General features: G+C 39.0%; 4 protein-coding genes across 12 annotated transcripts; 3 read left to right on the forward strand and 1 right to left on the reverse strand.

Moving 5' to 3' along the window:
• Positions 1 to 1246: 1246 nt before the first annotated feature.
• On the forward strand, positions 1247 to 39864 carry Lrrcc1 (leucine rich repeat and coiled-coil centrosomal protein 1). 6 transcript variants are annotated; one of them, XM_057790282.1, is made up of 19 exons: positions 1247 to 1460; positions 4523 to 4728; positions 5023 to 5088; positions 5760 to 5927; positions 7593 to 7768; positions 7867 to 8076; positions 9257 to 9453; positions 10992 to 11133; positions 11840 to 11988; positions 15370 to 15574; positions 16508 to 16647; positions 17321 to 17522; positions 18416 to 18601; positions 19379 to 19553; positions 20401 to 20564; positions 21263 to 21471; positions 21557 to 21694; positions 22362 to 22497; positions 39681 to 39864. In XM_057790282.1, the coding sequence occupies exons 1-19, from the start codon at positions 1372 to 1374 to the stop codon at positions 39702 to 39704; spliced, it is 2982 nt and encodes a 993-aa protein (XP_057646265.1). In that variant the 5' UTR covers positions 1247 to 1371; the 3' UTR covers positions 39705 to 39864. The 6 variants fall into 6 exon arrangements, with proteins under 6 accessions (XP_057646265.1, XP_057646264.1, XP_057646267.1 ...); XM_057790281.1 differs by lacking the exon at positions 39681 to 39864 and adding an exon at positions 30800 to 31572; XM_057790287.1 differs by lacking the exons at positions 1247 to 1460; positions 39681 to 39864 and adding exons at positions 2364 to 2404; positions 30800 to 31573.
• Positions 39865 to 41395: 1531 nt separating this feature from the next.
• On the forward strand, positions 41396 to 56911 carry E2f5 (E2F transcription factor 5). The gene is made up of 8 exons (XM_057790966.1): positions 41396 to 41768; positions 49486 to 49595; positions 50478 to 50639; positions 52170 to 52213; positions 53159 to 53223; positions 54100 to 54367; positions 55779 to 55823; positions 56220 to 56911. The coding sequence occupies exons 1-8, from the start codon at positions 41568 to 41570 to the stop codon at positions 56327 to 56329; spliced, it is 1005 nt and encodes a 334-aa protein (XP_057646949.1). The 5' UTR covers positions 41396 to 41567; the 3' UTR covers positions 56330 to 56911.
• Positions 56904 to 61542, reverse strand: Rbis (ribosomal biogenesis factor). 2 transcript variants are annotated; one of them, XM_057790967.1, is made up of 4 exons: positions 61429 to 61542; positions 59980 to 60096; positions 57261 to 57377; positions 56904 to 57009 (listed from the first exon to the last, which is right to left on the reverse strand). In XM_057790967.1, exons 2-4 carry the CDS (start codon positions 60091 to 60093, stop codon positions 56947 to 56949), a joined length of 294 nt encoding a protein of 97 aa, XP_057646950.1. In that variant the 5' UTR covers positions 60094 to 60096; positions 61429 to 61542; the 3' UTR covers positions 56904 to 56946. The 2 variants fall into 2 exon arrangements, with proteins under 2 accessions (XP_057646950.1, XP_057646951.1); XM_057790968.1 differs by lacking the exon at positions 61429 to 61542 and adding an exon at positions 61240 to 61409.
• Positions 61543 to 87839: 26297 nt separating this feature from the next.
• On the forward strand, positions 87840 to 122120 carry Ca13 (carbonic anhydrase 13). Of its 3 annotated transcripts, XM_057791167.1 has the most exons (7): positions 87846 to 87897; positions 91028 to 91225; positions 98003 to 98121; positions 111849 to 111944; positions 113253 to 113315; positions 113926 to 114081; positions 120081 to 122120. In XM_057791167.1, the coding sequence occupies exons 1-7, from the start codon at positions 87861 to 87863 to the stop codon at positions 120198 to 120200; spliced, it is 789 nt and encodes a 262-aa protein (XP_057647150.1). In that variant the 5' UTR covers positions 87846 to 87860; the 3' UTR covers positions 120201 to 122120. The 3 variants fall into 3 exon arrangements, with proteins under 3 accessions (XP_057647151.1, XP_057647150.1, XP_057647152.1); XM_057791168.1 differs by lacking the exon at positions 98003 to 98121 and having other exon boundaries at positions 87840 to 87897; XM_057791169.1 differs by lacking the exons at positions 91028 to 91225; positions 98003 to 98121 and having other exon boundaries at positions 87863 to 87897.
• Positions 122121 to 144179: the final 22059 nt, after the last annotated feature.

Genomic DNA, 144179 nt, shown 5'->3' on the forward strand with positions numbered 1-144179 from the left:
GTGGCTCTGCTCTTCTTACCTTTGCCATGCCCCTTTGTGGTAGGTAGGTAGGTTTTCCCCACTGTACCAAAAGCTATCAATCAGGTCACTTACCCATAACTGTGCACTAACAAAGATATCAAATGCCTTGCCTCTATTGGAATATCATTTTCATCATACTCTCAGCATCCCCTCCCATATAGTGTGCTTTTCTGAAGGACTGTGGAAATAAAGACTTTAAAAGAGATCAGTCCACGATATGTGTATTGTAGAAAACATCATCCCAGCTCCCTAACACTCCTTTATATAAAAAGTCGAGGTTGTTTTGCTTGGGGGCTTCATCCCAGCTCCTGGAATAAGACGCCTCCCCAGGGAGGGCCAAGATCACTCCCACAGACTGTTTAAACTGCCCTCCACACACACACACACCCAGAGAATGAGAACAGGTCTCCGGGTTCAGGGCGCTCTCCCCTTTCCTCTCTTCCCCTCTCCATGCTTTCCTGGGGCCACCCGGGAACATTGCATTAAACATGGGCGCCTTTTAATTCAGTTTAATTTGGTTTGATTGGAATTATTTGCGTGGGCGGAGAGGATCGTCTAAGAGAAATATATTCCTAACAGTATAGAAGGGCAGAAGGAGTCAACTTATTCCATGATTTTTAAATTTTATTTTATTTTATTTTATTTTTGGTTTTTCGAGACAGGGTTTCTCTGTGGTTTTGGAGCCTGTCCTGGAACTAGCTCTGTAGACCAGGCTGGTCTTGAACTCACAGAGATCCGCCTGCCTCTGCCTCCCGAGTGCTGGGATTAAAGGCGTGCACCACCATGCCCGGCCCATGATTTTAAATCCACAATGCAAACTCATTGCATTGCCAATTGTACTGTTAGTAGCAGTTCTGCTAAGTATCTTTGGAGCGTTTGCTTTGCAGATGCATAAAGGGTGTCTCATGAGTAAATTTTTTATTAAGAAAAACTAAGCGGGGGGGGGGGTGTCATGGGGACCAACATACATGAAGAGGCGGGGATCAAAAGGGGAAACGGTACTGTTTGTAAGATCATATCACAAAGTATAAAACCAGAATGCCGAGAAAAAGCCGTCATAAGACAGCAGGCTATATGTAAAGCCTCTGAAGGGACCTGGAAGGGAACCACGTATACCCAAACCCAGAGCCGCGAACGCCGAGCTTTAAAGGCGGATGCCGTAAAAGTCGAGGCCTCCAGGCAGCCGAAGCGTCCTGCTTTGCGGCAGCGCCCGGCGGGAAAGCGAGGCGGGCGGGCGGTTGAAGAGTCCTCGCCCCGCCCCCGCCCGCTTTCCAGCACTCTTAAGGAGGCTGAGCAGGCTGGGACCCAGCGCTGGGCGCCGCTTAACACCCACTCCCCGTCGCCGGCGTCATGGAGGCGGCGGTGGATGTCGAAGTCGAACCTGAGGATGGCGACAGCAGCTGCGCGGACGTGTGCTTCATGGACAAAGGCCTGCAGAGGTAGCTGCGGCCACCCGATGGGACCCCGGGTCGGCTGGCTGAGGTGGCGGGGTCCTCCCTGTCCTCCCAGCACAGCCCGGGGACCCCCCCTCGCCCTCCCAGCACAGCCCGGGGTCCTCCTTGTCCTACCAGCACAGCCCGGGGACCCCCCCCCCTCGCCCTCCCAGCACAGCCCGGAGGTCCTCCCTGTCCTCCCAGCACAGCCCGGGGTCCTCCCGGTCCTCCCAGCACAGCCCGGGATCCTCTCAGCACAGCCTGGGGTCCTCCCTGTTCTCCCAGCACAGCCCCGGGGTCCTCTCAGCACAGCCCGGGGTCCTCCTTGTTCTCCCAGCACAGCCTGGGGTCCTCCCAGCAAGCCCGGGGTCCTCCCTGTCCTCTCAGCACAGCCCGGGGTCCTCCCGGTCCTCCCAGCGCAGCCCCGGGTCCTCCCTGTTCTCCCAGCACAGCAGGGGTCCTACCTGTTCTGACCGGTTTTTAATTTCCTATGCATGAGGCACCATTAGACGCACTTCCATATACTTGTTGGATGTACCACACAACTCTTCTAGCTGACCCTGTTTCATGGTACCCAGACCATTCAGTGCTTTTGTAAGGATCCTAGACTTTTCCTTTTTTTTTCTTAATTTTGTTTATTCAGTGTCCCTTTCACGTCATACATTTTGATCCCATTCATTTCTCCATTCCTTAGCATCCACCCTCCCCTTGCAGCCCCCCAAAATAAAAGAAAACTGTAGAGAAAAAAAAGGAAAAAATTAAAAATCTCGTCATGGAAGTTGTAGTGTGACATAGTGAGTCAGCCAGTGAATCTCTTTGTCCATGTGTCTTGCTTACAGGTGATCCTTGCAAAGAGCCTTTGGACTGATTCTAGGCCTTTGGTTTTTACTACACCAAATTTTACATCAATGCTGGGTCCTCACCGAGACTCTTTGGATATCTTGTTATAGGTATTTTCACTGCAGGAGTCTCCCTGTCTTTGTGGGGGTGCCCTACTCTGTCCATGAACCTTGGCATTTATAATGTAATAAAACAGCTTAGTCTGGCTAAATCTGCAGTTTGTCAGGGAAGAGATTTTTCAAAGGAATGCTTGTATTTATATTTAACAATGGTTATCATTTCCAGGATGTTGTCTGTGTGAATATGCATCATTACTAATGCCCACAGCAATTCTGCAAGGTCACTTTTCTAATAAGCAATGGCTATGGGATTTTCTATTTTAGATACATTATATAATTTCTGACACTGCGACCAGTGAACAATTAAATTCAGCAGTAGTCATTTCTGATATGTCAGAAAACAGATGGTTATTAAGAGCATATGGTAATTGCACAAGATCTGGCCCTGAATAATTCTGTAAATGATAGAAGCTAGATAACTAGCAAATATATCAAACAGGCATCTTTAGAAATTGGTGGTTTGAGGTCTGAAAATGTTTGCTTGCTGCCAGTTATTTCGTAGGTTCCCTGCAACTTCATAGTAGCCAGCACAACCACAGCCATTGTGTGTGCTGTTCCTGCGCGCATTCATCTAGCACATCGCCCTGTGCGCTGTAGTTCAGTGGAACTATTTCTGTGTTCTACTATGCAAGTTTCACTTATAAGTGTAACTGAGGGAGTAAAAAGATGATTTCTGTTTAGAGGAAATGTGTTCTAACTTGCAGTTAGAGCAGACAAGAGTCTTCCCACTAAAAAAAGCAATAATGAGTGATTTACTTAGATATCAACTAAATTCTAGACTAACTAGCTATCACAGACCTTAAAGTAATTAAAGTTAGAAGCTCATGCATTTAATGTTGATTTATGTCAGGTTGATTTTTGTCTGTTGGTCTGTTTAATTGCCATAAACTGCTTAAAAGTTGTGAAAATTAAATGAGAAAAGGGAACAGCTTTAAAGGTTACACTTGCTCATTCTTAGCTATGAGAAGACGAAGGGTCAATTTTCTCTAAGAATGCCACCACTCCTAATAAGTCTACCGATGATGTGAGATGTCCTTCTGTATATGTGTTGCTTTTATTGGTTAATGAATAAAGCTGTTTTGGCTAATGACTTAGCAGAGTATAGCAAAGTGGGAAATCAGAACAGAGATGGAGAAAAGTAGGCAGAGTCAAGGAGATGTCATGTAGCTAGCTGCCAATGAGAAAGATGCCACAGCCACCAGAATCTTTCCGGTAAGCCACAGCATGTGGCGATACACAGGTTAATAGAAAAGGATTAATTTAAGATAGTTAACTAAGGGCTGGAGAGATGGCTCAGCGGTTAAGAGCATTGCCTGCTCTTCCAAAGGTCCTGAGTTCAATTCCCAGCAACCACATGGTGGCTCACAACCATCTGGAATGAGGTCTGGTGCCCTCTTCTGGCCTGTAGACATACACACAGACAGAATATTGTACACATAATAAATAAATAAATAAATATTTAAAAAAAAAAAGATAGTTAACTAAGAATATACCTGAGTAATTGGTCAAGCAGTGCTGTAATTGATATAGTTTCTGTGTGATTATTCAGGTCTGAGCAGTCTCAGTCTACACTCCATACTCCAGTGGAAGACTGCACATCCAAGGATATTTTGTAGCTCAGATTGGCCTTGGTTGTGGAAACAAACCAAAATGGACAAAGTTGAGTAGGGAAGGAAGAGAGAATGGATTAGGAAGAGGTGAGAGAGAGTAAATATGATCAAAATACATGTGTATGAAGAACTTGAATGAAGTTTTTGAAATATATATATATATATATATACACACACACAAAAGAAGCAAAACAAAGAGGTATGCTAACATTCAAGAGCCTTTCTACTTACTGACTGTTGAAATCTCCCTTTACTCTATACGATAGTGACTTTGCATATGCAAGCTGAAAGTACCCAGAGTTACTCATCCTTCTGTGTTTGTATAAATGAACCAAAATGTTAGTATGCATGGTAAGTAATAAAATATTGCAAGGAAAAAATAGGAAGGACTTTTTTCTAAAGTGAGTAGACAATGTATTCATTATAATCTGCTACTTAATTAATTTTAACTATTTGGTCATGCTTTTAAAATATGTTTTCATAACATTTTCTTTTATAGTATATCAGAGTTATCTTTAGATTCATCCCTTCATGCCATCAATCTGCATTGTAATAACATCTCCAAGATCACATCCATTGATCACATTTGGAACCTACGGCATTTAGATCTGTCGTCTAATCAAATAAGTCAAATTGAAGGACTGAACACACTGACAAAACTATGCACTTTAAACTTGTCCTGCAATTTGATCACAAGAGTAGAAGGTTTGTAAACTATTATGTGTGGTATTTTGTGTAAATGAAAATGAAGAAAACTATGTACATTTGTTTTCTTCCAATGAATGGAATTCATAGAATCATAAAATTTTGAAAATTGACCATAAAACCTACTATGAATTTGTTTTATTTTTCCATAAAACTGTCTTTTTAAAGCTAAATACACACACACACACACAAAAACAGCAGTTGATTTCACTGCTATCAATCTGAAATGGTGCTATGTCTCTTTATTTAAACCTTATAAAAGCTATGTTTTATCTCCCCCCACCCCATTTTTAGGACTTGAAGCACTGGTTAATCTGACTAGACTGAATTTGTCTTATAATAATATAAATGATCTTAGTGGTAAGTAGATGTGCTTATATTTCTATAATGCTGAAGCTTTACAGTGTGTTAGAACTTAGCTCAGTGTTGAAAAACTCGAAATAATAGTGATGTTTTGACCAAGGGTTTTATCCAAATGATGTACTTCTATCAAAACCATTGTTGCTGCCAAAACCATACCCATGTCAAAAGTAGAGATAAAGAAGAGGATGATCAGTAGCAGAAAAAGCTAAAGTGAGGAAAACCTACTTTCGGATGCTATACTTAATCTTAAATAGTTAACCACTATAGTCACATAGAAAGAGGTAGTTACAGTAAAACCTCTGACAGTGATGGAAACTTTCTGTATCTGGTGCCTTCTCATGTGGCTGCCAGTAGCCAAGTATGAAAATTGACATGAAATATGACTGGTTGGGCAAGGGACTGAATATTTAATCAAATTTTAATTTAAATATAAAAGCAACTAATGACTACTACATTGTAGACATGAAGGATTGCAGGGACTTGTATCTTAAAGGTTAAAGTCATTTATTCCTGAGAAGGTTTTGAAATTGTTACCTATTTTTTATTAAAGGGATATAACTAATAAAATTTCAAAATTCTTAGGATTACCAGTTAGAACTAACAAAATTTCACTAATTATTCTCATATGCTGTTGTCTTAAAAACTTTTTTCCCCCACTGTTGTTGCAGGGTTGATGCCTCTTCATGGACTGAAGTATAAACTTAGATATATTGACCTACATAGTAATTGTATAGATAGTATCCATCATTTACTTCAGTGTACAGTCGGCTTGCACTTCCTAACCAATCTTATTTTAGAGAAAGATGGAGAAGGTAATCCTATCTGTCTTGTACCAGGTAGGTAGTAGTTAATTTAATATGATGATTTTCTCCTGAATTTCTCCTGAATTTTCTCACTTTCATTTCAGTCTTAAGCTTTGCAGTTTTAGGTTTTTGCTTTTTGTTTGTTTGTTTTTAGTATATTTAGAAAAACATAATTATAAAGAATTTATTGGAAAATAACCCTAAATTGCTTCTTTGTTAAAAGTATAAAGGATAAATAGGCCTTGCCTTCCTTCCTTCCTTCCTTCCTTCCCTCCTTCCCTCCCTCCCTCCCTCCCTCCCTCCCTCCCTCCCTCCCTCCCTCCCTCCCTCCCTCCCTCCCATCCTGAGACAGTATCTTTTTTAGTTCAGGTTGGCTTCAGACTTAATGGGTAGTGGAGGGTAACCATGAACCCTCCCTCCACTCTCTAAGTGCTGGGATTGCAGTTATGCACTGTACAAATATATTACATTATTAATTGTGGCTTTTGAAAGCTTAAACTTACATGTTCATTTCACAGCACCCACATGGTGCCATTCATAACTTGAATTTCAGGTCAGTACCCTTTCTTCACCTCGGTGGTCACCAGGAATGCTTGTGGTACATGCATACATAAAAGCAATACTCAAATGCATAAAATAAATCTTTAAAAGAAGTTCAAGCACTGATTTGCTACATCTCTATCTCTCTTTTGAGGTCTTTCCAACCAGTTAATTGAACCTTCTGAGAAATATTTAGTATTGAAATTACTTGAGGGATTAGTTAGATGATGTAGCTTGTCACCATCCTGATGACCCGAGTTCAGTTCCTAAAACCTACATGGTAAAAGAAGAAAAATGACTCCCACAAGCTGTCCCTTGACCTACACATGTTAAAAAAAAAAAAAAAAAGAGGGAGGGAGGGAGAGAAAAAGAGAAATTGGTTGAGGACTTAGGTAGATGGCTCAGTGGTTAAGAGCACTGGCTACTTTTCGACAGGATCTGGGTTCAATTCCAGTACCTACATGATGACTCACAACCGTCTGTAACTCCCATTTCTGACTTCCTTTAAGGTAGGAACCAGGCACACACATGAACAGACATACATGCAGCCCAAATGCCTTTACATTTTTAATGTTAAAAAAAAGGGAAGAAATTCTTGAGTAAAATTTAATATTAGTTCCTATTGGGTTGTATACCATTGTAATGTTAATTTGGCAGTTTTCTTGTTTAATTCTTAGGAAAAGTGAATATTTTTGTCTTAAATAGTTGATTTTGCATATTTTTATATTATGTGTCATTAAGAAGAAAAGGTGGGATATTTCACTACTATCTCATTATGGAGAATACTGCCACTCCAATTGCCATGTTTTCTTATCATTTTATAATGGTCATATTAATATAAACAAAAGACTTGCTTATCTTCCTTCTCAGAGTAAAATGCTGTTGATTTCATACATTTATAATCTCAAGGTAATTTTTCAGACCAGATGGTTTCAGTGATTTGACTTTACCAGGGATGGTGTTTGGGATGGGGTGAGGGATGCTTTGCCTCTCTTGTATTTACTGATTGTCTGTTGAAGATGCTGAGTACGTAATGTTATTGTCAGTGCTTCATCAGACTGACTTTCTTGTTCAGGCAGTGTATACCTACTAGCTTGGTTTGTTCTAGAAATACTCTCTTAAAGTATTTATGCTTTGGTTTTGAACTCTGTTTCCAAGGGTACCGAGCTATCATTCTCCAGACTTTACCACAACTGAGGATCTTAGATTGCAAGAACATATTTGGTGAGCCAGTAAACTTGGAAGAAATAAACTCATCACGCCTACAGTGCTTCGAAGGACTTTTGAATAACTTAGTTTCTTCTGATTCTCCCCTGAATATAAGTGAGGATGAGGTAGAGTATTGGTGATTTTTCTAAGAGAAAAGATACCTTCAAGTGTTAATGGATCAGAATATGAACTTTAAGGATTTGGGTTTGTTTCTGTGCCATAGGTCGTTGACAGTATGCCAATGGTATCACCGCCCATGGACGTATTACCTCCTTTGGAGCAGTTCACCAGCACACCAGAAGATAATGTTTTGACCTCGCTCTTATCTGTGTGTCCATCTTCTGAACCAGAAAAAATTAATCATGAAAACGATTTTCAGAATGAAATGAAACTTCAGAAATTAGATGATCAAATCTTACAGCTTCTCAATGAAGTAATTTTATTTTTATTTTTCTGAAGGCTAATATGTTTATTAAAGAAAAGGTAGTTAAGAAAGTATGAAGTAGAAATTTGACCAACCAAAAGCATCATATTGGCTATATCTGTATTTTTGTTTTCTTTACAGAAATAGAATTACATATAGTAACAGTGGTAGAAAACAGTAGGATATGGGTTTTTTTTCACTCATTTTCTTGTTGCCTTCCTTCATGAGTATCAGTACTGGTATTGCCAATAATATTTTATTGTTTTGTGTATGTAGCATCAGTTAATAGATATTTGACTGTGATATATGATTATGAGCATTATAGTCAAGTTTTGATTTCTCTTTTCTGTGTACCTACATGTTGCTTATCCCTGTCTTACCTTTTGGGTAGGAGTTGCTGGAACATCCCATGCCCCTAATAGCAGTTCATGAGAGTTCTAGTTTACTTTAAGATGAAGTCTTAAGTGTGTAACACAGACTGACCTTGATATCTTGCATCTGCTTCTGGAGCTCTGGGATTACAAGCATAAACCAACATACCTTGCTCTCATGTGCCTTTTTCATTATAAATCTTCCTTTTGACTCTTGGAGTATATCCTGGACACTGAATGTTATGTGTCTTAGATTCTGTTAGAGTCTTCTAAAAATTGTTGGCATTCTTATATTTAGCATTAATTTGATTTCACTTAAAACTCTTAATTTTGTCTAAACAAGTATCAGTTCATATTTCATTTGTTTTTAGAAGTTGCCTTTTATTACCTCTAGTTTTTAACTCAAAAGTCTTGACTTTTTATACTTGGCTATTATAGTTTCTCCGTAGAAAACTGATAGTCTCAAATTGAAACATTGTCTATTCTGGTCCATTTTGCAAGTATCAGCTCCCATGTAGACTAGTCTTACCTTTTTATCACTTTGATGTCTTTAGTTTTAACTTCTATTTTTGTTTTGCTTCTTTTTCATTTTCCCAGAGTTTATAATTGTCTGTAAAAGAGTTGAGTTACTGAAAGCTCTTTTTTCTTTCTGTGCCAGAACTGAATTTCTTGCCTTCAGTTTCAAAGAGATACAATTTGTACATCTTTAGTCTTATAAAATGTCTTAATATTTAAGAAGATTTTAAATTTTAATTATACTGAACAGAACTTTTAACAGGCTTTATATCTTTGTTTCTTTCTTTTTTTTATGTTCTTAGACTTCTAATTCTTTAATAGATAATGTTCCCGAGAAAGACCTCGGACCAAAAAGAGACACAGACATAACATCTGAAAGTGACTATGGGAACAGAAAAGAGTACAGTCGAAAAATTCCTAGAAGAACAAAAATCCCATATTATGCCAGAACTATTCAAACTATTAAGCATCACAATAAAAACAACGGTGCATTTGTAAGGTACATGTTTGGTCTTAGTGAGCAAATGAGGTTACGAAGGCAGGAGTAACTGACTGACTTCTTGGCTCACGATGATAAACCTGTCACTTTTATCATCAAATGAGGTTACGAAGGCAGGAGTAACTGACTGACTTCTTGGCTCACGGTGATAAACCTGTCAGTTTTATCATCAAATTTTAGGGCAAAAACCCAACCCTTGCCCCCAGTCCTACAGTTTCTGCATCCATGGATTTAATCCACTACTGAACAAATAAAATCAAACAAAAAAATTATATGTTTACTGACATGAACCATTTATTAGGTTTAAAATTAATTGCTTCTGATTGAACATTCACAAACTTTTTTCTTGTCATTATTTCCTAAATAATGTAGTATAATAAATAGATTATTTTAGGTATTATGGCAGATATTGTATTGGATATAAAAATTAGTCTAGACAACTTAATATATACTCACACAACTATGCCATTTTATGTAATGGACTTGAGCATTTAGATATTTTGTTATTTGAGGTTGGTTCTGGAACCAATCCCTGCAGAAAGTTAAGAATGGTGTATTCATATAAAAGATTGCTTTCTCTTTGTACTTACCAAAGTTGAGAAATTAATACAAATACCAAAATTATTTACAGTGGGGAAAAAAGGCTAATACACTTGAGTTTTCCTGACAAGTTTCTACTCTACATGTAGGCTCATTTAGCCGGAAGGCCTAGCTAATCAGTACCAACTAAGCAAATGTAATGATTACGTTTTTGATGTGAGGATTTAGAAATCTGATGTCTGTATTTTCATTGCAGAGATATCAACCATGCTAGTTACTTAAAAAAGACTACACTTTTTGCCTGCATAATTCTTTTCTTAAATGTTTGTTATTTAAATTCTTCATAGTGATCCAATTATACTTTCATGTATAAAACTTGCTCAGTCCTCTTAATAGTAAGAATATACTTCTTAATACTCTGGCTACCAATAGAATCTGTTTATTATGTTATATTGTGTCAATTTTAAACTTTAAAGTACCATAGGGTATTTAAATCATGTTTTCAAATTTTTATATTAGAAATCATAGTCTATTTCATCTTGAATATGTTGAAAGACTACATATAAAAAATCATAATCTTTTTAAAATTCTTGACTCTAAATAGTGAGTCAACAAAGCACATCCATTGTGAAATTTATGAATTAGCTTGTCCAATTACCTTATTTAATACATTTTTTGTTTAAAAAATTATTTACTGTATATGTGTGAGTGTTTTACCTGCATGTATGTCTGTACCGTGTCCTGGTGCCCACTAATGAACAGAAGAGGCATCAGATCCCCTGGAACTGGGGTCACAAATTGTTGTGCTATTGTGCCATGTGGGTACTGGAAATTGAAACCAGATCCTCTGGAAGGGGAGCTAATGGTCTTAACCACTGACCCATCTCTTCAGACCCTTACTAACATGTTTTCTAACAACATCACTTATATATGTAACTAGAGGAGTTTGTATTGGAAAACTGTACTTTGGATTATTCTCTGCGTTTTATTCTTTGCAGTTGTAATCGCAAAATGAGACAGCCTTACCTTAAAGATTTATATGTAAGATCGTCTTTAGTTAACTGTAATGTTTTAAGAGACGAGCAGAAGACTGACATAATTAAAGTAGACAAAAGTGTCTCGGACGACAACACTTACCGGGTACGGTTTAGAAAGTTAAGAAAAACTTAGATATAAAATCCTAGAAATTTAACCATTCTTTATGAGCAATAAATGTTTTGTAGTTTTATCACTGATGGGAATTGGCTTCTTTTATGCTTCCTGATTTCCAGACTTTGTGTAATATTACTGCTTTTACATTTGCTAAGGATGAGATCAGTTGAAATGATGCTACATTCTGGTGGAGGAGAATCTATTACGAATTTTCCAGCCCCTTTTCCCCAAAGAAATAGTTCCTAGTTTAAGGGTGATACTGTATTCTTTCAAATATAAAGATAAATCTTCATGTTTTCTCAAAGAAGTATTCTGTATAACTGTCTTGTTGGTTGTCCTAAAACCCAGTTTTGGAAAAGGATTCAGAGATGCGTAAAATATTTTAAAAATTCAAGACCTGCTGATTGTATTAGATAATGTTTGAGTATTGGTTATTGTACTATGCTCTGTAAAAATAATGTGCTCTAATAGTTGGATTGCCTTCTATAATTGTCATGACCCTAGCAACTAACATTCATTTGATATGGTTGTATACCCAACGCTATTCTGCGCTATTCTGTGTGCTTTCAATTCATTAACTCTCATTGTAGCTTTTTACAGCAAGTACTGTTATTATAAAATAAATGAAAAGACTGAGGCAACAAGAAGTTGGGTAACTTTTTCAAATTCATGAAGCATTGCTATTTTCTTTTAGTCCCTCTTGGAACAGTTAGACCAAGAGAGAGAGATGAGGTGGAAAGCTGAGCAAGCTGAAAAGAAACTTATGGATTATATCGATGAGCTGCTTAAACAAGCAAGTGAGAAAAAAGATGTTCACAGCCTGGCTCTCATTACCACAAACAGGTAAGACAAAATATGCCCTTAAAGATGTCCCTCAGAGCCTGAAGATTACTAGACATGGAACCTGGAAAAATTAGGAGGAATGAATACATTTGACTTTCATTTGATTTTAAGATTTAGTGCTTTCTTGTTACATAAATGGGGAATTGGGGGTACATGTAGTTGACCACTTGTACGGGGAAGTGTCAGGTGGGTGAGTATTATACATAAACAATGAGATAAGACTTTGTGGGGTGGGGTGACTTGCTTTGTAGAGTACAATATTTATAAAGGGCTGGCACTGGCCATTGGCAAATTTCTCTTTGAGGTTTATGAACCCTAGTCTCTTTCTATGTACTCACTTTCTGCTAGCTTTGGAGTACGACATACCCCAAGTTTCCTAATTCTTTTCTTATTTTTTCTTGTCTAGTCTGTCTCCTATTTGTCTGAGGGTTTTTATTTTTACCCTAGTACTTTCTTTAATGTTACTCTATCTTATTTCATTATGTGAAAATACATTGATTTCTATGGTTAATTCTGACATGATCCCTTTTCTGAAATAGTTATTAAGTTTATTCTCTAGAGTTCCTTTCAGATTTTTTGTTTATTTGGTTGGTTGGTTTTTATTTTTTGTTTGCTTGTTTTTCTTATCTCTAAAAAGAACACTAGGTCTCCAGACTTGCTATTGGCCATAAGTAGATTGGGAAGTTGCTACTAGTTCAGTTTTGTGTCTGTAGCATGGATAATTCCTCCTATAAAATCTTTCCTGAATGCTGGGCAGTGGTGGCACAGGCCTTTAATCCCAGCACTCAGGAGGCAGAGACAGGTGGATCTCTGTGAGTTCAAGGCCAGCTTGGTCTACAAAAGCTGGTTCTAGGACCGGCTCCAAAGCCACGGAGAAGCCCTGTCTTAAAAAAGAAAAACATCTCTTCTGAATATCAAATTGAGGTACACTGTTTCCAACCTGATCCCTAATTTATTTTAGACATTTGGTTTTATAATACTGATACTTAAAAAACAAAATCCTGCCCTACCTGCTTGTTTTATATGTTGTACTTGTGTGATATGAAAAAGGAAACCACGTTAAACATGTACAGTGAGAATCTTTGTAGCTGCACATTTTTGGCACTCTTGGGTGAATGCTTCTGTCAGTTTCCTGCCTTATTTGTGTTTGAGGGATCACTCTACTGAATATATGGAAGAAAATCTACCGGGAGCCTAGAGTTCCAGCCTCAGCACCCCTCATGGCTCAGGATGTTTATTTAAGGCAAGCGAAAATCTGAGGGTTAAAAAAAATTAACTCAAGTACATTACTGCTGCATGTTATTTATTCCTTTGCATGAAGAAGCAACAAGAAGAAAAAGAAGAAGGGGTGATCTTCATGAGGTTTCTGTCGTTGGAAAATTCCATAGGGAAGGACAATGATAATATGCATATAAAATCACAAAAAGGGCAGGTAGATCCTGATAAATCAGTAATAACTCCCCAGGAGACACCACCAGGGAAAGAACCAGTGTCCAAGGGGAAATACCTGACATACCAAAGCATTAGATAAGGTTACTAAACATCCTGAACCTGGACTTTACCCACACCTAAAGCTGTCTTTCTGGTAAGGGTAGGGCATGCTGCCTTCCTGAGCAGTGCCTGTCTTCTATAGAAATTTCTATGTGGTCTGTTAGCAAGCAGTTTTGTGGAATTGACAAAGTGTAAATTTAACTGTTAGAACAAAGAATAAATGTTGTCGCTCTAAGGCCTCATGATGTGGGGGAATGGAAGAGTCATTCTGTTGCCTCTATGGTACTGAGATATTTTGGGGTGAATACTGTTTTTGAAGGGAGAATCACCTTGATTTCACAAGATTTTAGAGAATTGGCAGTGGCTTATCCAAAAGACAAGTGCCCCCGCAGGCTCTGCAAAACAGATGCCCCGTAAGTTGTACTCTTGTGGGTCGGCCTTTATGAACCTGTCAGCTGTACATTTACTCTGTAATACTTGTGTCCTCTGATAAAAATCCCAGTCAGGAAATGAGTAAATGGCATAGGGAAGGGAATAAGGCTCAGACACCCTCAAGAGCAAAGCCCTGTTACATGACAGGTTTATAGAGATACAGGATGAGTCATGGGGATACTATAGAGGACAGGATTCCTCTTCAGGATAAAACCAAGTTGTTTTAGGGGTTGTTTTATTACATTTTATTTCCTTTGCATTATAGTTGAAATTCCTTTTAGTGTTGGCTTTTTGTTTGTTTGGTTGGTTTGGTTATGTTGTGTTGTGTTGAGTTTTTGAGGCAGCATCTCACTACATAGCTCTGGCTGGACTCGAAATCACTAAGTAGAGTAGTCTGGCCTTGAACTCAAAAGAGCTTTACCCGTCTCTGCCTCCCAGGTGCTTGGAATACAGGTGTGGACCTCCAGGCCTGGTTTGGCATACTTTGTCTCTTGTTTGGGGCTATATATGAATAATTTTTGTTTTATTTCATAGTATAGGTATTAATTAAATACACTTAATAGAAGCTAATCTCAACTGCTCTCTGGATTTCATTGAATTTGGGATGTTTGAAACACACTTCCTTTCTAGCTCTATACAGTCTCTCGTTTGTACCTGACGTCAATGGTCCATGTTCGTTGCTCTCTTGAGAAGTCAGTCTCAGTTGTTCTGACTCCGCTTTTATCTACACCCATGTTTGTTTGGTATCTTGAGATTAATGCCTCACAGCTCTTGATGTTATTGTGTGTATCTCATATCCATCGCCTAGTCTGAAGGCTAGGGATCATACTATGAATAATGTTATGTCAACAGAGTAAATCTCATTTATTATAGTATCTTTATTGTTCCAACCTCTTTGGACAATAGACTTGTTGATCTAATGAGTTAGCAGAAGTCCCTTTCCTATATTTTGTGTGTTTTCAGGTTAGCCCATCCTGAGAAAGGAGCATCTTGCTTCTTACTCTGTATTCTTTACTTAGTAAATGGTGTGCCATTAATATTCTGTCACCTTCCAAAACTAGAAATAATTGTTCTACCACCTTTTTCTCAAAGCCAATTGGTATCAATATCTTCTTGATTCTGAATCTTAAATTATATATCTCCTCTGATACTGATCTCCCTTGAGGGTGGTGACTATACCTTATTTATACCAAATGCTTTTAAAAACTTCACATCTAGCCCAAAGTTGAGACACACTAGGGGTAAAGTATTGCTGTGAAATAATAAAGTTTATCTAAGTTTCTTTATTTTATGACCAATGTTTTTTTTGTTACAGCAAAATGTTAGTTTCAGAGTCAGGACAAATGCATATATTATTTCAGATACTGATCACTATTTTAAGCCTTAGCATTGATTTCAGTTTTCATTATTTTTGTACATGTAACATTCTTACGATTGCATATATAATTTATGCTTCAGGCTAAAGGATGTTATTTTTAAAGAGAGACATTCCAAGGCTCAACTTGAAATTATAGTTCACAGACTTCAAAATGAAGTTAAAAAGCTAACTATTGAACTAATAAAAGCACAAGATCAACAGGAAGATCACATCAAACACTTGAGAACCCTGGAAAAGGCATTGGAAAAAATGGAGAAGCAGAAAGCACAGCAGCAGCAGGCACAGGTATCTGAATGGATCCATGATGTGGATGAACAGATTCATGGCTTCCTCCCTGAACCTAATTGAATATTATAGTAAACTCAGAAGATACGGGCTCTATGCAGAAATTAAGTCACTGTTGTTTTTTATATAGCATTCACACAGCCTGTGGATTGTGTCTTTATTCTATCAGTACTTACATAAAGCAATTATAAGAGTTGACAGAAATATTGCAGGTAGGTAGGCTCATATTTTTGAGAGATAGCTTTCAAATCTGTGAGGTACTTGAAAGAGTTTTCACTTTCATGCTTTTGTCATGGAACCTGTCAAAACGTGATGCAAATCAATAATAATTGATGTCAGTATATTTGATGTTTCAACTTGGTCTGACAATATCATTCTTAATTCAGTAAAGTTTGAAAACAGCTCAGTTATCAAGTCATGTATTTAATCAACATGTAGAGGAGCTGCCATAAAATACAAGTTGGTAGTTGCAGGGGTGGCCATGAAGCTCCTTGCTAGCTCTCGAAGCTCTTAGGTCTGCCAGCTTTTCTGTATAAGGACTTTCCCTTTTCTCTCAGATACTGATCTTAGTCATGTTCTCCCTAACATGCTGAACGTCAGCACACCCCAAAGCACTCTCACTCACCATGTGTCTGGCAGCCTGCTTGTTTGACCTCTGTACCTAACTCCAAAAGGCATGACTTTTCCCTTCTCCATCTTCCCCTCCAGGTAGCTGCCAGGGTCTACAGCTTGCCTGCCCTGTGGCTTTTCTTTTAAACTAATGAAACTGCCCTTGGCCTTTAAACAAACTAACCAAATATAAAGTAGAAGCAGGGCAGTGACTGTTAGTGCTGCCACCATATGTATGACACACAAATGAGACTACAACTAACTGCAGACCTGTAGGCAGGGGAATAACTGTGGGACTCTTGTAATCGTTCGTACCTCGTTCAGATGAGACTTATCCAAGAGGTGGAGCTTAAAGCCTCGGCTGCCGATCGAGAAATAAACTTACTTCGAACTTCTCTTCACCAAGAAAAGGAGCAAGTGCAACAACTTCATGAACTTCTGGCGTTGAAAGAAGAGGAACACAGGTGAATGAAGCATATTAAGACAATATTGATATTCATAAGTGTAAAAGGAAATTTCTGGTTCTGTCCACCCTCCTTCCTACTCAGCAATTGACCATTTAGTGACGTCTGACAGAATTAACTCATGGAGGGCTGGCAACATGGCTCAACACCAAAACCTGACAAGTATAATTCCTGGGACCCTTGTGACACAAGGAAAACCGGCTCCTGCAGGTTATCCTATGACATCTATGTATGATAAAACACGCAATCTGTCAGCCAATCAATGTAGTGAAAAAAAGGATTAAAATCAGAATTAAGAAAAAACATATTTCCACCTCTATTAAATTCAGTCCTTTAGAAATAGCAACTGAAAAACAAATGTGTGGCTTTGGTGTCAGCATGAAAAGAAGATTCTTATAAATAATGCACCTTATTTCTATATTTCTTCAATCTTAACAAAAATTGCCCATCCTGTAGAGAGGTAGCTGTTAACTTCCAAATAACTATTGTAAGACTACTCAGTATTTATTCTTTAAAGCAATAGACTATGAACTTTCTCTGTCTATACATTTTTGTGTTTTAAAGCAAAGAACTGATCTTCCATTAACCTTAGGTGATGCGAAATGTTGAAGGCTATTTAAGGACCTTTGAAGTTTTATTTTCATGAACTGTATTGCTTTGGTTTCCATTCCAGGAAAGAAATTGAAACTAGGGAGTTTTTCAGTGATGCAGAGTTTCAGGATGCATTAGCTAAAGAAATGTCCAAAGAAGAAAGAAAGCATGAGCAAGAAGTAAAAGAATACCAAGAAAAAATTGATATATTAAACCAGCAGTATTTGGATTTAGAAAACGAATTTCGTATTGCTTTAACTGTTGAAGCCAGAAGATTTAAAGATGTAAGAATTGATGTGTAGCTCTATTGATAAGAGAACCACATTTTAGAATCTTACAGTCTTTCCATCTCTGTTAATGCTATTCTCAGTCTTCTAAGTGCTTATGCCAAAAACTAATGCCAACATTGACTCCTTTTTCTCTGATACTCCATAATGAGTACTTTATGAGCTTTTTGTAGTGTTATTTTTAGAATATAGTCTTTCTTACCAACTTTGTATTAACATGTAAGTTAGATGTTATACCACTTCTCAACTAATTTGCCCTTCATTTTATTCAGAACGATAATCAGAACTCTGTTGTAGCTGACTTCATGTTCTTGCCATTTCCCCCTCTACTCATGCTGCTCCCATCACACGTATTATACTGTTCCTCAAAGCACTTCATGCCCAGAACACCGTCCCTATGTACATTTACATCCTTGTTGTCTGCTGGTAACTTCTCAATAACAATGTCATTTAAAATTGAACATTCCTCTTACAGTACTTTACATCCCTCTAAGCTTATGTTTTCTATATAGTTTCATGATGCATAGTTTCTTCCTGTTGGTATACTGCTAGTCCCTAACTACTACAAGACAATTTAGTCTGTTTTCTCCATTAGTACACTGCAGTGCCAAACAGTGGCTGTCCTATAGCAACTGCTCCGTGAGTATGTGTCATACCAATGGATCTTGGTTCTTACACTCACTACTTAGTTTCTTGGGTAACTAAACAAGTGAGGAGCAAACCCCTTGGGTCTGTGTTTTATCTGCTGGGAATTAGTAGATGGAAACAAACTACCTCTGATTTTTGTTTTGCTAAAATGCAAGGTTTTTAAATTAAAATTGTAAACTGTTTCTAGATGCAATATTTTCTATTTGGGAAGCTGCTGTTTATAGTATGATTTTGAAATATAGGTTCAAGATGGTTTTGAAGATGTTGCAACTGAGTTAGCCAAGAGCAAACATGCTCTTATTTGGGCTCAACGCAAAGAAAATGAATCATCATCTTTAATTAAAGATCTGACCTGTATGGTGAAGGAACAAAAGACAAAACTCTCAGAAGTCTCCAAATTGAAACAGGAAGCAGCCGCGAATTTACAGGCAAGAGTCTGGAGTGTCATTTCCTTGGAGCTTTCGCATCACCTCAAGTGTGAGCAGTGCAGGTCGGGGTACTCAGGATTAATTTGGAGATGTTCTTGATGAACGTATACCTTGTGAAGTTAATGATTTCATAGATGATATTGCTTTCATCAAAATATCTAAGTGTGTCAGGTACAGTGATGCACACTTTGAGCCCAGCTCTTAGGAGACAGAACCAGTCAGAGGGATCTCTGAATTAGAGTCCATCCTGGGTCTACATTTTGAGTTCTAGATTCTTAGGGTAAACATAATGATACTCTGTCTCAAAAAAATAAATAAAATATGTAAATAAATTACTTAAGTAAATTTACTTTTATGAAGGTGTTACCAGTTGCACGTGATACCCAAAAGGTGTTAAGGTTTGAGAAGTGCCACTTGTGTTAATGGTATTAATTAGACTTTAAATTCATGTCTATTAATATTTGTATTCTTTCACCTAAGAACTCAACTTTTGTAAAGTTATAGATAATTTAAATATTTCATGAGAAATTTTGACAATTGTAGGTTCACTTTTTCTCTTTAACAATTATAGAGTAAAAGCTTTAGAAAATAGCTTTTTAGATGTTGGCATTTGTGCATGTGTCTTAAAACTTGGTGTAAATTTTGGTAATATTTACTTTTTAATTGCTTAAAGATGTAAAAAAGAAGTGTACTTTAATAAAAATTTATAATGTATATAATTTTAATGTTTATAATTAAGTGAAATAATTGGTGATTTTGTGTTTTGGGGGTATATAGAATCAAATCAACACTCTGGAAATTTTGATTGAAGATGACAAGCAGAAGAGCATTCAAATAGAAATTCTTAAGCATGAAAAAACGCAGCTTATTTCTGAGCTAGCAGCCAAGGAGTCACTGATCTATGGTTTAAGGACAGAACGAAAAGTATGGGGACATGAACTAGCACATCAGGGTAAGTCTCAAGTTTTTAGATGGAACATAGCCTTTGTGAGAAAGCAATACATGTCGATATTGAAGTAAAAAGGTGTTTTTCTGTCTCTGAAATGTAAGGTAAAAGCAGTGCTTTATCTGGTAGGATAAATATGCATTTACCAGCCAGAGAGGAACACACACCTCTCAGGAAGTAAGAAATCATTCCAGCAGTTAAGTTGTTAAAGTGCCCAGGAATGGCAGTACATGCCTGTAGCTGCTGCCGCCCCGGAAGATGAGAAAGAAAGTTACTCAAGAGCAGATGAGGGAATGGTGCTTTGATACCTTTATTCTATTTGAATTTATTTTTCACTGATATATAAAAACAGTAAAAATTTATATTTTCACGGGATACTGTGGTGATACTCTTCTATATTAATAGTAACATCTAAAATGAGTATTCATATTTGTGACCTTTACTGTATTTTGCATGGACAGAAGTAAAATTTTGTATGAATGAAAACCTATATACATTGTAAATTCTTAGTCTTGTTCCTTTTCTGATTGTTACATAGCAAAGGAAAATTAAAAACCATATCTCAACATTTACAAATAGCTTGGAAATTTTGAATTGTTAGGTACTGTTTAAAACAAAGTATTATTTATTTATTCTATAGTAATTTTTAATGTGATTGTGTTTGCTCCATCTTACCTATATAGGGTTTATAATAGCTGAAATATTTAGAAAACTTTCCTTCCTGTTGATTTGCATTATTGTATGCTTTGGGTTTTAAATATGATTTTTCAGTTTTTCTCCTTATTAGGCTAGGTTTTCATAAAGTACAAAAATTCCCAAGGTGTGTTGTTTCTAACTGGCATTTGTTTCTTAGGATCGTCACTAGCTCAGAGTCGTGGGAAATTAGAAGCCCAAATTGAAAATTTATGCAGAGAGAATGAATCTCTGAGAAAAAGCCATGAAAGTGACTGTGATGCCTTGAGAATAAAGTGCAAAATCATCGAGGACCAAACTGAAACCATCAGAAAATTAAAAGATGTAAGCTTAATGTTTTCTTTTGGGAAAAAGGCTGATGTCAGATTTAAAAATAATAATTTATATTTTTAATCTTCAATTGTTGTAGTTTTTTTTTGTTTGGTTGGTTTTGGGCTTTTGGGTTTTTTTGTTTTGTTTTGTTTTTCAAGACAGTGTTTCTCTGTAGCTTTGGAGCCTGTTTTGGAACTCTGTCTGCAGGCCAGACTGGCCTCGACCTCACAGAGATTCGCCTGTGTCTGCATCCTGAGTGCTGAGACTAAAGGCATGCACCACCACCAACCAGCTAATTGTTGTAAATTTTAAAGAGAGAAAGAATATCATGTTTCCTTTTAATGTTTTTTACCTTGCACTCAAAAGTACTATGTGGTACTTATTAAATTGAATCTTAATTTGATTTTTTTATTGTTGTTGTTTTTACTGTTTTTTGAGACAGGGTCTATGTATTCCTGGGTGGCAAGGAAACAAACTATCCTGAAACTCACAGAGATCTGCCTGCCACTGCCTTGAGTGCTGGGATTAAAGGCATGTGGCACAATGCCTGGCTTATTATTGCCTTTGAAATAAGAGAACATGAGGCATCTGTAAAAGATTAGCCATGACAAGAAAATTTAGTATTATATATAATGTTATGTTCGATATCCTTTTAGGTCTTAACTTTTACCATATGCAACATCTAAAATAAATTACTGATTTTTTTAAAGTGCTTACAAGAAAAAGATGACCAAATCAAATTATTACAAGAAAAGATCACTTTCGTAGAAAAATGTACTCAAGAGCAACTTAATGAAAAATGTTCACAACTAGATAATGTGATTGAAAAATTAGAAAGACACAATGAGAGAAAGGAAAAACTAAAACAACAGTTGAAAACAAAGGAATTAGAACTTGAAGAAATCAGAAAAGCTTACAGGTATTGTATAATACTTGCCACTGAGAAAGTTTTAGATTAATGATTTCATGTTCATCGCTTTTAAAGTTATTTCCTGTCTTTTTAGCACATTAAATCAGAAATGGCATGATAAAGGAGAACTACTCTGTCATCTTGAAACACAAGTAAAAGAAGTCAAAGAAAAATTTGAAAACAAGGAAAAGAAACTTAAAGCAGAGAGAGACAAAAGCCTTGAGCTACAAAAGTAAGCAATAAGTCATGAAGGATGTGGGATCCCTTTAAACATACATACTGCACGGGCTTGGTAAAACACATGTAAAGAAAGAAAAAGATGCCAAAGTAATGGCGGATATAATTAATTTGCTAAGAGAATTATTTTCATGCCATCTATAAAATAGAAAGTAATAGTCCCCCCATAACGTGATAAATATATATTTCTCCATATAGCATAGTCCCTGAAACATAGTAATTATTATATGTACATTTTATTACTAACATTACTGTTACTATCTGAATAAAATCTTGCTTGGTGTAAATGGAATTCAGATAGTCACTTGAGTGCCAAGAGCAGTGTAGATTTAAATAACAATTAGCCTGCATAAAGTGAGGAAGTGAAATATTTTAAAAGAGATCAAAAAAACTACGTAGCTAACTGCAATTTTTTAGTTTTGTTCTATACTCAGTAGGATATAAGGATTTACCTTTTAATATATAAATCTATTTTAAAAATAATTTGTAAGATAGAGGTTTCTGTGGAAATGGGTATTACAATGTAATGGCTGGTTCTGATTTCAAGATGCAGAGTGTTATTAATAACTGTCTGCAGATGACTTCTCACTACACCTAAGAAAAAGCCCACTTATAATCTGTTACCCATATGCATGGGGTATTTTCTCCTTTTTTTTTTTAAGGGATGCACTAGAAAAGCTTCAAAGCATGGATGATGCTTTTAAGAAACAAGTTGATGCAATTGTTGAAGCTCATCAAGCTGAAATAATACAACTAACAAATGAGAAGCAGAAATATATTGATTGTGCGAATTTAAAGGTACTGTGAGTTAAGATTTACTTTAAAAATCAATATTAAATGATTATAGTTAAAAAATTAGATTTTTGAAAATTAGAAGAAGCTACACATTTTAATGCTATAACTACTGAAGAACACATTGTCAAAGTTGTTCTGCATCCAGGCACCACTTGGGGTCATTTCTTGGTAATAACTCCAGTGAACTAAGTCCTAAGTTGGATCCCAATTGCACTTGTCCACGATCTTGGCAGGCTTCTGTGAATTTCCCTTTGGTTATGGCAAGGAAAAAGTGTAAATGCAGTCTACCACTGCCTTGAGAAAGTTCTCAGCTATCGCTTCCCTATTCATTGGGTCTTAAATCAGCTTTGTCATCTTGATGAGAATGAGTTCCTGGTGCTGTCAAATAAGACAGCAGGTACTTTACCTCAGAAGGAAAATGGTCAAACCAAGGTATTCTAACAATCACACAAATATTCCAATATGACCATTCTGCTGAGATCCACAAGATTCAAAAATACATAAGAACTTTTCATTAATTTTCAAGTAGTAATGGAAAAAAGCAAACAGAAGGAAGGTGTGTAAGATTCATAAATGAGCAACCAAAAAGCGTGCAAGGGCAGAAAACACAGTGGTGTATGCTTATCCTGTAATCGTAGTATTTAAGATGAGGGAGGAAGATGAAATGTTCCTGCCAGACTGGGCTAAATAGAAAGATATCTATCCAAAAGAAGGGGAGGAACTGGAAAGATGGCTCAACTGTTAAGAGCACTGGAAAATCATGAGGCTCAGAGTTCAGATACTGTTATCCACATAGCAAAAGCCAGGTTACCACACCCTATAAATGCCAGTAACTACAGCTCTGAGGGATCCACTGCCCTAATCTGACCTCAGCATACATTCACATACTCATGTAGACACATACCACCTCATGCACACATAAATAAGTAAGTCTTAAAGACAGACACAAAGTCATTCTCAATTAGAATGTGGTTTAAGTAGAGTTACCCTTAGAGAAAACGGTCTTATATAAATAATAGTTCATGGGAATAATGACTAAGTTATTTCACTTGATGAAGTCAGTGGTGGTTTCAGGTATTTATTTAACATGATATAAAAGTGCTCTGTGCAATAAAACAGGAATTAGGCTTTTGGCTGAAAATACTGAGGATGATGTTGGACCTACTACCAACATGATTTGGTAAAGAGTTGAAGAAATGCTTTTTTTTATTATTACTTTATAAATAATACCAATCAAAATTCCCACTTGCTCCCCTCCTCCCACTTCTCTCCCGCTCCCCTACTCACTTTCCTCCACTCCCTCTCCAGTCCAAAGAGAGGGCAGGATACCCTGCACTGTGGGAAGTCCAAGGTCCTCTCCCCTCCATCCAGGCTTAGGAAGTTGTGCATGCAAATAGATTAGGATCCCAAAAAGCCAGTACATGCAGTAGAGACAAATCCCAGTGCCATTATCATTGGCTTCTCAATCTGCCCCAATTGTCAGCCACATTCAGAGGGTCCAGTTTGATCCCAGTCCACCTGGCTTTGGTGAGCTCACATTATTTCAAGCACACTGTCTCAATGGGTGGATAAACCCCCCGTGGTCCTGACTTCTTTGGACATATTCTCCCTCCTTCTGCTCTTCAACTGGACCTTGGGAGCTCAGTCTAGTACTCACATGTGGGTCTCTGTCTCCATCTGTCGCCAGTCGAAGGTTCTATGGTGATATTCAAGATAGTCATCACTCTCAAGAACTCTCTCCTTCACTGCCCAGGGTCCGAGCTGGGGACATGCCTGTGGACTCCTGGAAACCACTCTAGAGTCAAGCCTCTTGCCAACCCCACAATGCCTTCCTTAATTAAGATATCTTCTTCTCTGCTGCCGTATCTGTCCTTCCTTCATCTCATCCATCCCACTCCCCCAAGCTCTTCCCAACCCTCCCCTTCTCCCTTCTCTCTCCCTCTCACCCCCAACACACCCCCACCCCCATGCTCCCAACTTTTGCCTGGCAATCTTGTCTGCTTCCAATTTCCAGGAGGATCTATATATGTTTTTCTTTGGGTTCACCTTATTACTTAGGTACTCTAGGATTGCAAACTATAGGCTCAATGTCCTTTGTTTATGGCTAGAATCCACTAATGAGTGAGTACATACCATATTCATATTTTTGGGTCTGGGCTATCTCACTCAAGATGTTTTCTACTTCCATCCATTTGCATGCAAAATTCAAGATGTCATTGTTTTTTACCACTGAGTAGAACCCTAATGTGTAGATGTGCCACAATTTCTTTATCCATTTTTCCATTGAGGGGTATCTAGGTTGTTTCTAGGTTCTGGCTATTACAAATAATGCTGCTATGAACATAGTTGAACAAACGCTTTTGTAGTATAATTGGGCATCTTTTGGGTATATTCCCAAGAGTGATATTGCTGGATCCTGAGGTAGGTTGACTCCTAATTTTCTGAGAAACCTCCACACTGATTACCAAAGTGTTTGTACAAGTTTGCATTTCCACCAGCAGTGAATGAGTGTGTTCCCCTTACTCCACATCCTCTCCATCATAGGTTATCATTGGTGCTTTTGATCTTAGCTATTCTGACAGGTGTAAGATGGTATCTCAAAGTTGTTTTGATTTGCATTTCCCTGATAGCTAAGGAAGTTGAACATGTCCTTAAGTATCTTCTGGCCTTTTGAAATTCTTCTGTTGACAATTCAATGTTCAGTTCAGTACCCAATTTTTAATTGGGTTATTTAGAGTTTTAATGTCTAGTTTCTTGAGTTCTTTATATATTTTGGAGATCAGACCTTTGTCTGATGCGGGGTTGGTGAAGATCTTCTCCCATTCAGTGGGTTGCCTTTTTGTCTTAATGACAGTGTCCTTTGCTTTCCAGAAGCTTCTCAGTTTCAGGCGGTCCCATTTATTCATTGTGGCTCTTATTGTCTGTGCTACTGGGGTTATACATAGGAAGTGGTCTCCTGTGCCATGTATTGCAGACTACTTCCCACCTTCTCTTCTATCAGGTTCAGTGTGTTCAGATTGATATTGAGGTCTTTAATCCATTTGGACTTACGTTTTGTGCATGGGGACAGATATGGATCTATTTTCATTCTTCTACAGGTTGACATCCAGTTATGCCAGCATCATTTGTCAAAGATGTTTTCTTTCCTCCATTGTATACTTTTAGCTCCTTTGTCGAAAATCAGGTGTTCATAGGTTTGTGGATTAATATCCGGGTATTCGATTCGATTCCATTGGTCAACATCTCTATTTTTATGCCAATACCAAGCTGTTTTCATTACTGTGGCTCTGTAATAGAGTTTGAAGTCAGGGATGGTAATGCCTCCAGAAGTTCCTTTATTGTATAAAATTGTTTTGGCTATCCTGGGTTTTTTGTTTTTTCATATAAAGTTGATTATTGTCCTCTCAAGATCTGTGAAGAATTTTGATGGGACCTTGAAGGGGATTGCATTGAATCTATAAATTGCATTGATGTTCATGAGTGAGATTGGTATGTAGTTCTCTTTCTTGGTTGAGCCTTTTTGTGGTTTTGGTATCAGAGTAACTGTAGCTTCATAAAAAGAGTTTGGCAATGACTCTTTCTGTTTCTATTATGTGGACCACATTAGGGAGTATAGGTATTAGCTCTTCTGGGAAGTTCTGGTAGAATTCTGTACTAAAATTATCTGGCCCTGGGCTTTTTTTGTTGGGAGGTTTTTGATGACAGCTTCTATTTCCTTGCAAGTTATAGGTCTATTTAAATTGCTCACCTGGTCTTGATTTACTTTTCGTTCATGGTATTTATCTAAAAAAAATTGTCCATTTCTTTCCAATTTTGTGGAGTACAGGCTTTTGTAATAAGAACAAATGATTCTCTGAATTTCCTCAATGTCTGTTGTTAAGTCCCCCTTTTCATTTCTGATCTTGTTAATTTTAGTGTTCTCTCTCTGCCTTTTGATTAGTTTGGATGTGGGTTTGTCAATCTTGTTGATTTTCTCAAAGAATGAGCTTTTTGTTTCATTGATTCTTTGGATTATTTTCTGTGTTTCTATTTTGTTGATTTCAGCCCTCAGTTTGATTATTTTCAGTCTTCTACTCCTCCTGGGTGAGTCTGCTTCTTTTTTTTCTAGAGCTTTCAGGTGTGCTGTTAAGTCTCTAATGTGAGCTTTCTCTGTTTTCTTTATGTGGGCACTTAGTGCTATGAACTTTCCTCTTAGCACTGCTTTCATAGTGTCCCATAGGTTTGGGTATATTGTGTCTTCATTTTTGTTGAATTCAAGGAAGACTTTAATTTCTTTCTTTATTTCTTCCTTGACCCAGGGGTGGTTCAGTAGTTTACTGTTCAGTTCCCATGAGTTTATACACTTTCTATGGGTAATATTGTTGCTGAATTCTAACTTTACTCCATGGTGATCTGATAACACACAGGTGGTTACTAAATTTTGTGTGTGTGTGTCTGTGGATGTTTGCTTTGTTACCGAGTATGTGATCATTTTTTGAGAAGGTTCCATGAGGTTCTGAGAAGAAGTTATATTCTTTCCTATTTGGGTGGAATGTTTTATAGATGTCTGTTAAGTCCGTTTTATTCATTACCTCTGTTAGTTCTCTTATTTCTCTGTTAGGTTTCTGTCTAATTGACCTGTCCATTGGTGAGAGAGGAGTGTTCAAATCTCCTACTATTAGTGAGTGGGGTTTGATGTGTGATTTGAGTTCTAGTAATGTTTCTTTTACATATGTGGGTGCTTTTATATTAGGAGCATAGATATTCAAGATTGAGACTTCATTTTGATGAATTGTTCTTGTTATGAGTATAAAGTGTCCATCTCCATCTCTTCTGACTGATTTTCGTTTGAAATCAATTTTGTTAGATATTAGGATAGCCACAGCCACTTGTTTCTTAGGTTCATTTGATTGGAAAACCTTTTCCCAACCCTTTACTCTGAGGTAGTGTCTGTCTTTGAGGTTGAGGTGTGTTTCTTGTAAACAACAGAATGCTGGATCCTGTTTTCATATCCATTCTCTTAACCTGTGTCCTTTTATAGATGAATTGAGTCCATTAATATTAAGTGATATTAATGAGCAGTGGTTGTTAACTCTGGTTGTTTTTTAGTTGTAGTGTTTGTGTGTTTCCCTTTTTTGAGTTGTGTTGGTGGAGGGTTCTCAGATGTCTATGCTATTGTGGGTATTGTTGGCTTCCTTGTGTTGAGGTTTTCCTTCTAGTACTTTCTGTAAGGCTGGCTTTGTGGCTACATATTTTTAAATCTGTTTTTGTCATAGAAAATCTTGTTTTCTCCATCGATGGTGAAAGAAAGCTTTGCTGCGTATAGTAGTCTGGGCTTGAATCCACAGTCTCTTAGTGTCTTCAACACATCTATCCAAGACTTTCTGGCTTTCATGGTTTCCATTGAGAAGTCAGGTGTAATTATGATAGGTTTACCTTTATATGTTACTTGACCATTTTCCTTTGCAGCTCTTAAAATTCTTTCTTTAATTCTGTATGTTTTGTGTTTTGATTATTATATGACGAAAGGATGGGGTTTTTTTTTTTGTTGGTTTTTTTTTTTTTTTATTCAGTCTATTTGGTGGTCTGTAAGCTTCTTGTACCTTCATAGGGATATCCTTCTTTAGGTTGGGAAAGTTTTCTCCTATAATTTTGTTTAATATATTTTTCTGGGCCTTTGAGCTGGAGTTTTCTCCTTCTTCTACCCTTATTATTCTTAGGTTTGGTCTTTTTATTGTGTCCCAGATTTCTGGGATGTTTTGTGTTAAAAATTTGTTGCATTTGATGTTTTCTTTGATCAATGAGTCTATTTACCCAATAGTATCTTCAGCACCTGATATTCTTTCTTCTCTCTTGTATTTTGTTGGTTATACTTGTATCTGTAGTCCCTGTTCGTTTACCCAGATTTTCCATATCCAGCCATCCTTCAGTTTGTTTTTTATTACCTTCCTTTCGGTCTTCAAGTCTTGAACTGTTACCTTTACCTGTTTGATTGCTTTTTCTTGGTTTTCTTGGGTATCTTTGAGGGATTTATTCATTTCTTCTAACTTTTTGTTTGTCATCTCTTCCATTTCTTTGAGGGAGTTTTTCATTTAGGTCTCCATCATTTTCATAAGGTTACATTTAAAGTCGATTTCTTCTACTTCTTCTGGGTTAGGATGTTCAAGTCTTCCTGTTCGCTGGATTCTGGTGTTACCATGTTGCTTTTCAGAATGTTGGAGGAATTCTTGCATTGGCACCTACCCATCTCTTCCTTCATATGAGGCCAGCAGAGTCTTAGTGTCTTGGTCCAATCCTTGCTGTGGCAGACTGAGTACTGGGGAGTTTTTCTTGGTCTGCCCTCTAGTAGGTCCCCTCAGCACTGCTGCAGGCTCTCAGATCCCCTTAGCCCTAAAGCAGGCTGTGTTGGGGGTTTCAAGGACCTCAGAGATGAAAAGGTGGGTTTGCGGCAGGGTGGGATGAGGTAAAGAAAGCAGCAGGAGCACTCTCCGCTGGATGGCCAGAAAAGCTTAGGAATTGGAGGTGGCCCAGATTCCGTGCCCCAGGACTGTCCCAGAGAGTAGCACTTCAGGATGCCTGGCTGTGTGGGCCCTTACTCAACTCTGAGGTTCCCCTCAGCATGGGAGCAGGGTCTCTTGCAGGGTTCCAAGGACCTCTCAGACAAAAAGGCGGGTTTGGGGCCTGGGTGGGATGGGACAAAGTCGTCGCAGAGGCAGGAACACGCCCCGCTGGCTCTCTAGTCCCCTCAGTCCTGAAGCAGGCTGTGTTGGGGGTTCCAAGGCTGCCTGGCCGTGTGGCCCCTTACTCACCTCTCCAGTTCTCCTCAGCACGGGAGCAGGGTCTCTTGCAGAGTTCCAAGGACCTCACAGACAAAAAGCAAGAAATACTTTCTTATGCTGGTTTTTAACAGACAGACTCTGGGGAGTCCTGCTGCCTGAGGTTTATTACACGGTTAAGTTTGTATTGTGTTAGAAGTTACAAGCTTCTCTTTTCAGGATGGTTCTGAGGGACTTCCTGGTACTACATGGTATATTTCATGATGTAATGAGTTCTTGAGAATTCTTAAGTCCAAAGGCCTTGCTCCTGATCATCCTGAAGATCTCTGCCATTTAACTAAGAAAGAAGTTCCTGTTCCCAAGCCTCTGAAATGAACAAAAAGGACATGGATGCTAAATTCTACCTGATTCGGATAGAGCCGGATTCACCAATTGGCTCCTTATTATAAGATTAAGTGGGTCCTTCCATCCAGCTGAAATTAAGAGTCATCCACAGTCTCTGTTCTTAATGGCGTAAATTTGTCTTGTGTATTAAAGCAACAAAATTACTTTAAATTAAAAAAAAACTAGAAAAATAGAATTAGAGCTTAAAATAATCAGACACAGGAAGTATATAGATCCTGAAGCATCACAGACCAAGGTAACAATTTAAATTAGGAAAAGTTGGAACTGGAGAGTTGGCTCTAAGGTTGAGAGCACTAGACTGTTGGAGAGCACCCAAGCTTGGTCCCCAGCACCCACATGGTGGCTCACAATCAACTATAACTCTGGTCCCAAGGAATCAATGCCCTTTTCTGACCTCCATTAGCACTAAGCATGATTGTGGTAAACGTATATGTATGCAGGCAAAACACACATGCACATAAAATAATAAAAATGAATCTAAAAAAATAAATTAGGAAAAGTCATTTTCTAAAGGAAACGAAATTAGGAGATCTGTATCAAGGAGGTGAGGAATGAAGTGATAGAAGAAAGTAGTCGTAGTTAGCTGTGTCAGACATGGTGAGCTACATAGAAGAATCAATCAGAAGTCTGTAGTATGTCATACAGGGGTCTTAGGGGAATGTGGGCTACAAGTGGATGGTAAAATTATATTTCAAAGGTGAAAGACAGACCTTTAGAAAGGGTAGAGGGGCCGAATTGAAGAGAAATTGCTTTAGGAGGGAAGTTGTGTGAGTTGGAGATCTTTAAGGGGTGAATTTTTTAAGTTGAACTCAGCATTGGCAGGCAGGTCAGAGCAGTGGAATGTTGGAATCAGAAAACTGGGTTTCTGTTCTCTCTATAAAACAGAGATTTCACATTTTCTAAGCTCAAAATGCAGGTAAACACATTGCTTTATTTTTTTCAGGAGACTCTTCAGACTAAATAGGTAATACACTTGAAAGTACTTTATATAGTTTTCAGTTTTATCATTTGAAAAAAAGTTGCATCTTGCTAACTTCATTTAATGATCACAAATTATAGAGTACATAAAATACATCATTGACTTTCAAAGTGCACTTAAATTTTTTTTTAGAAAATTAAAATGTAAAATGTATACATTGGTTTAGGTTCAGCAAGTTGAAGAAGAAATGCGAGGACTTCTGGAAGAAACATGCAAGAACAAAAAAATAATGGAAGGAAAAATTAAGCAACTTGCTTGTGCTCTAAGTGAAATTCAGAAAGAAATGTGATGTTTGTGGGAACAAATTTAATTGAAATGGACCAACATGCCTATTGTACAAATAATTAAATACTGTAACCGTAGTAACTGCTATGACTTTGAAATGTCTCTTTCTACACATTTTATTATGAAGTTTTAAGAGACTTGATGAAATAATTGTATGTGTAGGGTTTTTATAATAAACTATTGATAATTATATATATTAGAATAACCTGTCATAATAACTAGACTTCAAGCACTTTTTCTTGTCTTTGTCCTGTATGTACCTTGTTGGTAATTGCATGTTTATTTACAGACTTGTAAAGGAAGGTTAGAATTTGAGTAAAGGGGAGAGGAGAGAAAGTAATTATTCTTGTTAACTTGTGCTAGTGCAGAACTAATTATATTTATGGGTTATTCTTTAATTGATGTAGCTCTGTTATTTCAAAGCATCTATAACATGTAGCCAAAAATTTAAAATCTATATGATTTGAAAAAAAAATGTTGTCATTCAGAAATCAGGTGTAGCTATCTCCACATGCTCAGTCTCTTTTCTGGTGTATTTGTTTCATTAAAGATGACATTTATACTTTTATAAATATTGTCTGATCTAAAAGAGCACTCAGTCCTACCATCATCCACACTTTCAGTCACTGCATGAAGAGACTTCTGACTTTGCAACTGGAACACTTCATTTCCTAGCATGTCTTGAATTGCTATGTCACTGCCGTCACCTCTTATACTGGAAAATATACTCCTGTGCCTTTTCTGATAGGAAGAAAATGTAACACATTTGAAAACTAGTATCATTAGTAAACTAAATTTTAAAAAGTAAGTAAAACCCAAATAATAAGTGTTCTTAAAGGAAAGGGTCTTGTGTGCTCTTATAGCTCAGCAAAATACTGCAGTCTGGCCTAATATCAGAGAAACCAACATGTAATAGGCATCTTGGAAGCAAGATAAAGAATAGCTGCAAACCTACTAAATTTGATTTTAAATAATTAACCGAGATAATTTTTTGTTTGTTTGTTTTTCTTTTATTTTTCAAGACAGGGTTTCTTTGTAGCTTTGGAGCCTGTCCTGGAACTAGCTCTTAGAGAACAGACTGTCCTCGAACTGAGTGCTGGGATTAACAGTGTGCACCACCACTGCCCGGCCCAACAGATAAATTTTTAATAAAAAAATCATTATAAAAGAATTTCACCCTTACAATGTCAGCTACACTTCGAGAAATTTGGAAGGGAACAAGAGAATTCTTACCATAAACAATACAGGTTGGAAAGAATTCAAAATAGCTGAAAGACATTCGTACATTAATGAAGACTTACAAAATACATTGTCAGTCAACTCTGTAAGAAAGATGCCAAAGAAACTAAGGTAGAAAGGAAATTATATCTGACAACTCAAACCCACCAAAGGAAATGGTTTACTACAAAAGGTAAATTTTTATATAAAAGATTAGAATTTTGGCTAGTTGGCAGAAATTACTCTTGTTGAATTTATACCATAGAAGATAGCAGGAAATACCAGAAGCTGGTAACTATAGTGTGTGTTTTGTTCATATTACAGTAGCATTGAATTGAAGATGATTAGTGCTCAAATGCATACAATAATCAGTAGAGTATTAACTAGGAAAGTAACCCCTCCCCCAAATCATTAAAATGCCAAATCTAGGCATAATGCCATGCATACAACTCACCACCAGGAGACTCAAGTAGGTGAACCACATTGGAGACTCTACATTTGAATGACTACAAGGAGTTTACTGACCTTCCCAAAAAAATAATCTTGATGGTAAAAGTGTTTTAAAACTTCTAGAAGTAGTCCTAATTAGGTACAGCAATAAAAGAAGTATTCAACAAAAACCTCAGAAACAATCGCAAAGGCCTGGACCATGTTGCAGGGACTGCATTTTCTGCAGCTCCAGTTCAGCATAGGGAAACTCCATAGATGGTTGTGGGTGTGGGCAAGTCAGGTTTCTTCCCTTTGCTTCTGGCCAAAGGATGTAGTCTCACCGAGTGGACAAGCTGTTAGGGTTATGCATGAGTTCTGAAATTAGGCTCCATTATGGTTGATAATCATAGCCAAGAAGGGAAGGACACCATCCATCCAGCTCCCATTCATGACATCAGAATACTAGGAGTCTAGTTACTAACCCTTAAGCAGGCCACAAATCAGAAGATACCTAGTGGGAGAGGCAGATCTAGAAGAGACCCAGACCCAGGTTTCTTGAAGTAGAATCTCTTGAACTTGCATACAGCCACCCTCAAAGCTTTCCCCAAAGGGATTGAGTTTATTTGAAACAATGGAGAAATTCAAGCTAACCACTCTAATAGGTGTAGTAAATGTAACTCATCAGTTTATCAGATGAAACCAATTAATGACTGGAAATCATGTCTAACTTGAGAATTTCATAAATATGTTCTTGTAAGGTGTCTCCTGTTACTATAGAGGACAGGAGACATGTTGTTCAAATTTCCCATTTTGAAATCATCAATATTAGAAAATACAAGTTATTTACTGTATTTTATGGCCAGATTGGATCATTTTTCTACAGTGTTGGCAGTTCAAAATACTCAGATACTCCCCTCAGGAGAATAAGAATGGCATCTAGAGAGATGGAAAGGGGCACCACTTAGAGTTGGATCAGGAGGAATCAACATGTTAAGTGTATTTGACTTTATTAATACAGTGTTTATAGTGTGTGATATCACCTTCCTGGTGTTGATCTTCATGTTGTCAGTATTATGTATAAAGACAGTGCAAACTGATTTTTTTTTGTTGTTCTTTTGTGTTCTGGAAAATAGCATAATTGAGTCATAGTTTAGAATTTAGCTGTTCAAAATGTGATCAAAGAACCAAGAGAATATAACTTGGCAACTTCTTAAGCATACAAAAATTCTCAGGCCCCAGCGCAGCCTCACATGCTCAGCACACCTCTCCTACCTTTGAAACAGGAGCATGGGGTGATAGGAGTTTATGTTCTGTTCACATGTAGGAAGCATTAGCTGACCCAGAGCTCTGCAGTTAACTTTAGCTCTGGACCTATCACTGCTTTGTGAGACAAAGTTCTTAAGTATCTGCTCTGAGTAGGGCCTTTACATCTCTGCTGGAGGTTTCTGTACAGCTGTCATACTGATTTGCCTGCTTTCACCTCAGATAACGCCTTTTTTTTTGTTTTTTGTTTTTTTGGTTTTTTTTGTTGTTTTTTTTTTTGTTGTTTTTTTTTGAGACAAGGTTTGTCTGTAGCTTTGGTGCTTGACGCAGAACTAGCTCTTGTAGACCAGGCTAGCCTCGAACTCCCAGAGATTCGCCTGCCTCTGCCTCCCGAGTCCTGGGATTAAAGGTGTGTGCCACCACCACTATAACATCTTCTTTGATAGAACGATTTACCAGAACAATATTTCTGCTACCCCAGATCACAAATGTCATTAGTAGTACTATTTGTCAAATCAAGTCTTGGTCTATTTGTGTGGTTTGATTATGGTTGGATAGGCTATACAAATGATTCTGTGCAGTAAGATTTTAGTGCAAATGATAGTTGAGGGTTGCAGTTTGTCATTACAGTATAATGTAGCTCATCCTTTTGACTCTGCTTTTGCTACTATTTCAAATCTCAGATAAACATAATTTCTACTTCAGGTTAAGATCTGTTCATAAGCATTATGAACAAGGAATTATATGCAATTCCTGTGCTTTTTCTTTAATATTCAATTAAATATGATACGTGAGTTCAAATGGTAGCCGACAGTAAGTCTGGTTGTTTTCTAAACCAATGCCTGATACTTCCAGTTTCGTGCATTCATAAGTTTTCTATCTGGTGGTAAGCTCAGAATTTCGTTGGCTCAGATTTATCAACATGGGTGCTACAATATGGAGGATGTTTGAGGAAGGCTGTGGTACCTTGGTGTGCCCTATGGAAGCAAATATCCAAGTGTGTAATCCTGAGTACATATTTCTGCTTGTTGGCAGTATCTGGGCTCCCCTATCTGTGAGAAGGAGGAATGGAACACTTAATTTCATAATGGGAATGTAGATTATGGTAGATTAGAAGCAGTGTCAGCAACCCATTGGTTGGGAGGAGGAATGTCAGATAATTTATACATTCACTGAAATATCAGAAGTTTTAGGAATCACTTGGTTTTCTGAATCTAGGGGATTTTCTTCAATAATTCTCTATCCAGAAATTTATCTTTGGATCTAAATTCTTGACTTAAAGTACCTCAAATAAACTTAGTGGTCTTTGGACCTTAGGCACTTTGTTATGAACTTGAGTTCTAATATGCACTTACTTCTCTACATGGAAGTTATACAACTAACCAAATTCCCAAAGCCGTGATTCACTCTCCAAGACTGCTGAGCTTCTCTCAAACTGAGATGTTAGATTCAGATGGCTAGTTGAATAATTTGAATAATAACTAGTAAAGATAACTCACTGTTACCCTTGGGGATCCCAATATACTTGTGCATGGGGCAATGTCCTGAATGTTTTGAAGGATAACAGCTTAACTCCTCACACTTTGTCAAGGTGTCTGGGAATACAGAGCAGTCACCCAACTCTGGTACCATTTACACATCACTGATGTGGATAATGCTAAATATCTGTGGGTTAATATTATTATTACAAGACAAGTAAAGTAACAAATAATGAGAAATGTACATACAGTGGGATAAAAACAACGTTGCAATACTATGGTAATTGTTCAGTTGACAGACTCATGTGAGTTACCATATATGGTCATACAGGAGAGTGGGAATGATAGGGTGGTCCTAATTAACTGTAGTAGTTCCTTCTGCTGGGAATCTTTTTTCTGCTGCCCAGTACCCATACTGTAAGGGATGAGAGAGAGGTCTCAATAGCACCAGTTTCAGTGAGTGACCACAATCTGGTTATCTATTTTATCCACAACAATAGACTTAAGAGCTGCTGGAGCTTAAATAGATGTTTCCCGTATATTATTTCTTATATTTTATTTTATGTGTATGAATGTTTAGCCTACATGTATATCTGTGCAGCATGTGTATGCCTGGTACCCATGGAGACCAGAAAAGGGTATTGGAGTTATTGAATGTTGTGAGCTGCCAAGTGGGTGCTAGGAATTGAGCTCAGGGACTCTGGAAGAGCAGCCAGTGCTCTTAACTGCCAAGTCTTCTCTCCAGCCCCTCCACTATATTCTTAATTTTTTGTTATGACATAATTAGATTCCTTTATATTTTAATATACATAATTTCTATGCATGACTATGTATGATTCAAGTTCACATATCAGATTATAAACACTACCCTAGTGAAGGTGAGAATTAAACTCTCATTGCTGAGCGGGTGAGACGGATCAGCTAGTACAGGCACTTGGTGCTAAACCTGAGTACCTGAGTTTGGTCACTGGGACTCACATAGTGGAAGAAAAAAACCTGATTCTCACAAGTTGTTCCCTGACCTCCACATAAATACACATGTGTGTGCTTGCACATAAACATCATGCAGTTTTTAAAATCTGTATGCCTCAATAGAATATAAAAAATAATAAATGTGAATCAGATTTAGTTGTATAAATACATATACAATTAAAACTAGGATACTAAAGAAATAATTTTACATACTAGAAGATCAAAAGAACATCATCCATGCTCCAGGACTGGAAGAACTAATACTGTGAAAATGACGATTCTACCAAAAGCAGTCTACAGATAAATGCACCCTCATCAAACCCAATGACATTCTTTACAGAACTAGAAACAATCCTAAAATGCAAGTGGAAGCACAAAAGGCTCTGAGTAGTTAAAGCAGTCCTTGGCAGCAACAATGCAAGCTCCATAATATGATGCCCATTTACATTACAGAGTCCAGTAACAAGACAACATAGCAAAGGAACAGTTCAGAGGACTCAGAAGGAAGTCCACAGAGCTAGAAGTACCTAACAGTTGATAAAGTTCTCAAGAATAAACATTAGAGAAGAAACAACCCTTTACAAATGATGCTGGGAAATTTGGTTTATGAATCTAAAAGTATGTCAATATCAACTACCCTACACAAAATCAATGAAAAAAATGGATCAAGACCTTTATGTAAGATTTACAATTCTGAAACTTCAGAGGAAAACATAGCTAACTTATTTCAAGGTATAGAGGCAAGAATTTCTGGAAAAGACCCCAACAGCAGAGGAAATAACGCCAAAATTTATTAATAAATAGGAATCATATGAAATCAAGAAGCTTCATCACAGCCAAAGAGACAACCATCAGAGTGAGTGAAAAGACAGCTTATAAAATAGAAAACAAAAGCTGGGTGGCAGAGGTAAAAATGAAAGATATACAACGAGCTGCAGAAGTTTAGCACAAAACTTCAATGCTTTGCTAGTCCATAGCGCCCCAGTCGGAATGCTATCCTTAAGAAAGTAAAAGGTAAAGGCTGGTGATGTGGAGAAGAGAAGGATGCTGGGAAGAGGATCTTTAATTTACTAATCGGAGAGAATGTAATCTCATGCAAGGACTTTTGAAGTAAAGCATGGAGATTCCTGCCACATAACAGCTGTACACCACTGGATAAATACCTAAAGGACTCTAACTGAGCATAACATACACGTGATTATTGCTGTATTAGTCACTATTACTTGGAAATGGAACCAGTCTAATTGGCCATCAACAGATGAAGGATAAAGAAAATGTGGTACATAAACACTGGAATTTTATGCAGCTCTAAAGGAAGAAAAAATGACATTTGTAGTGAAATGGGTGTGATTAGAATCATTGTTAAGCAAAATAGGACAGACTCAAAAATACCAATTTCCCCTCACATGCAAGAACTAAATTTATATATTTATATATGTATAAATTATGTTTACATATATAAATTTATATATATATTATCTTTACATGTGTGCCTCTATATTTGTAAGTCTTGTATCAAGATGGAGGTAATGAAGAACTTTTACAGGGGTCAGAAAAGCAGTAGTGGAATACATGTAATAGGAAAGCAGAACAAAAAGGAAGAAACAACTGTAGAATGGGAAGGAACAAGGAAAAGCAATGGGAGAATAAAATGAGAACAGAGATGAGAGACTTGATGAAAACCATAGCTTTGAATGCTTGCTACCTTTAAAAATGGATGGCAAAATGGAAAACATTCCCAGTGCCACTCTTCCAGGGCAACATGTTTTAATTACATATTATGTATCCTCTTTGGCAAAGCAGAAGTACAAGACAAAATCATTGTGCTGTGTGCATGCAAATTGTGTGTTTACATACAGTCCACACTTGCTATTTGTACTTACAGGATACAAACTTTCAAAAGGCCTTTGCATTATCTGTCATAGTGCTGTGCCATGTGTGCGATAAGCAATGTCATTTATCATAAGAAGATTAACTATGCTTGAAACACCTTTTAACTTTTTTTTTTTTTTTTTTTTTTTGGTTTTGGTTTTGGTTTTTTTGAGACAGGGTTTCTCCGCGATTTTGGAGCCTGTCCTGAAACTCACTGTAGACCACGTTGGCCTAGAAATTCACAGAGATTGTCTGCCTCTGCCTCCTTAGTGCTGGGATGGAAGGCATATGCCACCACCACCACCTGGCCTTAACTACCCTTTTTGTTATAGTAATTATCTGGCTGGAGAGATGGCTCCGAGCTTAACAGCACTGAATGCTCTTCCTGAGGGCCTGGGTTCAATCTCCAGCACCCACATGGCAGTTCACAACTGTCTGTAAGTCCAGTTCCAGGGACTCTGGCACCCTCACACCAGTGCACATAAAAATAAAAGAAAATGCAGAAGACAGATGTTTGTATTTTATAAGCATTTGAAAGGAAAAATAGTCAAATCTAGTTTCAGAAAAATTAAAACAAAGAGGTAATACAGTTCATACAGAAATTTTTGATGGACTATTAGCTAAAGGGAGAACAGTTGAAAGTTGCAATTATTCATGACCATTAAATAGAATTAATAATTTAATACTAAGTTACATCTGAGAACATAACTCAGTGCTTGGGTACTTATTTAGCATTCACAGTGCCCCAAGTTCAATCTAAAGCACTGCCCTACCCCCCTAGAGGGGAGGCAAAAAAAAAAGAGAAAAAAATAGTTTACTCTCATCATCAAATAAAAACTTTTATTTTCTTAAATATTTACTGTGACAGAAGAGTACATATTTTTTATTTATCCTGTATATATGAAAATGGCATGTGTGATTCTCCACAAATATCACATACTTTAAATCCAGTACGTTCTGGCCTAATTATTCTTTTCATCGTCAAATTCTTGCCATTCATCCCTCAACCTATTCCTGAATTACATAATTATTCTGAAATGTATTAAAACTTATTCAGTAATATTACAGCACATCATAATATCTATCCTACAAATCTTATGTGACTACCCCAAATTTGGTGAAAGTGGAAATATTACTGCACAGGTCAGTGAAATACACACTGGCTCCACTGGACTAGCAAGTGAACAAAAATCTGCTAAAGAGATCTGAGGTGTTTCTCCAAAAGGGCAGGCATTTGTGTGTAGTAACTGGCCCCCTTTCAATAACTCTCTTTATAGCCAAAGGACATGGAAATCGAAGTCAGAGTGGAACAAAAAGTGTATTCTTAGTCACCTAATATCTGTTAAGTGAACAGTGTGCAATAGTGACCAGTAGTGTCTTAAGATTATTTGTATTCTGGTTTTTAAATGAGCAGAAATTTCAAAAAGATCCATCAGTAATAAAAGGACATTTTACCCTCCATCTCATTCTCAGCAGTGTTAGGTGGGAAAGAAACATCCTTGTTTTCACTGTGCTGTTGATTGTTCGCAGGGTGACTGTGCGCGTGCGGACTGAGACTGGAAAGCAGGACTCCAGGTCACGTTCTCACCTCTTCTGCCGATGTGCTCCTGAGGGCTTGGACTTAAGTACCCCATTTATTCTTCTGCGTTTAATTATGCAGATGACATTTGCACAGCTCTATATATTACAATCCACATGAAAAGACTGGATTGTGTATAAATTTTACATCTATCAAATGTTTTTACAACAAATAAAAGAATAAAAAACATTTATGACAGTCTTTTCTCTGAAATTTGTGAAACAGTAGTGTAATTTTTTATTTTAGAATATCAGTCAACAAAACACAAAAGGTTTTTATGGATAATTGAAATGTTTGCTAATTTGTTAATACTCTAATACTTGAAATCCAGCAAATTCAAATAAATGAAAATTTCACTGTGAAAACCACAACTATTAACCAAAAGTTTAGAGTCACTAGTCATATTGCCTTTTTAAAAATATCTAAAGTAGTATATTAAAATGTGTTTACAAAATTATCCATCATGATAATTATGATAAAGTCAATCGTATGCTTGCTTCCCACAAACTAACCTTTTGAAACTCTAAGCCCCCGACCCCTCCCCACTTAAGCTGTTTGGAGATGTCTTCCCGGGGCTGGGGTTTACATGCTGGCATTGGAGCCTTTGTTGAAGCAGAAGTGTAAAACTGTTCAGTATCCTCTCAAAGACAAAGACAGTGCAAAAGATCCTGCATCCACAAACTAGAAGAGGCTCCCAACTAGAACTCAGCAATCCCTAGGCCTTGATCTTAGACTTGCAGCCTTCAGATTATGAGACTATAAAGTTCTATAGTTTAGATAGTCAATTTCTGATGTTGTATGGTAGCCTGAGCTAAGTAAGACATACATAATTGTTTTATAAGTAGTAATAATTTCATTTCACAACAGTTTCTGACCTAGCACACATAGCAGAATGTTCGTTAAAATCTCAAGAAACACTTTTTATTATAATCAATATTAATTTAAAAATTTTTGATTTGCTTAATATAAAATTATATAGGTAGTTGCAGTAGCTGATTGTTTTCATTTTATTTGATTCGTTATCCCAAATTTTGTTTGCTATGTTCTTCGCACTAAAACAGTGGCTAATAAAATATATGTGAAGGCAAAACAATACTTTTGTTTAAAATGGTTTTCAGGATTTACTAGTTGATGCTGTCGGTTTTCCCTCTCATTTCAGTGACTTTTTTTCTCTACTGTTAAATTAGGTGTTATTCCTTCATGTAGGAACATTATTTTCTACCAAATGATGTTTTTTAGTCACCTAATATTTAAGTGTGAGCAACATTCAATGTATGTAAACACTAAGTTGTCAAAGATGTTTATACTGATTCTCAAGTTTGCAAGTAAAATGAAGGGTGGAAACAGATTTCCTCATCTCATACCTGTGTAATTTCACTGCCCCTTCGTAGTTTAAGCTATCACTAAGCACAAGATGCTGCGAGTTGCCCAAATAATATGATTACTGGGAAACAAATATATAATTTGGTAAAGCACGCTTTCTAAAGGCAGGTACGGCAAGAGTTGGGAATCCAGCCTTCAACAGGCGTTCTTCCCGCGAAAGGAGTCTTAAGACTCGCACCTGCTGAGACGCGAGAGCGGCCCCTTGGTCGCCCGACTCCCCGCCCCTCCGCGGAGAGTGCGTTTCCAAGCAACGCCGGCGGCGTCACTTCCTGCCATTTAAACTCAGGCCCACCCTCGCGGCGCCGACCGCTCGCCCGAGTCGCGCGCTCTCTGTGGTGCGCGCGCGCGCTTCTCGGCTCCGGGCGGCTGGTGGACGCGAGGGCGCCGAGGGCCGGGAGCGGAGTCCGCGCTCCTCGTCTGCTCGGCGGCAGAGCGGCTCCCGGCGGGCGGCGGCGATGGCGGCGGCGGAGCCCGCGAGCTCTGCCCAGCCCACGCCTCAGGCCCAGGCCCAGCCGCCGCCGCCGCCGCCTGGGGCGCCGTCCTCGCAGCCGCCCGCGGCGCTCAGCAGCCGGCACGAGAAGAGCCTGGGGCTGCTCACCACCAAGTTTGTGTCTTTGCTGCAGGAGGCGCAGGACGGCGTCCTGGACCTCAAAGCGGTGAGCGGGGGCGGGGACGTGGCGTCGGGGCGACCGGGAAGCGGTGGGGGTGCGGGACGCGGGGCCCTACCGGCGGGTAGGCGCGTGGCCCTGCCCACAAAGAGCACCCTGAGCGGCGACCAAGGCCCAAGCACCCAGGAATTGGCGCTTTGCTCTGGACTCACTCAAGGTGGGTTGATGTTGGAAACCGACGCCTTAATGGACCGCTCTGTAGGACTTTATTTCTGTTTGAAGAACTTTCGTGCTAGTTCTTCCGAATAAAAGGAAAACGAGAAAACTTCCACACCTCGCCGCTAAAATAATAGTTTTTAGAAGGGGAAACTCTTCATCGACAGTTAGGAAGTGAGATTGGCTTTGTTGACATAATTTGGAATCTTACGGATTTCTAGATGTGAGATTTGCTGTCGCACAGAGAGTTTTATGACTTACAGACTAAAGCTGTGGAATTGCTTAGTAAACTTTATGTGGTTTTATAAGAATGTTCGCTTCGTTCTTTGCTACGGTTCAGGCTTTTTCAAAACAAAACAAAACAAAAAAAAAAGTTCATCAAAAGCTGTTCAGTCATACAGTGATTTAACCGTTCCTGGCAGGACTTGGGAGGATTCCACAGTGCAGAGTGGGTGGGAAGGAGTATGTGATCATGTGAATAAAAATGCAGCCGGTATACTGAAGTTAAGAAAGGACCAATACTTTAAAAAACAAACAAAATTGCTGAGTAGTCTACAATCACAGCAGACCGCCTCTGTGACTCCTTTACCTGGCTGTATTGGGAAAACTCGCAGCACCCAGGGACTAAGTACTATGCCACCTTTCTGGCTTGAAGCCATTACCATCCTCACTTCTGTGCCCAAGCAATGGAAAAAGTGTCCGAGCTGGAGAAGTTTGCTGTCCATCCTCTTGTGGTCCAGTGGGAGGCACAGGATTGTTGGCTCTGAAATTGCTCCCTCTCTTTCGTGGGGGTAGATGCCAGTAGGCTTCCATTCTTATTTGGAAATATTATTCCTGGGACTTTTTTTTTTTTTTTGGTCACTTTTGAAAATTCTTTGTATTCTCATTCATATTCTCTCTCTCTTTCTCTCTCTCTCTCTCTCTCTCTCTCTCTCTCTCTCTCCCCCTCCCCCTCCCTCTCCCTCTCCCTCTCCTCTCCCCTTTTCTTTCCCTTCTCTCCCTTTTCCCTCAATTTTTTTCCCTCCTTAAAAGTACTTTAATGGGCATCTACGGTATGGTTGAAATGAATTAAAATGGTATGGTTTCCAATTTCACTGACAGTGATGAGGGCAGCAGAGAAACCCCTGATGTTACAACCCGTCATTGATATCTGCTCTTCAGAATTAAATTCAGCTGTAGCCAGTGATTGTCCATATTTAAAAAAAAGTCAGGAAATCCTGGAACCTTTTGGGTAAAATTGGGGTTTAATGATTCATCCTGAAACATGCTCAAAACTCAGAACAAGATATCCTCCCTTCCAGATTTGGATATCTGGCTTCCTTCACCTGGATGACAGCAGGTTCAGGCATCAAATAGCAGTTTGATATGCAAGAGTCTTATTTCAGTTATCTTGGATCTGTCTTAAAAGAATGTTCACAGATTGCTATAATGATGTAAGGGTTAATGATTTATTCTGTTTCCTAGGTAGAAAAACATTTATACATACATTTCATGTTTATAAATGCATAAAAAATATACAGGACAATTTACAGTGAGGCTGTTTCTCATAGTACATCATGAAATATTAAGATGTCCTAACAATATGTGTTGAAGATGGTCTTGTACTGACACTAAATTTCTGTCTGAAAAATTTAAAACACTTTCTTATTATTTTTTAATGCTGACTTTAAGTAAAGAACATTTTTCTGTATAAGCTATTGATACAGGCTTTGCATTTAATTTTTTAATTAATAAAAGAATCCAATTTTGTGAAAAATCACAAATATAAAAATATACTAACTTTCCCATCAAATATCCTGAGTGATGTAAAAGACCGAGGACTGTGTAAATGGTGCTGCCCCAGTGTGAGCCTGATACACAGACTTAGGGAAGTTCTGGGTTAGGTCTGCCAAATGAGAGTGAGCCTTAGAAGCTAGGCTTACCTTCTGTGCTGTAGTCCTTAAAAATAAACTTAAGTTTGCGTGTGTCTCTGTGAATCTTTCAGGAAAGAAAAAATGCATCATTTTACTCCTACGGTAGGCATTGGGCATCTGTCTGCACAGGAGGGCACTGATGGCAGATTCTGTAGAGATAGATTAAACTGATGTTCTCTTTTTCTGTAGCTTAGTAACTGTGAACAAGAGTGTGAGTAGGTGTTCTGAAAATTCCTTTTCACTATACTTTACATATGGAGTTTATATATCTTATTTGACATCTTTGTGCCATCTTGATCTTTGTAAACATAATCTGGATTGTGTATGTTGTATACTATAACTACCTAAGTTACAATTAACTGAATGACACTAAGTATTGGTGCGTTCTCTCCCAGATCCAGACACATACGTAATAAATGACCTAACTGATACACCCTAGACAAGACATAATTCAACCACAGGCTCTGGTAGGTAACAAGGTTTCTGAGGTAGTTGACACAGGGAGGTATGCATGAAGCATTTCAAGAGTTCGATGCTTGCTTGAGGTTTCTCAGGACAACATCACTCCTGGATATATGCTATGCCTGCAGAACTGAAAGTGGGGTCTGGAATAGGATGTATTTGTAGAACCTATTTTCATGTCAGTGTTACTCTAATAGTCAAAAGATGGGTAACTCAGATGTCTTTCAGTGGATAATCAATTGGGATACGCAGGCCCAATGAGGGGCTTTCTGCTTTAGAAAGAAATTCTGACATATATAGCGGAGGTGATCCTTGAGGACTTTATACTGAGTAAACAAACAAGTGCTGTATAATCCTTTTCCTTAATTTTTATTTTATGTGTATGAGTGTTTTGCCTGCATGTATGTCTGTACTACATGTGTGCGAGGAGCCTGCAGATGACAGAAAAGGGCATCTGATTCCCTGAAATTGGAGTCACAGGTGAGGTGAGAGCCATTCCATGGGACTAAACATAGGTCCTCTGGAAGAGCAGCAAGTACTCTTACGTTAAGTGCTGATCCATCTCTCCAGACCCTGTTGTATGATTTTTATTGGAGTATTTAAGAGTACTCAAATTCTTAGGAACAAAGCAGGAGAATGCTTGCCAGAAGATATGGCAGTATAGAACAAAAATTCTGTAATTGATAATGAGGTTATAGGCTGAAAGAGTCAAAACTTGTCAAAACTCTTAGTGCCCCCATCCCATTCATTAATATGGAACTACATTTGAGGGAACTTTCATAAAAAGAAGGCTGAGTTAAATGACATTATCAAGGTGTGCCCTAATTAAATCTCATCAGTGTCCCTGTGACAGCAAATTTGGATACACAGAACCAGCAGGACAGTTCACACATAGCATGTTAGAAGAAAGCAGGAGGGGAAGGGATGGGAAATGAGGGAGGGCAGGGGGACTGGGTGTCAAATAAGAACAGATTAAATATAATGACATGTCGCAGTGTACCAACCAAACCTTTGTATGCCAGCCAAAATAATTACGTAAAAGGATTTTCAAACTATACAATTAATGGACGCAGGCAGATTTCAATTTATAGATTTCAGAGGATCACTATGGTTTTCCTAGTTATATAGACACTATCAAATACCTTTTTTCTCCTTGATTATTCTTTGGTGACTTGCATAAAAAAAGAACTTTTTTTTTTTAAAGCTTATGAAGAGTTGATTAAAATAGCATCAGAAAAATATTCAAAATAGTACAGTAGCAGTCAGAGCAGCCAGACACAGAGGTGTTCCTGGGTGCAGTCTCTATGGGGCAGAGCATTGACGCGAATTGAAACACTTACTGTGTAAATAAATGGTGCTGCAGGAGGGGCCCTTCTGCTCTTAGTGTCAGCATTTATTGGTATTTCATTTCCTTGTTGATTTACGGCCCCTACAAGCCTGTTAGGATCAAAACAAGCCAAATTAAGAGATACCCAGGTTTAATGGGAGTTCTGCACTCTAGGGGGCCCTGAGGGGCCAGGAATGCGACCACCAGGAGGAAGAAAAGGAGACCACGTGTTCCTCTTTTGAGAGTTCACTTAAAGATTCTTGGGAGTGGTCCTGACCTCCCCCCACACCCGCCTCCCAGGGAGGGGTCAGGACCTGGCCTGCTGGGATATGGAGTTCAGACCAATACAAACGCTCAGGCCTGGAGGCTGGGATAAATGCAAGGGGCTGGGGTCTATGCTCCCAACTTAACAAAGCCCATTGGAAACAGAATGTTTTGCTCTCACCTTAACTACTCCCCTTTCTTCCCAGGTTCATAGCATTTTTAACATCTCTCTTTTTTGTGCTAGGGATTTCACCTACGGATCTGCACAGGTTTGGCAAGTGCTGTCATTGTAGTTTTTGGATTGCTCTTTCCTTTCCTTTTTAGATTTATTTATTTGTACTGTTGTCTTGCCTCGTGCGTATCTATGCACCACCTGCTTTGCAGGGCCAGTGGAAGTAGAAAGAGGCGTTGGTTCCTTGGAACTGGAGTTCCACATGCTTGTGTGCCTTCATGTGGGTGGTGCTAGGAACCAAACCCAGATCCTATGGAAGAGCAACAAGTGCTCTTAACAGCGAGGCCATTTCTTCAGTCCCTACAGCTTGATGCTTTAGACGCCATTTTTCTCTCTCTTTTTTTATTTCTTTCTATAATACTTTATAAATAATACCAATCAAAATTCCCATTTCCTCCCCTCCACCCACTTCCCTCCCACTCCCCCACACACCCTTCCCCCCAACTCCCTTCTGTCCTAAGAGAGGGCAAGGTACCCTGCCCTGTGGGAAATCCAAGCTCCCCCACCCCCATCCAGGCTTAGGAAGGTATGCATCCAAAGAGAATAGGATCCCAAAAAGCCAGTACATACAATAGAGACAAATCCCAGTGCCATTATCATTGGCCCCTCGGTCTTCCCCAATTGTCAGCCACATTCAGAGAGTCCGGTTTGATCACATGCTCCTTCAGTCCCAGGTCCCAGTCCAGCCGGAGTTGGTAAGCTCCCCCATTAGCTCAAGCACACTATCTCAGTGGGTGAACCAACCCTCGTGGTCCTGTCTTCATTGCTCATATTCTCCCTCCTCCTGCTTTTCAACTGGACCTTGGGAGCTCAGTCCAGTGGTCCTATGTGGATCTCTGTCTCTATCTCCATCCATTGCCAGACGAAGGTTCTATGGTGATATGCAAGATATTCATCAGTCTGGCTATGGGACAAGACCAGTTCAGGCACCCTCTCCTTTACTGCCCAGCGTCCTAGCTGGGATCATCCCTGTGGACTCTTGGGAACCCCTCCAGAGCCAAGCCTCTTGCCAACCCCAAAATGGCTCCCTCAACTAAGATAGCTCCTTCCCTGCTCCCATATTTGTACTTCCTCCATCTCAACCATTGCTCTCCCCAACCCTCCCCTTCAACCCTCTCTCTTCCCTCTCCCCTCGTTGCCCCCATGCTCCCAACTTTTGCCTGGCGATCTTGTCTACTTCCAATTTCCAGGAGGATCTATATATGTTTAAACACCATTTTATGAGATATTATCTGCATAGATATAGACTTAAGAATATATGAGGGTTTTTTTTATTTTCAGTAAGCAAATAAGTGGAAATTAAATTTCTGCTTTTCTGCTTTTATCAACCCCTTATGGAACCTATAGTGAAGTTTTACTTAAGTCACCTGTTAAGTCGAGCATATTCTGAATTCACATGCCCAAATGATTTAGTCGTCTAAGCTGTATAAAATGTTTTGTCACAGTTTTATTTTTTGAATATAGGACTAATGTAAAATTTTACCCTATTTAGTTTTATGGGCTTTGCTGAGTTATTGTGATCTTTACATTAGATAACATCTATAAAGTCCTGTTACCCTATTACTACAGGTTAAAATCAAGCATTTTACATGTTAATTATAATGAGCTGTGTGTGAAATTCGGTAATAATTAAATTAAGGAAATAGATCAGCATAAAGAGCCATGTCTTAGGGTTTCTATTGATGTGAAGAGAGCCCATGACAACTCTTTTGTTTGTTTGTTTGTTTTGGGTTTTTTCAAGACAGAGTTTGACTGTGTAACAGCCTGGGCTGAAAGCTCACTTTGTAGACCAGGCTGGCTTCAAACTCACAGAGATCTGCTTGCCTCTGCCTCATGCGCCACTACCACTCAGCCCTGGCAGCTCTTACAGAGAAAAACAGTTCAGAGGTTCAGTCCATTATCATCATGGTAGGACATGCCATTCACATAGATTTCCTTTCTTCTGTTTTCTTCTCACTAAGAATCTTCTGATAGCAAACAGAGAAGACATTTTGAAGTATGAAGTCTAATTATCCCTGTGCTCAAAACTGACTAGTGGCTTTCCATGTCACTGGAATTAAAAGCTGATTCCTTCACAATGACCCAGAAGGTCTGTTGTCTCTCTCTTAGTGCTACCAGAAACCACACCCATAGAGTCTCGCCTACAGGAATGCTTACACATGAGCTCAACAAGGAGGACACCAACAGATATGCCAGAATGGACAGGGAAAAGCCAATGAGGCCTCAGCCCCACACAAAGAACTATAGGCAAGTGAGGAAAGTTGGGAGCAAGAGAGGTGGTTCTCCCTAGGGAAGAGCAGTCCAGTTGGATGTCCAGTGGTAAGTGGTCAGCTCTGAATAGTGTATGTATGTGTGTATGTATGTATGAATGAATGAATGAAAATGATTGACTGTGATTGGGACATATAAGTGAAATAAACCCTTTCCTTATTTCCTCTCATTGCTTTTCATGATGGTGTCTTATCACAACAGTAGAAACCCTAATTAAGATAGGTGAGTGAGTCAAGTAGTGATGACCTGCAAAAGCTGGTAAACATGTCTTAGGCTGCTAAATCACATTTGTTAATATAGAATATGTGCAGGAAATTGTCAGGAGGGCCATTTAACTACTATTTCATCAGTACCATGAATTGTATAGTGGGACCCTACATTACTGATTTAGGCTGTTGACTCTGAAAACGGAGCTATTGGGTAACCTCTTTTCTGAAGTTCTTTCTTAGTGGGGAGCTGATCACAGGAATTCCTTGGTCTTCATAATGTTCATTCGGGTTCATCATGATAGTATTTGTGTTTCTCTTACCTTGTAGGAAAGAAACCACGATGCTTTTTAAAAAAAAAAAATAATCACTAGAAACACCGCTATGTTTAAGATTTTTATTTCTTGTTGATTTAATAGTGTTGGGGTAGAAAAATTCATCCATGCAATAAAGCTTTTAAAACGCAAATCATTATTAAACAAATTTATAATTTGTGCATATAATGCTGACTCCCTTTATTCCTTAATTGCCAAAAGGCTCAGATACATAAAGAGTAAGGCTGTCTTTTGATGAGATTCTTATAGGAAGTGAAAGACTTAACAATTCCTCCTCAGCTTAGTCTTTGAGGTGACAAAAATTACTACCGTGTTGTTTTATTAGAGATACGGCTTATGTTGTGACAGCATTTTTTTCTTTAACATCTTCTACTGTTTAGATGGAATAATTTCTCTGGTATTTGCAAAGTCTGGGAAATGCTTCAAATATATCTAGTTAATGTTCTCAGGAGACTTAGTGGGTCATATTTGGGACAATCGCCTCTCTCTCTGGCTTTATATATACATGGTACTTTCTTTGTTCTTTTTGTCCTAAACAGGCTGCTGATACTTTGGCTGTAAGGCAAAAGCGAAGAATATATGATATCACCAACGTCTTAGAAGGAATTGATCTAATTGAAAAAAAATCAAAGAATAGTATCCAGTGGAAGTAAGTCACAAACCCTACCCAAAACCAATACTAGGTAGAAAATGAACATCAGAGCTTTCTTTTTCACAAATGTTCAGTTTTAGTCAGCTAATCACATCAGACTTCTGTCCCCAGGACAGACTGTCTGGGCTTGCCTATCTGTCCATTATGTGTTGGATGCTTCCTTGTTCTCTCCACTGTTTCATGTATTAGCTATGGCATGACTGTGTGCTTCTGACAAGTACTTTCTGCTTTTAAAATACTTTCTTTGGCCTTAAACTTTTGTTTTGTTAGAATTCTGCCCCCAAACCAGATATAGTTATCTTCACTAGCACCTCAATGTACATCAGGAGACTAACTGTTATCTTCACGAGCACCTCCGTGTACATCAGGAGACTGTTTAGCTTTGGTTTGATTTTGGCCCCTCAGTCACTAGTTTGGCCTTCCAGGTGTTAAAAAGGCATTCTAGCATATACTTAGAATTTCCAAAACATATTTCTTGTCATTAATTTTTTGTATTATTCTAAAGTTTTTTGTTTTTAAGATTTACTTATGTGCATTTGGTATTTTGACTGCATATATGTCTGTGTGAGGATGCAGATTTCTTGAAACTAGAGTGACAGACAGTTGTTAGCTGCTATGTGAGTGTTGGAAATTGAATCCCGGGTCCTCTGAAAGAACAGCCTTTAACTGCTGTGAGTCATCTCTACAGTCCCCTTTCAGATTTTCTAAGCAAGTACGTTTAGAGCTTTGATGTTTAAATTTTGTAAGGATTTTAATGTGTGGTTTTCAGAAGAATGTAAACGCATTTGATTAACCTTTAAGTCAATTTTATTACTATAAAAATTAAATGCTATTAAATGGGTGTCTGATCCTGTGAGTATTTATTCTCATGCTTTTAAGGGGTGTAGGTGCTGGCTGTAATACTAAAGAAGTTATAGACAGATTAAGATTTCTTAAAGCTGAAATTGAAGATCTAGAATTGAAGGAAAGAGAACTCGACCAGCAGAAACTGTGGCTACAACAAAGCATCAAAAATGTGATGGAAGACTCCATTAATAACAGATATCCTTCTGAGTAAGTTATTCGTCATATAGCACAAAATGTAGTACATCTTTAGTACTCAGATCAGTTATCTGGTTCTTAAGCAATTAAGTTTTACAAATATAACATTTTATAGCTCTCTAATAACAGACTGGTATTTTTAAAATACTATCATTTTAAGTTGTATGGTATTAATATTCTTGTACTGAGGGGAAAAGATACATGTTCTCTCAGCATATGACTAGCAGGATGCAGTATCGTAGCTTACTTAGTACAGGGGTCTGAATATTATTGCTAAGTATATACGGTACTTTAAATAATTATGTCCAGTTATAGCTTTCAGTTTTAAAAAACTAATTTTTTTACGGAGTGTCATAAGTTTACAGTCCTTGATGCTTCTTCCTAATACTAACCCAAGACTGGTTTCTCCTACTACATAGAGGGATATTAATGCCGCCGGCTATATGTTCCTTTCACACCACTGTCTATGGAGATCTCTTGGGTTTGTCTTCCTTTGCATTTAACCCCCCCACACACACCTCACAAAAATAGTTCGGTAATGTATACAATATATTCATCATGTTGTCTTGTTACTTTTGTGTGGGAGTTAGAGCCCCGTAATCACGTGAGAACAATGGGAATTTTCAAGCTGTATCCCATGGAAACCGAAGATTTGCAAACCATTTAAGTGATCTAGAATTTGTTGCCCTGCTTTATATAGCTTAACAAGATTTTGGTCATTTACAAGTGTCTAAACTATGACTGTACATATACTGTATAACTTAAATAGTGGTGATTTTGATGTGTCGAAAATATATCTGTCTGGGAAAAGGGTGCCCTGCATTTAGCCAATTCTTAGAAATGACAAGGGCTTAACCAGGAGTGAAGGTGTAGTCTTAGACCATACATCTGGCCTACACACCCAGGAGGCAGTATTCCTTCTACTTCATCATCCCAGGACCAGGAAAAGGCAACCTGGGATCCTATAGGACAGTTAGTCAAAATTATTCAAACTAACCAATTCTGAAGTGTTTGTCTCTCCTTCCCTGCCTTACTTTTCATATGAAGCCCAAACAAAGATTCTGTACTAATGCTTTCACCTGCCTTCTAAACTCACTGCTCTGTTTCCCATATGGTCTGTGACACTTCTATCTTTAGGAGCTATGATGTAATATATTTTGTTTGCCAGAGCCTCCTCTCTTTCTATGGCCATACAACTTAAAAAAGAAGCAGCCTGTATGGCCACTCTTCACTCACAGTGATGATGCTCTTCCGCATCCATTCTCCATGCATTCACACCCCTAGTATATGTACCATTTTGCATCTTAACCTAAAAGTCCTCAGATGTCACAAACCAGAATGGCTACTTATTAAAGCAACATGTAGAAACTCTGCCTACAGACTTTTGATTGTCTTTGTCTAAGTACTTGCACTTTTTGTCTCCCCATGTTATAGTGCCTTCATTTATTCGATTTCAATTTGGACTTCAGGTTTATTAACAAGTGTATAGGCCTTGATAGAAATGTTGTTCCTTAACTCTTACGACAGTACGTTTTCTTATGTAACTCACGAAGACATCTGCGATTGCTTTAATGGTGAGTACTGTTAGCCTTTTCTTACATTCTTCCATTTGTTTATTTGGTTTCTTGAGACAGGGTTTCTTTGTCTAGCCCTGGCTGTCCTCTGATTTAGACATCCACCTGCCTGTGCCTCCCAAGTGCTAGGATTAAAGGCACGAGCCACTGCATTCTTCCTTTGAACAACCTGTTGACTGTAGTTTCTCATAATTCCCCCCGTACACTCAGCCTGTATTTTCAGGAGTTGTGCATGTTGTCTTTTTCTGTAGTCGTGTGCTGACAGGCTGCATACAGATGTTTTCATGGCAGTAACCAACCGTTTTCACAGCTTTTACTTTATGTGTGGGAGGGCACGGGAGCCAAGGGATGAGGAACTTAAATGAGCAGGATTTAGCAGACTTTTCAAGGTCCCAGGAGCATAGGAACTTGAAACATAAGCATTGTTTCATGAAACTGTATATAGCAGGTACTAGTCACAGGTGGAACCCAGGGAACTCTTGAGGAAAGTTAGGTGAATCTGTTTCATAGTGATGCCTCTACCTCACTATATAGTTAAGTATGACCTTCTGATCCCTCCTGCCTCTTCCTCTTTGGTTCTGAGTTATAGGCATTGTGCCATCACTGCTGATTTTTGCAGTGTTGGGGAAAGACCCCGGGGCATTGTAGTGGGCAGGCACTCTGCCAGCTGAGCTACACCTCTAGCTGCTTTTTTATTTAATTTCTGATAGATTTTTCAAGTGGGCCTACAATTGGCCTAGAGCTCACTGTGTAACAAAGGTTAGCCTGGAATTCTTAATTAATCTGCCTTCACCTCTCAAATGCTGGGATTAAAAACATGCATACACCAGCACACCTGGTAGCCTGGTAGTGAATCCACACTTTGACTTTTCTCTCATTCTCACTACATCCTTTGAACTGGCATTGCATTCCTACAGTTAAGTATTTATCGTTTTATTTTGCCAGGTGATACACTGTTGGCCATTCAGGCTCCTTCTGGTACACAGCTCGAAGTACCTATTCCAGAAATGGTATGTAGCATAGCTTTTATACAAGTGAAAAAATAATTCTGTTATCTCAAGAGAGGCAAATGTATTTTCTTGAGCTAAACAAGAACAAATAGTGTATGAACACTAATTATTGGAATTAAGATATATATCTGAAAGCACTGACACCTAAATTTGGGTGCCTTCAACTTTAGTAAAAGTAGCTAAATGAATCTATACTTCTCCCTTATTCTCACAATATTTAGGAATTTGCAGTATTGTATTTTAAACCTTTAAGAAACAAATTGCCTTTTGGAAAAGGAAGAATTTTGTATCTATGTAGGAAGTCAAGTCCAGTTGTCTTTTGATTAATGGGTGGAAAAGTTTTGGTTTCTGAAATTTGCAAATTTAAACAGGATGTTTAGATAACCACAGTCATGGTATCTTACTCCAGAAGATTGGAATCCATGCATGTGGACACTTTGTCCAACATTACTGAGCACAACTAAGTAATATTACAGACAGTGAAATGGATGGTGGTGTAAAAACATGAGTTTTAAAACCAACCTGGACTACACAGTGGATCTGTCAAGTAAAGATGAGAGGAAGGGATGGGAAAGAAGTGAAAAAAAAGCAAAAGGAAAAAGTGGGGCAGGGAAGGAGGGAAAAATGGAACAAATTGATTGTTTAGAATTCAACAACTACCTGTTTGATGATACCAAAGCTTACCTTTTAGGGGGCAAGTGGCTTAGAGACCTTAATATTACATTCTACTTGGGTCTTTTCTCCAGTGTTGCAACCTAGTGACTTTTTGTGTGAGTTTAGTTGTTAGATCTTAATGACTTTGCCTGTGTTTGTTTTAATGTTTTATGTTAACTAGCAATGATTATACTCATTTGTTTATGCCCAATGACTTTAAAGGGTCAGAATGGACAAAAGAAATATCAGATAAATTTAAAGAGTCACTCAGGACCTATCCATGTGCTGCTTATAAACAAAGAGTCCAGTTCATCTAAGCCGGTGGTTTTTCCTGTCCCCCCACCTGATGACCTCACACAGTCTTCCTCCCAGTCCTCAACATCAGGGACTCCACAGAAATCCACCATGGCTGCTCAGAACCTGCCTGAGCAGCAAGTTTCTGAAAGAAGCCAGAGTTTCCAGCAGATACCAGCTACAGAAATATCTTCAGGTTGGTAGAAAGCCTTTGACCTAAAAATTTCAGGTGAAAATATGAATACTATATTAAACAGCTAAGAGCTTTTATCTGAGGCAAAATAAGCTTATTCGATGTTTTAATTTAGTGTCCTCAATAGTCTATAAACCTAGCACTAGGATAGTTATTATAAGGAAGATTCTGAAGCAGACCCTGTCTTTCTATATTGTTAGACATAATATGTATGTGTGTATGCATATGTATATGCATTTTGAGGGAAAGAACTCATAAGGAATACTTAACCACTTTTACTGAAAACTTCATACACTTGCACGGAATTGAACAGTATGTTATGATCAACAATATTGTACATACTCCTGCCACAGGCAATTTCAAGCTATCCACCTGAATCACTGATCTATTAATATTAGCCATGGTGTCATATGAGATACATATTTGTTTGCATGTGTATGTATATGCACATTACAGGAATATCTAATCAGTAACAATGTTTAAACTATATAGAACTTTTGTTTCTGAACAATTAAGTCACTGCAGATATTAAAAGCTATGTTATATAATGTTTATTGTTTGCTAATGGGATATTGCTTCTAATCCTAAATTTCACAATCAGTAACAGTGAAACTAGACATTAATTGGACACGGGTTGGTTTTAGCTTTGTGTTACATACATACATCTTGCTTCTCTCTAAGTTTATATACTATAGCTGAAGAGCTGCACAAGAGAAAGTATAGTGTTGAAGAAAATACTAATTAATTCCAATTTAATTGGAATATATGAAGTAAATAAATTGTATATGCTTTAGCTTAAACCCAGTTGGTACCCTGGCTTCCAAAGAACATTTTTAAAAAATTTCTGTGTACCATTTGGTATAGTGAGAGGAGTTACTTGGGGACACATTAGAGGTTTGAAATATCAGATGAAAATGCTAGCTAATAAACCAGCTTTGTATGAGGGTAAGTAGACATTAGTTGTGCAATGGTGATTATGAGGCTCTGGTGACTTGGAAGTTTCAGAGATTGAAGATGAGATGTTTGCAGTTTCCACAGCTGAGACAACCTAGGACTAGAATAGGGTGCAATGAGAGGGATAGAAAAGAGAAGTAATAAGCTGAAGAAATATTGTTTAAGCAAAGCAAATGAGTTTTGGTGTGTAAGATACAGAAATAAAATGAACAGGAGAAATAAAGTGTTTTTGAGTGAGTCGAATTATATACTCTTTACAGACTCAGTTTTAGAAGAATGGGGTCTTTCCCTCTGTATCTTCAGTTTGCAAGTTTAAAGGCATTCCAAGAAAAGTAGTTTCTCACGAAATTGTCTTCCCAAAATGTAGTGGTACTTTTAATTTGATTCTGCCAGTCAAACTAGTGATGTGATTACCACTATTGAAATGTAATTGCCTCTATCACATTTGTGTTTTCAACAGGGTCTATTAGTGGAGACATCATTGATGAACTGATGTCTTCTGATGGTAAGTAGCTGAAGATTTTACTACTGGATATACCTCACTATCCTAAAGTGTAAATGCCATGTGACTCAAGATTATAGTAGGCATCTTTTAAAATTCATATTTACTTGCATTTTTAGGGAAAGGACCCAAAAGGAATACTTAACCACTTTCATTGAAAACTATTCACATACTGGCACAGGAGTAATGAATAGTATGTCACAATCAAGTAATTTCAAGCTGCCCACCTGAACTGTTTCTAACATTGACCATAGTGTCATATGAAATGTATGAAATAATCATTAAAACTCCTGTCTCGAAAAATCCAAAAAAAAAAAAATCTGTTATGTATAGTATGCTAGTTAATCATAACCCATGTAGAAACCAACTGTAACAATGAATCTTTTCCTTTTTCTGCAGTGTTTCCTCTCTTACGGCTTTCTCCTACCCCAGCAGATGACTACAACTTTAATTTAGATGACAATGAAGGAGTCTGTGATTTGTTTGATGTTCAGATACTAAATTATTAGATTCCATGGAAACTTGGGACTGTTATCTACCTCTAACTGTAACATTGTAGAATTCTTAATAACCTAAGTATTTAAAATTATGAATGTAACACCATTTTAGTTCATCGAGTCTGAAATATTCTTCACTAACATTTACTTCACAAAACTTGAAAGGGCTCTGACTGTTTCAGGGGGGATGATTAACTGTCTACCAGCATGCCCCTCCAGTGATTATATTCAATTTCTTTCAAAGCTGAATTCTGCTGTAGCTTCTCCTGAGAGAAAAGTTAAAGCAGACTTCAGGTCACCACACCAAAACATTGCCCAGAAGATCTTATTTGTCTTTATATTTTTACTGCCACAAAGTTATATCTATGTGTCTTTCAGACATTCACTGCCACATATAAAGTGAAGGGCGTCACTATTGAGTGAAGAGATTTTGTGAAGTGCCTTCTGTTTTAGCACTTTAAGTCTATCAGTTTGCTGACTTCTGACATTCTACTTTCCTAGAGTATAGGAAAGATCTGTTTATGTAGTCTGTTTTTAAAATGTGCCAATGCCTGTACATTAACAAGATTAAAACAAATAAAGTTGTATAAAGCATTCAATTTATTGATCTTTGGGGGAGTGTCACTGTGTTACAATTGAGCCATTAGTCTGGTTGCTTCATCAACATTAGCTGGTTCATTTTCATGGTGCTTCTGAGGAATCAAAAGGGGAAAAAGTTAAAACAAGCTAAAGTTTAAACAAAAGCAAACTAAACCACCTTGAATACAAGCTGCTACCTAGTTTAATTCTTCTAGTTTACCTTTGGAAATAAAGTAAATTCTATATTCAGACTTCATGTATGACCTAAAATGCTATATACACCAAAATGCCAGGTAAAAAAATGCTTACACTTCAAGTGAGTTAGCCTTCACTTAAGTGTGTTATGAAACTAATTTCTACTTACCAGCTCCTTCTGCACAGATTTCAGAGAAAGGCTTTTTGAAAAGCTTGCAAGTTCTTTCTGTATGTTTACAAAAGCTCTGTTCATTCTGTTGACTTTTTCATCATTCATAATGTTTATCTGTTAAAAAAAATTTACACTCTCATAACTATTAAAGTACTGGGCTGTGTAAATGTCTTCTCAAACACCATCTCCCGCTCCTACCCGTCATGCATGTGGCACAGACACACAACTGAAAAAAGTTTTTAAAAAGTCTATAAACTCTACCAAACTGATAATTCACACAAAAACTACTGTTGGCTTTTTAGGAAATTTAGTCAGAAAGTTTGGATTTTTAAAAACATCAATTATATGGATTTTCCTCATGCTTAAGACAGATCAAAATCTGTGCTCTGGAGCTGGTTTCAGCAGCCGCATCATGTGGCTCACAAGCGCCTCTAACCTATTCCTAGAGGATCTGACACCTCTTTCAGAGTCTGCAGGCCCACATACAAGTACCAGATGATACACACCGACTTCAAGATTTTTATGTGACCAGTCCTGGTTATGGCATTTAACTATTATTAATAAAGCAAGAAACCTGGATCAGATACTTTCAGTCCTTTTGAATAAACAACTCTTGAGCCCTTTTCTGGACACTTGTTTCCTATGTGCACTAGCCCTCAAGTCTGAGCATAGCTGCTACCAGGATCTCTCCTTCAAAGCCTCTGGCTCCTTTGTACCACATTCTTCATGAGAACACCAATACTCCCTATTGTCACCCAGAAATACCACAATTATCTGCTGCTTTGTCAGAGTTCATAGACTCTGACCACTCTATATATGGAATCACTGTTTAGTGAGTTCAATGTATCTAGTCTAATGGCCTCTTCCTCTCAAGGCCCTTCTCTGTGGGATCTAACAGTGGACCCTCTGCTTCTACAAGACACCTTACACACCACTTTTTCAAGTCACAATAAAGTTCACTCAAAACACTTCAATCCTCACAGTCCACCTTATCCCTTTATTAGCATGGATTTCATACTATCAATCCCTATATGCTTTTCTTTCTCTCGTACTTTGACAAATTTTGCTCGGTAACCTGGCTAAACACAGTTGACCCAATCTGAGTCCAGATCTTAAGCTGACTGAAGTCATAACTAGCTGACTAGCTTCATTAAATTCACTGTCAGAAATTTCAGTCTCATTTAAATAAAATTTAATAAAGCCACTGTCTGAAGAAATTATTTGATACTAACTCCAAGTAGGCTACCTACTTTCTCTGATCCTATCAGCTTATGTAAAAGTTCTAGTGTCTTGCCGGGCGGTGGTGGCTCACGCCTTTGATCCCAGCACTCGGGAGGCAAGGCAGGCGGATCTCTGTGAGTTCGAGGCCAGCCTGGTCTACAAGAGCTAGTTCCAGGACAGGAACCAGAAAGCTATGGAGAAAACCTGTCTCGAAAAATCCAAAAAAAAAAAAAAGAAAAAAAAAGTTCTGGTGCCTTAAGGTTCAATAAAATAATGTTCCTCAAATAGACTATGAACATGCTGCTGTCAGGTTTCCTACTTTAGTATCAGCTCTTTTTCATGCAAGTCTTTGCAACTACAAAGAAAAACCTGTGGAAAACTCACTCCAAACTCCTGTCTTACCCAACTTTACTTCCTTTATAATCATGAAATCACAAATATCCTTTAGAAAATGTATTTTAGTCCTTGAGAGATAAAAGTCAGTTTTTAATGGACATTTATAACAACTATTACATCCTAGAGAGCTGGACACTTACTATTTACGTTAGGAAACACTCTAAGTACACAATCTACTTAAATCGTGAAAACAATTTCTCAGTTACTTTGAAGTATAAAGATTTACCAATTTTTTTTATGTGTATGTGTGTGCATCTGCATAAGTTTATGAGCACCATGTGCACACAGGGAGGCACAGAGACCAACAAAGGTTATCAGATCCCCTAGAACTGGAATTAGTAAATTGTGAGCCCCCATGGAACACTTGGAACTCAACCTTGGTCCTCTGCAAAAGCAGTAAATGGTCTTAATTGCTAATCCATCTCTCTAGCACTTTTTGTATTTTTCATTTTATAGGTTTTGATGGGGGAAGGGAGTTTCAAGACATTGTTTTCTCTGTGTAACCTTGGCTGTCCTAGAACTTGCTCACTGGCCTCAAACTCAGAGATTCACCTACCTCTGCCTCCTGAGTACTAGGATTAAACACAGGCAGCACCACAGCCTGGTTCCATTTGATAGGCTAAGATACTAGTTACGAAGCTGCTGCTGGACACTGTAAATCTCTGCTAGTGAAATCTCAAATCCACTTCTGAGTGAACTAGTAAGAACTGCGGCGATGGTGGCGCACACCTTTAATCCCAGCACTCGGAAGGCAGAGGCAGGCGGACCTCTGTGAGTTCGAGACCAGCCTGGTCTACAGAGCTAGTTCCAGGACAGGCTCCAAAGCCACAGAGAAACCCTGTCTCGAAAAACCAAAAAAAAAAAAATGCCCTCCATACTGTTTTAACAGTGACTTCTGTTAATGTTTTGTTGTTAATGGTTTTTAACATCCCCCCCCTTAAATTTTTATTTTAAAAGGAAGGTTATCTTAATATTTGAAAAACAATCTTACCTGATAAGAAAAGCTAAGAATTTCTGGTTTAAGTAACAAGATCCTATTCACTAATTTCCAAGTCCACTTTATAAACAATAAAGTTAGACAGACTACTTAAATACTCACCTTCTTAAGATTAGTAGTAACTGGTTTTGCCTTGTTTTTAGCCTTGAAGGTTTTCTGGCTGGCTATATGAAATACATTCCTGGCCTTCTGCCCTTTTAATTTGTTCTTGGCCATTGTCTAGAAAAGAAAAGGTTTCAGTCAAACTGCTTATATTTTGAGGCACAAATAACAAATTTTTAAGATCATCTTAGTTCTGATTATTTTAAAAATTGCTGCATAAATCCCATGTCGTGCACTCCAGACATTTTGTGGTACAAATAAGACACATATATCTCAATCTTTCTGTGTCCCCAGCACCAGGCCTGAGACACCCAGTTAGTATTTACTGACTGAATCTGGTACTGTCAACACACACAAGCAAAACTTTTTCTCTACAGCATCTTATAGTAGTAACTGGCAACAATTCTATGAGTTCACATACCAATATATTATCCTGGTATATTTGGTACTGAATACTAGTTTTCTTCTCCCTTTTTACTTTCTTCTCTCTCGTACCCCATCAAAAACATTCCTCAATCTTGTACTTCCTACCTCCCTCATTTGTCTTCCAACAATTTCCCTGATAATTTATATACAAATGTTTTTTTACACTGAAGCCTTGTTTTCTTTGCTTAGGCTAAATGCGGATTTAAGCCATAACTTCTACCTTAGAAGTTTCTGCCAAATCTGTTTAAGAATTCATGTAAAGAATTTTTTAAATACTAATATTTAACATTTATTGAGCTTTTACTATATATAGTCACCGGACTTACGTTCTATGTGATTTAACTCAGTTATTCTTCACCACAACCCTTTGGTAAGTACTATTATTCCGATTTTACAGATTAAAAAAATGGTGCAAAGAGTTTGCCAAAGTTTAAGGGTTTGTCTTGTTTGTTCGCAAACACACACACACACACACACACACACACAAAGGTTCGTGCTAGTGCACACCTTTAATCCCAGCTCTCGGGAGGAAGGGGCAGGCGGATCTCTTTAAGTTCCAGGCCAGCTTGCAGCCAGGGCTACACAAAGAAACCCTGTCTCGAAAAATCAATACTTACGTACATACATACATACACACACACACAGTAGACAGTAGAAAATATATTATTACAGGAGTAAACAGTAGACAAAAAGCTAAACTGATTTACTAATCAGTAGTAATTCTGAAGTAATAATCGATAATTAAATATAACACAGGTGTAAAGGTGTAACACACTCGAATGACTAGATACGTTTCCTATGCTAGAAAAAGAACAGTTCGAGCACAGCAACAACCTAACTGAAGCCAGGGACTGGGAAAGCTGTGTGGTGAGGACACAGTCAAATCACAGGCAGCCTGCCACGGGGTGGCCGCACGGTTTCGGTCCACAGCCGCGAGGAACGGGCATCTGCGGAGGAGGCAGAACAGAGCCGTCGGCGCCGCTGCAGCCGGGCCCAAAGCTTTCACCCCAGCCGCGGACAAACCTCGTAGGCGTCTCACCAAACCCCCAAATTCCACGCGGCGCTCAGGCTCCCAGTGACGCCACTCACAAACTCAGGACACAGGAAGTTCCCTGAAGAAGCCGTAACCCCGCCCACTGCAAGGGCCACGCCGAGCGGGGCCACGCCCACCACGTACAGTCCTCGTTCCTCTTGGCCCAGCCCTTCACGCTCGGCCCTCAGCGATAGCCCCACCCCTTTCCCGAGGCCCCGCCCACCTCGATGGGCCGCCCTGGAAGGGAACCGCAGCCGTGGGGGAAGGGGCGGCGTCGGTTGTGTGCGGGGCTTTGTTAAACGGACGCGGTTCTGGGGTGAGGCCTCATAGCAGTGAGGTTCCACGCACCGTGAGAGCCCCATCGCTAGTCTCACCGGCATTTGACCGGGAGGCGAGCCCGGGCGAGACCCACAAAGCCGAAGTTGGGCTGTTGCGCCTGAGAAACTCGGGGTCACCAGCCGGATGCGGGCTCGGGGATGTCCGGCAAGTGGCGCTGCGACACTGAAGAAAAAGTTCACATCCTTTTCACGTTCTTACTTCAATGTTCCAAAAAGAAAATTTCTTACAAGATATCTTTCACAATAATATATTGTGAAAAATGAATTCATTAGAAACCTTTGAGAAAACTCTGGAGAAGCCCCTTCACCTTACGTCTTTGTGCGTCTGCTCGTTTCACATAAGCTCATTTCAGAAAAATCTATTCACATTTTTCAAGAAACTAGTCACATAATTGTTTCCACATGTTTCTACTTGTTTCCCAGACGTCACGGGGAAAGTTTTCAAATGAATGAAATGTTGGTATTTATATGCAAATTTTGTATCTTAGAAGCATCCAGACTACTGGTTGCTCTGCACCAAAATAAAGCAGTGATACCACTGCCTTCTGCAAGTGAGGGCACCACTGAGGCCCAGGGCAGAACCACTTCTAAGGGTCCACCACAGCTGGCATCCTCTCAAGCCCTCTATGCATCTAATCAGTCCTTCATCTGCTTGTAGAATGATGATCAATTCTGCTGCAATGAATCATTATATTATACCCGTCACAGAAAATGAAAAAACAAATTCCGTAAGGAAACAATTGCCTGTTAACACACATTTATTTATTTTTTATTCTTTCTGAAGATCCACTTCTAAAGTACGTTAAAACGAAGGAAAATTCGAAATACCTTTGAAGCTCACATATGTAATAATGTCCTTGGAGCAGAGCTCTCTTGTCCCAAGCAAGGCAAAAAATAAAAGTAAAAGTCTGTATTGTGTCGTTTGGGGGATGACGTTAAAACTAAAGCAAAGCTACAGAAAAACATTAAATTTTGCAAAACCAGAGTTATAATTACTGATACAAAGAAGAGAGACATAATTATGTTCCTTAAATGTGAAATCATTGACAAGTTTGTACAAGACAAAGCAATATATGCAAAAGAATGTCATTAAGGTGGCAAAAGCTGTGGAGGGTAGCTTTTAGTCTAAAATTGTGATATAAGGCTACATCTACCAAGGACCAAGGAAATAGCATAGTTATACAAGTGAAAACAAAAGCCTTCTACAAGACAAAAAGACATTAGTTTCTGTTTTATTTTCTATATCCAACGATGCAACCTTCATTTATTTCCCTTTGCCTCCTTTGTAGAAGGCTATTGTCCCTTTCAGACGTTATTTTTTTTCTCAGTATCCCTTTCTGGATAACCACTTTTGTTACATCAAGTGGTCCTAGCCAGGTAATGAAGTTCTTCTCTAAGGCCTTTCCAACTAGAGCCAGGGGAAATGTTGCCATTTGGACTTAATGATGTTTCCTTGGAATGCTGCGAAACTGGGCCTTCAAACCACTGACCATCTCATTCGGGAACTGGGAAGAAATGAAGGTGCCACAAAGGGAAAACAATTAGGTGTTTGAAAATGGTCTGGTAGTACAGCTGGTAGTACAACCGGAGAATTCATGATATCATTTGATTCCCTGGATTCAGGAATAGCTAGAACAATCTTCCTCTTCTCAATTATCAAAGGTAAAAGATTACATTGGAGAGACCAGACCTAACTTGGACCTTTTTTTTTCCTTTGTACTGAAAAGAGTTTTGACTCGCCTACTTACTTCACAGAATTATTGTACAGAATTCATAAAGTCTAAAACAAGAATAAGATATTACTCTGATAAAGATAAGGCACATGTTAACTTTACAAATGCCATTTTATTCTGTGAACTATATGACCTGTTAAGTATAGAAAAAGCATGCATGGTGACTTTTGAAATCCTTTAAAAAACATTTACAAAGATCATATTACCAGGGTTTGTTGTCACCCAGGTTGGCTCAAATTTCAGGCTTACTGACTTTGGTCTCCTCACTTGTTGGGATTAGAGGCATACACCACACCACCTGGCTGGCCTGCACTTTTACTGGCAGTCTTGGAAATGAATAAAATCATCTTATCATGCATGTCTGTTTTAGTTATTTGTCTTATTGTTTCAACACAATACCTGAGAAATGAAACTCAAGGAAGGGGCTATTTTGGCTCGCAGACCAATGTCGTGAGAAGTCTCCACAGCAGGACCGTGAAGCCGCTGGTCATGCTGCATCTACAGTAAGAAATCAGAAAGAGACAAATGTACCCCCTCAATTCCTTTTCCCCTTTTTACTCAGTCTGAGACTCTAGGTCAGGAAATGCTATCTTTCACTTTCATGGTGGGTCTCAACTTCTCCGTTAACCAAATATAAAATTGTTGCAGGGAGAGGGCTGCTTGTTCATTCCGGCCTCCAAGAAACCAAAATAATCACACAAAACTGTATGAATTAAATCACCGCTTGGCCCATTAGCTCTAACTTCTTATTGGCTAAATTTTACATATTAATTTAACCCATGTATCACCACATGACAGTGGCTTACCGGGTAAAGTTCTAACCGGCGTCCGTCTGAGGCTGAGGATTCATGGCTTCTCCCTGTCCATCTCAGGCTGAGGATCCATGGCTTCTCCCTATCCATCTCAGGCTGAGGATCCATGGCTTCTCCCTGACTCTGCCTCCTTTCTCCCAGCATGTCATTCAGTTTTTCCCGCCTATCTAAGTTCTGCCCTATCAATAGGCCAAGGCAGTTTCTTTAATCATTAACCAAGAAAAGCAACACACAGAGACAGAAGAACCTCCCACATCATTTCCCCCTTTCTGTTTAAACATAAAGGAAGGCTTTAATATAGTAAAATTACATATAACAAAGCAAATATCAAGCAAGAACTACAGTTACAATATTTATATCTGCTTTATCTTTTATCATAACTAAGGAAAACTATAACTATCTATTCTTCAACTCCATCAAAGACTCCAGAAGGATATGATATTACCTAAGTAAACAGGACGTACATTGCAAGCAACTTCCAAAACTCTAGAAATGACAGAGACATCTTACTACCTGGACAGTCAACCAAAGTTCTTCTGTACCATTGGGGCATCCATTTTTAGCTTTCAGGCCCATAGTATCAGGGGAATTTTCAATGAAGCAGGAAATTTCAAAGACAGTTCAGTCACTTTTTCTGTGTCCTGCAGAATGTCTCATAAACTCTTCCATGAAGCAGGAACCCTAAAGGATCATCTCACCTTTAGGCAAGTTCAGCAGTCATTTCTCTTTGGTCTGCATGTCCAGTTCAGCATTCCAGGCAAAAGCAGTTTCTTGCCCAAATGGCAAACCAACTCCATAAGGAACCTCTTCAATGCCCATCACCCTTTTGAAGTAGTTTGGTGCTGCCAGGAGCACATGTGTCTTGCCATCATAAAAAGTCTTAAGCTTTTAAATATTTTAAATGCCATATTCTGAAGGTCTCTGAAAAATTTGAAGAATACCTAACTAACTGAATTATACCTCATGTATCTAGAAAATCTAACATGACTACAAGCTTGACTATTATAGATGATTATCTTTTAACCTATATTTCTTAATTATACATTACATTTTTAAAATAAACTATACAATCACAATAACCCAATCAAGAGCATAAATATTTATACATATAACAAAATTGACCATAAATTTGTATCAATAAACTAAAATCCATACCAATGCAAATTATTCATATCTACATCATATCCCCCTTTAAATGAAAGCAAGCATTTAGAAACAATATTTGGAAATATGGGCATAATTCTGTCTGTACTGTTTCTTACTGTTTGAGGGCACTATTAGTCAGTTCTTTCATGATGTATCCTGTGTGCTAGGTTCATCTCAGTCATCAGTTGGGCAAAGTAATTTTTTGAAGGTGTTCATGGCAACCTTTCAGAGGGCATGATCTATCAAATCATATTGGTTTAGAAACAATCCACAGGTTCTCATCTTCTTTGAAAACAAAAGAAGAATCTCTTTTCCAAAGCAACATATTCTTAGACCCAAATTTGAAAGTCTTGATACCTTTAGAACATATATGCTGATTTAGCTTAGTAGCTCATACAATGAATGAAATGTCTCTCAATACTTAGCTTCTTCACAGTCAAAAAACACAAAGATAATACAATAATAAACATAATTCAGACTGTCAATTTTCCATTTTATGTGGCTTTTTTTTTATTTTTTATTTTATTTTTTTTTTTTTTTGGTTTTTCGAGACAGGGTTTCTCTGTGGTTTTGGAGCCTGTCCTGGAACTAGCTCTTGTAGACCAGGCTGGTCTCGAACTCACAGAGATCCGCCTGTCTCTGCCTCCCAAGTGCTGGGATTAAAGGCGTGCGCCACCACCGCCCGGCATGTGGCTTTTTTTTTTCTTTACTTCTTTTACTCTGTCTGTGGCGGCTCATGGTGTCTCTCTCTGACTCTGCTCTTCTTTCTCCCAGCATTCAGTTCAGTCCTCCCCGCCTACCTAAGTGCTGCCCTATTAACAGGCCAGGCAGTTTCTTTATTCATTAGTGATAATCACAGCATGCAGAGGAGACTCCTACATCATAAAATAGCTTTCACAGACATGTCCAGCGATTCATTTTCATGGTGATTTGAAATCGTATCAAGTTAACTAAGATTGATTATCATATCTTTTAAAAGCTTAGTTCTCCTTCTGAGACTTACTAATGCTTCATTCATATAGCTCCATTCTAAAATTTGGAAGCACTTCCAGGGTTAAATAAGGATAATAAGGAAAAAGAGAGCACACATAATTAAAAACCACCTATAACTGTCTTAGTTCGGTTTCTATTGCTGTGAAGAGACACCATGACTGCAGCAACTAAAACACTAAATTGGGGTGGCTTTCTAACAGTTCAGAGGTGTAGTTCATGGCAGGAAGCAAGGCAGCTTGCAGACATACATGGTGTTGGAGCTGAGAGTCCTTACAACTTGATCAGGCAAAGCAAGTTGTCTCTGAGACACTTGAGCATATATGAGACCCCACAGCCTACCTCCACAGTGACACACTTCCTCCAGCAAGACCACACCTACTCTAAAAAGGCCACACCTCCTAATAGTGCCTCTCCCATTGGGGGGCATTTTCTTTCAAACCACCACAGGAACAAAGCCAGTCTTACACTGAGTATAATCTAAGATAAATCCATAATCTACTCAGTCTTAGTCTCCCCACCAGCTTCTTTCTCCTAAAATAGTCTGAGCATCCAGGATCTATGGGACATCAAAGGAATGTAACGACACTTTTACTCTCTTCAAGAGGTCACCATAACTTAGATTATGGATGCACAATAAAAAGTATTCTTAGTAATATCTGTAAAAACTATAATGAATGTACAAAAGTATGCCATTTATGGAAAAAGTTCCAGAAACCTGTTAATGTTGTGATCTGATTATGTCCAAGCGAAATCTACACACTGCGGCAAGAGGGACAGATCTAGACCAGTGCTCACTTTCATACAGTCCACACACTAAAAATAATTTTGCTTTTTTTAGTGGAGAAGAGTGAAAGTGAGAACAACATGCTGTATCACGTGAGTGTTCTGTTAAACTCATGTGCCTTTGGATGCTGTTTCATGACACACAACTAAGCTCACTCTACTATTGCCTAATGTCACTGCCCAGAGATAAAGCCAAGTTCCATCAGGACCACACAGCATGAATAGCCTAAAAAATCTTGTTTTTCTCCCTTCACCAACTTTAAAGCTTTTCAAACCTCCATCTACTACCATAGTAGAGAATGAACAGCTACGTAATATAATTGGTTGATTTAATCTGTTGACTGAGGATTCTGTCCCACCCAGTCCTGCAGTCATTCAGTCCCAAAGAAATCACACAGAGGTCTACATTAATTATAAGCTGATTGACCTAGTATCTCAGGCTTCTTATTAACTCTTATAACTTATATTAGCCCATAATTCTTGTCTGTGTTAGCCATGTGGCTTGGTATCTTTTTCAGCAAGGCAATCACATCTTGCTTGCTCTGTGTCTGGCTTTGTCTGTGTCTGGGTGACAACTGCAGACTGAAACTTCCCTCCTCCTGGAATTCTCATTGCCCTGCCTTTACTTCCTGCCTGGCTGCCCCATCTATACTTCCTGCCCGGCTACTGGCCAATCAGCGTTTATTTAAAATATAAGTGACAGGGTACAGACCATTGTCCCACAGCAATCTTCCTGTCTTCAAATGAATATACACTATGATGAGTTAATTATTACCATCCTTCTATATTCTATATTTCATTGCAACTAAAAGTTTTCCTCTCTACCAATTTATGTATTCATCTTTTTTTGATTATATTAGTATGGGATTGTGGCTTCCTGTCTTATGCAGTGTTGGGCATCAACCTTGACAAAAATACCTCTGGCCAGGGTAGATGTTATCATGCTGGTATCCTGAGGCTGGCCCCATGAGAAGCAGTGGTGGGTCACCTGAGGCCTCAGTAGGTTCCCTGAGGGTGACTCAAGGCCTAGGCAGGAGACAGACAGATAAATATGCCATGCAGAGAGAGTTTATGTATAGAGTTTATTTTATGGGTTTTGTAGGGGGAAGAGAAGAGGGAGAGACAGAGGGGAGAAAAGCAGCTTCTCCAGAAAAAGGGCAGACAGACAAAGAGAGAGGGTGGCAGATCATCTTGACTTGGCAGAAAGGGGAGGTTAGGAGTGGGAAAGACTTGTTTCTTAAAGGGACAGGGTACCCAGGTGACAGATCAGGCTAGCAGATTACATTTCCATCTATTTTCTTATAATAAAAAAGTGGAAGTTAGGCATAGCAGATTAAAGGAAATGGGATGGCAGATTCTCAAGACTGCTTCCTGCTTATTTGTGGGCATTGAAGTCTTGAGGGGGGCAGAGATATCTGGATGCTGGTTACATCCTGGGCTAGCTCGTCGCTTTACTCCTATCCATGATTCATGGGATGTAACTTGTCCCATGTCTCTTGAACCTGGCAAGTTGTTGGCAGAGCAGAGGACAAAGTTAAGTTTAGGAAGAAAACATTTTTAGGATCAGGGAATTGAGAGGTGTGTATCTGACCTTTTTAAGGTGAATCATTCAATTTGGCTCCCTGGAATGCACAAAAAATTTTTGAGTTTGTAAAAATATAAGCTTGAGACACAAAAATTATATAAACAGCAGAATATTTATGTCAGAATGACTGTGACAGATGTTTTTACACAATGAAAAGTATCTTTAAGACCATGAAAAAAACTTGTATTTGTCCTCACACATTTATAACTTGCAGATACATATTTTAATAACTTGCATTTGTATATCTTAAGACTATGAAATTTGTTTGGTGAGGCTGTTTTTTTTTTAAACTGACAAAATCTCTCAACTATCAAACTTCATCAGAGATCTTTGAGAAAGATAAAATTTTACTTTAGTTATTGATTTAAAAAATGAGAGAGGACTTTCTGTATTGGCTACCTACAGCCACTCCTCAGTGTCCTCCATGGTCATTGACGGCAAGGGCATGAGGACTGTATTTGTCTTCTGTTGTTAGAAGCAGGGCCTGCCAGGCTCCAGAAGATCTGGTGGGTTAGAAAATCTGTAGGAAGATAAGCCTACCTTGGCCTGAGCAGCTGGCAAGTTGATTCCATTTGATTTTTTGTCTATGTTTGGAGATCCCCAGTTTAGATAAAAGCAGTTTACCTAGTGGTTAGTGCTTTCACTTGCTGAAGTGAATTTTGGATGGACATTGTTCTGTGCCCATCTGTGTCCTGTCTTCTGTCTTCTTTGGAGGGTCTCTCTGTTCTGAATAGTGTTTCAATAATTAAACATTTAAATGCCATATTCCCCAAATCTCTGAGCATTTGAGGGCTCTTTATAGGGTATAGATAAGTTATGATTACCGTATAGAATCTGCCTGGAGAGCTGGGTCCAAACTTGACTGTTCTGTTTTTTAACAGGAAAGATTTATACTTGTGAAAGACAAAGAAGAAAAAACTGTTTACAATAGAAGCTTAATGTAGAATTGACAATAGTGAAGAACAGCTTAATTTATCTTAAAGCAGTATTGAATTACATATACAGTATTTTTGTAAGAGAGTTAGGAGTACATACCAATTTAAAACACGAGACTTATTGTTTTCTTAGTCTGGAATGAGATACAATGAACAGACAATTATAACATTTAACAGTAAGTATATGTACATTTACACTCAGTTGAATTTAAGTCTTATACACGTATACACACAGAATTAAAGCTAGCTTATGTTATACATAAAGTTAACTCAAAAGTCACATGCACACACACACATATAAATATAAATCAGGAGTTGGATGAAGTGGATGCTTTGGTGGGCCCTACCAAAAGCATGGCACTCAATAAAACACTTATGTAACAGAGTTAGTAAGAGGAATTTAGAGACAAAACATAAGAAAACTGGGAGATAGGCAAGAACTACCTCAGTAAAGATGGCGACTTGGTTGCCTAACCTGCCCTTCGTCAAGGTGGTGGTACTTGGTCACTGACCTGCCCTTAATCAAGACATTGGTGAGGTCATCTGACCTGACCTTAGTCAAAATTTTGGTGGTCACATGTTGTACAGAGAAACTATGTTTTCACAGCCATAGAAGGAATTTTAAACAGATACAAATAACCAGAGAGACATAGAGGCTGTGTAGAACATGCTGTTAAAAACAGAATTACATCCCTGTGGCCACACTATTCACACATTCTTTCATACATGAAGTAGACAGGAAAATTACTTAGCACTGCCAGCCACCGTGAGGAGTGAGGGCTGGGAGTGGAACAGACACCTTCGATCTGACCAGTCTTGCCAGTTACTGTGGGACCAGCAACTGTAGTGGTGGCTGAGACAGAATAGGAACAGGAAAAGAAATGGAAGTGAAGAAAAGAGCATTTACAGGCAGGTGGGCCGGGGCTGCCCAGTGAAAGGAAAAGAGGATGGATGTGAGACGCTGGCAGGACACCAGCAGTGCACGGCAGGGCTGGATGGAAACTTTTTTAATCTTCCTGTCTGCTGGGAGAAATTAGAAATCCCAGCCTGTTTCCCACAGGTGAGGCAGAAAAATAAACTAGATCAGGCCATTATCCATTCGTCCATAAGATAACAGGATCCGAGAAAGGGCAGTTACCTGAGGGATACTAGGCTGGAAGGGAATAGTATCCTGAAAAGGATCCACAGATCTGAGGGGTCCTGGACCCGAAAAATGAATGCATGCCTCAATGATTGCAGTGCTAGGGGAGAACCTGAGAAAGGGCAGTTGCCTGAGAGGCACTAGAGCAGCTAGGAAGAGTATCACAAAAAGTTTCCATAGACCCATAGATCCGTGGGGCCCTGGCAGTGCTAAGGCAGAGCCCAAGAACTTTGCTCATGAGATGTGTCAGAGGTGATCTTGTCAACTGTCCCAGTGGACTGATGGAAAGTTGGGAAATGGGCTGGTAGAAGGTCCAGGTTTAGGATTTTCACTCACTGTGCAGCAATGGCAGAAAAAAGGGCCCCATTCCTTAGCTTTCTGCCATTCCAGCCTTGTGGCTGAAGTACCCACCAGAGCCATGTTCATCACCACAACTCTACAATGTTTTAAGGTCCTTGCCAGCAAGCAAGCTGCAACAGTTTTAAGCAACACTCAAAAGCTCCGTAGTCAGGACCACCTGCTTGAAAGTCAGAGTTTGCCCTGGCCGGACGGCCCAGAAAACCAGCATTTTTAAACGGCGCAGCTTTTTTCCTGCTACATCTGAAAACCAAAAAGCATGCGTTCAGCTTTTATCAATACCATTTAAGTGTTTCATGGCAGGACCTCTTAATGAGCTGCAGGGTTTTGCAGCTAAAGCTGAGTCAGGAAGCCTCTCGTAGATGAGAGTGCTTGCTTGCCTCTAGCAAGCAGAGCAGACCCGAGAAATTGCTGCTACCATGTCGGGAGCCATTCTGTTGTGGGAGCTGCGGGCTGTGTTCCTGCCACCCCAGCTCCTGGTCGCCTGGCTAGCTTATGCCCCGAAATAACAACACATAAACTGTATTCTTTTAAACACTGCTTGACCCATTATATCTAGCCTCTTCTCGGCTAACCCTCGCACCTGGACTAGCCCATTTCTAATAATGTGTGTAGCACCTCAAGGTGCGCTTACCGGGAAGATTCTAGCCTACGTCCATCCTGGGTTGGAGCTTCATCGCGTCTGCCCCAGAGAGGAGAGCTTTCGAGTCTGAGCTCACTTCCTCTTTCTCCCAGCATTCTGTTCTGTTTACTCCACCCATCTATGTTCTAACCTATGAGGGTCAAGCAGTTTCTTTATTTTTTAACCAATGACCTTCCTCAATCAGGAGGCAGCATGGGGGATGCTGGCAGAACAGTGTGCCCATTATGCCACCAAGCAGGGAGCCAGAGTCAAGGCCACAAGACAGAGTGGAACCTGGCAATGGTTTCATATCAGAAGGGCATTGGTGTAGTCTCCATGAGTAATATAGAAAGATGCAGAGACTGAACTCCAGCATCATGGAAACTCAGCATAGACCATGGCTCAAGCTGACTTTGGGTTGTCACTCAAAGTCCAGGGGCTGTGAGAATGGGTAGACACAAGCTGAACCCCTATGTCATCATGTGGAGTTGGAGGCCCAAGCAAGGGGCTTTAAGGCTGGTGGCCAAATGGTTGATCAGTACTGGGCTGTTTTGACTTGGGTGAACCACTGCTGAGCAATTGCAATATTATGAAGGCATGGCCAGATGTGTGGGAAGAACCTATCGTTTGATGTTGGGTGTAGAATTCCTGCGATTTTAAGTTGGAAAAGCAACCATATAGAAGAAGAGTTAGAAGATTACAGGATTCCTAGCAGTCCTCAGCTGCAAGGGATAACATGCTGAGTTTACAGCACCAATGTTATCATTCATGAAGAACAGGTGAGAGACTGATCCCATGAGGGGTGGTGGTGGGTCACCTGAGGTCTCCGTGGGTCCCCTGGCAGGTGGCCTGAGGCCTCAGCAGGAGAGAGGTAGAGAGATATACCATGCAGAGAGAGCTGGGGCATAGAATTTATTTAGTGTCTTATGGAGGGGGAAGGGAAGGGGAGAATACTGTGGGGCAGGGGAGAAGGAGAAGGCAGAGAGGCAGAAGCTGCTTCTCCAGAGAAATGGCGGGGGACGGGGGGGGGGGGAGAGAGAAAGAGAGAGAGAGAGAGAGAGGGAGAGGGAGAGAGAGAGATCATCTTGCCTTGGTGGAAGGGAGAAGTTGGGAGTGGGCAGGGTTTGTCTCTTAAAGGAACAGATAGATTACCCATGTGACAGACCAAGCCAGCAGATTATAGTAGGGGCATGGGGGTTTTAGAAATATTAGGAAAGAATACAAAGACTCATAAAAATAATAGGACAGAAACCATAGAAAGTATCAGGAGAGCATTCCAGTGAGTACTGAAATCACCCGTGTTTAAGTTCCAATTGTTTCAAATACCCCGGGCCCAAAAAGATAGAAGACAAAATAAATAAATAAATAAATAAATAAATAAATAAATAAATAAAATAAATAAAAATGCCTTAACTTGGTACAAGGAAATGAACAGACCAGTTGAAAGTTTCAGGCTACATCCATAGTTAAACATTCTGTTGCTAGTACAAAACAAGTTACTCTCACACCCTTGACCAAAACATTCTGAAGGTCAACCACTCCCTGGGTGGAATCTAATGCCATCTCCATAAAGGAGTTGGAACCTTAGTAGGATCCTTAGTCTTTTGTTTGAGGTAGGAACATATCTACTTCTCTATTCCTGAAATGCAAGATCTGGCTATTAGCCACATTTTTTGACAATAACCTTGAGATAGCAGAACTCTCTAATCTGAATCTAGGTGGGACCTTTGAAGTAGAAGCACAATAAATAACCTTGAAGGAATAGAGGTAAGTTCCATCTCTCTGCCCTTTGGTCAATGTGGAAATAGACTCACATTTTTGGGCCTCCACAATGCAGTAGATTATGATCTTTTTATTATAACTATTTTAATGCTCCTCAGTTTGATTCAGTGGGTGTGTCTTTAAACAAGCACCCACTAACTGTGTCATTGTGGAGCTCACCTACATTCTTTGACCACATCTTATGCTCTAACGTAAAGAACTATTTTAGGCTCATTGGGAATCTGTGCTTTCCTGGCTCTACAATCAATCATGTATCTGTAGAACCCTGACTTCCTTTAACTAAGAATATTTAGAAGCCAAGAACAGGGGTGTATCACTTCCACATTTCAATGGATCGATCTGGCCAATATATGCCTATGTGTATATATTACAAGTCTGTTATACCTATTAATAAACACAACACAGCTCAGCTGCTATCTTTTATACTAAATGATTAAAGCATGAGTTCATACCAAATACCTAAATATCCAATTGAATTCACAAGGTTTAAACTTTCTAATTGATCTACTATTTCCTTCTTTACTGGTGACTTGGTTTTCCATTATACTCCATTTATACACCCACTTAGTTTATTTTCCTTAATTCCCACATAGTTCCTTTACCACATTCCATGTAGGTACCTCTTCACCTCTCTTAGGCTCCCATCACTCTCCTGGGATTCTGTTATCAGCATATGCTGTCACCAGTACAGGTGATTTCCATACACTGTTCAGACTTTATCTTGTCCTTGACTGTTGCCTTTTTATTCTCTTCCTAATCTAAGAGTAATGTTTTGTAGACTGAGTTGGGAAGGAAGGAAAGAAGGGAGGGAAGGAAGAAACAGGAAGAGGAGCACAGTTTGAGATTTTACATTGTGGTTGCAGAGAAGTCTATGGCTTAGGACACAAATGATGAACTCTAAGGAGGTAAAGGAGGTCCTTGGATGACTATGCACTAACTATGGCTTCTCTTAGTATCCACTGTATGAAAAACAATCGGTATAAATTGTATGTAATTTGAATCTCTATAGTTTTGCTGTTTTATGTTTTGTTTTGGTTTTAGAGTTTAGTTTAGCTTTGTTTTGGGGTGGCTTGAGATAAATAAACAGTAAAATTACCTGCCCAGTGAATTCTGCCTTCCTCTTACAAATCTGAAATTGGAGCATGAAAAGGTTCATTATTGATTGTGGAAATGATAAATCTTGTTTTAAACCCTCATTGACATAGATATTTATTTCTAGTAAATGAATAAAGATTTATTATATAATATCCACACAATCCTCAAGCTTGTATTCTAGATCAACTTTCTAGAAATATATGGAGGTAAAAGACAAATTAATGAAAAGAAAAAGAAATGGCTAACTCTTTGTAGCCGAATGTCAAGTGACTTTAGCTGACTGATAGAAAGTTATAGAAAACAGATCATAGACTTTACTCTTAGTTGTGGGCTTCCTATTTTATCTATTTATTTATCTATGTACGTATCTATCTATCTATCTATCTATCTATCTATCTATCTATCTATCTATCTATCTACTGTTTTCTTTTTTCATTTTTTGAGACAGGGTTTCCCTGTGTAGCCTTCGCTATCCTGGAACTTTCTCTGTAGACCAGGCTGGTCTTGAATTCACAGAGATATATCTGCTTGTCTCTACATCCTGAGTGTTGGAATTAAAGGTGTGCATCACCACCACTGGGCTCATGTTTCCTATTTTAAAACACCATATTACTTGTGTTTATTTCTCTCATGCACTCTTTACTTTTAGATTCCCACTCATATTACTGTATCTCCGTCACATAGCATGAGCTTTTGTTCAATGAAATAAAATTCTCTATTTTGTGAAAAGCCAAGGAATATGAGCAATGATGGATTGCACATTATTTTAAAGCACTTTCACTATTATCATGTGAAAGACATATCTAGAAGAAAATTGTGTCTTCTTTTAGTATCACTGTAGCACAACTATAGCATACAGAAATAAAAAATGTGCTACAACATTTCTAATTTAACCAAGAAATGCTATCCAGAACAGCTTGTCAACCAAATGCCCAGAAATCTTGAACCTTAACTCACCATAGTAATGAAGAAGGGCTTGATTATAAAATAAGTAAAGATTAAGAATAGCCAAATGCATATCACAGAGATGATAGAAAATATCCAAGAGGAATATGAAGTCCTTTCATATTTTTGTGGTACTGAAATAAAATTCAGGTAATGGTTTAAAATTAGAGGAATTGTCCAGTGTTTGGCAGATACATATTGTGAACAGAAAGCTGTCAAAAGCAAAGACGGCAGTGTATTGTCAAATTACATTTTGACATCTTAAATTTTAGGATAAAAAAGGTTTTTAAAAGGGGGATTATGCAGAGATTTGTAATTTCCAAGCTTAGTTGAGAACGTAAACTCTCAAGCTAACATTCAATAATATTTGACTCGTTAAAAATTTCAGAGGAAAATGAAGATGAGCAACCAATCCTAACCACATTCTAACTTAGTCTACACTTCTCTCTCTGGCTTTATTAAATCTCTTCCTAACTGGTCTGCTCAATTTAGTAGATGGAAGGCTTAGTGCTAAAGTGTTGACTAGACCCGTAACTTGTCATCCCAAACACAGTGTTCAGAATACAGGCAAACCTTTCAGGAGTTATTTTGGCCCCTGCTACTTCCTTATTGCTCATTAATCCACATGATACGTTTCTGGTCTTTGACCTTCTGTCTGGAACACTCCCTTATGGCATAGTTGCAATGCACACCATACCTAAAGCAGCTTAGCAATGAAAGGGTTTATATTAGCCAATGTTTACAGTACCAAATGAAGGGAACCCAAGGTAGGAACAAGACAGAATCCAGAGGAAAGACCTGAAGCAAAGGCCATGAAGTAATGATGGATGCTTACTAGCTTGCTCTTTATTGGCTTGCTGTGTTTGCATCTCAGGACTGCCTGCCCAGGGGTCGTCCAACCCAGACAAGGCTGCGTCCTCTTATATCAATCATTTGTCAAGAAAATGTCCCACAGATTTCCTTACAGGCCAGTTGTACAGAAGCATTTTCTCAAATGAGGTTTTCTCTTTCCAGATGACCCTAGTGGGTGTCAATTTGACCAAACAAACACTTTCACTAGCACATACTGTAATCTATGATGGCCTGGAACACTCTATATAGACCAGAATGGCTTCAAACTCACAGAGATTTGGCTGTCTGTCTCTCTTGAATCTTGGAATTAAAGGATTAAAGGTGATCATTGCCATGCCTGAATGATTTGTGTTGGTGTCTCTTGCTAGAATGTTTTATACAAGCCTGTCTTCTTGTTTTGTTTGATACTGTTTTAGTTTTTAAAGGCTGCAAAGCAAATCAAAAGAAAATATTAGTGGCTCAAAAGACTAATCATTATTTTCTATCTTATAGTCTCTGGGCCTAGAGGGTCTCTGTCAGGAAGGCCAAAGTGGGTAGGTGGTGAATAGCCTGTGGAGGGAGTCAAGGAATCCATTTATTAAGATAGTGGCATGAGGATGGCCTGTGTGGAGAGGTGGTTGAGCTGTCCAAGAGTCTTGGATAGGGCACTGAACCTGCTGATGCTGGTGTGCTGTGGAGAACAGACACTGATAATAGCTCAGAAGGAGCCATGTAACTGTCCTCACAGTAGCAAAGATTTCTGTAAAAAAGCACTTGGGCCCTCCTATTGGCTAGCAGACTATTTAAATAATAGTCCTCAAGGAATTGGAAATTCACCCAAGAATCCCTTGCTAGGGAAAGGAAAGGATGAAGCCTGGTGTCAGCTAGAGAAACTTGCCTCGAAGGATGAGATTCCACACAGTTCTAACAACTTACCAGGCCACGTAGCAGGAGAGACTGCAGTTAATAAGATAATGATGAGTCAGTGATTGTCAGGGACACACTTGATGGGACTGTTTAGCTATGCATACTTCTTTCTATCCCTATATTTTGTGGTGATGCAAATATTCTGAAAATATCTCTTACACTCTAAGGGACTGGAACTTTTCCTGGACCTCACATTCAAAGTTAATAATATACCTTAAAGTCACTTAAGGCTGCTAACCTGCTGTGTACTCAAACTCTTTGTTTAACCTACCTTTAAGGGAACAATGTAACAACCAGCCTTACTTGCTTTGGATTTCCCATGTAATCAACTTTTACTACCTAAGCTAATGCATAGATGCAATTTTAAGTTATGTACTCTTCCATGTCCCTGACCCAGAATAATGCACATGAATCATTTGCTGAAATAAGCAAATACAGAAGTTGAAAGTAGGTTCTTAAAATCTACCACATATTGAATGCAACATTTATGGATATTGGTTGATAAGCAATGATGTTTATCATCTGGATCAGTTGGAATAAGTTGAAGTCAGTGACATAATCCCTTGTAAGACTCTGTTAAAGATCCTTTTCCCCATGTGATGTTTCTGTAGTATTTAATAAATACAGAGCAAAGTTCTTTATGATAGACAAAAACAACTCACACTCATAGATGCACAGATGGTCACACAACAGTCATACACAAGATAAGACAGGTACACATAGGGATAGACACACACAGACACAGGGACAAGCAAATGAATATGATGGCATTTCGGTGCAGTTTCAGAATGATATGCCTGACAGAGCATGGAAGACACAGGGAGTGAGCGTGAAGTAGAGAATTCAAATCTAGACTCTCTCTTGGTTAAATAACTGTAAGGGAAAGTGCTTTAACTTCTTTCCTTAATGTGAAGCCAATGCACTGTTGGAGTTAATCACTAATGTGTTATAATCTATGCAGTATTTAAAACTAAACTTTATGCCAGTACCTTGAAGACATTAAGTCATTGGACATTTAGTAAAAGATTTTCTATTATTACTTGTTTTTTTGACAGGTATATTAAGGATGCATCTGTCTCATCAGATCTATTAGGGTCCAGACTTTGATCTTAAAATCTCTGGTAATGACAAGAAGAATATATGAAGCCAGCATTCTACAAGAAGTAAGAGTGGTTCCTTTGGCCTGCAACATCCTCCTACTAAAGAAAGTTCAGCATTTTGCTTTCTGTGAAGAAAACGTCTCAAAGTTTTATTATCACAGAGTCACTAATGTGTGGTGAGATCGGAGTTGAGCTGAGACATGAGTTGTTAGCTGACACAGCTGGTGTTTTTAAAGACGGATTCATGTCGAAGTGATAATATTTTGGATCTATTGGATTAAATAACACTTACCATAAAGACTAATTTCACTTGCCTCTTTTTTTAGTTTCAGAATTGTAACTAGTGGAAATTTAAAGATGCATACATGTTTTGTATTCATAACACAAGTTATTTCCTTTGGATGTTTCTGGAACAAATGTCAAAGCAAGGGGATTGTTCACATGGAAATTGTTGGCAGTATTAAAGAAGATGCAGTGAGAAAAAACACCCAACTCTCACCTTCTAAATGCAAAGGTTGGTGTGATGATGAATTTTATTTATCAGTTTGCATGGGACATGAGGTACAGAGAGCTTTGTATGAGTGGCTGGGATGAAATTGGTGTTAGATCCAGTAGAGTAAGTGAATAGGCTGTTCCCCTTAGTGTGGATGGCCTCTGCAGTTGAAAGCATGAGTGTTATAAAATGAACGACCTTCTGAGTAGGAGAAAATCCCTTCTCTCGGTTGTTTTAAAGACTGGCTTTGCCATTTTCCTATCCTGGCACTAAACTGAAATCCTGGTTCAGCCTGCCTGAGTCTTGAGACTACCAGCCTTATCAAGCCTCCAGTCATCAAATTTACCCTGCATGTGTTGGGACTTATTGGCCTCTGTCATAAGGTGAACTGATACCTTAGATACACACACCCCTCTTTCTCTTCCCCTTTCTTTCTCTTCTTTGCACTCCCTCTCTTCCTCTTTATCTCTCCCTCCCTCTCTCTTTCCTTTATTTCCCTTCTTTCCTCCTTCCCTTTTCTCCTACTCACACACAGGTTACATTTAATTTTTGCTGTTGCTGTTGAGGCAGAGTTTTTCTGTGTAACAGTCCTAGCTGTCTTGTAACTAGCTCTGTAGATCAAGCTGAACTTGAACTCACAGAGATCTGCCTACTTCTGCCTTCCATGTTCTGAGATTAAAGGCAAGCGTCACCACTCCCTGGGTGCTACATTTCTTTAGGGAACTTCAGCAAATATAATTGAATATAAAAAAATTAACCCCAGGAAAGTCATGGAAAATAGGTAGCGAACGGGAGATGTATATGTATTTAGGAAGAGATTTCTCCCCTAATGAGAAGAACTTGACATTTGCCAGTGGGAATGGTAGTGCATAGGGTGATGTAGGCTACCCAAGATAAATAGATATCTTGATGAGAACTGGGGTCGTTGCTAGGTGTTTAGGGTTTGTGCAGTATGTCTTCAGTGCTAGGAAGGAGATATCCAATGCCAAGCTTTTTTGGAATAAAGACAATATCTCTTTCCTCTAGAAAACATCCTGCCCTGTCCAAGGGTGTTGACAGAGATTTCTGTCCCACCAGGTCCTTCAGTCATTCAATCCCAAAGAAAAATGCACAGAGGTCTACAATAATCATAAACTGGTTGGCCTATTAGCTCAGGCTTCTTATTAACCCTTATTATTATATTAGCCCATAATTCTTGTCTGTGTTAGCCACATGACTTGGTATCTTTTTTAGTGAGGCAGTCACATCTTGCTTGCTCTGTGTCTGGCTTCCTCGTGTCTGGGTGACGACTGCAGATGAGCTTTCCTCTTCCCAGAATTCTCCTGTTCTCATTGCCCCATGTCTATTTCCTGTCTGGTCACCCCACCTATACTTTCTGCCTGTCTACTGGCCAATCAACATTTTATTAAACAAGTACCAGAAACAAATCTTTACAGGGTAAAACCATTGTCCCATAGCACAAGGGGACAGAAACAAATAGATAATATTATATGACTTGATGAGAGAATGCCCAAAGCAATTTTTTTGTGTGTGTTATAGTTAAAAGAAGATAATAATAAGCAATACTGATTTACCTGAACTGATGATTCAAGGGACTGTTATCTATTTTGGTAGCTAATTATTTTGTCCTGAATTACCTGCACCACTCAACATTGATTCAACACTTACATGATTTCATTTCAGTTTTTGATACTCTTAGCTCCCTCTTTTCTCACTTATATTTTACTTACTTCTATAATATATGGTATGAAATATTATAAAACAGAATATGGGTATGTTTCTATTAGAAAGTTTTGTCATTTGATAAAAGTCTTAAATTGTTGAATGTGGGGTATAAACAGAAACCTTTGACTCCAACTTGTGAAAGCTACAATACTAAATTTGACAACTCATGGAAGTTACCCTTTCAATTCTGGCTTGAGTATCTTCATATTGGCATAGCATCTAGGTCACTTGAGCAACCCTTTACACTTTGGGAGACTTAAAATTTCCATTGGGTAACTGGGTTTTGCAATCCTAAACATAGAATAATTTTAGAAATGCAAATTTAAGTAATTGAAATTCTATACAATACTGAAGTCATAAAATGAACAATATTAATTAATTAGTTAATTCCTAACTGCACAAATCATCATGATTTTATGAGTGAAGAAAACAAGGTAAAAATTGAATGGTACTTTATGTTACCAGGTTCTTGGTCTAGACTACACTCTTCTCCTTATTTCTTATAATCCATTTCAAGTTCATTCAGATGAGACATACAAATATATACGGTAGAATATAGGCAGAATTTATTATGGATTTAAGTAGAAGACTCCTTTTTATTTTTAGTATTTATTCTTATTTCACATGTATGGATGTTTTATGTATATATGCACAACATGCATGTAGTACTCATAAAGACCAGAAGAGACTAATAGAATTGGAGTTACAGATGACTGTTAGCAGTCGTGTGATTCTCGGAACTGAATCCAGTCTTCTACAAGACCAGCAAGTGTCTGTAACTGCTAAAGCCACCTCTCCAGCACCTTAGATAGAACACTTTCAAGAGATGAGAACACACAGCAGCCAAAGGGATTTTTCTGTTGGAACCACCTGTAAATATTCATCCTTGATTTGAAAATATTGTTTGTAGAAAGGTAAGAGTTGTGTTTTAGTTAGTTTTTTCATCAGCTTGTCATAGCTATGGCCTTCTGGGAAAAAAAGGAACTTCTGTTGAGAAAATTCCTCATTATATTGGACTCTAGGCAAGTCTGAAGGGATTGTCTTGACTAATGACTGATGTGGGAGTGCCTAGCTCACTGTGAGTGGTTCCACTCCTGGAAAGGTAGTTTTGGGTTGTACACATCAACAAGCTGAGCAAGCCATGAAAAGCAAATGGGTAAGCAGTATTTTGCCATGGTTTCTGCTTTAGTTTTTGCCTTGAATTCCTTCCCTGACATACCTCCATGAAAGGCTATAAAGCTTTAAGGTGAAACAAATCCTGTTCCTCCTTAAATTGGATTAGATTAATTAATGTGTTCTAACACAGAAATAGAAGGCAAGCTAGAATCAGAGGACAATAATGAGAAGAAATAAGATTAGGACAGCAGGTAAGTACACAAAGTTTGAAGACTAATAGAATTACTACTAAGATTGCAAAAGGGATAAAACATTTTGCACATTTAAAAGCTAGTGGTGCCTGATGGGATTTGTAAGAGCATATGGTTAGCATCCAACCTCTTTTCAGACCTTCTCTCAGAGATGCTGACAGGCACTTCCTGAAGCATTGTCTGTAAGTCCTGACTCAGCTGACTTGTCAGTGTCTTGAAATCCCACCTGGGGAGTGAGGTTACAGCAAAGGGGTCTGTATCTTGCCTGGAAATTAGAGAGCCTGGCTGCAGACTCCTGCTGTAAAGCCCCTGCCCATCCTCAAAAGTTGTAAGAAGACACCCCCTCCTCTGTCATGTATATTCTGATCCCCTTCAGAGACCCGGTCATACTCTCTCTCTCTCTGGTGCAGGGCTCTGAATCCTCCTTGGAGCCCTTGCATGCAGTTGCTCCTCTTCTGTCTGCCTATGATATTAATAGTTCTTCTAATAAACTACATAGACTGGGTGATCTGTTTCAATGCCCTTCTATCCAAAACTAACAGGTTTGAATCTGGCTTTGTAGATTGTGTAAACCAGATGAGACATTAGTGAATTTATCTGGAATACACCTTAGCAATAGTAAAAGTGACCTCCAAAGCAGATGTATTTAAAGCTATATGATTCTGTATAATTTTACCATTTTGTTTTTTCTTCACACTTAAGTGAAATTCCCTGGGCTGTGTCATTTAAATTTACTTTTTTTTTTAGAATATTTAGTTAGAGTTTTAATATGACAATTGAAGCCTTATAATAGTTCTACAAATTACATAAAAATGGAAGCTACATGATCATACCATGAAGAGATTCCATAACAGCTAGACTAGTATTCAAAGTCCTTTACAAATTCTAGTTCATTTTGTTTTGTATCACTTTTAATTACTCCAGCTTTTGAATTTTGCTCCAGTTGTGTATTTTGACAAGTATATTTCTACCAAATAGCTGTTCTTGTAGGTGTTCTTAGTATATTTTATATGGATGATTTATATTCTCAGAGCTATACATTGAAACATTTTTCTATATAGTTGTAACATTTCAATAAATAATCATTTTATTTGTTTCTCTTTGAATCCAATTTTAGAGTTTTAAAATCTCTTTCATTTTATTCATTTAATTTTTACACTTACCTATTTGTGTGTGTGCGTGTGCAGGCACACGCCATGGCATACTTGTGAAGTCAACTTGAGGGAGTCAATTATTTTCTTTATCCAACTGAATTCTGGATCCAGCTCTCCAGAGCTGATGCATTTTTTTCTTTTTCTTTTCTTTTCTTTTTCTTTTTTTTTTTTTTTTTTTGCTTTTTTAGGAGCCTACCACCCAGCTCCTAAATAAATTACTCAGAGGCTTATTTTTAATTATGAATGCCAGGCCTTAGCTTGACTTGTTTCTTACCAGCTTTTCTTAAATTATCCCAGCTACCATTTGCCTCTAGGCTTTTATCTGTCTCTATTTCTGCATACCTTTCTTTTTCTTTCTCTGTGACTTGCTGTGTAGTCAGGTGGCTGGCCCCTAATGTCCTCTTCTCCTTGCTCTCCTGTTACTGTTCTTCATTCTCCTTCTCCTCCTCATTTTTTCTTTTATTCTCTCTGCCTGAAAGCCCCACCTATCTGTGCTCCTGCCTCTCTATTGGCTATTCATCTCTTTATTAGGACCATCAGGTGTTTTAGACAGACAGAGTCATGGCTTTACAGTTAATCAAATGCAGCATAAACAAAAGCAATACATCTGAAAATAATATTCCCCAACACAACTGAGATCATCAGTCTTGGCAGCAAGGTCCTCTAGCCACCAAAACAGCTTGTCTGCCTTCATTCTACTCTTCTCCTTACTCTTTTATTTTATTGAAGCAAAATGTTGTGATATCTCCAGTGGCCTCAAACTCACTGACTTACAGAGATGTCTTTAAATTTAGAACCCTCCTGCCCAGCCTTCCATATCCTGAGATTATACGCTTGTGTTACAATTCCTCACTGATTTCACTTTTTTTTTGTTGAAAAATGCAAAACTTAATAAAAATAGAAAGAAGATATATTGGACAGTTTCACTCTTTCTTAAACCATCATCTATTCCACTTATACCTGCCTCATATGAGAAACCAATTTTGCTAATTTGTGTCTTCATCTTTCCAAAAGTTTTTGGTTGGGTCTGCCAAGATGGCTCAGAGTTTATGAGCACTTACTGCTTTTGCAAAAGATCTGAATTCAGTTTTCAGCACCCACATTGCAGCTCAAAACCACCTGTAATTAACATTCCAGGGGATTCAGTATCCTCCTCCAGCCTTCTCAGGCACCATGCATGCGTGTGGTGCACATACGTACATGCACGCAGGCAGGCATACACTTGGAAACACATAAAATAAAACTAAATAAATCCTCTTAAAGAGGTTTTTGTCAAAAAGCTAATGTATGAACCTTCCTATTTATCTTTTTCCATTAAACAAATGATGTTTACATTCTTTTGCCTTTTCTTTTCTTTCTTCAAGCTAGTTTGTGCCAGGACTTACTCCATATTGCTCAAGGAGCTGTTGGTTCCCTTCCTAGCTGGGTGGCTGATGATGATGCAGACACTCTTTGGGATATCTAACCACTCTGCTGTGACTTGTACTTTGAGCTTTTTCCCATTATACATACTGCAGTTTTGAAAAAGTGAACAGACTTCCAGAAGAACCACAAAAGTTTAAATTCAGATTTTTTTTGGTTTATTCATTGATCCATTCAATAGATAACTATTATCGGGTATGGGAAACTAATATAAGAACACTAGCCATTTTGATGTGATAATGAACATGGACTAATTCATAGGGAAGTTGTCTGCATTAGGCATGAGGAATGGGCAGTTTATGTGAAGACACCAGGGTCAGTGTTTCGGGAAATTGAATTTTTAATCACCTCATTCACTGCACAGACACTGTGCTCATTAATTTTTGACAACTTGATTCAAGCTTAGGTTATTTGGGAAGAAAGAACCTCAACTGAGAAAATGCCTCCCCGAGATTGTTATGTTTTCATGATTAGTGATTGATGTGGGAGGGCCTAGCCTATTGTGGACACAGTGCTACCCTTGGGTAGGAGGTGTTGGGCTGCATAAGAAAACAGGCTGAACAAGCCATGCCCAACAAACCAGTAAGCAGCATACTTCTGTGGTCTTTGCTTCAGTTCATGACTCTGTACTCTGGCCTTGAGATCCTTGGTTTCCCTCAATGGTAGGCTGTGTCTGGATGTGTAAGTTATTTATAAATCTTTTCCTCTCCAAGTTGTTTTTAGTTGTGTTTATTACAGCAATAGAAAGCAAACTAGGACAGACATGATGAATAATTATGCCACCAGTGATTAAAATCTGTGCCCACAAGACTGAGGCAGAACTGGAGGGTTTATTTAGCTGAGTAACCTAGTGCTCTGCTTCTTTTTTGGTGTTGTATAAACATCATGACCAAATCCACTCAAGGAGGAAACTTCAGCACATCATTGAGTAAATCCAAAGCAGGAACTCAAAGCTGAAGCTTGAAGCAGAGATCATGGAGAAATATCATTCCTGGTTTGCTCCCAGGTTATGTTTCTTATACAGCCCAATGATCCTTGCCTTGTGTTGGTACTGCACACAGTGACCTGGACTCAGCTACATCAGTTAGCAATGAAGAAAATGTTCCCACAGACATAGTCCCATCAACAATGTGATGCAAACAATTCCTCACTGAGGTTCCATCTTCCCAGATGTGTCAAGTTAGCAAGCAAGGTCACACCTAGTTTTACTTTTCCATGTTGATAATCTTAAATACATATGGGATAATAATGTAGTCACATACATAATGTATATGTGTGTACATTTAACACAGTTTGTTCTTTTTATCTGTGAGATGTGTGAATTTAAACTTCATATAAAAATATATAAAAATTAATTGTATCTGGACAGAACATGTGATGATTTTTTTCCTTTGTCATTAACCCCTTAAAAATTCCCTAACCACCACTTACAAAATGTTTACATGTATTAGGCATTAAAAGGAATCTAGAAATGGTAATAAAATATATGGGAGATTGTGTGTACTTTACATGAAAATATGAAAATGTGTCTGCTTAAGGTTCTATACATACTGAGGGAAAAATGAATGTATGTTCTTTTAACTCTTTTTAAGATTTTTTTATTTTATGTGCATGAATGTTTTGCTTATGTCTATGTATATGCATTATGTGCATACCTTGTTCTCATAGAAGTCAGGAGGGGTATCAGATCCCCTGGAACTAGAGTTGTAGATGGTTGTGACCCACCATGTGGATGCTGACAAATGTGCCCACGTCCTTAACTACTGAGCCATCTCTGGAGCCCAACTGTATTTTTTACATGTTTATTATTATTTGAGTGTATGTGTTTGTGTGTTGGTACTTGCATGTCAGGGCATGCACGTGGATGTCAGGGAACAACTTGTGGAATCGATTCTCTACTTCCATTTTTGAGTAGATTCAAGAATTGAACTCCAGTGAGCAGGCATGAAGGACGAGTGTTTTACCTGCTGAGCCATTTCACAGGCCCGCACAAACTGTACGCATTTTTCTCTGATGAAAGGGAGTGTTTTTATATCTTATTCATACATTAATTCCTATAAGAATTGACTTTTATTCTTAAAAATTACACACTGAGTTATTACCATAACTAAACTCAATTCTTTCAGAAAAAGGAGAAAAAAAATGAATTCTGCTGACACAGAGCGGGAGTCTTAAGCTTAACTAAACTTAAGGCTATATTGAAAAGTTGTTCTGCTGCTTTTTATGCTGAGGGACAGGCTGCGGTGTGTGGTATTTAACTGGGGGTAACAATACGCGATAGCTAAATGAATTATTATTTAGTGGTTTGTATTTTGCAGTGGTTACCACACAGCTCTCCAGCGACTTGGATTCCTATTTCATGCAGCAGTTTTATGGCTAGCAGGGAAAGAAAGAGATGATATTTAAACAGTCACTCATCTTGTTTTAATGTCAGGCTCCTGTTCATCAAGAAAGTGTTCTCGCCAATTGGTGCATAAGCAGCGTTGGACAACAACTCAAAGCCTCGGACAGCTAGAACACTAATGATTTCGAAGGTCACACAGTTTTTACTGTTCAGCAACAGTTGGAAGGGTAGTAGGATTTGAGAACCAAGAATCCAGTAGGTTTGGTTTCTTCTATGCAGAGCCAAGGCTGCAAGATGCTGAAGTAAGCCAAAAGGAACCAGAGAAATGAGTAATACCGAATGCAAAGAATGGGGCTGTGGGGGCAGGGAGGGTTGGCCCGGGAGGTTAGCACTTCATAACTAGTAGTTGTTATTTTAAATGGTAGTTATTACTGCTATCAGCATTGATGTCTGTGCCTGTGTAATCACCACTGCCACCTCCATCAAGGCTCCCTGTATTTCCCAGTCAAGATCTTCACCTCCAGCAAGCAGCTCCTGCTTGTGTGAGTCATTTCCAGAAGAGTCTCTTCGGGGGTGTCGACTTCCCAGAAAGCAGGAAGTACCCTTGGGGAACCCTTCTGGCTGCTGGGCACGGACCCCCCCCCCCATTCGGGCGCCCCCTGCGGGTGACGAGCGTGCCCTCCGGTTTCGGGTTCCCGGGCACGGCTCGGCCCCGCCCTCCACCCGCTGGGACCGCCCAGCTCCCTCGCTCGGGCGCCCAGCCACAGGGTTCGCTGCTCTCCATCGAGGACCATGGCGAGACTGAGCTGGGGATATGGCGAGCACAACGGTGAGCGGGACTTCAGCAGGGGCAGGTGCCGCCTGGTGGGACCTCTGAAACCGGTGGGTGGGAGGGGGGCAGGGGCCTGGTTCCTTGTGTGCTCTTTCAGAGCCGACACTCGAAAAGCCCACCACTGTCTGGGGAAAGCCTGAGAGATCAGAACTCAGATGACACACTTGTGAGGAAAGAAGGACAACTTCAGGGCGGCATGGGCACTGATCGCTAAGTCACGGGACGCCTTCCAGAGACTGTTGAAGAAATCTTAGTAACTTGTAATTTGCATACTGACATGAAGCTTGCTTAGGGCTTGTTCTTCACTCTTCCTTTCCTACCAAAACGATCCTTTCAGAGACCAAAGCTTAGCAAATGATTACAGAAATCATAACGTAGCGCTAAGTGTACTTATTGATAAGCGTGGCAATGAGATATGTACTTTTCTTCATATTATAAGACATAAAACATTTTTCTGCTTAGTCTATTGAATTGGACTGATTGTTTAAAGTTAAAATTGTTAAAAGAATTGCAGAGATCCAAAGAAAGAATTGCAGAAGTCTATCAAAATGGAGTTTGTGAATACTATTAAAAACTTCAGTTTCATGTACATTATTGGACAGTATTCTACAGTACATTTCATGCAAATTTTAATGAAATTTTTCCTTTCTTTTACTTTATTTTTCTGACTTTGTGGCTTGAGATGGTGTCTCACTCTGTAACTTAGACTGGGCAGAACTGGTCATCCTCTTGCCTTAATGGAAAAATTTCATTTTTTATTGCAGCTTGCTTGAGGTTGTCATGACTTTTAAAATGGCACCAGATGAACTTGAGAATTTTAAGAATGAAATTTATGTCACAATGACGATCTTATATATTTCACTATCCTCTAATTTGTGTTTTGGAAAGACAATTTCACACTTTTCATTTTTGTCTTTGATGGAATAATTTGTATTGTTATTTGGCAGGTATAAGGTTGTGCTAGTCAATAAGTACTGATTGTTCCCTAATAGGTAGAAAGTGTTGTTTTCAATAAAATTCTTCTCCAGAAAACTTAAAAATTCCCCATAGAAAAGGCATTAACTGGGAGTCATTTTATGACTCTTATTTATTTATGAATCTTATTCACTTTTTAACTTTAAAAAAATTATTAATTTTCTCTTTAAAAAATGTGAGTATTTGTCTTTCAAGTATGTTTGTGCACCACATGCTTGCCTGGTACCTGAGGAAGTTATTGGATTGCCTGGCACTGGAGTTACAGAGATTGTGAGCCACTGTGTGGGTCTGGAAATTGAAGCCAGGCGCTTGGTAACCTTCTCTCCACTCCCCACTTAACATTCTAGCTAGGAGCTCTAGAATGATTTTTCTGTTGTAGATATGGTGGTTTTAAGAGGCCCATACCTTAAAGAGAGACTTTGTTAAAATCTATAACTAAGCAAGCCTTGTTATTTCTTCTTGTTTGACAAAATTAGTGCCTGGTCAGATTAAGGGGATCATGAGCTGAGAGCAGCAGGGATGAAATGGGATGGATGGGGAACTCTAGACAGACTGCCCTGTTCCCAAGCAGCTTGTCACTTCTTCCACTAACCTCTGATCATCTTTAATGGTTTAGGCCATGTGACATCACCAAATATTATATATCACTATGGATATTCAAAAATTCGTCAAACCTGAGGAACTGGGTGCCTTTCCCTTAAGAACCAACCAGGTTAACATGGGTTTAAGTTTGAATGTGCTAGAAAATGTACAAAGCCAGGCCTCTTTTAAAAGGTACAATAATGCAAGTGACTAGATAAATTGGCTATTTGATTCAAGTGGCTTTTTTTTCTTTTTTTGTCTTTCATAGATTTGACTTCTCTATAAACAGCTCTGGTTGTGAATGGCTAGGAACTGATGAAGAAAGGGATTCAGAAGCGAAAGCAGCCCCTTGCCTGTTATAAAAATGTTTGCACATTGTGACAGACACATTGTATGTTTGAAATCTTGTACTCCTTAGCTAACTTATATGTGGTGGCCATGAAAAGGAAAGATTTTCTGTATTAAATACAAAGACTAGATTGTGAACAGAAAGAGTACTCACATAGAAAGATAAGTGAAATGATCTAATAAGAAAATGTAATGCCTTTTGTACAGTGTCTTCTGGGAATTTTTAATGTGAAATTGCTATGACCCAAAGTATCTGATTCACAGACTCCTTTTGAGCAGTGTGGGTTGTCATGTATTCATGTTGCAGCTTTTCCCCCCCAGGAACCCATGTGAGCAGCAATGTTATGTTTATTGGCCATTTTGTTTGGATTATTCTGTGTGAAAGATTTGTGTTTATGTTGGGTAGCCTGGGTGCACATCACAGGTAGCTGAGCTGAGTGACATTCAAGACATCTGTGAGTGGTGTAACAAACAAAAACTAACAGGAAGTATCTTTAGGATGGCTGCCTTCTTTGATACTTAGCATGATCGTTTCATCTCTCTACTTTATAGACTTCCTGGCCTCTGGAGCAGCCAGGGCACATTCTTGATTTTGAGATGGAATTTCTTTGTTTGCAACAATGAATTGTACTTTTGTTTTAGCTTGGTAGATGGGTATCATTGGGGAATTCTCTATAAAATGTAAATATTCATTTACCTTTAAGCACATTTTAATTATGTAAACAACTTAAAGCAAAATAAATGCTTTCCATACCCACAAAGTACTAGTCCTGCTTAAAATATAGGTACTGGAGCCTTGAGGACGAGGATATTACTTTTACTAATTTTCTTAGGGGTTGTGGAGACATGTTTGTGTATGCGAGTGTTTTCTTCTGTGTGGGTAGATACACATGTGCGTGTGTGTGGAGAGCGGAGATTGACCTTGGTTGTCATTCACATTTGCTCTCCATCACCTTCTGCATCATTGAGTCAGGGTCTCTCCCCGTCTAACTAGCTAGTTTGCCCCAGACACCCTCTGTCTCTGCCTCCTACGTATTGCATTCCAAATGAGCTTCCATACCCACCTGCCATTCATGTTGATCATGAGGACCCAAACTATCATGGTCATGTTTGTGCTGCAAGCACTTTATTCATGGAGTCATCATCCTTGTGGCCTAATCAACTTTAATTTGTTGAGTGAAGAACTTACTTAGTCCTTTTCTTTTGGTCCTATCCATATCAGGCCCTATTCACTGGAATCAATTTTTCCCCATTGCTGATGGTGATCAGCAGTCTCCGATTGAGATTAAAACCAAAGAAGTGAAATATGACTCCTCCCTCCGACCTCTCAGTATCAAGTATGATCCTGCCTCAGCTAAAATCATCAGCAATAGTGGCCATTCCTTCAACGTTGACTTCGATGACACAGAGGACAAATCAGGTTAGCTCTGTTGGTTTATTTGTTGTTTTAAGACTTTGGGTAGTTAGACTTATTCTCCTATCTTTCATTCTGGAATTTTCAAAATTGAAGCATATTTTTTCATGTGAATTTAAATGCTATCTATTTGGATCTTAAGATAATGTTACCATAAAATAGAGAAAATTTGTAGGAAAAAGTGTGCTGGATGATATTTAAAAATTGGTTATAGCTTATTATTACTTAACAGTTAAAATATTGAAGTTTAATAGTATTTCATAAAATATTTTAATCTTTCTTTTTCCTGGAAACTTTAATTATCTTTTTGGATTTATTTATTTTACATGTATGAATGTGTGGATGTCTAGAAGTTATGATGGTCGTGAGCTCCCATGTGGATGTGCGGAATTGAACCCAGGTCCTCCGTACAACAGCAACAAATACTCTTAACTTCAACTGTTGAACCATTTCTCTAGTCCCATATTTTTGGAAAGTGTTTAGTCATAATTATTTTATTTATTTTATTTTATTTTATTTTATTTTATTTTGCTTTTTTGAGACGCATACAGTACTAAGGGATTTGCTTTTTTTTTTTTTGGTTTTTCGAGACAGGGTTTCTCTGTGGTTTTGGAGCCTGTCCTGGAACTAGCTCTTGTAGACCAGGCTGGTCTCGAACTCACAGAGATCCGCCTGCCTCTGCCTCCCAAGTGCTGGGATTAAAGGCGTGCGCCACCACCGCCCGGCTAAGAGATTTGCTTTTTAAATCAATTTTTTTGCTTACAATCACAATACATGTGTAGTAAAAAAAATAGAGAAATGTAGGACAAAAAATACCTATATCCCTACAGTTTATTATTATGTAATCAGTGTAGTGCTTTTCCTTAATATTTAAATTGATATATATATATATAGATATATATGTATATATATATTTAAAGTCACACACACATATATATATACATGCCATGTTAGTATTTTACATTTACTTTTTAAGTTATGTTTAGGCTGGTGTTATATTACTCTAAAAATTTTTTCTATTCAAAATATTTAATGGATTTTTTCATTAAAATGTATAGCTCTAACACCCTTATAATAGATAAAATATATCAATTACTCTTTTATAATAATTTATTATTATGTCCTAATACTGAACATTTAAGGAAGAAGGAAAGTACGTATTTAATTTAAAAATAGAAATATTTAAAACACCTATCCTTATATTTTTCATTACTTGTATTAACAATTATATTTAATTTGTTCATGGTTCATATCTTTCACAATGTGAATTGTGGACTCATTAAGTAAAAATTTAATTCACATGTCAGTTTATTATTAAAAGGGAGAATAAAGTAATATTTACTTAAAATGAATATTTAATACTGTTTGAGTCTACCTGCTGCCAAGCATGAATGATAATGTGTTAAAAATATATATCCAAATGGAAATGTGTGAAGACTTGCTTGTCAGTTGTGTTTCTATGTCATTGTTTGATGCACTTATGGAGGTTATTGTAGGTTCCAAGGATTGAACTCAAGTATTAGGCTTGCTGGGCAAGCATGTTTATCCCCTGAACCATGTCATTATCTTCCCATTAAGGATTTAACAAATTTCATCATTTGATTCATCAGCTTATAATTGAAATCATAATATTCTACTTTTGTTAAAAAGCATTGTTGTTAGCTTATATAAGTGTCTTCTTTACATTTGTCAGATCATACAGGGCGCCTGTCTATGGACCTGTACAAAGTACGTAAAGAAAATGAATGTGATGTTTCTTTTTATGAGAAGCAGAAAGGGAAAACCAGCCTTATTATATGTATTCAACTGCATTTCCTCCGGGCTTAGAGTTTTGTAAATCTGTTATTAGGTGGGCTTAGTGTACTGAGAAGTTTGGAAAAACAGTCCAAAGTTTCTAAATATCAAGTTGCTACCATCCACATTTGTAACAGGATATGTTTATAATATTTCAAGAATAAAATATCTAATGTTCTCAAATAAACAAAAAGTCTGCTCACATCTAATATTAGGATAAAAAGTGTTGAGTTAGTACTTCAAAAAGGATGAATATTAGTATTTTATTTGAAAAAAATTTCTTAATTCAATTTGATCTGCAGCATTGAGGTCTCTCTCTTTCCGCCTCCCCTCATCTCCCTATATCTCGTCTTCCTTCCTCTCCCTCCCTCCCTCTCCTCTCCACTCTTTCACTCCTTTCTGACAGGGTCTCTCAATGAACCTGGAACAAGCCTGCAGCCTGCAAGCTCAACAATCCTCCTTGCCTTACCCCACAGGGCTTGCAGGTGCCTCATGGCCGCATCTACATTTTTCTCTTTTGTTTGTGGTTTGTTTGTTCTTCTGAGTCAGAGTCACTCTGTGAAGTCCCGGCTGACTTAGAACTTTCTATATAAGCCAGGCTGTCCTTGAACTCAAATAGATCTGCCTAAATCTGCCTCTAGAGTTCTGGATTAAAGGTAGAAGCCACCATTCCCAGCCCTGGCTTTCAAATACTGGCCCACATGTTTGTATAACAAGTGCTCTTACCCATTGAGCCACCTCTCGAGCTCTAAGAAGCCATTCTTGACTAGAAGTTAACTCTGAATGTTATCAGTGAACATAGAAGAGGCATAGAGTTGTCCTCATGGTCCTTGAGGGTTTTGCATGGTTGAAAGATGCTCATGTGCACACTGCCTAACCTGCAGGCACTCACTCTTCAGAATGTTGACAGGGGACTAATGGGCATGGAATTCTTTAGGAAGAGTATCTACTGCATATAGAGGAGGATGGCAAGGAAAGAGAAACCTGGTAGTGGAAATGGGCTACTCTTGCCTGTGATACTTGTCTTTCTAGACTCGGAACTCCCTTTTCTCAGCATCTCATCTGGCTCTGGTTCCCATAGTGTCCTGGGATGACTCCACTGAGAACTTCCTACACTGTTATAACTGGCAGGTTGGATTCTCTTGACCTCTTACATTAGTGTTTTGTTTGGAAGAGATTTCTTTTTGGAAATTCTAAATGAAGGTAAACAATAGCACATGTGACTTTGGAGAAATTATTACTCTTTTAAAAGAATAAAGTGGAGAAAATAGTTTATTATTTACTCAACAGGGATGGTGGCCCACCATTTGGAGCACACCTGCAATTCCTTCCCTTGTCAGTATTTACCAGTCTAGTTGGCTGTGGGACCTGGGAAAGTGGAATCTATAAATGAGGTAGACTAAAATCTCATGCAATAGCCAACTTTATTCAAAGCTACAGACAGTTTATTCTCTAAAGGTTAAGTGAACCACATGAGTAAAATGTCCAATCACAAGGGCAAACAGGGAAGCCTCACTTAGCAAAAACATGTCTTTCCATAGAGCCATATTGACGTTATAATGGTATGCTCTGTCCTATTAAGAGACAAGCCACACCTACTTGTGTGTGGGATCCCTGTCTGCCAAGGCAAGCTGATCTTCAGCTTCCATCCTGAGTTCCTTCCTTTATCCATCTCATTCATGAAGAGGCAGCTCCTGTCTGTCTGTCTCTCCCCTCTTCTCCCTTTCTCCCCTTCCCTTTCATAACCCACTAAAGAAATATCCAACCTCACTCTGCATGGCACATCTTTCTGTCTGTCTCTCGCCTACTGAGTGGCTCCCTGCCTGGGACCAGCCACCTTCAAAGACCTGCACTATGGTCTTATGGTGTGCCCATCTGTCTGTCTTTCCTCGTGAGACTCTCTCACCCACCACATGGCTCCTGCTTGGGACTCATGGCCTGCTGCATCACTTGGGGAATTGTGCTGTCCCTACCTGGGACTGGCTGCTCTCGGGACCCACTGTCCACTGCTGCTGCTTGGGGACCTGCAGCATTTCTACCACTGTAGCCACTTGGGGATCCACAGCATTTTATTTTTACCATTACAACAGTAGCAAGCAATAATGAGTAATCTGAGGTAAACGCACTTCTACATGCTACACAACTGAGAGGAATACAAACGTACATTCCAATACAAATTTCATGTTTTTGAAAAAACTGAGATCACAAGATTCGTCTTGTTTTCTTAGAGTTTTCTCACAAGAACGTAGACTTGTACCACATATTAGCTGTTTTGTTAAGACATCAATAACCTAAATTTTTTTATGACATGGGTTTCTTTGTGTAGCTGTGGCTGTCCTGGAACGCCCTCTGTAGACCAGGCTGGCCTTGAACTCAGAGATCCATCTGCCTCTGCCTCCCAAATGCTAGGATTAAAGACGTGCTTGCACTACCATCACCTGGCTAAACAGATACTTTAAACTCACTTTTCTTGACGTGACCCCATTCAAAAGAATAGTCTTCTCCACAATTAGGCATTCGCTTATCATAAACTCACTTGGCTATTTTACTGAAATACTGACCTGTACAGTCTGAATGTGTAACCTGTAAAACAATCCACATAGTTTAGCCTGACCTTAACTGTAGGACATCTCTCTAACAATGTGTGTTTTTTGTATCACTTTCTTTCTCCAGAGCCAGCTTGCCTGAGTCTTCTCCCAAAGTCAATTCCACATTGATTACCTAAACTCTCTAATCTCTTTTCTATATGCAAGGGACACACTCTTTGGCCAGCTCAGATTTTGTTATGCAACAGCAAGAAAGAAAGGCACAATAGAGCACTTGACTACTTTCCTTCAGGCGCCATTCCAGCTGCAGTCAGTGTAGGCCTGAGTAATGAATATATGACTGCCATCACTCAGGGGACTCATGGCGAATCGATTTAAAGGCAAATCAAATATCTTATCCATTTATTCATCAGACATTTGTGCATCTCCTCAGACAGGTACCAAGGTAGGCAGTGGGAATAGCAGGATCGCAGTCTCTGCTTTCATGTGTGCAGTGCAGTACAAGGAGAAGCAATAAAAGTACTGTGTTTGTCAGGGGAAAGCAAGAGCAAACTCACACAATGGCCTCAATGGTGATCTCTTCTTTTTTATTGTTCAGAGTGCTTTGAAATAGCCTTCTTTGGGTACTACATTTTTAATGTGCGTGTGTGTGTGTGTGTGTGTGCCATATACATGTGGCTGCTAGGGGAGGCCAGAAAAGGACATTGGATCCTCTGGAAATGTCTGCCCACCACCTGACATTGGGGCTGAGACCCTGAACTTGGGTCCTCTGGAAGAGCAGCAAGCAGTCTTAACTGCTGAGTCTTCCTTCCCACCCTCACCCTTATAGAGGACAAAAATATCTATACCAAAATGCTTTTTAATATGAGGTATATAGGTTTTGAAACTTAAGCCTGTGTTTTTGTTTGTGTGTGTGCATGCATATGTGTGTGTGGTGTGTGAACACACAGCACTGGTACACTTTCTGAAGAGTAATTTAAATATATGTTGTTATTATCTATGTATCTCCAGTTTAACAGTTCTGTTGTATTCTGGTTGTTAGGAAAAAATCCTAAGACGAGCTGCTTAAGAAATCCAATCAGGCCAAATCAAACCAAATTAACATACCCATGTTTTATTAAATGCAACACTCTCAGGTGGTCGAGAGCATGGCAGGGGAGACAGAAAACTGGGGAGCACATGCGAAATCCAGGACCATGTGTTCCTCCTCTGGGTGCTCACTTAAATACCCTGTGAGAATGGTCCTGACTCTCCCCCAGGGAGGGGTCAGGGCCTGGCATGCTGGGATTTGGAGTCCAGTCAAACGCAACTCCTGGGCCAGGGGGTTGGGATGGATGCCAGGAGCTAGGGTGTCACTCACAACTTAACATTACATTGGTGGAGTTTAGTGTATTCAGCATACAAAGTTTCTTTTCTGTCCCTATGTCTGCAGCATACAACAGAATTAGGCAGAAGTAGTTTAGGACTCTCTTCTGTTCCCCTTCCTTCCTCTCCCTTTCACTCCTCTCTCCTTTCCATCCTCCTTTTTCTTTTTCTTTAATTTGTTATACAGGCTAGCTTTAAACTCACTGGATAATTCAGGGTTATTACATGTGTGTGCTCCTTCACCTAGTTTAGGACTGCTTTGTATTAAAGTGTGTTTCTATATATTTATGATATAATTTTATTATCTTAATCTTAGAGATACTTACTGGAGGAAAACACTGAAATATACTTCATCAAAGTGACAAAGACATCTTGAGTTTTAAAAAATAATTTAAATTCTTTTTATATTTTATGTTTATCTGCAAATACTCTAAGCACTGAAGGCACACCAGTCTTTACAGTCATAGCAACAACCATACCATGGTAGCAGTGGGTAGCACGTTTACAGTGCTGTTGTGTCCTGTGCATTGGAAAGTCTCTTGCTTACCATGTTTCTTCTATTTGCACAGTAGTCTTAGGGAGATTGTGTCTCTCTACAGTGGTTAGATGTGTAAGTGGCAGCTTAGAAGGTAGTTTTTACCCAAGATCATGCAGATAGAGAAAGTCCAGACCCTTGTTATCCAGACATCCTGCATGGCCTGCATCAAATCATACAAGCTATTTGGCTCTCCCAAGCTCACAATGAACCCTTTTTGCCTTTCATATTCTTACTCAGGGAATCTGGCTTGCTCTCAGTTAAATAGAGTGGATTTTCACTCTTGAGAATTCCAATCCTTTTCCTTTGCTGTCTGTGGGTGTACTGTGACTCGTCAAGTATTCTGTAAAGATCTACATGGTGGACTCTGTTTCCAGTGGTGTTTTTTTTTCTCACTCTTCATATATGTAAAGTTGTATCTATGCCCACAAGCAGAACCTATTTGTAAGGACAAGAACATGTTTAGTGGTTCAGGGAGAAGTTTTGATGGGATGGATAAATGTGATTTTTCTTGCTAACCATTTAAAATGTGTTGGTGTTTAGTCCTGCGTGGAGGTCCTCTCACTGGAAGCTACAGGTTGCGGCAGTTCCACGTACACTGGGGCTCAGCAGATGACCATGGCTCTGAACACATGGTAGATGGAGTGAGATATGCTGCAGAGGTAAGCTGCACACACAGCCTACTCCATAGCAGAAGCCTTCCATAGTCCCAATAGATCCTCAGCTACTTAGACACCTCAGTGTCTGAGACAACATCATTCATCTAACAGGAAGGCTCCACATGTGGCCGTTCATACCCTTAAACCAACTCTGAGAGTGCGGTGTTGGAAACGGGTGAAGCTTAACATGGTGTCACATGCCTATAATCCTCGCACTGGAGAGGTCTAGGCAGGAGGATCAGGACTTCCAGGCCAGCAGCCTAGGATATATGACAAGATTCTATGTGATAAAGCAAGACCAAACAGGAATAACAATAAAAATAATAAGTATATTTGTTGGTGAGAGAAGGTGTAAATCAGAGACTAACTGGAAAAGAACAAGTTGTTTATCCAGTGAGGCATTATGATTCATTTATTTAAAACCCAAGGCATGTGACATTAAACTTCCTCTGTTGGATTTCAAAAGCCAGAGAGAAGAGAAACATTTGTATTATGTTCAACTCTGTGCATGTTTGATCCAAACACAAATAATCAGACAATAAGCAAAGCTCACATTCCATACATGACAACATTTGGTAATTTAAACATGAAATTCAGACTGCATTTGCAACAATCTAATGCACTCTGCTACTATTCAGAACATAGATAAACAGCACTGAAGGGACTCTGGGAACATGGGCAAACTTGGCTTTGGCAGGTCTTGCCCTTCTCCCTGCTTCCTTTGCTTTGCTAAAACCATTAGATTACATTCCTAACGCTAGCCACTTTCTCCTCCTGAGGCTGACTACCAAAATTCAGCTATCAAAGTATTAAAGTCTAGCAATCAAAGGCCCCCTTTAACTCACCTAATTAGCATGCCGAATTAAAATGGAATGCTTCATCCTAACACAGGGTTTCCCCTTTTACCCTTATAAACTCGTTATCCTATGGGCCGCATCTGTCTCCTCTCTATCCAGAGAGTCTTTGTCCCTCCAGGACAGGTATCCTTTCTCCTTCTCTCTTGTTCCCACCCCCTCCACTCTCATCCTGTATCTCCTGTCTTTGTCTCCTAGTCCCTTCCCTTTGCCCCTCTGGGGAAAATAAATCTCCTTTGTGCTTATCACTTGGTCTGGGTATCCTGAGATGATAGCATTTCTGTCAAGTCCAAAATTAATGCTCCCTTGTCTTGTTCCCTTTTCTCTTTTTGTTATAACTACATTTACTAGGAATACTCTGGCTCTTCTAATCCTCTACTTAAAATATAGAGTGCCATATACCTCATTTTAATGCCATTAAATAGTACTGAACTTTACCAAGAGATGAAAGCCAAGTCTGTCCTGACTCAACGAAGATTATTTGAGTGGAGCACGTTTGGCCTGTGACTTATCTAGGCAAGACTGAGCAGTTAGTTATCAGATGCTACAGATTCTCTTCAGCTTTTCGTTTTCAGAGATGTAGTTAGACCCCCAGGATAATGCTGTTCAGAAAATGGAACTTTTTTTCCAGTTTCCTTATTTGTTTCTTATGTACCTGGCCTTTTAGGCTGCCATCTAACACGCCCATTTTGCCAGAGTTTTATGTTGCAATACTTACTCTGTCCTCAGGGGAGAGGAGTGAAGTGATAGGTGTTTGGTTTTCAGGCAACACTGATAGCATGTGATCTGAAGAGTGACTGTGGGGTTAGGAAAGGCTTTTTTGAAATAGCATGTAAGGTGCCACAAAAGGACAAGGAGAAAGCACTGTGAGCAAAATCTTGACTCAGTGTTTTTTTTTTTTTTTTTTTTTTTTTTTTTTTTTATATTTGCATCTCAGATAGGCTTTCCATAATACTTTTATTAATTATCTAAAGCAAAGAATTGGCATAAATTTATATTAATTATTTAAAACAGAGATTCACTATAAATTTAATAATGATGGTTGTAGGGTATAGTGTAAGTTGTACAGATTTTGCATTATGTTAGTATTTTAGCAATATATTAACTGTGGAAAAAAGTAGCCATGTAAGAGTATCACCCTTTCCATTTGAAAATTTCCTTTTGTACTATAATTTTTTTAAAAAATATTGTTGAAGATAGCCATGCAGAAAAAAAAGAAGGCAGACACAGAGAATAATGACTGTCAAGCACCTGTTATTGTCATCATTTGCTTCATGAAAATTCTGGATATTTTCTTTTTTTTTTTTTTTTTATTTATTTTTTTATTCTTTTTTAATTAAAATTTCCACCTGCTCCCCGTTTCCCATTTCCCTCCCCTCCTCCCAAATATTGCCCCCTCCCCCCACTCCCCTCCCCCTATCCCCACTCCTCTTCTCCTCCCCCCACACCATTCCCCCTCCCTCTCGATACTGAAGAGCAGTCCAAATTCTCTGCCCTGCGGGAAGACGAAGGTCTTCTATCTACGTCCAGGAAGGTGAGCTTCTAAACAGGCTAAGCTCCCACAAAGCCAGTTCATGTATTAGGATTGAAACCTAGTGCCATTGTCCTTGGCTTCTCATCAGTCTTCATTGACCGCCATGCTCAGAGAGTCCGGAATCAACCCATGCTTATTCAGTCCCAGACCAGCTGGCCTTGGTGGGCTCCTAATAAATCAGTTCCACTGTCACAGTGGGTGGGTGCATCCCTCGTGGTCCTGATTTTTTGCTCTTGTTCTCCCTCCTTCTGCTCCTCATTTGGACCTTAAGAGCTCAGACCGTTGCTCCAAATTGAGAATCTGTCTGTACCTCGATCCATCGCCAGATGAAGGTTCTAAGGTGATATGCAAGATATTCATCAGTATAGGATAGGGTCATTTCAGGTTCCCTCTCCTTAGTTGCCCAAGGTACCAGCTGGGGACATATTCCTGGACACCTGCGAACCCCTCTAGAGTCAAGTCTCTTGCCAGCCCTAAGATGGCTCCCTTAGATAGGATATATACTTCGCTGCTCCCGTATCCATCCTTCCTATATCCCAACCATCCCAATCCCCCGAGCTCCTCCCATCCTCCCCTTCTCATATTTCTCATCCCATTTCCCCTTTGCCCCATGCCACCTCACCCGCAAGTTCCCAGTTTTTGCCCTGCAATCTTGTCTACTTCCCCCTCTCCATGCGGATGACTATATGATTTTCTTTGGGTTCACTTTCTTATTTAACTTCTATAGGATCACACATTATATGCTTAATGTCTTTTATTTATGGCTAGAAACCGATTATGAGTGAGTACATCCCATGTTCCTCTTTTTGGGTCTGGGATACCTCACTCAGGATAGTGTTTTCTATTTCCATCCATTTGCACGCAAAATTCGAGAAGTCATTGTTTTTTACTGCTGAGTAGTACTCTAATATGTATATATTCCACACTTTCTTCATCCATTCCTCCATTGAAGGGCATCTAGGTTGTTTCCAGGTTTTGGCTATTACAAACAATGCTGCTATGAACATAGTTGAACAGATACTTTTGTCATTTGATGTGGCATCTCTTGGGTATATTCCCAATAGTGGTATTACTGGATCTTGGGGTAGGTTGATCCCAAATTTCCTGAGAAATCGCCACACTGATTTCCAAAGTGGTTGCACAAGTTTGCATTCCCACCAGCAATGAATGAGTGTGCCTCTTTCTCCACAACCTCTCCAGCAAAGGCTATCATTGGTGTTCTTGATTTTAGCCATTCTGACAGGTGTAAGATGGTATCTCAAAGTTGTTTTAATTTGCATTTCCCTTATCGCTAAGGAGGTTGAGCATGACCTTAGGTGTCTTTTGGCCATTTGAATTTCTTCTGTTGAGAATTCTCTGTTCAGATCAGTGCCCCATTTTTTTATTGGGTTCATTAGCATTTTAAAGTTTAGTTTCTTGAGTTCTTTATATATTTTGGTGATCAGACCTTTGTCTGTTGCAGGGTTGGTGAAGATCTTCTCCCAGTCAGTGGGTTGCCTTTTTGTCTTAGTGACAGTGTCCTTTGCTTTACAGAAGCTACTCAGTTTCAGGAGGTCCCATTTATTCAATGTTGCCCTTAATGTCTGTGCTGCTGGGGATAAACGTAGGAAGTGATCTCCTGTACCCATATGTTGTAGAGTACTTCCAACTTTTTCTTCTATCAGGTTCAGTGTGTTCAGACTAATATTGAGGTCTTTAATCCATTTGGACTTGAGTTTTGTGCATGGTGATAGATATGGATCTATTTTCATTCTTCTACACGTTGACAACCAGTTCTGCCAGCACCATTTGTTGAAGATGCTCTCTTTTTTCCATTGAATACTTTTAGCTCCTTTATCAAAAATTAGGTGTTCATAAGTTTGTGGGTTGAAATCAGGGTCTTCTACTCGGTTCCATTGATCAACTTCTCTGTTTTTATACCAATACCAAGCTGTTTTCAATACTGAGGCTCTGTAATAGAGTTTGAGGTCAGGGATGGTAATGCCTCCAGACGATCCTTTATTATATAAGATTGTTTTGGCTATCCTGGGTTTTTTGTTTCTCCATATAAAGTTGATTATTGTCCTCTCAAGATCTGTGAAGAATTTTGATGGGATTTTAATGGGGATTGCATTGAATCTATAAATTGCCCTTGGTAGAATTGCCATTTTTACTATGTTGATCCTCCCTATCCAAGAGCAAGGGAGATCCTTCCATTTTCTGGTATCCTCCTCAATTTCTTTCTTCATTGACTTAAAGTTCTTGTCAAATAGATCCTTTACTTCCTTGGTTAGGGTTACCCCAAGATATTTTATGTTATTTGTGGCTATCGTGAAGGGTGATGCTTCTCTGATTTCCATCTCTGCTTCCTTATCCTTTGTGTATAGGAGGGCAACTGATTTTTTGGAATTGATCTTGTATCCTGCAACGCTACTAAAGGTGTTTATCAGCTGAAGGAGTTCTTTGCTGGAGTTTTTGGGGTCGCTTATGTACACTATCATATCGTCTGCAAATAATGAAAGTTTAACTTCTTCCTTTCCAATTTGAATCCCTTTGATCCCCTTATGTTGTCTTATTGCTATTGCTAGAATTTCAAGCACTATATTAAAGAGGTATGGAGAGAGTGGACAACCTTGTCGTGTTCCTGATTTTAGTGGAATAGCTTTGAGTTTCTCTCCATTTAATTTGATGTTAGCTGACGGCTTGCTATAAATTGCTTTTATTATATTTAGGATCGACCCTTGTATTCCTAATCTCTCTAAGACCTTTATCATAAAGGGATGTTGAATTTTGTCAAATGCTTTTTCCGCATCTAATGAAATGATCATATGGTTTTTTTCTTTCAGATTATTTATATGATGGATTACATTGATAGATTTTCGTATGTTGAACCAGCCCTGCATCTCTGGGATGAAGCCTACTTGATCATAATGGATAATTTTTCTAATGTGTTCTTGGATTCGGTTTGCCAGTATTTTATTGAGTATTTTTGCGTCGATGTTCATGAGTGAGATTGGCCTGTAGTTCTCTTTCTTGGTTGTGTCTTTGTGTGGTTTTGGTATCAGAGTAACTTCAGCTTCATAAAAGGAATTTGGCAATGACTTCTCTGTTTCAATATTGTGAAATACATTAAGGAGTATAGGTATTAGGTCTTCTTGGAAGTTCTGGTAGAATTCTGCATTAAAGCCGTCTGGACCTGGGCTTTTTTTGGTGGGAAGGTTTTTTATAACAACTTCTAATTCTTCGCGACTAACAGGTCTATTTAGATTGTTCACCTGGTCCTGGTTTAACTTTGGTATATGGTACTTATCTAAAAAAGTGTCCATTTCTTTTACATTTTCCAATTTTGTGGCATACAGGTTTTTGTAGTAAGATCTAATGATTCTCTGAATTTCGTCTGAGTCTGTGGTTATGTCTCCCTTTTCGTTTCTGATTTTGTTAATTTGCGTATTCTCTCTCCGCCGTTTGATTTGTTTGGATAGGGGTTTATCAATCTTATTGATTTTCTCCAAGAACCAGCTTTTTGTTTCATTGATTCTTTGGATTGTTTTCTGTGTTTCTATTTTGTTGATTTCAGCCCTCAATTTGATTATTTCCAGTCTTCTACTTCTCCTAGGTGAGTCTGCTTCTTTTCTTTCTAAAGCTTTAAGGTGGGCTATTAGGTCTCCAATGTGTGCTTTCTCCGTTTTCTTTATGTGGGCACTTAATGCTATGAACTTTCCTCTTAGCACTGCTTTCATAGTGTCCCATAGGTTTGAGTATGTTGAGTCTTCGTTTTCATTGAATTCAAGAAAGACTTTAATTTCTTTCTTTATTTCTTCCTTGATCCAGGTGTGGTTCAGTAGTTGACTGTCCAATTTCCATGAGTTCATAGGCTTTCTGGGGATAGCATTGTTGTTGAATTCTAACTTTAATCCATGGTGATCTGATAAGACACAGGTGGTTACCGATATTTTTTTGTAACTGTGTAAGTTTGCTTTGTTACCGAGTATGTGGTCTATTTTCGAGAAGGTTCCATGAGCTGCAGAGAAGAAGGTATATTCTTTCTTATTTGAGTGGAATGTTCTATAGATGTCTGTTAAGTCCATTTGATTCATTACCTCCCTTAATCCTCTTATTTCTCTATTAGGTTTCTGTCTGATTGACCTGTCCATTGGTGAGAGAGGAGTGTTGAAATCTCCTACTATTAGTGTGTGTGGTTTGATGACTGCCTTGAGTTTTAGTAACGTTTCTTTTACATAAGTGGGTGCTTTTATATTAGGGGCATAGATATTCAGGATTGAGACTTCATCCTGGTGAATTGTTCCTGTTATGAGTAAAAAATGTCCATCTCCATCTCTTTTGATTGATTTTAGTTTGAAGTCAACTTTCTTAGAAATTAGTATGGCCACACCTGCTTGTTTCTTAGGTCCATTTGCTTGATAAACCTTTTCCCAGCCCTTTACTTTGAGTAGATGTCTGTCTTTGTGGTTGAGGTGTGTTTCTTGTAAGCAACAGAATGTTGGATCCTGTTTTCGTATCCAATCTCTTAGCCTGTGCCTCTTTATAGGTGAGTTGAGTCCATTGATATTAAGTGATATTAATGACCAGTGGTTGTTAACTCCGGTCATTTTTCCTTTCTTTCTTTCTTTCCTTCTTTTGGTAGTAGAGTTTGTGTGTTTCCCTTCTTCAAGTTGTGCTGGTGAAGGGTCATTAGATGTCTGAGTTATTGTGGGCATTGTTGGACTCCTTGGTTTGTGATTTTCCTTCAATTACTTTCTGAAGGGCTGGATTTGTGGCTACGTATTGTTTAAATTTGTTTTTATCCTGGAAAATTTTGTTTTCTCCATTTATAGTGAATGAAAGCTTGGCTGGGTATAGTAGTCTGGGCTTGCATCCATGGTCTCGTAGTTTCTGCAGTATATCTATCCAGGACCTTCTGGCTTTCATGGTTTCCATAGAGAAATCAGGTGTAAGTCTGATAGGTTTACCTTTATAGGTAACTTGACCTTTTTCCTTTGCAGCTCTTAATATTCTTTCTTTATTCTGTATGTTTTGTGTTTTGATTATTATATGACGAGGAGATGTTTTTTTTTGATCCAGTCGATTTGGTGTTCTGTATGCTTCTTGGACCTTCAAAGGAATATCTTTCTTAAGGTTGGGAAAGTTTTCTTCTATAATTTTATTAAATATATTTTCTGGACCATTGAGCTGTAGATCTTCTCCTTCTTCTATCCCTATTATTCTTAGGTTTGGTCTTTTTATTGTGTCCCAGATTTCCTGAATGTTTTGTGATGAGAATTTGTTGGTTATGCTGTTTTCTTTGATGAGAGTGTTTATTTTCTCTATGGTATCTTCAGTGTCTGAGATTCTTTCTTCTATCTCTTGTAATCTGTTGGTGGTACTTGTCTCTGTAGTTCCTGTTCGTTTATTCAAATTTTCCATCTCCATCCTTCCCTCGGTTTGTGTTTTCTTTATTACTTCCACTTCATTCTTCAAGTCTTGAACCGTTTCCCTTACCTGTTTGATTACTTTTTCTTGTTTCTCTTGGTTTTCTTGGGTATCTTTGAGAGATTTATTCATTTCCTCTACCTTTTTGTTTGTAATCTCTAATTGGTTGTGGCAGTTTTTCACCTCCTGTTTAAGGTCCTCTATTATTTTCATAAAATTCACTTTTGAGTCGAATTCTTCTAATTCTTCTGGATTAGGGTGTACACTTCTCATTTCGGGATTCCTGGATCCTGGTGATGTCACGTTGCCTTTCAAGTTGTTGGGGGAATTCTTGCATTGGCGCCTGCCCATCTTTTCCTTCAAATGGAGCCAGGAGAGGCCTGATGTCTTGGACCAGTCTTTGCTGTGACTAACTCTCTAGGTGTATCTCCTCAGTGTAGGGGCAGGAACCGTTCCCTTCCAGATGAACTCCTCAACACCAAAACATGGATGCGTGGTATTCCAATGACCCGCGTAAAGAAGGCCGAATGCAAGGGGTCGGGCGGGGTCGAGTAGAACACAGGCGACACTGCAGTACAAGCTGGAGGTGCCTGCACTCCCTTTCGGGGGTTGCTGAGGCCTGCCCGCTAGGCAGGCACTCACTGCTCTGGTTGGGTAGCCTTAGTGTAGGGGCGTTTGTGCTCTCTACCGGGACCGTCCGCCCCAGGATAGTACACACTCACCCGTCCCGATGAAACTTCTCGGCACCTACACAGGAACTCCTGGATGCCCCAATGAGCCAGGGACAAAGGGAAGTAGGGCGCAGGCAGAGCAGGTCCAGGAGATCACAGCAGAGACTGCAGCCCCAGCAGCAGGGGCCCGCTTTCCCTGGCGGGGACCTTGAGGCCTGCCCTCTAGTCAGGCACTCACTGCTCTGGGCTGGTAGCCTTAGTGAAAGGGCAGGAAACTGTTCCACAGCTAAGGACCTTGCAGACAAGGCAGGCTTGGGGGTGGGGGTGGGGGGCGGGTGTGTAGGAAAGAAAGCCTTGCAGCAGGAGCTGGGGGGGGGGCGTTTGTGCTCTCTACCGGGACAGTGCGCCCCAGGATAGCACACACTCACCCATCCAGATGGGACTTCTCAGCACCTATGCAGGGATTCCTGGTGGCCCCAATGAGCCCGGGACCAAGGGAAATAGGGGGCAGGGAGAGCAGGTCCAGGAGATCACAAGCAGAGACTGCAACCCCAGCAGCAGGGGCCTGCTTCCCCTGGTGGGGACCTTGAGGCCTGCCCTCTAGTCAGGCACTCACTGGTCTGGGCTGGTAGCCTTAGTGAAAGGGCAGGAAACTGTTCCACAGCTAAGGACCTTGCAGACAAGGCAGGCTTGGGGGTGGGGGTGGGGGCGGGTGTGTAGGAGAGAAAGCCCTGCAGCAGGAGCTGGGGGAGGGGCGTTTGTGCTCTCTACCGGGACCGTCCGCCCCAGGGTAGCACACACTCACCCGTCCCGATGAAACTTCTCGGCACCTACACAGGAACTCCTGGATGCCCCAATGAGCCAGGGACAAAGGGAAGTAGGGCGCAGGCAGAGCAGGTCCAGGAGATCACAGCAGAGACTGCAGCCCCAGCAGCGGGGGCCCGCTTTCCCTGGCGGGGACCTTGAGGCCTGCCCTCTAGTCAGGCCCTCACTGCTCTGGGTTGGTAGCCTTAGTGAAAGGGCAGGAAACTGTTCCACAGTAAAGGACCTTGCAGACAAGGCAGGCTTGGGGGTGGGGGTGGGGGGCGGGTGTGTAGGAAAGAAAGCCTTGCAGCAGGAGCTGGGGGGGGGGCGTTTGTGCTCTCTACCGGGACAGTGCGCCCCAGGATAGCACACACTCACCCATCCAGATGGGACTTCTCAGCACCTATGCAGGGATTCCTGGTGACCCCTTGACTCAGTGTTTTCCAGGTAAAGGCAATACAAAGAGAAGTGCTGTGCAGTAGGAATGCAATAGGTGCAGCATGCTGAGCAAGAGAAAGATTTCACGTTATAGGACTGAAACTGGTGAGAGGAAAAGGGGAGGCCCCTGTCCTGCAGAGCACTGACCTGCTCTGCTTTCTGTTTCCTAAAATGCATCCTACTACTGTGAGGCGAATGTGGGAGGAGGGAGACAAAGCAAGAGTGTAAAGACACTGTAGAAGTTCATGATATACTTGGAAGGCCATGCCAGTGGGGCTTGCCTATAACAAGGATGTTATAGGCTGTAGATACAAACCTGGATTCTTAAAGAGGATGTCAGCGCTGGAAATTCTAATGTCACATTTGGCCCAAAGTTCAGAAAAATCCCTTTGTACTCAGCTCTAGAGATGGTTCCAGTATGTGAATTAGCTTTTCTGGGTATCTTTGCTTAAAAACATAGCTGTAATCATGTTATTTTCCATTATGAAATTGAAACAAAAAAGAAAACAAAGACATTTTAAGTTGCAGCACATGAAAATGTAATGTTTCAACTATGATTTGTGGTATTATAGAGAGGTTAGAGAAATCTCATCATGAAAAAATTTGTGCCAAGACGTGCAATGGTTGTTGAAATGGCAATGCCCCCCATAGGCTCATGTATGTGAGCACTTGGTCCCCTATGGGTGATGCTATCTGGGGAGGTTTAGGAGGTGTGGTCTTGCTGGGGGGAAATATGTCACTGAGGGCAGGCTCTGAGGTTTCAAGGCTTCTTGCTGTATTCAGCATTTACTCTCTCTGTTTTGTGCCTGTGGTTCGAGATACAAGCTCTCAGCTTACTGCTTCAGCCACCATGCCTGATGCCTGCTTGCCTGTTTCCCTACCATCATGGGTTCTAATCCTCTGGATCCCTTGGCCCAAATAAACTTTTTTTTTTTTTCTGTAAGGAGCTTTTGTCATAGATCACAACAACAGAAAAGTAACTGATTCATATGGATATGTAAAGAATAGTGTAATGAAAAGGTTAATAGTCTATATTGGAAACTGTATTTGTTTATGGTTTATCCATCATTGTTATATGTTTAATCTGAACTATCTCCCACAAGACCCCTTATTGAAAGGTTTCCTCCCCAGGTTATTGTTATTGGGAGGTTGATGAACCTTTGAGAGGAATGGCCTCAGAGGAAGTCCTTGGGTCATTTCCAGTGTACCCTTGAGGGGTATAGTGGGACCTTGCCCCTTCACTCGTCATTTTTTGCTACCTGGTGATGAGGTGACCAGGTTTGCTCTGTCAGGTACTCCAACTGAGACATGCTACTTTGTCACCCACCAAAAAGGTGGGGGCTAGCTGATCATGTACTGAGACCACTGAAACTGTGAGCCTGAATAAAACTTTTCTCTTTATAAATCAATGATCTCAGGACAGATGAAAAGCTAACACATTAATGTAAGAAAAGCATAAATCAGATTTCCACATTCATGGTAGATTTTTGCTATAGTACTTGGCAGCATATTTTGCATATCACAATCATTTATCTTAAAAGCACTAAAGTTAAATAAATACTATATTTAGAAATGATTTTACTAACAAGTAAGAATCTTTTTTGTTTTGTTCTTAAACAGTCTTACAAAGTAACTTTGGCTGGCCTGAGACTAGCTGTATAGACTAGGGTGATCTCAAACTCAGAGAAACCTACCTACCTCTGCTGGTGCTCAAAATCTGGTGTGTTAAAGGTGTTTGCTACTCTGCCCTGTAGGAACAATCTTAATCTGATTATTGTGGGGGCTAATTACCTGTCATTCATCTCTAATTGATGACCCTGTTAGTCAGGAAGTAGGAAGTTGCTAATTTGTTTATTTTTAATACAAAAAGAGACTATAATATATGTTCCTCTGTGAAGGTGTTATATGAGAGAAAAGAAGACTTTTTAATAAACAGATTTTTTTGATCTGGTTTCTCATCATATTTCAAACAATTGTTGCTTAACTAACAGAAAGATGTCTACACAGGAGATTTCTTTCTCTGTACTTACACACCCATTTTCTAACCAGTTGTGTTCCTGACCCTTTGATGCCATTTCTCACTAAGCAAGCTATTTAAGGAGTTGTTGTAATTGGCACAGAGCCATTTGAAACTTTACCACCCTCATCGGCCCATCCCCACAGTGGAACGTTTTGTATCTCTCCTGCGCCTCGTGAGCCTTCTTTCATCATGCAGTGTTTGGAGGATTCTTTCCTCCCCCTACTATCTCACAAGAACTAGGAATGTGGTGCAGAATCCACCTTTGTATGTTTCTGTTGGGATATCCCTTTGTTTCCTTTGATTACGTGTGGTTGTTGCACTGTTACAGTTCTCTTCATATTAGTTGCCTCTAAGTTGTGCGGTTTGATCTGAAGCATGGCAATGAAAGTGTATATTTGGATATGTCAAATTTTCTCTGTGACAGTTGGCTATGAGGGTGATTGACCATGAAGACTGAATGAGTGCTCTCTTATTGAATTGCCAAGAAGATCCCTAAGGATCTTATCTGAGGTGATCCTTGGTATCATCAGGTCATTGCTTATAACAACATGACATGGCCTTCAGCATTTATGATAGGAACTAAATCTTCTGGGCATGGCATGTTGCCCTTTGGCTCCTCTCTGTCCTTCTTTCAAGCAGAACTGAAGTGGTAGTCAGCTTGGTCGTTCTGAAATTTTTCATATTCCTCTGTATTAAGGGTACTTTGTGGCTCTCATGTACTCTCATGTTCTCACATGCACTCATGTGTACTCACATGTACTCACATGGAGGTTTCTATTGGGTTTTACAAATGTCTGTTTGCCTGAGAACTAAGTTGCAAAATAAGCAGAGACTTTTCAAGAATCTCAAGTTCTCAAACTCCTCTCTCCCTTTCTCCTGGCACTAGCTGCCTCTTTCTTCATGTCCAGGCACCTCCAATTCTTTGACCCAAAGCTTCTTTTTCCCCATCAAAACTTGCTCTTGGCAAAGGATCTGAATGTAATTATATAAGGTAGTAAATGTAAACTGCCACTGTCTGTCAGCTCAGTATGATTATGGGAATATTGTACCCCTACATCAGAACATAGTATCCCACAAATGGATGTAACTACCATGTAACAGTACAAATAATCTAGTAATAAAAACATGAATAGTTCTAAAACAGTTTATCATAGGGAGAATTTGCATTTCTGAGCTACAGAAATGTAAGACTGCAATGATAAATATGACTGGCCAGTTTCAGAAGCAACCTTATTACCATCAGCAACCACTTTATAGGAGTTGACTTCTTGGACCTTTAGAGCCCAGGCACCTCAGTGAACCCCATGGACAGCTCATATCTGACCCATACCCGCTCATTTGCAGTAACTTCAGTGAGGAGCAGAGGCCCCAGGTCACATGAAAACAATATTGGAGTGTGGTAGGACTGACGAAAGTGGGCAAAATGTTCAGGACCTAGGAAACAAGCTTTCAAATAGTTGACCAGAGATAGCTCAGAGCCTGCAATCCTTCTGATCTCATTTTATATGAATAGAAGGATAAAGTCAAGGTCTACTGAAGGATTCTGTTTTAGGGTTTTATTGCTGTGTGCCATTACGGCACCATTTAATTGAGTTATCTTACAGTTTCAAAGGTTTAGTCCATTATCATCATGATAGGACATGGTGATGTACAGGCAGACATGGTGCTGGAGGTGAAGCTGAGAGTTATGCATCTTGATCCCCAAGCAACAGGAAGTGAACTGTTTCAGTGGGTGTAACTTGAGCTAAGGTAACCTGAAAGTCCAACCCCACAGTGACACACGTCTTTCCAACAAGGCCACACCTACTCCACCAAAGCCACATCTCTTAACAGTGCCACTTTCTATGTGCTTATGGGGGTCAATTCCAGTCAAACTACTACAGATTCCTTATACACTTGAGGCCCCAGCACCAGGCAGTTATATCAATGTTTCATTTGCATTTATACTTTTCACCAAGCTTATGCAAATGTTTGAATTATGTTGTGTGTTTTCTTTTCAGCTCCATGTTGTCCACTGGAATTCAGACAAATACCCCAGCTTTGTTGAGGCAGCTCATGAGTCAGATGGGCTGGCTGTCCTCGGAATATTTCTCCAGGTGAGAATCCACTGTTGCATTTTAAATAGTCAGACATTCAACTAGTTTTAAACAGGAAACTAGTCTTAAATTTAGCATTTCCCTTTTGAAGTGTGGAAACTATCTAATTAGTTTTCGCATTGCCACTCGAGTGAGTAGCAACTGATGCATCAGCAGAAATAGCAGCAGAAGTAACAGCTGAAATCCCAAGAAGAAATCTAGGCTTTTCTGGTTCCTGATTTCAACATTTGGAGACCTGGAAGAGTAGAAAATTAAAGCTCATGATTCTTGAGTCCCTTGCTTGACATATTGGCAAATCATCTCAAACATACTGATCAATTGTTTTGAAAAAATAAAAAGCCATAAACTTCTCCTTTTCTGATATTTGCATGTGAACAGACAAGTCCTGTCATCACACCTGGGGACAGTTTCTTTAGGGTGTGCTCTTTTTCCATGCCTCATTATCTGTGTGATGTTGTAACTTGTGGAGCTAGGGTGGGGTTGAGAGATTGGGAGTGATGTGGGAAGCAGCCAGGACTTTATCTGAGAACTCTAGGTGGTGGCAACAGGATCCAGGTATGGCAAGAGAAGGCACTTGAATCTCTCAGGGTTTTAAACCTTTAGGTAGATTGAAAACACTCCTATTAATGAAATTCATATATTTTATACATTTGTATTAAAATGCATATGCTCTTCAGGGTAGCCTCTTGATCTGGGACTTGCAGTAACTTTAGCTCGCAAGTAGGAGATCTAAGATTTTATGTAAGCAGCCCAGTCAGTCTGGATCCAAACGTCACAGCTGGCTTAATAGTCAGTCACTTGTCTAAGCAGTGCTTCTCTCAAGTTAACCTGTATTTGAAATGTGGCTCATCAGTTAAGAGTGATTGCTGCTCTTCCAGGGAACCAGGCTTCAGACCTAGTCAGATTGCTCACCAGGGCCTATACTCCAGCTCCAGAGAATCTGACACCCTCTTCTAGACTCCACAGGCATCCACATATACATGATCAATACACATACACACATACACAAAAATAAATAAATAAAATAAAAACAAATCATTGGTACACCATCTGATACATGTGAAGCTATTACTCCCAACTTTGGAACCAGACTGTAGGTACAGTCTAGGATCTCCATAATATCTTGTTCAGATTATTCTGGTATAATCAGCTTGTCAGGTAGAAGAGAACGTTGGTTCTAGAACAGTGGCTGTAGGCTTGAGCTGATTCTGGCTTTTAGAACATAATTAAAACTTAAGGACAGAAATGGAGTGCTTGCACTAATTTGCTATTATAACTATTTCTGTTTTGAAATTTTACATCTTTTAGATTGGGGAACACAATCCCCAGCTGCAAAAGATCACTGACATTTTGGATTCCATTAAGGAAAAGGTAAAATTAATTACTATTACTATTTGTTAGTGACTAATAGCTTCCTTCTCTCCTGAATTCTTTTACCTTCTTTTGAAATCTTACATATTAGACATGTGTATCCTGCTTTCTTTGAAGCAAGTATCAACTTACCAGACCAAAACTGCAGAACGAATTTACTGTCACTTTTCTTTTTAAAGGGGCAAAGAACCTGATATTATCTAAAAGAATCACCAATAAATATATGCAGATTTATGTTCTTAATACTATAATTTTAGAAATAAGACTTAAATTGTAACTTATTTAAAAGACTACTTATGTAAAATATTTTTTTTTCTTGACCTGGGACCTCTCTACATATATCAAATAGAGCCCAGACTGACCTTGGACTCATGATCCCACTGCCTCTATCTCTTGACTTTTAGGATATAGGTATATTCTTGACTCTCTTATTCTTCTTAAATAAATTCGTAAAATTTGCTACTTTATCTGGTCTTTTTTGGAGTAAGACAGAGATTTGTTTTATTAAAATATTAATGAATAATAGTAAGTAATCACACAGAATTTGAATGTGTGTGTGTGTCTCTCTGTGTGTGATTTGTAATCTGTAATATTCTTTTTGCTTTCCCAGGGCAAACAAACACGATTCACAAATTTTGACCCCCTCTCTCTGCTTCCACCATCCTGGGACTACTGGACATACCCTGGTTCCCTGACAGTTCCACCTCTTCTTGAAAGTGTCACATGGATTGTTTTAAAACAACCTATAAATATCAGCTCTCAACAGGTGTGATAATTCTTCCAAGTTGATTGTGATGTTATCAAAGCAAACTGCTAAATCGTTTTTAATGCTGTTTTTATTTCGGCCACATTTTGAAGCCTGACATTTTCTTCCATTAATTAGGTAAATGGTTGGACTAGGATTCCTCTCTCCTTTATCCTCTTCCTCTCTCCTTCATTTTTTCTTCCCACCAGGTCTTTCTAAGTAGCCTATCTTAGCCTTGAAATCAGGATCTTTTTGCTTCAGCTTCCCATGTGCTGAGATTATAGGCATGTGTCACAATTCGAGGCTAAGGGTTTCGAAACTCTATTAATTGACCTTTTGTGTAAGTCTTTAGTCACTGCTCAGAAATATTATGTTCTTAAACTTTAAGCACTTCTTAACCTGTGGTCATATATCCAATATTTACATTACTAGTCAAAACAGGAACAAAAGTATAGTTTTAAAATAGCAACAAAAATAATTTTAAGGTTGGGGGTCAACTCAACAAAAGGAACTGTATTAAAGGGTCAAAGGTTGAGAGCCACTGGCTTTAAGCCTGATTGAGTGTGAAACATAATTTTGAAGGCTTGTTTATTTGCTTTTGTTAGTTTTGTTTGTTTCTTTGTTTGTTTGTTTCAGTTGACATAGAAACCATCTCAGACAGAGAGGACAGTTAGTACAGAGACACCTCAAGAAAGGCTACCCTCTCCTCTCTCCTCAGTTCCTAGACTACTGCTCCCACAGTTTTAGAAGTGAACACTGAGATCGGAATCATCCCGGGCCCCCTGAGACACATGTATGCCCGATGTCTTCAAGCAAAGGAAATGCCATATACTTACCCTTCAGGAGGCGGCTCTCCTGTCATGCGTTTCCACTGTGGTAATGGCAGTCGAATTTTGGCTTTTGTTGACAGAACTTTTGTGGGGCTGCCTGAGGGAACATTACTAAGAGGTAGCTCTTATCTGTACCCTCCTTGGTAAAGCATTTACTCAGGCATTTCTTTGTATTGTTCTATTTATCTTTCAAAGTAAGGGCATCGCTCGTGCTTCAGTCCCTCCTTACCCTCAGAGTAGGTCACAAGGTCGGGAGTCTCAGGATGTCCTAAGTCCTCAGAAATATGTTCCTCAACGTTATGTTTCTCAGACAAAATCTTTCGTCGGAGATCTGTTTAGCTCTTTTAAGTTAGGCATTGCAGCAGTAGGTACAGTTATTTTTGCAGTGAGTTAGTATGCCTTTCTGCTTTAGGCCTGTGTGTCTGCCTGGCTATGTGTTCTCCAGCTTGACTCCATCAGGTTAAGTCTGGTTTAGCTTTCCAAGGTCATCTTAGGCCAAGTTCTCTCTTGGGGGTGAGCACTGAGATTGTATTGAGTGTTTTCCCTTATTGCCTTTGTATTTAGGGTTACAGACAAGAAACGACTTAGTGTATAGTTATTAAAATACTTCATGAAAGTTTGGCTAAAATCCAGGCATGAAAGTGATGCATACATATACATGCACACAAAGCACTCGTATACATTAAACTAACAAGTAAATAAACATTAACAATCCAGGAGTCCTATGAATTTTGTTCATCATCTAATGAAAAAAAAAGACCCGCTTCTGAGTCAGTGGCCTTATAAATGGGTTACTTTTCTTCCTTTCACTTGCTAAGTTGCTTTTAGTCATTTACTACACTTGAAAAACTTAGTTAAGTATTATAACTTCAAAATGGCTAATGGCAGGTGGATAATGTTTCGCTTCATAGTTCAAGAACATCTTTATTCTTTAAAGACACTTGGAAATTAACTTTCTATTATTGTTGTTTTCTTCAAACCATAAGTGATTTAGACAAGAACATTATAAAAATCTTTAATTTAATTATTTAGTCAGAATAAAATGAACCTTACTAAAAGTTACTCCCTACAAAGTTGCATATTATAACTGCCTCAACTGTGGACTCACTGCAGTATTATGTTTGAGGTTCATTGAGCTAAAATTGTTAATGTGACTTTTCATAGATGATAGTATGTGAAAGAATAGCTTCATTTTAGAGCGTGCATGAATTGGCAGTTTCCTTCAAAACATTAACTTAAAATAACTACAGCTAAAACACTATTAGATATTTTAATCTTTACCAGCTGGAAGGAGACATTTAATGACCATTTGAATTACTATTAAGATTTAAGGAATGAAGGAAAAGATATTTTTAAAATCCAGTTCAACTTATTCATAAGGAAAGCAAATTCTAAGACAGCCCTATTAGGGGCCATTACATAAGCTACTTAATTAGGACTCCTTCCAAAATGTCAAGGTTGTTAAAAGCAAAAGGAGACTGAGAAACTAACAAGAAATTTCAAAACAGTGCCTGTGGATTTGGCTTTGTGACAGAGTTCTTGTCTAGTGTCCTGAAAGACCTTACATTCAATACCCAGTGCTGAAAGAAATGGAAGAAAGTAAATAAAAGTCATTATTTGACAAAACCAAAGGCTGTCTGAGTACAGAAGATTCTCATCAATGATGCCATGCTGTTGTCAGAACAATAGCTATAGAAAGTGAACCATAGAATGTAATACATAATTAATAGCAAAGTTGAGTCTGGGATATGTGGAAAATGTTTATAGTCTCTTTGTAGTAGTTATGTAAATCTAAATTTTTCCTAAAATACAAAGCTTATAAAAATGTAAAAGAGTTCAGTTGCTCAGTATTTTTATAGACAAATATATTATTGATTTAAAGAATTACTCAGCAAAAATAATTAATTAATTAATTTATTAAAGATTTCTGCCTCCTCCCCGCCACCGCCTCCCATTTCCCTCCCCTCCCCCAGTCAACTCCCCCTCCCTCAGCAGCCCCAAGAGCAGTCAGGGTTCCCTGCCCTGTGGGAAGTCCAAGGACCTCCCACCTCCTTCCAGGTCTAGTAAGGTGAGCATCCAAACAGCCTAGGCTCCCACAAAGCCAGTACATGCAGTAGGATCAAAACCCAGTGCCATTGTTCTTGACCTCTCAGCTGCCCTCATTGTCCGCTATGTTCAAGTTTTAAAAAATTATTTTTGGTTTACTGTATGTATGTGTTCTAGTCAAGTCTGAATTTTTTGGAATCACCCTAGTCTTGTTATTTAGGTGTTCTGAGATCACCGTCACAAAAGTGACTTTGCATGGTACCTGCAGATGTAGATCTGTAAAGATCTAGAAAGGTTAGTCGGGTGGCTATAGTTTAAGACTCAGAAATGATGCTGAAAAGTGTACACTGTGTGCCTATTAAAGTGTTTAAAGTGAGCTTCTAAGAGAAGCACATTCTGAAATGTTTAGACTGAAATGAATCAATGTTCAGAATTTGCCTCAAAGTTATCTGGATTGAATTTATCCATATTGGGTTTCATGGTCTAAGTTGATGAGGATGACTGATCAACAGAATCACCATATATGGACTGCCCATGCATGCTTCAGCATTGCCAGGGCATAAATTTCAAACTTCATTCAATTCATCTGGATTAAGCAAAAAGAGACCGGGTAGGAGTGTGGATTGTGAACCGAGCATATGTTGGTGGGTGAAACATTCCTGCTACTTTATTAATGTTTCCATGATAAAAACTAAATGAAAGAAGATTAAATTAAATTTTTTTAAAAAATTAATGCAATTTACTTTTGTGATAGTTCATGATTTAGTTGATAAATTTAGTTGATATTTGTTAAAACATTCTGGTTCCTCTTGAGATTGTCATTACTGAGGTGGGGTAACAGGACATTGTTGATAAGTTATTTGGGAGATTCAATGAAACAATGTAATGTAAAGCACTTAGCATTTTGTCTGAATCTCCATGTTCCAGAAAGGAGGTTATTTTCATTATTACTCACCTTTGGCAGGCAGCAGAGAGTTCTTAAAGGTGGCTGAGCACAACTATGGCATAAATGTAGAGGACTTTGCAAAAAAGGATTTCATCTTGCCGAGGTTGCTACTCATGGAAACGAAGACCTTAGTAGTCAAGCCCAGGAAACCAGCAAAGCGGGTCATACCTACCTCAGCCTCCAGGCTGTGTGGAGATGTATCTGCCAAGAATGGGTGGGTGCTGAGTCAGTATAGTGAAAAAGGAGCAAGTTTCCTGCCAGAATGGGCCTGTGCCTACATGAGGGGATAAGATATCTGAGCTAGCCAGCTAGTTCATGAAACCAAAAGAAGCTAACCTCAGCAGGGCTTGCCAGGTCTACATAGCTGGGCTAAAAAGATTTGTTCAAATACTGTGGGTACTTTTTTGGGGGGGGGGTGAGGTGTCAAAAGTCAACGGTTTAACATACTTCAGAGTGAGTTTAAAAAGGGTGTAAGCATATGAAATAGCACACACATGAATTCTCAACACGGGCCATAATGTGTCTTGCAGAAATCATCCTAAGCCTAGGCCAGGCCAGGCAAGCATGTTCTCAGAAACATGATGATGGTGATGAAGAGAGTACTGAGACAGGCGTAGGACTCTCAGCAAATGAACAAGCTGGCAGAAGAAAGTTCTACCATAACAATTCTATGCAATTCTATACTGATGAGGTTAAAAGGATGAAGAGGTAGGGATTCATTAACAAGCTTTTAGATGAATTGGTATGTGTGTGTGTGTGTGTGTGTGTGTGTGTGTATGCGTGTGTGTAAAGCAAAGACAAAGACAGGTCTTCTAAGCAATCAGTGATGTCACTAGGGAGGTGCATTGTCCTAGAAGGCTCATTCATCACTGTTTTGAGGTTGAACTGCATTCCCAACACCATCACTTTGACTGGAGTTATGACTAGGAGTTATGACTGGAGTTATGATTAGCTTCTGTTACTGAATTTCATTAGCGATTCTTTCTCATAAGTCTTACCTGTTTTCAACTAGAATGACCCACTCTAACATAAATGACTATTCATAAGTTGCAATAATTTATATCTTTATTCCCATGTCTGGACTCCTTAAAAAGACATGCTGGAATATCATTTGTGAAGATAAAGATCTGCTTCTAAATGAGTGATCCTGTATCTACAGGCCATGCTTATATATAAGCTACTGTGTTAATGGTGAGAGTTTCTTTCTCCTCCTCTTTCCTCCTGGTTGATACTGTACAGGAAATGAATGGGATGGAAGCCTAACTGATGTGGCTCTGAGATCAAGGGACTAAAACTGCATAGAGAATAAAGGCTCTCAGTCTTACAGTTTACCAAATTGTCTTCATCAAAATACAGCAAAAATCAAAACAAACGGCGAACCTTATTCTAATAAGCAGTTCTTTTTGTAGAGCATGAGGTTAGGATTACTCAGGTAATTTATCCAGTCTTTATTTTATCACTGTAGACTTTTGCAAAATCGTAGTAAACAATATTAAACTTCCCCAGATTATTGGAATTTCGTATCACATTTATAACAGGCAATGTATATAGAGCTCTGAAACAATTACAAGTACTATGTAAAATTATGTTTATTGATATGCAAAAATATTTATAGTATGTATTATATGGAAAAACAGATTTTAAACATCAGGTATGTTTGAGCATATTTTTGTAATAAAATATGCCAGGTGTGTATTAGAGAGTAGAAAGGGGTCATATGGAAAATTGTTCTGTGAATATCAGTCTGTACTATTTAGAGCACTTCCTACTTTTACAGCTTGTATCCTCAAGTAAAGAATGTTATATTCTGCCGGGCGGTGGTGGCGCACGCCTTTAATCCCAGCACTTGGGAGGCAGAGGTAGGCGGATCTCTGTGAGTTCGAGACCAGCCTGGTCTACAAGAGCTAGTTCCAGGACAGGCTCCAAAGCCACAGAGAAACCCTATCTCGAAAAACCAAAAAAAAAAAAAAAAAAGAATGTTATATTCTTAATTTCAGATCTATCATTGTTTATGTAGTGAAGGGAACCTAGCAGAACAATTCTTCATGATCTGTAACATGCAACTTAGAAATTTAGCTTTGCAATATTTTTAGATGCTGGTAGAGGACAGATTATAACTCTTTTATCTTTTCCACACAGCTCATTAAGTTCAGTCTGACTTTCTATGGTGAAATTAATTCTGCTCTAATTTTCAACAGCTGGCCAGATTCCGTAGCCTCTTGTGTTCAGCCGAGGGCGAGACAGCAGCTTTTCTGTTGAGCAATCATCGTCCACCACAGCCCTTGAAGGGCCGCAGAGTGAGAGCATCTTTTTACTAACAGACAGAAGCATGGATGCGGCAAACAGAACAGAACTCAGTCTTTCCTACTAACAACTTTTCTAGACTTTTAAGTTTAGGGGTTCCACTTTCCCAGTGGCTTTGGCACCACTGAGAAAACTGGAGCTGAACTAACTTAGCTCATTACTCCTAGATTTACACTAACACATATCCAATTGGTAAATATTGTTTGGTGTATATTGATATCACACAGTTCACCTGCTTCAGCCTTCATGTCCATATGGTCAGCCTTACAAATCTCAGATGTACTAAAAGTTTGTTGTGGCCTTTAGCTGATTCTACCACATTTTAAAAGTGTTCGCTAAAAACTTTAAATTCACTTTGAAAATGGTATAATTCCAAAGCAATCAGTTCTTATGGTTTTTATATTTTTCTTATTAATCAAGACTATATATTTTCTTTAATGTGTTTTTCTCAAGCTCTCATTGTATGTACTGTGATAAAGTATACTACACGAGACACACAGGAATTAAGATAGAATAATGTATTTACTTTTTTTGATCAAAGTAAATCCTACAGTTTTAGTGAGGAATTCTTCAGGATATAAACAACTATTTAAAACATTGTTTCATACAATTCATCCACCTAAGAATGTTAATGGCCATTGGGGTGATGACTGACATATTGTGTGGTAGTGTTGGCTGCCTCATGGCAGTAACTGGTTCAGATTGTCAGGTTACACAATACCGCTGCAACAGAACTGCCCTGAGCTGGCGAACAGGTTCCATATATTTGCCCTGTGTTGTAACAGAGCAGGGAGATATCTTATATCCATTGTTTTTTCTGTCAGTGGTGAAAAAACAAACCGATTTTCACATAGATGCCAAAGCCATCCAATGCATTTTTCTAGCAAAGCTCATTTCTCATTTGTTACTAAGTCTCTTAATGATTGAATAAGATGCCATTTGGTAATAATTTTAACCTGTTCTATCTGGAGAGGTTTCTGTTTGTATTTGGTGAAGGGGATGGGTACCATGTTTTTTTTTCTTTTCCATTATGAAGTGACTCTATCATTAGTTCAATAATCATAGTTAAGACTTGAATATTTGTTACACTTTTGCTATTTTCTGAGAAAATGTTGCTGGGTTTCTTAATTTCAATGATTTTTTTCAGATCTCTCTCATCTTCTAAATATAAAGCTAATTTTTGAAAATGTTCTTTGTATTCTTCTTGGGAGAATAACTTCATTTTGAGAAAATTCTATGATGGAATCTACTGTCATATAAGACAAGAGCCTGAAGATTAGACTGGACACCTCAGCCATTGTTTTTCCCTTTCAGGGTCCAACTTAAGAATTTAAGGAAGACCCATCTGTCGTACATATTTAATGAGTTTCACAGTTATAAGATTTTTGATAATTTGGTAGCTGTCAATCTACCTGAGATAAATACAGCCAAATAAATTAACAATTAAAATAGGATACCTCTTGAAAGTTTTTTAAAGGTAATATTTATTACTCCACTCTTTATAGTCCTATGCCCTAATAGTACCAGGGTTGGGTGGGAAGATGTTTCTTTAGTTGAGAAACACATGCTGGGGAGAGTTCTGTCAGAGAAAGAGTCTGTTTTATCATGTTTTAGAGTGTGAAGGTGGGAGCTCCAATGGCATCCAAGAGTCATATTTACACTGCAGCATGGTGTTTGCTCTGTGATGTACATTTCACCACAGTGGGCTAAAACTAACCACATAGCACTGGTTTCCTTGGAGATCATCTGCTTCTGTATATCTCTTGGAGGTAGATGGTTGCTGCTTTCAAATTGTCATAGTAGGCTCTTTCAATAGAATTGCAAGTTAGTCATGTGGATCCCTTGTTTCCCACATCAACTATTTTTGCTTGTTAAGAATTTTGTGTTATAATTTAATTTGAATCAACTTTAATAAAGAAAACAAGAAAAACACTTGTCAGCAGCAAGGCTTTGTATATGCAACAGATGGAACTGGATTGTATATTTTAAACTACTTATAAAAGGAAATAATCTCAAATTACAAAAACATTTCAAACACAATGCAAAGCAAAACAAAACCATGTCCCCTGAAATGTTTTAAAAGTAAGACGTTATCCCAAGTCCTTACAGTTTCAGTGTATGCACAGTGATAACCTCATTCTTTGCAATGCAAAGGAAGAACACAAAATCCTCAATGTTGATCAACATAAAATACTCTTCATTGTATTGAATTAAATGGATATTTCTCTGGAGTGGCTGGTAACTCCCTTTGACTCCCTGAAGAGGAATTATACTAACAAGGAATCCTCCACTCCTGTTGTGGGTTGAGAGAACTCTTCCTGACAGAGCCTCATATTTCCTTGCTGTGCTCCCATTAGAGCAAATCACTCAGTAGGAATGTGTGGGTTTATTAAACATTCTTTTTCAGGAGTTTGTTTTTAGTACAAGTTATTCTGAGTAGAGACTGTGCTCACAGCAGGGGAGTCAAAGAAAGTCTTGGGGAGTATATGTCTTCCTGAATTCAGAAGGACTCAGCCCTAAGGTTCTGATGGAAGGCGTGACTTATTAGAAAAAGTCAATGAAGGCTTGTGTTTTGATGAGGACCTATGGAAATAACTACCTTTATGCCCTCAATTCTAATCATCTGTGGTTGACTGGTGATGGAAGTAGTTGGAGGCATAGGGAGCCACTGCGGGCCTCAGCTATACATACATAATAACTTAGCATTGAAACAATATGACATGATGACCGTTTCCCCACAGAAATGCACACATTACTCATTATTTCAAATATAACATGATAATGATTGGAATTAATGACAAAATTGATGGAAAGTGCAAAAGCAAATCCAAACAAACAAAACCACAGCATGGGAGAAAAACGAGATTACTAAGATCAGTAAACCTCCACATTTCCTACTGGAAGTCAGTGTTCCCTGTGGTAGTCTAAGAGCAATGGCCACACATGAAGTTAGGTAGGCTTGAAGACCATCCTCATCGTTACTATCTTCCTTCTAACCACAACCTTCTGTTGACAGAGGTTTCATTCCCTCCTGGTCCTACAGCTGTTCAGTCCCAAGGAAATACGCAGACACCTACATTAATAATAAACTGGTTGGCCTATTAGCTCAGGCTTCTTATTAATTAACTCTTCTTTCATTAACCCATAATTCTTGTGTGTGATAGCCACATGGATTGGTACCTTTATCAGCGAGGCATTCTCATCTTGTGTTCTCTGCATCTGAGTGATGGCTGTAGATTGAGCCTTTCCTCTTCCCAGAATTCTCCTGCTCTGGTGACCCTGCCTATACTTCCTACCTATATACTGGCCAATCAGTATTTTATTAAATCAATATAAGTGACAAATCTTTACAGGGTACAAGACCTTTGTACCACATAAACCTCTTTCTTTATTTATTGAGAGGTCCAGCTCCTCTCTGGAATCCAGTTTGAGGCACAGAAATATGGAAAGCACTTTAGATTTCCCCAGTGGTGGCACCTGTTGAGGTGGTCCTTTTTTATGTCAGATTGGAAATCTGCAGAGGTTGAAGACTTTGTCACATACCTAACACCCACTGGAAATTCAACAACAACTCTACTGAATGTCTTATGTACTAATTACTGTGCTAGATATAAAGATGACTGAGAGGTGATTCCTGCTCTTAGACAGTTCAGATCTTCCAAACTCTAAGGACAGATATGATCAATATAAGATAGTAAGTTTCTTAATTTGGTGTACTTATGGAGTATCGTGACAATGTGGAGAAGATGGATCTAAGACTGGAAAAGTTAACAGTCAGAAAAGTTTTCAGGTAGAATGAATTTTGAATCATTCATTTTCTTCCCTTGAGACTTTTAAAACTGGTACATAGGAGTATGGACACATATCAAGATTATTTTGAGATTGATGGAAATTTCAAAGTAACTAGACTAATGGTGGTGTTTTCTGACTCACACAATAAAAGAAAGAAAAATCCAGAGGTTGGGCCTGGAGAGGATGCTCAGTGTATAAGAGCACTTGTAGCTCTTGCAGAGGACCTGGGTTCAGTTCCCAGCAATTTTACGGTTGTTCACAACCACCTGTTATTCCAGTTCCAGGAGAGCTGATGCCTTATTCTGAATTCTGGGTTACAAGGCAAATATGCAGTTCACAGATACATGTAAACAAAATATTTATATACATAAAATAAAAATAAATATATTAATTTTTTTAAAAAATTAGACATTAATCTGGCTTATGTAATGGCCAAGCAAAGGCCAAGTCCAAGCCACAGTCTAACTACACTCTTGGGAGTTCAGTTAGCCGTCATTGTACAACCATTCCCCACTCTGTGAACCAAACTAGTGCCAAAGGACAGATGCTATGTCCACAAATATTAAAACGTGTCTGGCCTAAATTTTCCTTCTCAATGCTGAACCAAATCACCAAAACCAAGGGAAGACACAGCTCAGGAGAAAAGATGTCTGTCTAATCTTATCCTACTCTTTCTTAGCTGCCTTTGAACTTATTCAGTGAACATCATAGATTGCTAACCACCGTAGTCTATGGATATATCACTCAAAAAATCACCAGTGTAATTCCAACAAGCAAGAAGCTGAGGCAGAGAACCATTGCATGTTTGAAGACAGCCTGGCCTACATAAGGAGTTTTTAGGGAGAATGTGGCAGGGAAGGAAGAAGGGTAAGAGAAAGGAGGAGCGGAAAGAGATAGGATGAGAAGGAGAGGAAGATGGAAGGAAGAGAAGCAGGGAGGGATGTAAGGAAGGAAACAAGTATTTGTTGACTACCAGTGAATGAACACATGGATGAAAATAAATGCTTGGATTAGGTGCAAGCCTAGCACAGTTTGCAGTGTATCCACCTCCTACCCATGAAATACCAGGTGCTCCAGATTATTCCACTGAGAACAGAAGCTATTTGCTGTCTGTCTTGGTGATTATGAAATCACTCCAAAAGAAAGCTTTGCTCCCGCCTAGGCCACTGATCTACTACCCTCTGGACAATGAGGAAAGTGCCACGGACCAGCAGTTTGAGTTGTTTGCTGACCTCTGGGAGCATCCTCTGAAAGCAGGCTATCAAGTCAACATTACAATAATGACAAAATATTGTTTTGTATTTTATTGTTTGATATGTGTGCTTCTAGTTAAAGAAATGTTGGCTAAGAATGCTGATTTCTCAGTATAAATCAGAACTGCAGAAACAAACACTTTTGTATATTATTATTCACCAGTATAAAGTCAGTCTCAAAACACCAGGTGCTCCTTTTTATGTTATGTTTATTATCTTTATGACCAAAGTGAAATAATATTTACCTTACTCTAAATGGATAACTATGAAGATTTTCAGAAAATAAAATACAAATGATAAATGTAAACATTTGAGTGCCTTTTCTAATTTATTCTATCTCTGTATTTACCTAAGAATACGAAGCCCTGAATCATGAAATACTATTATATTATAATATAATAATATAATATAATACATTATATACGAGAAATAATATTAAAATGTTATTAAAATGTACATGCATTCCAAGGTTCTATAGGTAGGTGTTAAGATTAGTTTAACAGGAGTTGGGTAAGTGGTTCAGAGGCTGTTAAGAGCACTGGTCGTTCTTCAAAATGACCTGGGTTCAACTTCAACACCCACAGGGTGGCTTATATTGATTATATTATCCAGTACCAGGGATTAGACATTCTGGCTCCTGTGCTCACCTCCCAAGCATGCATTTGGTGCACAAACATATTTATAGACCAAACATCCATATACATAATTAGACAAGCAAACAAACACAATAAATTCAACAGTGATTTAACACCATTATGTAATAGAGCATAAAGAACACAAATCATTACTGTGACGTTTGCCCACAGAGTAAGTCATAAAGAAGCACAATTCTGATCCCTAAACCAAACTTCAGAAGCAGACACTATGTCTGCCCTTTCTTACAACTTTACAGAGGCAATAATAATTCAAAGCCCCAGTTTTTGTATTTTTCTTGAGGAAATAATTAGTTCCTTGATAAATAAGAAGATATTTCTAGGAATCTACTTCCTAAGTTTGTTTACTAAATATTTTCTGAAAAAATCAACTAACACAAACAGTTTTTATTGTTCTATGAATTTACCGACTAGATTGGAAAATTAAAATCTGCGGGAAAGAGAGGAAATAGACATCCTAACCCCAACATGCTGCAATTATTAAAATCGATACATACATGCATTCTAAACAAGTTTTCTCAAAAAGGATCCAAACTGCAAAAGGAAAAACTTTTTATTTACTAAAAGCAAAATGTTTTATGGCTGCCATAATAATCAAGATAGTGTGAAGACTAAATTCAATAACTACTACTGTAACCAAAATTTTTAAAGTGACCATGAAAATTAAATTGCCTTACTGCATATTTTCGAGCTACTAATTGAGATATATTTTAAAGGTCAAAATTGGCTTCCAAGAAGCTGGGACAGAAGTTATCAAGGCTACATCTGAGCAGGATTCACAGAAGCCATCAGTAGTTAGTCTTCTTTGTAAAAAAATTCTTCACAACTTTGTTAAAACTTAAAAATATCTGGTTTGTTTCTGTTTGTTTGTTGTTTTTGGTTTTTCCATTCTTCACATAAGCTGATACTGGGTCTTGCTGATGAAGATGAGTCTGCGTGATATCTCCAAACTTTCTCTGAGCTTGGCATACCTGCCACTGCTCTTTCCCTGTCAAGACATCATTCCATGTAGGTCCCATTATTACAGAAAAGAATGCAACAGACCAAGAGATGTCCCTGCCTTCCATCCATTTCTTGGAAACACCATCAGTGAGGAAGTATCTGTCCTGCCCAATCCTGCAGCTATGTAGTCCCAAAGAAATATATAGAAGCTTATATTAATTATAAACTATTTGTCCTATTAGCTCAGGCTTATTATTAACTACCTCTTACAACAAATTAACCCATAATTCTTGTTTATGTTTATCCATGTGGCTTGTACATTTTCTCAGTTCAGCATTCTCATCTTGGCTCCTCTGCATCTGACTGTATCTCTGCCTTTCCTTGTCTCATAATTCTCCTAATCTGGGTGCCCCACGAATACTTTTTCCCTGGCTACTGGCCAATCAGTGTTTTATTAAACTAATGTGAGTGACAAATCTTTACAGTGTACAAGAGCATTATCCCACAGCAAGTGAGAATTTACTTTTCTGAACCTTGGCAACCATTACACAATCCATTTCCCCTTTTAGTAAACCGATGGTCACTTTCAGTGACTCAGCCTTTCCTTCCCCAATGTGCTTTTCAAGAAATTCATCATTCTGTTTTTCTGGAGTAAAAACGAAATTGAAATCTCAAGCTGTGACTAATCATTTTTGAACTGTCAGTGTGACACAAGTGTGGCATTTACATGAAGAACTCCTATGTTCTGAAGCACAGCAACTATCTTTAGAGAAAGCCTTGGTGAACTGAGTTGGTAGATGAACTACTTTTTTTCCCCTCATGAAGCATTATTTCTGACAGCAGCTGTCAAACTATGGATATCCAAATATTTTCTTAGAAATGAAAAATCTAATACTGCTTCTTCAAGGTAGACAACAAAGTGTTGATTGATTGATAGAATCTGAGCTCTCCAAAAAAAACAGCTTGTTTCCACCCTTGTAAGCTTCTTAATCATTAACAATACTTTTCACAATCAACTTCCCTTAATTGACACTTCCTTAATTTAATTGTACACTTGAACACATCCACTCAAAGTTTTCAAATTTGAAGGTCATTTTTACTTATGGAAAATTTCTTAGTTCCACTCTTATACATAATATAAATAGTAATGTCTAATTCTTAATGCTATTTTACTCTTATATATGATTGCTACACTTATGTGTAGTTGGGTCATGATGTTTCATTATAGTATTCAAGCATTGAAAACAATATTGCTTATTCAATTTATTGAGTGAGTGAAAAAACTAATACTAGAGTTCATTAGTCAGCGTTCTCTAGAGAAACAGAACTTATTATGAATCTCTCTCTCGTATATGTATGTACACATATATGCATATATACGAGAGTGATTAAAAGAGGGAGGATTTATCATAATGACTTACAGGCTGTTATTCGGCTAATACGACAATGACTTGAATAGAAAGTCTCAGAATCCAGAAGTTGCTCACTCCATGACACTGAATATCTCAGCTAGTCTTCAGTAGATGCTGTTGCAGGGGGCTGCTTGTTAGTCCCAGCCACCCAGAACCAAAATAAATACACAGAAACAATATTATTTAAAACACTGCTTGGCCCATTAGCTCTAACTTCTTACTGGCTAACTCTTACATTTTAGTTTAATCCATTTCTAGTAAACGATGTTTTGCCACGAGGCTGTGGCTTACCAGGTAAAGTCCCGGGAGTCTATTTCTGGCAGACTGCATGGCTTTCTCTCTGACTCTGCCTTCTTTCTCCTAGCATTCTGTTTAGTTTTTCCCACCTAGTTATGTTTCCCTATAGCTCTGCTAAAGGCCCAAAGCAGTTCCCTTATTAATCAATGGTATTCACAGCATACAGAGGGAAATGCCACATAAAGATGCTGGAATCCTGAAGAGTAGACTCTAATAGAAGGAATGGACTTGTAAGCAAGGTGAGGCAAACAGGCAAAGAGCAAACGCTTCCATCTTCCATGTCCTTCTATAAGCTTTCAGCCAAAGATGTGGTTCAGATTAAAAGTGTATCTTCCTGCCTCAAGATCAGTGTCAAAGGCAAGTATCCTCTTACCTTAAAGGTCTACACCAGAAATGAACACACCCACTTCAAATTAAGCAAAAATTCTCTCAGGTGTGCCCTCCATTTCTAAACTTCAGTTAATTTACAATACAGTCAGGAGGACAACCAAGAATAGCCATCTCAAAGAGAATGAACTAGTGGGTTAAAAAGTCTCTGTACAACCAGATTCATCATTTCTTCCTCTACGTTCATTCTGTTCTCAGCCAGGTGGGATGTAGATGAGAGACACCACTGTGAAAGTCAGAAGCCAGCACATCATATTCTGTGACTAAATGGAGATTTTACAGACATGAATAGTTTTGTAGACGGATTTCATGGTTGTTATACAACATCTCTAGATCCATGAAAATCTTGCAGCCTTAGTCCCAAGGGGTCTCCGTGCATGTACCTAACAGTGTTCTTTTATTAAGGCAGAGTGTGTATGTTTATCTTTCTGTCACTCATCACATTGAGACTCAGACTTCTTTCCTCGCATACATTGCCACTCTATTTACTAAGAAGTAGATGCTTTTATGTGCTCTCAGTAGAAATGACAAACTATATTGGTTCTGTCCTCACAATGAAAGGTTCTGCTAATGCCATGCCACTACACAGAAGCACATGCATAGAGCTATTTGCTTGCTAGCCACAAGAATTCAAGGTGTGAGCCCTGGTGATTCTTTTCCTTAAGGCTTCCTCACCAGTTATGAGGCAAAGGAATATAATCTCTCTCTCTTTTTTTTTCTTTTTTCTTTTTCTGTGAAGATCCACTTCATGTGTTAATCCCACTGAAAGAAGTAAAGACCCCCTTTTTTTTCAGTCAAATTAAGCAAGCTTTATTTTCTGTCAGACATGACTGTCTCCATAAAGTGGGGTTTGAAAGAAAAGCACTGAACATAGAAGAAAGTGGGGTTTATATAGCTAACACCTCTTCTAACCCCCCTTCCCCCAAAAAACCCCAAACTGCACTGCTCGTGGGTTTTCCGAGGAATTATGGTTACATAGAAACTTGGCAGAGCATCTCAAAATTATTTTACGGACTACTTTATCTTATCAGGGTGAGTGTAGGTCATACTCAGGTATGAACCAAGTCCAATTCCAGGAAGGTTGAAGTTACAGTCAGCTAAAAATCTCAGACATGCAAACTTAAATTTTATAGAAAACAGAAATGAACTTATTTTGACCTTGTAACAAGATGGCTACTGATTTTAGGATGGAATCAGGTTGGTTCATCACATGTCCATCTGGGCAAAAGTTCCTTGTCATGTACATTGCCAGAAGAGTTCCCTTGCTAAAATTCAGTGAGATTGAAAAGTTAAGCCACAAAGTAATCCTCAGAAATAACTATTTCAATAAACTGATATTGAATATCTCAGAATTCTTGAAGTAGTCCTCATAGCTAGTTAATGTTTATTACAAAGGCATCATTTTGTAGGAAAACGATCTTAAATGACTTGTACATACCTCATAGATATATAAGTGTTTCTGTGTCTTCATGTGTTATCTGAGATAGATCTTCTAGTTGCTCCTTATCTACTCCTTTCCAGCCTGCTCTCTCTCTCTCTCTCTCTCTCTCTCTCTCTCTCTCTCTCTCTCTCTTCTCATTCTCTGGCTTTTTTTCTTTCTCTAGTGCCACAACTCTATGTATTATTTATGTAAGCAGGTAACACCTATTTTTTTTTAATTTCTTTTCCTTGAAATTTGAACACATACCCACTTACCTATGGGATGGCCCCCAGGATCTTTGATAATGTCTGTACCCCTAGCTCCTCTCTGGAAATGTTGGCTTTCCTGGCAAACTCCTCCTCAGCAAGGGCAGCAGCAGCAGCTGTTCAGGTCTCACAGTCTTCTTCCCCCTTTTCTCTCAAACCTGTATAGACTGCTTTAGCAAGCTCTATTGATGCTGCCTAATGTGCTGCTGCTGCAGAGTCTCCACACAGCAGCCAGCAGGTCAAAGTTCTTCACACTGTGGAGCACCATGCTGTGACTTCTTGCCAGAGAAAGTCTTGATGATGACTTGGTGAATTCTTTATGATTGGAGCACCATCTGCCTCGAATCCACCCCCACCCCCCAGCCCTATCCACTGTGTTTCTTCATCAACATTTCTTGTTTTTAGAATGTCCCTTTTCCTATTCCCTTGGAGCATTTTTCTCCACACAACTCATCTAGACCAGTTTCTCATTCTTTCTAATGCTACTTCCTCAAATGACTTTTTCCCAGACATGGACCCTGCTCCTGAAGATATATTTTTGCCTTTTTCTTTCATTTTTCTTACCCCACTTTCTTATTTTTCATTATACAATAAAATTAATATCATAATTTAAGTATTTTCCCTTCCTCCTCTCCTTTCTCCCGGTCTCAATGTCTGTCTGCTCCTTCTCTCACTCCTTTTTCTTCCTCTTCCTATTTAAGAAAAAACTTTTTATTGATTCTTTATGACTTTCACATCATGCATCCTAACCCCATCATCTTCCTGTCCCTTCATACCCGCTCTCTGCCCTTGCAACCCTCCCCCCAAAAAGTAAAATTTAAAATACAAACAAACGAGCAGTCCTGGGTGGAAGCTGTAGTGTGACATAGTATATGTTTTAGTTCATCTTAGTTGTAAGTAGTTACATCAATGAATCACTGGTCTGGTTCAAGACTTCTGGCTTCTGCTCCACCATTAACACTGGATCCTCACTGGGAATACTTTTGGGATATCTTGTTGTTTCGTGGCAATCCTGCAGTTTTGGAGCCACAAGTCAGACCCCTTCGCATGTTCTAGCAGTTTATAAATGAGGTGGATGTTGCGGTGAACCAACTTATAGTCCTGGTTCTGGGCCTGGGTGGTAGCTAAGCTGATCAGCCTGCCAGGTTTCCCTCACTGGCCAATACCAGGGCAAGCTCTCCGGCACTGCCCCAGCTAGTTCACACAAAACAGCAGGCAGCAGGACGTGAGGCCAATTCTCCTGCTCTCACACCCATACCCACATGACCAAGAACAGTTCTACTGTTTTGCTCAGCTGAGGTGCAGGGCCCGCTCTCCCGAGTGCTGCAGTTGGTGAGGGGCAAGACCAGCTCTCTCAGTGTCAAGTTTCTGAGGCCATCTCTCCCACCTTGCACAGAAGGCAAGGGGTGGGGGCATCTTTCCCTCACATATGCCTTCACATGGCAGTCAGGGTGGGGGTGAAGCTCTCCTGCTCTCACATCTTCAGGGCTGACTCACTTGTGCCCCTGCCAACAGAGTCAGCTCTAGGTGAGATACAGGGCCTGCTCCCCATGTGTTAGCTCTTCTGTTCTTCCTGTCTCTAAACAGGCCAGTGGTTTTATTTTCTTAACTAGTGTTCTAGAACCAAAGTACATGACAAACATTACCAGATTCTTAGTTCAAAGTGTTTCATAGTTATTTGAAATAGCATATAGATTGTTGTATAATTAAATTTCTGTTAGTTTTGTTCTTCTATAGATGACTGGATATAGAGCTAAAAATATATGTCAGTTTTTCATGATTGTTTGAAATCTGTTTGCTTGGCCTTGAACTCTCTAACGATTTTCCTAGCCCCTACCAGTCGAGTGCTGGTATGTGAGGTCACCACCACCTCTTTAGTTTTACTAATACAGTAAGCGCACAGCTTTCCTCAAGAACCTTAAAAGATACCACAGGTTTAAGTTGTTATTTCAGCAATCATTAACATAAGTTTAGAAACTATTTTCATTACTTTGAACTGCTGTGGATGTTTTTTACAACATAACAAACACATTATTTCCTGACACGATATCTATCAAAACCACATCATGATGAGAGACATGTTTCGAGAAGGGATCACAGGAGAAGATGAGAGAGGGATAAAGTACTCTTGCAGAAAATGAGAATATAGATGAGAAAATGAAGTCTAGATGCAATTAAGGTAACATTAACAGAAAAAATATCAGCTTTAAAAGAAAATATCTTTAAAAGAAAAAAAGAACAGTACACGGACCTCCATGTTCCATCCTCATTTCGACCAGAAGGTGGCACTTTTGGCTTATAAAACTGATAAACTCAGGCTGCCTCGACTGGCTAACAAAGAAGGGAGGAAGGCTAATTCACCTCTTGGTCAGTTCACATTACTAGCCCCTTCAAGACATTATTTCCTCTTTATTGCTAATAACCCTAGGGAATGTCTCATGTATCCATATTAGTAACTCAGTTAGCTCATACTTAGTGTCATAATTTCTTCGTTCTCCTTTCTCCCCCTCCTCCTTCTGCCCCCAGGTGCATCTCCTCACCACCTCCCCAGGGAGCAGCTTGCCTCCTGTTCTAATACTGCTCACTCCTCTGGGTGCTGTCCAGCTCCCTCTGGACTCTGTTTCTGCAGCTGCCAGGGAGGAAGGGAGGAGAAGGTTGAAGAAGAATTTATCAACAGTAAACAGCCTGAGCAGCCTCTGCGGGGGTGGGGTGGGGAGCGTTATTAGGGGAGCAGCCTTGGGTGATGTTAATGTAGGGGGACCCATCACCTACACCCCTCTTACTTCATAATCGTGTCCCAAGTTTTCTACAAATGGGCATGAGACTTATCTTTGAGCCCTGGGCTGAAGGCCTGTAAGCAGTTCTGTCCGTGAATGCCAAAGGTTCATTTATCAAAGGCTTCTTTCTGGCTCTCACAAGGGCTGCTCTCACCACCATTCTACTGTCTGCCAAGCTGCATTCCTGTCCATTCAAGGCAGCAGGCACAGTTAATGCTCGTCACTTTTCTCAGCTCCTGCCTTTCTCTCGCTCAGGACAACAGTTCCTCCGTCAGAGTTCAGAGACTCAGAGACTGTACTCTTAATTACCCTTGCTAAGCTTCACTGTTCCCCCGGGGTCCCCCATCTACACACTCATCTATCCATCCACACAGTACTCTTCCTTAAAAGACATTTCTAGAATTAGATAAAGCAAACACGCACATTTTCTGGGAACCTGATTATGATTGTGTAGTACAGAACCCCAAGAACCCAAAAATGTCTTTCACATGATTTGGGGGACCTTTGAGTTGACCTAACTTCCCCTCAAATGAGACACCTGAGGTCAACTATTAGCACCATTGATGGAGCTTTTGAAAATTTATTTATTTTCTTACTTAGTAAGTAAATAGTTTCTTTTTGTTTTAATGTGTAGGGGTGTTTTGCCTTCATATATGTTTGTGTATCACTGTGTGCCTGGTGCTATTGGAACACAGAAGAGGGTGTTGTAGTCCTGTAAAAGAAGTTACAGATGATTGTGAGCCATTATGTGGGTTCTTGGAATTAAACTGAAGTCCTCTTCAAGATCAGTCAATGCTCTTAACCACTAAGTTGCATCTCCAGTTCTCTGATTGAATATTTATAAACAAAGTTAATAAGTGTCTGTGACAGAAATACTGATTCTTTTTTGTATTACTTAAAAAAAACTACCAATCCAAATCCCCTCCCCACCTCCCAGTTTTCTGAGAAACCGCCACACTGATTTCCATAGTGGTTGTACAAGTTTTCATTCCCACCAGCAATGGATAGGTGTTCCCTTTATTCCACATCCTCTGCAGCATAAGCTATCATAGTGTTTTTGATCCTAGCCATTCTGACAAGTAGAAGATGGTATCTCAGAGCTGTTTTGATTTGCATTACCTTGATGGCTAAGGAAGTTGAACATGTCCTTAAGTATCTTTTGGCCATTTGAAATTCTTCTGTTGAGAATAATTTTTTAATTGGGTTATCTATAATTTTAATGTCTAATTTCTTGAGTTCTTTGTATCATGATTGTAGAACAGTCCTTTATCTGATATGGGGTTGGTGAAGATTTTTTCCCATTCAGTAGGCTTCCTTTTTGTCTTATTGACTGTGTCCTTTGTTATAAAGAAGCTTCTCAGTTTCAAGAGGTCCCATTTATTTATTGTTGCTCGTATTGTCTGTGCTACTGGGGTTATATTTAGGAAGCTGTCTCCTGTGTCTATGCATTGAAGGCTACTTCCCATTTTCTCCTTTATAGGTTCAGTGTGGTCGGATTTATATTGAGGTCTTTAATCCATTTGGACTTGAGTTTTGTGCATGGTGATAGATATGGATCTATTTTCATTCTTCTACATGTTGGCATCCAGTTATGCCAGCACCATTTGTTGAAGATGCTTTCTGTTTTTCATTGTATAATTTTAGCTTCTTTGTCAAAAATCAGGTATTCATAGGTGTGTGGATTAATATCCAGGTCTTCAATTCAATTCCATTGGCCAACATCTCTTTTCTGTTTTTATACCAGTATCAAGCTGTTTTCATCACTGTAGCTCTAATAGAGCTTGATGTCAAAGATGGTAATGCCTCTGGCAGTTCCTTTATTGTTCAGGATGGCTTTGGCTATCCTGGGTTTTTTTCAAATGAAGTTTGTAATGGATTTGCTGCGGGTCCCCAGCAGCTTGCTGTGGGGACGAGACCTCGTGGCAGGTCCACAAACCAAGGTGGCTGGTACACAGCCATTGGTGGCAGGTCCCCAGCAAGTGGTGTGGGCAGGTGGCGGGTGGGAGGCACAGATGCTGCCAGTCTCCAGGACTGATGGGGACCTGAATGTAGCCAGTCCCAAGCAGGGACGGTGCATGAGACCACGTGGCAGATCTCCATGTGACTACAGCTGGCAGGCAAGAGAGACGGATAAACACACCATACAGAATAAAATTGGACATTTGTTAGATGGGTTATGGAGGGGAAGGAAAAGGCGATAAGGGGGAGGTGAGAGAGACAGACAGACAGAGAGAGAGAGAGAGAGAGAGAGAGAGAGAGAGAGGGAGGGAGGGAGGGAGGGAGGGAGGGAGAGAGAGAGAGAGAGAGAGAGGAGGGAAGAGAAAAAGACAGAGACAGAAAAGGGGGAAGGGGAGAAGTGGGGAGAGAGGCAGAAGCTTCCTCTTCAAGAGAGGGACTGGGAGAGAGAAAGCTGAGGTTGTAAGCAGGAAAGAAGTGGGCATGGCTTGTCCCTTAAAGAGACAGAATTACAAAGTTGATTATTGTTCTTTCAAGGTCTGTGAAGAATTGTGTTGAGATTTTGATTTGCATTGAATCAACAGATGTTTTTGGTATATTTGACATTTTTTCTATGTTGATCCTTCCTATGCAAGAACATGGGAGATCTTTCCATTTTCTGGTATCTTCTTCAATTTCTTCAAAGACTTAAAGTTCTCGTCAAATAGGTATTTCACTTCCTTGGTTAGTGTTACCCCAATATAGTTTATGTAATTTATGGCTATTGTGAAAGGTGATGTTTTTCTGAGTTCCCTCTCAGCTTCTTTAATCCTTTGTGTATGCGAGGACTACTGATATTTTTTAGTTGATCTTATATCCTGCCACATCACTGAAGGTATTTATCAAAGCTGTAGGAGTTCTCTGTATAGTTTTTGTGGTCACTTATATACACTAGTATATCATCTGCAAATAACAAAAGTTGACTTCTTCCTTTCCAATTTGAATCTTTTGATCTCTGTATGTTGTCTTATTGCTATTGCTAAAACTTCAAGCACTATGTTGAAGAGATATGGAGAGAGTAGACAGCCTTGTCTTGTTCCTGATTCTAGTGGAATCACTTTGAGATTCTCTCCATGTAATTTGATGCTAGCTGTTGGCTTGCTGTATATTGCTTTTATTATATTTAACAATATAATATATTAGATTTATTATATATAATAATTATATTATATTTATTATATTATATTCCTTGTATCCCTGATCTCTCCAAGACCTTTATCATGAAAGGCTGTTGAATTTTGTCGAATACTTTCTCAGTATCTAATGAAATGATCATATGATTTTCTTTCAGTTTATATGATGGATTACATTGATAGATTTTTGTATGTTGAACCAGCCCTGCATCTCTGGGATGAAGCCTACTTGATCAAGATGGGTGAGGTTTTTTTGTTTTTTTTTTATGTGTTCTTGGATTCGGTTTGCCAGTATTTAATTGAGAATATTTGAATCTATGTTCATAGTCTGTAATTCTCTTTCTTGGTTGAGTCTTTGTGTGGTTTTGGTATCAGGGTAATAGTAACATCATAGAAAGAGTTTGGCAATGACCCTTTTGTTTCTATTATGTGGAACACTTTGGGAGTATAGTTATTAGCTCTTCTTAAAAGTTCTGGTAGAATTCTGTACCAAAACCATCCAGCCCTGGGCATTTTTTTTTGTTGCTGTTGGGAGGTTTGTGATGACAGTTTTTATCCCCTCATGGCTTTTAGGTTTATTTAAATTGCTCATTTGGTCTTGATTTAATTTTGGTAGATACCATTATCTATCTAAAAAAATTGTCCATTTCTTTTACATTTTCCAATTTTGTGGAGCACAGGTTTTGGTAGTAGGAGCTAATAATTCTCTGAATTTCCTTAGTGTTTGTTTTATGTCTCCCTTTTCATTTCTGATTTTGTTAATTTAGATGTTCTCTCTCTGCCATTTGATTAGTTTGGATGAGGGTTTGTCAAACTTGTTGATTTTCTCAAAGAACCAGCTCTTTGTTTCATTGATTCTTTGTACTGTTTTCTGTGTTTCAATTTTGTTGATGTCGGCCCTCAGTTTGATTATTTCCTGTCTTCTACTCCTACTGGGTGAATTTGCTTCTTTTTTTTTCCCTAGAGTTTTCAGGTGTGCTGTTATGTCACTAATGTGAGCTTTCTTCCTTTTCTTTATGTAGGCACTTAGTGCTATGAACTTTCCTCTTAGCACTGCTTTCACAGTTTCCCATAGGTTTGGGTATGTTGTGCCTTCATTTTCATCGAATTCAAGGAGGATTTTAATTTCTTTCTTTCTTTCCTCATTGACCCAGGAGTGGTTCTGTAGTTCAGTTTTCATGAGTTTGTAGGCTTTCTGGGAGTAGTATTGTTGAATTCTATCTTTACTCCATGGTGATCTGATAAAACACAGTGGGCTACTCTATTTTTTTTTTTTTGTATCTGTAGATGTTTGCTTTGTTACCAAGTATGTGATTAATTTTAGAGAAGGTTCCATGAGGTGCTGAGAAGAAGGTATATTCCTTTTTGTTTGGGTGGAATGTCATATAGATGTCTGTTAATTTGATTCATTACATCTGTTATCTTATTTCTCTGTTAAGTTTCTGTCTGGTTTACCTGTCCATTGGCAAGAGGAGTGTTGAAATCTACTATTAGTGTGTGGGGTTTGATGTTTTTGTAATGTTTCTTTTATATATGTGGGTACTCTTGTATTAGGGGCATAGATATACAGGATTGAGACTTCATCTTCATGAATTGTTCAGTGTCCTTCTCTATCTCTTCTGATTGATTTTAGCTTGAAATTAATTTTGTTAGATATTAGTATAGCCACACCCACTTGTTTCTTAGGTCCATTTGATTGAAAAACCTCTTCCCAATCCTTTATTCTGAGGTAATATCTGTCTTTGAGGTTGAGGTGTGTTTCTTGTAAACAGTAGAATGCTGGATCCTGTTTTCATATCCATTCTCTTAACTTGTGTCCTTTTATAGGTGAATTGAGATCATTGATATTAAGCTATACTAATGACCAGTGGTTGTTAACTCCAGTTATTTTTCTGAAGTAATGTTTGTGTGTTTCTCTTCTTTAGGTTATGCTGGTGGAAGGTTATCAGATATCTGTGTTATTGTGTGTGTAGTTAGTTTCCTTGGGCTGAGGTTTTCTTTCTAGTACCTTCTGTAAGGCTGGGTTTGTGAATATGTATTGTTTAAATCTGTTTTTGTCATTGGATATCTTGTTTTCTCCATCAATGGTGTATGAAGGCTTTGCTGGGTACAGTAGTCTGGGCTTGCATCCATGGTCTCTTAGTGTGTGCATCACGTCTTTCCAGGACCTTCTGCCTTTCATGGTTTTCATTGAGAAGTCAGGTGTAATTCTGATAGGTTTACCTTTATATGTTCCTTGAACTTTTTCCTTTGCAGCTCTCAATATTCTTTTTTTATTCTGTATATTATATGTTTTGATTATTATATGGCGAGGGGATTTTTTTTATCCAGTCTACTTGTTGTTCTGTAAGCTTTGTGTACCTTCATAGGGATATCTTTGTTTAGGTTGGGAAAGTTTTCTTCTATACTTTTATTGAATATATTTTCTGGGCCTTTGAGCTGGAGTTCTTCTCCTTCTACCCCTATCATTCTTAGGTCTGGTCTTTTCATGGTGTACCCGATTTCCTGAATGCTTCTGTTAAGAATTTGTTGGATTTAATGTTTTCTTTGACCAATGAGTCTATCTTCTCTATAGTACCTTCAGCCCCTGAGATTTTTTCTTCTCTCTTGTATTCTGTTGGTTATACTTGTCTCTGTAGTTCCTGTTCATTTACCCAGATTTTCCATTTCCAGAATTCCCTCAGTTTGTCTTTTCCATATTACCTCTATTTCAGTCTTCAAGTCTTGAACTGTTTCCTTCACCTGTTTGATTGCTTTTTCTTGGTTTTCTTGGGTATCTTTGAAGGATTTATTAATTTCTTCTAACTTCTTGTTTGTCTTCTCTTCCATTTCTTTAAGGTAGTTTTTCACTTCCTGTTTAAAAGTATTCATCATTTTCATAAGGTTACGTTTAAAGTTGTTTTCTTCTACTTCTCATGGGTTAAGATGATCAAGTCTTCCTGTTGTGTGTCCGCTGGGTTCTGGTGTTACTGTCTTACTTTTTAGGATGTTGGAGGAAATCTTACATTGGTGCCTACACATTTCTTCCTTCAAATGAGGCCGGCAGTATCTTGACGTCTTGGTCCAATCCTTGCTGTGGCTGTCTCTTAGGTCCTCTCAGTACCGAGCAAGCTGTGTAGCAGGGTTCCAGGGAGCTGGCTGTGAACAAGTTGGGTTGGGGCGGGGTGGGCTGAGGGATAGCAGGAAAACTTCCTGCTGGCAGCGAGAAAAGCTGAGGGAGCTGGGGAGGGACCCCTGGTTTTTCTCCCACATTGTGGTCCTTGGGAGTGTGGTGTTTGGCTGTCAGGTCACAGAGCTGCTGCCGACTCACCTATTAGGTTCACTTAGTATTGGAGCAGACTGTGTAGCACAGTTCCATGGAGCTTGCAGGGAACAGGAGGGCAGACATACTGATTCTAACCAGAAGGACAATGGGTAAAACCCAGTGGCTAGCAAACACCACCATATTTCTTAACATCTCCAGGCCTCACTTTCTAGGATGCCTGGAGATGTTAAGTGTTATCGATGTGATTCATGCACTTCCTGTCATCTTACAGAAGGGGAAGTTCTTAAGGCAAACACCACTGTGCTGGAGATGCTTGATAGACCTGTGATATGTGCACATGTGCATGCTGCCAATCAAGGAGTCCCAAGAACAGTCTGCTGCTAGATTCATTTAGAGACTGATACTAGGTGACACTGCTGACATTCAGTGCATCTCAACAGATGATAGAATTTTGAGAAGGAGTCTGTGTCAGAGTTTAATCTCTTAAGAATATAAGCCTGGGAGCATGCCTTGAGTATCAAATTAAGTGCCACAAGGTTTTGATCAAGATGCTTAGACATCAGCTGAGAGGGCACAATTTGTTGATTTGACCCATCAATGCTAAAGGAGATGCTGATACTGTAAACCTCTGCTTCTGGTAGAGAAAAGAAACAAGGGATTCTCCCCTGATGTTAGAGTAGGAAGGGATATCAGTGAAATTATGAATGAAAGAAACAAAAGACAGATCAAAATGAAATGTCTTACTATCCATACTGTCTGCAGGTCAGGTAACATAAAAATAGTGATTTTTTTCTTCATCAAATTTTAAGTCAATTTATGTATCTTTCAAGTTTTCTTTAAATCGCATATCCACTGTGAAGGTGACTAGGCACCTGACTTAGGAGAACAGACACCCTACAATAGAAACACGGTGTGCATCCAGGAAGAGGTGCGAGAAGGGAATCCTGTCTTTTAGCAAGGATTAAAAGTGGTGGGGCCTTTCTCCACAACCTCTCCAGCAGAGGCTATCATTGGTGTTTTTGATTTTAGCCATTCTGACCGGTGTAAGATGGTATCTTAATGTTGTCTTGATTTGCATTTCCCTGATTGCTAAGGAAGTTGAGCACGATCTTAAGTGTCTTTTGGCCATTTGAACTTCTTCTGTTGAAAAGTCTCTGTTCAGCTCAGTGCCCCATTTTATAATTGGATTGATTAACCTTTTACGGTCTAATTTCTTGAGTTCTTTGTATATTTTGGATATCAGACCTTTGTCAGTTGCGGGGTTGGTGAAGATCTTCTCTGAATATTAACCTTCATCAGGCGATGAAAGAAGACAGAGACAGAGACCAACATTGGAGCACTGGACTGAAGTCTCACGATCCAAAGGAGGAGCAGAAGGAGAGTGAGCACGAGCAAGGAACTCAGGACTGCGAGGGGTGCACCCACACACTGAGGCAATGGGGATGTTCTATCGGGAACTCACCAAGGCCAGCTGGCCGGGGACTGAAAAAGCATGGGACAAAACCGGTCTCGCTGAACATAATGGACAATGAGGACTACTGAGAACTGAAGAACAATGGCAATGGGTTCTTGATCCTATTGCACGTAATGGCTTTGTGGGAGCCCAGGTAGTTTGGATGCTCACCTTACTAGACCTGGATGGAGGTGGGTGGTCCTTGGACCTCCCACAGGGCAGAGAAACCTGCTTGCTCTTTGGGCTGAGGAGGAAGGAAGACTTGATTGGGGGAGGGGGAGGGAATGGGAGGTGGTGGCGGGGAAGAGGCAGAAATCTTTAATAATTAAATAAATTAATTAATAAAAAAAAAAGTGGTGGGGCCCTGGGAACAGGAATGTCTGCTGTATCGTGGACCCTGCACCCAATCTGGAGGGCTCTACATAGAAACAGTGCTCTTGGTGCAATTTATGCACTTAGCAGTGACACAAACTGGTAAGAAAAAAAGTAAGGCTATAGGCAGTTTGCTAAGTCTCTTTCTGTTTCTTTAGTTTCCACACCATATCTTAAGAGTTTTTACAACTAAGTGTGGATGGCAGGATCACAAATGATCTAAAATCTGTGAGTCACTGTTCAAAGCACAGTAACCCAAAAGATGAATACTGCAAGGAAAACCATTTTACAGATGGCTATGCCAAGGAAGGCCAGGCTAACTACACATAGCTGTCATCCTGTTAAACATATTTCTGAAAGCAGAAGTATATATTTATAAAATGATATTGTAAGACTGGTGCTGTTCCTTTCATGGTGATGTTCAGAATTAGACATCCTTTATCTGGTGGTGTGAACTCATAGCACGTGTGTCCTCTAACTGGCATTAGTAGACACAATTACCCCATTTAACTTAGAAGACAGGATGGCACAGAGGCTCTCACACTCTGTTCCCCAGTGTTCTGAGCACCTCTGAGAAGTACTCAGGGCAGAGATGTTTGTTTTGTGCTTCTTTTCTTTTTAGGGTCTCAGTATTTAGCTCTGGTTGTCCTAGAATTCACTCTGTAGACAAGACTGGCCTCAAACTCATAGAGATCAGAGATGTGTGAGGGGCACAGACAGGCTCAATTTCCTCACTGCCTTACTCTTTCCTCTACAGCAGTTTCTCTGTAAAAGTTGAATGTTTCAAACCAATTTCTGTGTTCAGTGAATGTACAGCATTTCATTGACAAGAGGAGCCCAGCTCATGGCAAAACCTTTCAGATCTCATTAACTACATTGCTAGGTCTCAGATCATGGGACAAATGGCTGACGTGCCTATTTAATATATGAAAACAGACTTGGCCAACAGGTTTTCCCAGCATCCCTCAGTCCCTACTGGGCCCTCCTGGCTGGCATACCTCTTCCCCCTACACTAAATATTCCATACCCGGGGCTGGGCTGCCCTTCCCACTGTATAAACCAAACATTTCGATGCCCTGGCCCTTTTCTCTATTCTTCACCCTCAGGTCCTCTTGGTTTGGCTCTCCTTTCTCCTCTCCCCCTCTTCCACATGACCCAATTCAGATGGGTCATGTTCACTCAGGACTTTCCCAGATGTCCTTGACTTTGGCTATGTTCTTCCTTTTATCCACAATGAACTTTCTCCTCTATCACACCTAGAAGCAGTCATGTCCTTTCCTTTTTATTTCTCTTTCTCCATTCCTATATGAGGCTTACAAATCTTCCATTTTTTTTCTATTGCCATAGACAATATTGCTATGAGGGACTTTCTATATTCATTTTTCCCCATTTAATATTTCTTTACTCTGAACCTCCAAATACAGGGCAGAGAGCACAGACATTTGTGTATTAAGGGTAATTATATCAGTTTTGTCCTATTTAATGATGCTGATGGCCATATAAGATTTTCCACATCTCAACAGTAAGGGATTTGAAAAATTAAGAAAAAATAATGAACTCTAATATATGCACAAAACACAAAGTATTAAAAAAACTAGTAACATATTAGTACATTTTGATCAACCTAATTTTAAAGGAAGGTTGAACTGAGTATGATAGTGCACATCTGTAATCGTCACACTTGTGTGTTAGCAAAAAGAAAATTAGAAGTCCAAGGCTATCCTCAGTCACATGGTGAATTTAAGGTCATCCTGTGAAACATCAACCACTATGTCAAAAAGCATAAATAAATACAGTGATTAAACTAAATAGTTAAACAGAATAAGATAAAATAGGAGGAAGATTAAACATTTTATTCCAAAGGGGTACTTGACTGTGGCTAAGCCCATTTAACCACATTGAATTTCTATTTGCTCAAGTTCTGCAGTGGGTGAGAAAACCAGTCTCTGAATAAGAATTATACTGAGGTCGAACAAATGTCACTTAGAAGGGTATTTGGGGACTACATAGAAGATAAGAGATTCCTAGCCTGGAATTTCAGGAGCTGCCACAAGCCTGGGAACTTGTCTTCCCATTTGGCTTCTTGACTCTGAAATATAACTAGGAAAGAATTCAACTGGTCCTGCTCAGTCATTGGAGAATGTTGGTTTAACTCTTGTAGATAATAGTTTCAAAGTTATCAAAGACAACAATTCTTACCATTTTGTCTTTCAGGGATTTTAAAATGATGCAGCTTTGTTATGTCTTGTATAACAGTTTGTATAATTCCTTTCAACTTTTATAAGTTAGATAAGGCAAGGGGAGATCCAAGAAAGTACAAGTTGTGTGTAGCTGTGTGTTTACATAGCCTAGCTGGAGTAACTTACACATTATACTGTGAAGGGTAAAGTTTGCCTTCCTCAGCTGTTATTTCTGACTTTAAACTCAGCAGAGAGGACAGTAAGCAGTTGTTCTATTTTTCCTCCTTGTCTTTAAGTGACATCACCCAGGCAGGGTGGTTGCAAATGGTTGAGGAATGTTACACAGTGTTTGAAGATGCTAATCTGTCTTCCCATTGAGTAGAGCATTCATTCTGT

The sequence above is a fragment of the Chionomys nivalis genome, chromosome 16 (genome assembly GCF_950005125.1).
Source record: "Chionomys nivalis chromosome 16, mChiNiv1.1, whole genome shotgun sequence".
Taxonomy (NCBI): domain Eukaryota; kingdom Metazoa; phylum Chordata; class Mammalia; order Rodentia; family Cricetidae; genus Chionomys; species Chionomys nivalis.

Coding starts and splice junctions, on each gene's coding strand:
- Ca13 (XM_057791167.1), top strand. CDS start 87,861: ATGGCGAGACTGAGCTGGGGATATGGCGAGCACAACG. Junction 87,898..91,027: donor GGGATATGGCGAGCACAACG/GTGAGCGGGACT, acceptor TATCCATATCAG/GCCCTATTCACTGGAATCAA. Junction 111,945..113,252: donor TCCTCGGAATATTTCTCCAG/GTGAGAATCCAC, acceptor TACATCTTTTAG/ATTGGGGAACACAATCCCCA.
- Rbis (XM_057790967.1), bottom strand. CDS start 60,093: ATGGCCAAGAACAAATTAAAAGGGCAGAAGGCCAGGAATGTATTTCAT. Junction 57,378..59,979: donor TTACTACTAATCTTAAGAAG/GTGAGTATTTAA, acceptor TTTTTTTAACAG/ATAAACATTATGAATGATGA. Junction 57,010..57,260: donor AATCTGTGCAGAAGGAGCTG/GTAAGTAGAAAT, acceptor TTGATTCCTCAG/AAGCACCATGAAAATGAACC.
- E2f5 (XM_057790966.1), top strand. CDS start 41,568: ATGGCGGCGGCGGAGCCCGCGAGCTCTGCCCAGCCCACGCCTCAGGCC. Junction 41,769..49,485: donor GCGTCCTGGACCTCAAAGCG/GTGAGCGGGGGC, acceptor TGTCCTAAACAG/GCTGCTGATACTTTGGCTGT. Junction 53,224..54,099: donor AAGTACCTATTCCAGAAATG/GTATGTAGCATA, acceptor ATGACTTTAAAG/GGTCAGAATGGACAAAAGAA.
- Lrrcc1 (XM_057790281.1), top strand. CDS start 1,372: ATGGAGGCGGCGGTGGATGTCGAAGTCGAACCTGAGGATGGCGACAGC. Junction 11,134..11,839: donor CGGACGACAACACTTACCGG/GTACGGTTTAGA, acceptor ATTTTCTTTTAG/TCCCTCTTGGAACAGTTAGA. Junction 19,554..20,400: donor ACATGAACTAGCACATCAGG/GTAAGTCTCAAG, acceptor TTTGTTTCTTAG/GATCGTCACTAGCTCAGAGT.